Source organism: Hippopotamus amphibius, chromosome 7, assembly GCF_030028045.1.
Source record: "Hippopotamus amphibius kiboko isolate mHipAmp2 chromosome 7, mHipAmp2.hap2, whole genome shotgun sequence".
Taxonomy (NCBI): domain Eukaryota; kingdom Metazoa; phylum Chordata; class Mammalia; order Artiodactyla; family Hippopotamidae; genus Hippopotamus; species Hippopotamus amphibius.
In genome coordinates this window covers 6,524,144-6,665,080 of record NC_080192.1, presented here as the reverse complement: position 1 = coordinate 6,665,080, position 140,937 = coordinate 6,524,144, and the positions used below count along the sequence as shown (strand labels likewise).

General features: G+C 51.6%; 4 protein-coding genes and 1 non-coding gene across 5 annotated transcripts; 2 read left to right on the top strand and 3 right to left on the bottom strand.

Annotated features, from left to right (window-relative positions):
- The first annotated feature begins 20,018 nt into the window (after nt 1-20,018).
- SERHL2 (serine hydrolase like 2) lies at nt 20,019-34,493 on the top strand. Its single transcript, XM_057741676.1, has 11 exons — nt 20,019-20,190; nt 20,304-20,417; nt 20,795-20,836; nt 21,261-21,280; nt 22,098-22,172; nt 23,648-23,757; nt 24,146-24,225; nt 29,539-29,577; nt 31,987-32,065; nt 33,400-33,493; nt 34,374-34,493. Exons 1-11 carry the CDS (start codon nt 20,019-20,021, stop codon nt 34,491-34,493), a joined length of 945 nt encoding a protein of 314 aa, XP_057597659.1.
- Nucleotides 33,688-42,113, bottom strand: RRP7A (ribosomal RNA processing 7 homolog A). Its single transcript, XM_057741677.1, has 7 exons — nt 42,036-42,113; nt 40,129-40,271; nt 38,349-38,474; nt 37,514-37,631; nt 37,111-37,208; nt 36,584-36,782; nt 33,688-35,304 (listed from the first exon to the last, which is right to left on the bottom strand). The coding sequence occupies exons 1-7, from the start codon at nt 42,106-42,108 to the stop codon at nt 35,219-35,221; spliced, it is 843 nt and encodes a 280-aa protein (XP_057597660.1). The 5' UTR covers nt 42,109-42,113; the 3' UTR covers nt 33,688-35,218.
- Nucleotides 42,114-52,854: 10,741 nt separating this feature from the next.
- POLDIP3 (DNA polymerase delta interacting protein 3) lies at nt 52,855-73,758 on the bottom strand. The gene is made up of 9 exons (XM_057741672.1): nt 73,316-73,758; nt 62,978-63,368; nt 62,146-62,232; nt 60,831-60,926; nt 58,538-58,717; nt 57,884-57,961; nt 55,440-55,569; nt 54,194-54,260; nt 52,855-53,174 (listed from the first exon to the last, which is right to left on the bottom strand). The coding sequence occupies exons 1-9, from the start codon at nt 73,372-73,374 to the stop codon at nt 52,997-52,999; spliced, it is 1,266 nt and encodes a 421-aa protein (XP_057597655.1). The 5' UTR covers nt 73,375-73,758; the 3' UTR covers nt 52,855-52,996.
- Nucleotides 73,759-73,761: 3 nt separating this feature from the next.
- On the top strand, nt 73,762-73,911 carry LOC130857949 (U12 minor spliceosomal RNA). Its single transcript, XR_009054940.1, has one exon. It is a non-coding gene; the product is annotated as a U12 minor spliceosomal RNA (small nuclear RNA).
- A 3,145-nt stretch (nt 73,912-77,056) lies between these two features.
- On the bottom strand, nt 77,057-101,787 carry LOC130856806 (NADH-cytochrome b5 reductase 3). Its single transcript, XM_057741673.1, has 9 exons — nt 101,666-101,787; nt 92,894-93,025; nt 89,537-89,609; nt 89,121-89,227; nt 86,838-86,967; nt 86,275-86,358; nt 85,964-86,049; nt 82,406-82,505; nt 77,057-78,221 (listed from the first exon to the last, which is right to left on the bottom strand). The coding sequence occupies exons 1-9, from the start codon at nt 101,684-101,686 to the stop codon at nt 78,049-78,051; spliced, it is 906 nt and encodes a 301-aa protein (XP_057597656.1). The 5' UTR covers nt 101,687-101,787; the 3' UTR covers nt 77,057-78,048.
- Between the last annotated feature and the right edge of the window lie 39,150 nt (nt 101,788-140,937).

Below are 140,937 nucleotides of genomic sequence, written 5' to 3'. Positions count from 1 at the left end.
AAAATCCAGTCATGTGCAAATGAAAACTAATTTTTAAAAGAATAACTCTGTGCTGCCTGTAAGGATGCGCATACACACTTGTATGTCTCTTTAGTCCTCTGTTAACCATGGAAATAAGTGAAGGCCAACCAAATGAGAAAAACAAGGCTATTTGTTCTGAACTTGCTATAGCCAAGGAGCTGGCCAGTGCCACTTGTGCTTTGGCAAAGACTCAAAGGCAGGCAGAATAGAAAGTTTTAAAGTGGAGAAAAGGGAAGGCTTCAGGTGTGCCCTGACTGGAGGCTCTTGGCCTGGGGAAGCTGTAGGCAGGCTATGTGGTTAAGAAAGCCATTCAGCTTTCTCTGGTTGGTCCCAAATTGGAAGGGAGGACAAAGATTAAGAAAGCTCTTGGTTATTAATCTAGATCTGGTCATTTGGGGTCAATTGTTATAGAATTTGTTGTTCAGTTTCTTGGATTGTCACAGAGATAGGAATCTGGCTTCCTGCAAGTCTGATTTAGAGCAGGCTGGCTTCCTGGGTTGTTTATTGCCGGGCAAGGGTCAGTTTCCCTGGCAGGTTGCTAAAGGCTGTGGGTAAAATTTCTATTTTTATATATGGTCTGGCCATTGTCTTTATATATTCAGTCTCTCATGATAATTACATAAGAATTGGTCAAGTAAGTCCATCCTTTCTCTTTGAAGGGTAAATCAGTCCATTCAGCAAGTTTAAAAGATGACCTTATTAATGAGTAGCGATTAATCTGCTTAATTCTGTCAGATCTCAAACCACCTCACTGAACAAATCCACAAGAATCACACATGATCAAAATGCAATGGCCTCACATACAGAACCAAGCTCGTGTTTGGCAATGGCGTGGAAATCGTACGCGACCTAGATTGGGAGAGAAAACCGAGGCCTCTCCTCAGAGAGCTGCAGGCAGCTCCTTCCCACCTTCCCTGTCCTGGCTCCACTCAGCGTCTCACCAGGCAGTGCTACTGGATGAATTCCAATGGAGCACAGAAAATTAAGGAAAGGAAAAAAAGTAGCTTAGTAATGCAATTCAGAAAAATGCATGCTTTCCTCCTGAATTATTAGGACAAATAACTCTGCTTGGCAAGACTGCCCTCCCTTCCACAGTGGGAATGAAGCAGGTACTTTGGGAGACCCGTCCTCTGTGTCCCATCAGTCTTGGTGGTGGGAACGAACAGAGGTGATGCTCCTGATTCTTTGGGGTCCAACCCAGTTCAGTGCCCTTTCTTGCATCAGGAGCACTCAGCTTTCCCTTGTGAAATGAATTTCCGATCATTGGTGCCTCTGCTTTCTAACCTGGGTGCTTCCAAGGACCTTACTTCACTATGGTACCAAATTTCAAATAAAGGCAAGGAGGGACTTTCCTGGAAGTCCAGTGGTTAACACTCCTTGCTCCCAATGCAGGGGGCCTGGGTTTGATCCCTGGTCAGGGAACTAGACCCCATATGCCGCAACTAAGAGCCCATATGTTACAATTAGAGATCCCATAGACCTGGTGCAGCCAAATAAATTCATTAAAAAAAAAAAAGGCAAAGAAATGGACCAAGGATGTGAGGCAGGGAGGCCGTGAATCCCCAGCCGGATGCTGTAGATGTGGAGTCGGACGACCTGGATTGATGCCCAGGTTTGCCCCTGAGTCAACAATGACTTGAGCAAACCATTGATTTAATTTCTTTTGTTTCAGATTTCTTATTGGCATAACGAAAATTAAAATGCTATTTCACTCAAGGTATGTTGAATGGCTACTGTGTGCTAGACACTACACCTGGGTGCTGAGCAAGACAGACAAGTTCCCCACCCTGTGGAACTTTCAACTACATAGAGGAAGATGAGAAGCTCGGAGCAAATCGGAAACTCACAGACTTGCAAAGTCTCCGAAGGAGATGAGCTGTCATCCTCGGCTTCCCTTTCCCTCACCCCACTTTCTGTCTGAAGGCCAATCCTCTCAGCTCCATCATCAGACTTGGTCTCCCCAGGTTCACTATGCAGGGGTCCCTGGGGATCCCGGGAGCCTTTACTGGCCTCCTGACTCTGCCCTCTTGAGGGCCAGTTCTCACTACGCCTGCTAGGGAAATCGTTTTTTAAATTTAATATTTATTTATTTGATTGCATCAGGTCTTAGTTGCAGCAAGTGGGATCTTTGTTGTGGCATGCAGGATCTTTTGTTGCGGCACACGGGCTTCTCTAGTTGCGACACGTGGGATTCTCTCTAGTTGTGGCGTGCGGGCTCCACAGCGAGCAGGCTCAGTAGTTGCGGTGCACAGGCTTAGTTGCCCTGAGGCAGGTGGAATCTTAGTCCCCACAAGGGAAATCCCAGGAAATCCTTTTGAAACATAAACCCAGTCATAGTTTTCTGCTCAAAATTCTCCCATGATTTTCCACCTCTCCGGGAGTAAAATCCAGCATTCCCACGGTGACCTGCAAGTCCGTACCAAAGCCGCCCCCTGCCTCTCAGATCTCATTGCTGCTCTCTCCTTCAGCCACTGTGATCCAGCCACCTGTGCTCGCTGCCCAGGGCCCCTGCGTTAAGAGGGGCCAGGTTCATGCCTGTTGGTCCAGCACAGTTATGAATGGTGCCGCTTCCACCCTCAGAGGCCCCAGTTGGGATGATGGATTGGATTGGATGGCCGCACTGGCCGCTCACTTGCTATTATGTTTTCTCTCCTCTGCCCGGCCTGCTCCTCCCCTAGAGAGCTGCTGCCTTCCCTCACCTGCTTCGGGTTTTTGTCCACGTCGTATTCCAAGACCATGCCATTTACACGGCTCACTCGCCCGACCCCAAGACCCCCATCCTCCTCCCTCATCAGCTTTTCCTGCCTAGAACTTCTCTGCACTGTTTACTTTTCTTATATTTTTCTTATTTGTTTATTGTGTCTCCCTGCGCCTCGTGCAGGCGCGGTGAGAGCAAGGATGTTTAATGTCTTGTTCACTACCGTATCCCTAGTGCCTAAAACACAGCTTAGCACATGGAGGTGCCTGAGAGAGCAGCTAGATGAGGGTAGGGTGCTACTTTGGATAAGGTGCTCAGAGGAGGCTTCTCTGAGGGGTTGACACTGAGGTTGAGATCTGTATTAGTTTCCTGTTGCTGTTGTAACAAAGTACTACAAACTTCATGGCTTAAAACAACACAGATGTATTATCTGACAGTTCTGGGGCTTAGAAGTCCAAGATGCATCTCACTGAGCTAAAATCAAGGTGCCGGCAGAGATGCATTCCTTTCTGGAGGCTCCAGCAGGGATATAAGCCTCCTTGCCTTTTCCAGCTTCTAGGGGTCATTCACATTCCTTGGCTGCTGGCACCTGTCTCCATCTTTGAAGCCTGATAGTTAGCTGAGTCTTCCTCACGATGCCATCCTCTGCCTTTCTCATCCCAATTTAAAGACCCTTATGATTACACTGGGCCCACCCAGATAATCCAGGATAATCTCATTAAATCAGCTGATTAGCAAACCTCATTCCATCTGCAACCTTACTTCCCCATTGCAGGAAACACAATATGTTCACAGGTCCCAGGGATTGGGACATGGATATCTTTGGAGGAGGGGCATTTTTCTGCCCTAGTGGGGATGCTACTTTGGATAGGGTGGTCAGGAAAGGCTTCTCTGAAGAGTTGGCATTGAAGGCAAGAACTGAAGGACAAGGAGGAGCCAACCATGTGAAGAGCCAGAATAGCTTTTCAGGCAGAGGGAACAGCATGTGCAAAGACCCTGGGGCAGAGAAGATGTTGGCGTATCAAGAAGCAGATGGTTGCCCAGAGAAGCTATAGAACATTGAGCAAGGGGGAGAATGATCCCAGGTGAGGCTGGGGAGGGAGACAGGAGTCAGATAGTGCAGATTCCATGGTTTTCTCTCTCTCAGTCTAGATCATGTATGATTCCCATGCCGTTGGTTCTGTGTGTGAGGCAGCTGCATTTTAATAATATGATACTTGTGGGTTTGCTCTACGAAGTTGTTTGAGATCTGACAGTATAAAGCACATAATTGTTATTCATTGATAAGGCCACCTTTTAAACTTGATGAACTGAGCGATTTACCCTTCAAAAGAGAAGGAAAGGAATTTATTCTCTCACAGTTCTGGACACTAGAAGTCTGAAGTCAAGGTATCAGTAGGACCACGCACCCTGTGAAGACTCTAGAGGAGGAGCCTTCCTGGCCTCTTCTAGCTTCTAGTGGTTTCTGGCTGTTACGAACTCTATGCCTGTGTCCCCCAAAACCCTAACCCCTGGACTTTCCTGGTGGCGCAGTGGTTAAGAATCCGCCTGCCCATATGCAGGGGACATGGGTTTGATCCCTGATCCGGGAAGATCCCACATGCCTTGGAGTAACTAAGCCCGTGTGCCACAACTACTGAGCCTGTGTGCTGAAACTACTGAAGCCTGAGTGCCTAGGGCCCGTACTCTGCAACAAAGAGTAGCCCCTGCTCGCTGCAACTAGAGAAAGCCCTTGCCCAGTAATGAAGACCCAATACAGCCAAAAAATAATAAATAAAATAAATTTCTCTTTAAAAGAAAGAGAGAAAGAAAGAAAGAAGGAAAGAAAAGAAAAGAAACCCCAACCCTCAATGTGATGGTATTAGGACAGGAGTCCTTTGGAGGTAATCAGGTTTAGATGAGGTCATGGAGGTGGAGCCCCCACCATGGGATTAGGGCCCTTATAAGAAGAAAGACAAGATCTCTCTCTCTCTCTTCCTCTCTCTGCCATGTGAGAACACAGGAAGAAGGCAGCTGTCTACAAATCAAAAGAAGAGACGTCAGGACTTCCCTGGTGGCACAGTGGTTAAGAATCCGCCTGCCAATGCAGGGGGCATGGGTTCGATCCCTGCTCTGGGAAGATCCCACATGCCAGGGAGCAACTAAGCCTGTGAGCCACAACTACTAAGCCTGCGCTCTGGAGCCCACCAGCCACAACTATTGAGTCCACGTGCCACAACTACTGAAGCCCGTGAATCTAGAGCCCGTGCTCTGCAACAAGAGAAGCCAATGCAATGAGAAGCCCACACACCGTGCTGAAGAGTAGTCCCTGCTCGCCACAACTAGAGAAAGCCCGTGCGCAACAACAAAGACCCAACACGGCCAATAAATAAATAAATAAATTATATTAAAAAAAAGAGCCTTCAACAGACACCAAATCTATCAGCACCTTGATCTTGAACTTCCTGACCTCCTAAACTATGAGAAATAAATGTCTGTGTAAGCCACCCAGTCTGCGGTGGCTTACACAGACATTTTCTTGTAGCAACCTGGACTGGCTGAGACACCAGCAGTCCTTGGTGTCCTTGGCATGTAGCACCATCACGCCATCTCCACATGGCCATCTTCCCCTTGTGTCAGTGCCTCTGTGTCCAAATTTTCCTCTTCTTATAAGGACAGTGGTCATTGGGTTTGGGCACACCCTAATCTAGTGAAGCCCCACCTTAACCGGATTTACATCTGCAAAGACCCTATTTCTAAATAAGGTCACAGGGCTTCCCTGGTGGCGCAGTGGTTAAGAATCCGCCTGCCAATGCAGGGGACACAGGTTCGATCCCTGCCCCAGGAAGATCCCACATGCCACGGAGCAACTAAGCCCATGTGTCACAACAATTGAGCCTGTGCTCTAGAGCCCGTGAGCCGCACCTACTGAGCCCATGTGCCACAACTGCTTAAGCCTGCGTGCCTACAGCCCCTGCTCCACAACAAGAGAAGCCATTGCAATGAGGAGTCGGTGCACCACAATGAAGAGTAGCCCCCACTCGCCACAACTAGAGAAAGCCCGTGTGCAGCAACGAAGACCCAACACAGCTAATAAATAGATAAATAAATAAATTTATTTTCAAAATAAATAAATAAATAAATAAATAAATAAGGTCACATTCACAGGTTCCAGATGGACATAAATATTTGAAGGACACTGTCCAACCCAGGACACCTTTAGTTCCATGTGGCCCTCTGTCACTGTCTCCCCAGGCCACCCCAGTCCACTCTCCTTGAGCTGCCCTGGCCCAGAGCTACCTTCTTAGACTGACTTTTTCTGTTTGTGGGTCTGTAAGCAAGTTACCTCTCCTCTCTATTACCCTATCACCCTGACCCCAGATTTTGACTGCAGCCACAACTACTGTTTTTTATCAATAAGTCTTTCTACAGTACAGTTGCCTAGCAGACCGAATGCAGTTTAAATCTTCCAGATACCTCCTTTCATGTCCATTTCTCTCTGTAAAGTGTTTATCTTAGAAAATCTGGGAAGACTCTGAGTTTGATCTTTATATTAACTAATTAGTATACACAGTCTCACGCTCCTAAATGGTTACAGCTACCCTGAGCTGCTGGCTGACTTCAGGCCACCGTACAAAGGAGACTTGTGCAAAAGAGGCTCAGGGAAGGAGGACTTGAGTGGCACCGTAGGCAGAATACTGTTCTCCATCATCCCCCAGGGGACACTCAGTGCTCGGTCCTGTTAGATGGCCTTAGAACCCAAGGAGGCCACTAGCCATCCTGCATTTGGAAAAGGAAGAAATTGGAGTCCTGGAGGTTTATAAGACTTCCTCAAAGCCACGGCAAGTATGTGATTAAAAGGAAGGCTCTGGAATGAAATCGATGAGTGGTTTCTTAACATAACAAAATATATATACTTTGTTCCTAAAGCTAGAGTCTAACTTAATGGGGAAATACTAAGGGCATTTCCATAAGATCAGCAGTAAACCAGAGCCCTTCCACTATTTAACATTGTACGAGAGGCATTAGGCAAAGCAGTGAGAAGAGGAATCAATACAAGTTATAAGAAGGACTTCCCTAGTGGTACAGTGGATAAGATTCCATGCTCCCAGTGCAGGGGGCCCGGGTTCGATCCCTGGTCAGGGAGCGAGATCCCATATGTATGCCACAACTAAGGAGCCTGTGAGATGCAACTAAGACCTGGTACAACCAAATAAATACAGTAAAACCTTGGTTTGCGAGCATAATTCGTTCCGGAAACATGCTTGTAATCCAAAGCACTTGCATATCGAAGCGAATTTCCCCATAAGAAATAATGGAAACTCGGATGATTCATTCCACAACCCAAAAATATCCATATAAAAATGATTACAGTACAGTAATATAATACAAAATATAAAGAGAATAAACAAAATAACCTGCACTTAGCTTTTAAAACCTTCGTGGCTGGTGTGAGGGAGACAAGAGAGAGGAGGGTTATTGTGTAGGATGCCTTTCACTATCAGTAACAGAATCACTGCTATCTATTGGCTCAATGGAATCTTTTTCTTTTCGAGCAACTTTAACAAGGAACCTATCCAATGACAGTTGCTTTTGCCTCCTTTTGAGGATTTTGAGGAAATGTGACATTGCATTGTTGTTAAACAGATTGATCGCTCACATTGCTACAGCCTTATTCGGGTGGTGCTTTTCTACAAAATTTTGCACTGTTTCCCACATTTTACACATCTCCCTAATCTCATCTGCAGTGAGGGATTCCTCCACCTTTTTCTCCTCCTCCTCTGCAGACGAGATCTCCTCCATAACCTCTTGCTGTTGCTCACGATGCAGATCCATCAGTTCGTCGGTGATCAGCTCCCTTGGCTCAGTTGTGATCCTGTGACGTTCGGCACCACGTGCTACTCATACTGCAAGACATCACTCGTTTATCAAGTTAAAATTTATTAGAAATGTTTGCTCGTCTTGCAGAACAGTCGCAGAATAGGTTACTTGCAATCCAATGTTTTACTGTAAATCTTTTTTTTAGAAAGAGGTGTGAGAGTTGGGGACTATATCTGTCCCTTGTGGGTGATATGATTGTGCACCTGGAAAGCCTTAAAAGTAATTTTTATTTGTCTTCATTGTTATTTCCAGAGTGGTTCATTTCTTGGTGTAAATCCAGGTTTTTATCCAGTATTGTATACCTTCTGCCTGAAAAACTTTCCTTAATGTTTCTTTTTTAAAAAAATTTATTTATTTATTTATTTATTGGCTGTATTGGGCCTTCACTGCTGCACACGGGCTTTCTCTAGTTGCAGCGAGCGGGGGCTACTTTTTGTTGTGGTGCGCGGGCTCCTCATTGCCGCGGCTTCTCTTGTTGCAAGCATGGGCTCTAGGTGCATGGGCTTCAGTAGTTGCAGCACATGGGCTCAATAGTTACGGCTCACAGGCTCTAAAGTGCAGGCTCAATAGTTGTGGCACACGGGCTTAGTTGCTCCAAGGCATGTGGGATCTTCCTGGAGCAGGGATCAAACCCATGTCCCCTGCATTGGCAGGCGGATTCTTAACCACTGTGCCACCAAGGAAGCCCCCTTAACGTTTCTTATAGTACAAGCCTGTCAGGAATTAATTCTCTTGGCTTTTCTTTTTCTAAAAACATATGTATTTTTGCCTTAATTTTTAAAAGATATTTTCACTGGGTATAGCCTTTTGAGTTGACAATATTTATTTCTTTCAGCTCTTTAAAGATGCAATTCTTATCTTTGTTCCTCTGAATGTATGTATCTTTTTCTCTGGCTGCCTTCAAGATTTTCACTTTACCTTTGGTTTGCAGCAGTTTTAATATAACGTGTCTAGGTTAAAAAAAAAGAGGCTCAGGAATCAGGCTTCCACCTCTCTGCCCAATCTCCCACCTATGGGCATCCAAGCCTTGGAAGGACTTGCCACCAACTGGCCTTGTAAAATGACAGCAGCTACACATGGTACTTGTAAGAGCCAAGGGTCCTCCCTCCAGCTCGCTCAGGTCCTAGAAAATGCGCCAGCTACACTGTGCCACACACTGCCGCAGCCGAAGGGATGCGGGATGTTATTGCCCTGGGGTGGGTAGTGGAACCTGAGAGAAAGAACTTACCAGATGTTTAAACCGTGTTGCACCCACCCTTCAAACACTCGGCTGGCTCTGCCTCCGGAGCCCAGCGTCAGTCTGTTCCTATCTTTCAGGTCTTCTGAACTTGCAAATGAACTGCGCAATAAATCCCCCCACAGGCAAAGCCATGATTTCCTCAGCAGGTGGATGCAGAGCGCTCGGAGATCTATAATAATCGGCGCTTTGCAACAAGCACTTTTTCTTCCTCCTCATTATTGCTGCGCTTTAAGAGGAGACGAGAGTAACCGCTCTCGCTCGGTTACAAAGAGACACTTGGAACCCGTGCCGCGGGGAGCCGCTCCGTCACCGGGAGAGACAATGGGATACATCTTACATGTCTTTCCCCCCCGCGCTCTGCCAAGCAAAAGCATCGGAACCCTTCTAGGAATTCACTTTACAAGCAACGACGAGGAGGCCCCGCGGTGGGGGCCACGCGCGCCCCCTCCGCTCTGCCCCCGCCCAAGGTCGGTGGCCGCCGCCCGCGGTCGCGGAGGCGGGGCCGCCAGTGCGGGCTCCCCGCGGTTGCGTAGTGGGGACGCGCTCACGAAACGCCGCGGCTCCTGTCCCTTTCTGCTTGGAAGGCGCCTCCGTGTATTCCCGTTGCACCGCCCTCCGCAGAGGGCGACCCCGCTTGCAAAGTCCCCCAGCGCTGTTTCCCCCTCTGTCCCCACTGGACAGACCCTTAGGGCTCCGGGTAGCCTTGTTGCACAGCAGAGGACCTGGCGCGCGGCCACCCCCGCTAATGCTTGAGGGACGGATCCCTGCCCTGTCGCCAGCGTGACGTTCCCCAGGGAACACCCATTTCTCACGCTTTAAAAATTCCCCTTGAAAAAAATTAAAACTCACTACAGGTTCCAGCCAGCAGGAACTTCAGAGATGCGGGGCTTGAAATTACCTGCTCTGAGCTTACTGCTAAGCCAGCAGAGTCCTTCTGATCGTTGATCTGCAAGCCTGCTGGGTCAGGAATTAACACTGGTCCTGGTGCTGGTGAAGATGGTGTGTGACAATTTGGCCGATTTGGCCCACTTGAAGGAAAGGCTGATCTGAATCAGTGAAAGGTCTGAATTAGACAAAGTGCAATAAAATTTAAGCATTTTAAATAACCTATTTACAATCTTACTTATAAATTATTCATTCATATTTTTTAAAGATGTTGCTACAAAGGGGTTTATCATTGCATTATTTAATATATATATATTTAAAGATTTATTTATTTGGCTGCATTGTGTCCTCGCCTGCCCTCAGGCTTTCTCTAGTCAAAGAGATGGGGGGCTACTCTTCCTTACAGAGCTTGGGCTTCTCATTATGGTGGCCTCTCTTGTTGTGCAGCACAGGCTTTAGGCACTCCGGCCTCAGTAATTGTGGCACATGGGCTCAGTAGCTCCTCTGCATGTGGGATCTTCCCAGACCAGGGCTTGAACCTGTGTCCCCTGCATTGGCAGGCAGATTCTCAACCACTGCACCACCAGGGAAGTCCTATTTGTGCATATTGTAAAGAAAGGGTTTATGAAGGTAAATTTGGGGCGGGTCCCTATCAGTCATACTTGAATGAAATAATGTCTTGACTCTTGCTATAAATACAACTGAGGACCAAAGTAAACTTCTGTCGCTACCCAGGAGGAATGAAGATGCAGTACTGATCACCAAACAAGACACTCAAGAAAGTTTTTCTTTCATTAACTAAACTTATAAAATCGTATAATAAAATCAACAATACTTAAATAAAAATAAAGTATAATAAAATATCTGCAAAAAATATGACCAAATGATCAATTTAAAAAAAGTCAATATCTGGCTGTTTAGAAGCCAAAATATCCTTATCCAGAATATAAGGTTCCTAAAGCAGAAAAATCATTTTAACCATTGTCTTTGACCATCTCTTACTAAATGTTCTTTGCCTCTAGGACTTTATAAAAATGTTTAAATCTGGACCTAACTTGTGTTATTCAGAGTTTTGCAGAAAGGTTCACTAAGGCAAAAAATCAACTCTGAATTAATGGGAATTTCATGGGGGTCCAGTGATTAAGATTCCAGGCTTTCACTGCAGGGGGCACAAGTTTGATCCTTGGTCGGGGAACTAGAATCCCACATGCCGCACACGACTAAAAAAAAATTTTTTTTTAACGTCGTCCTGAATTAAGACCAAGACTGAGCTTGAAATCCCCCCTCGAGCTGCAAAATATTTATTAAATACCTCTAAGGGAAAAAAATTTTTTTTTTTTTGGCCAAGCTGTGCAGCTTGCGGAATCTTAGATCTCCCACCAGGGATTGAACCTGGGCCCGGGTCCTTGGCAGTGAAAGCTGGGAGTCCTAACCACTAGACAACCAGGGAATTCCCATAAGGGAAAATCATTAAGTCCACTAAACTATGCATCACAGACAGCATATGTGGGGCATATGTTTGTGCTTTTTTAATTTAAAAAATATTCACACACTAAAGAAACATTTTCCAGAATCTTCGTGCCTAATAATCATGTGATTACAGAAAATGTGGGCCAAACTGCATAAAATTATTACCTTCAAAAGACATTTTTGGGGACTTCCCTGGTGGTCCAGTAGGTAAGACTCTACACTCCCAGTGCAGGGGGCCTGGGTTAGATCCCTGGGCGGGAATTAGATCCTGCACACCACAACTGAGTCTGCATGCTGCAACTGAGTCCACATGCCACAACTAAAGATCCCATGTGTCACAACTAAGACCTGGCATAGCCAAAATAAATAAAAATAAAAAATAAGACATTTGGATAAAGATTATGGGCTAATTCATCCCTCAATACCTAACCGTCCCCACGGTCCCTTTTCTTTTCTGTTTGCAAAGTTCTCTGGTCAACACCCACTTTATAGACAAAAGAACTGGAGCACAGAGGCCACACACTGAGCCAGTGATAAAATTGATCACAGACACATGAGCTGCCCTCTCCCACCAGAAGTCACAGTCCTTGAGAGCTCCACACCCACCCACTTGTCTATCTGCAGGACCTAGTATTTTACATATGCAGAGAGTTGAACAATTCAGTAACTAAATGCAAACTTGTTTTAAAAGGCTGCCTACAGTTTCAATAAGTTTTTAAAATCCGATTTGATGTTTAATATAAAATAAATATTGAATATCAACCATATATGGAAGGTTTGTTTGTTTGGCTGAGTTGGGTCTTTGTTGCTTTCTCGAGTTATGGCAAGTGGGGGCTACTCTTCATTGAGGTGCTCAGGCTTCTCAGTGTGGTGGCTTCTCTTGTTGCAGAGCATGGGTTCTAGGCGTGTGGGCTTCAATAATAGCAGTACATGGGCTCAGTAGTTGTGGCTCATGGGCTCTAGAGCACAGGCTCAGTAGTTGTGGTGCACAGACTTAGTTGCTCTGCGGCATGTGGGATCTTCCCGGACCAGGGATTGAACCCATGTCCCCTGTATATTGGCAGGCGGATTCTTAACCACTGTGCCACCAGGGAAATCCCATATATTGGGGTTTTAATGAAAAATATAATCCAGGATCCAGAAGTCAGGTTTGCAGGTGACCGAATGACATAGAAAGCGCTGAGATGAGAAATGATGCCCACACGTGTGAGCCACACGACAAGATCCAGCATGCAGTTCATTTATCCGGTGACCTTTTGTGCTGTTTCTATGTCCTTGCATTTTAGGGTTTGGACCTTAAAACTATAATTTTAGAAAAAATACTAACATAATTTTTTTAATTTATTTATTTATGTATTTATTTTATTGGCTGTGTTGGGTCTTCGTTGCTGCACATGGGCTTTCTCTAGTTGGGGTGAGCAGGGGCTACTCTTCATGTGGTGCGCGGGCTTCTCATTGCAGTGGCCTCTCTTGTTGCAGAGCATGGGATATAGGCGCGTGGGCTTCAGTAGTTACGGCACATGGGCTCAATAGTTGTGGCTCACGGGCTCTAGAGCACAGGCTCAATACTTGTGGCGCACGGGCTTAGTTGCTCCGCAGCATGTGGGATCCTCCTGGGGCAGGGATCGAATCCGTGTGCCCTGCATTGGCAGGCGGATTCTTACCCACTGCGCCACCAGGGAAGTCCCTGCTAACATAATTTTTTAAAGTGGGAATACATAATGATAGCTCATAGAACTACTATTCCATGAAATACAGTTTGGGAAATGGTGTTTTCACATAAATCCAATGAGTTTTAAGAGAATGAAAAAAAATTTTTTTGAGGATGAAAATTTTTCCTTCACCTCCAAAGTTTAAAAACTCAAATCAAGAATACAGTGGGTAGGGACTTCCTTGGTGGTCCACTGGCTAAGACTCTGAGCTCCCAATATAGGGGGTCCGGGTTCGATCCCTGGGCAGGGAACTAGATCCTGCGTGACACAAGTAAAGATCTCACATGGTGCAGCGAAGATCCCATGCGGCAATGAAGATCCCACGTGCTGCAACTAAGACCCAGCATAACCAAATAAATAAATAAATATTAATAATAATAATAGTTATACATTTAAAAAAAGAATGCAATGGGCACAGTCTAGAAGAAAAACCTACAGGCAAATCATTTCATTTCTCCAGGCCTTCATTTCTTGCACCTCAAGGTCCAGGGTTCAGCTTACAACAGGATCTATGAACTGGCCTTACACCTCATGCCATGGACCCCCTCTGCTGCTATCAATACAAGGCTTCTCCTCATGGGCTCAACACATGTTTGCTAAATGAATCCGTGACCCTAAAAAACACATACAAATTACCATGATATGGCAGTGTTGTGAGGAAAAAGGAAGACATCTCCCTATGAAGCACTGTCACTAAAGAAGACATTTATCGGACTTTTAAATTAATTTGGCTTTCCTATCTTTTATCTACGCATTAATATATCTTTGCAATATCCTATTTGGGGCTGACTTGCAGAGTTTGCCAGGAGCGGAGGAGAGAGGAACAGCGGGCGGTGAAAAACCCAAACTGCTATCTGTGTGCTTCTACTGACACCAAAGGTTTCTCGTGAAACTGACACTCCGAGCCCAATTTCACCTGCCACAAAGATTGTCAAGTATACATCTGCTCTGGTTGTCCAAGAAAGGCCCACGAGGAGCTGTCTGTAATAGGAAAACAAGGCTCACCAACTACTGACTGAGTCTTAAGTAAAAGTTGATTCCTGGATGTGTCTGGCCCGTGTCTAATTTTGCAGGGATATAGTAGAAGAACACACCAGCAACCACAAAATCCCCATCTTGCCTTTTCAAAAGCTGTAAAGGAGAAAAAGAATTAATTTTGCTGAAAATAGAGCCACAAGCCCTCCATGGGGACAGTGGCAGGGGACCAGGATGATCTATTTAGGATCAAACAGATGGCTTCAATACATAGTATCATTTGGGACCCAAAACAAAACAAAACTCAAATATGGCCACAAAGTAATTAATTTGTTGCTCAGCTCTGACTGCCTTGGAGGGTTCTTTTCAAGAGAAGTTCCTAAAGTATTTCTTGATCAACGTAAACATTCTAAAATCATTGATAAGGGTACAAAGTGCATTGTCTATTTCACTGGGAAAAGTATCTTGTACTTCATATTTCACACCTATTTCCACTTAATTTTTGAAAATAAATTTATTTATGTACTGGTTGCGTTGGGTCTTCATTGAGCGCAGGCTTTCTCTAGTGGCGAGCGTGGGCTTTTCTTCATTGCAGTGCGTGGGCTTCTCAGTGCAGTGGCTTCTCCTGTTGAGGAGCATGGGCTCTAGGTGCACAGGCTTCAGTAGTTGCAGTGCGTGGGCTCAGTAGTTGTGGCTCGCAGGTTCTAGAGCTCAGGCTCAGTAGTCATGGCACACGGGCCTAGTTGCTCCACAGCATGTGGGATCTTCCCGTGGCCCCTGCATTGGCAGGTGGATTCCCAACCACTGCACCACCAGGGAAACCCCTCTACCTAATTTTTAAAAGACTTTCAGGAACCAAATCTTCCAAGTCAGAGTGTCACTGAAGTCTGAACTCCCGGAGTCACAGCACTGGCACAGTACCGTCCTCTGTGACACGAACGGGACTAATTGTAAAATTTTCAGAACTAAGGTGGAGGCCCTTCACCCCTCAAGCTATGACGCAATATTCAGTTATCTTTCAAGTTGAAATACAAATCCTTTCTCCAGGCTGTTTTGCCCCAGTATCATTATATTAGTGATTGTTGATTCACGCTTACCGTGAGCCATGGGACAGCGTGAGACTTTATGTGAATTACCGTGTTCAGCCACAACTTATCCCCACTGTACAATGAAGGAACTGAGGCTCAGAGAAGTGAAGTAACCGTCCAGAGTCACCCAGCAGGCACTTGCTAGACCAGTATTCAAGCCCAGGCCATCAGATTCCTGAGCCTGAGCTCATACCCTTCGCTGCATCCCCTCACAAAGTTTGTCTCGAGAAAGTTCCTGCACAGTTTTATTTCTTTTTTAATTTTTATTTTTAAAAATTTATTTATTTATTTGGCTGTGTTGGGTCTTCGTTGCTGAACAATGGCTTCCTCTAGGTCTGGCGAGCAGGAGATATGCTTCGTTGCAGTGCTTGGCTTTCTCATTGCGGGGGCTTCTCTTGTGGAGCATGGGCTCCAGGTGCGCGGGCTTCAGTAGTTGTAGCTCGTGGGCTCTAGAGCGCAGGCTCAGTGGTTGTGGCGCACGGGCTTAGTTGCTCCACGGCAAGTGGGATCTTCCTGGACCAGGGCTCGAACCTGTGTCCCCTGCATTGGCAGGCAGATTCTTAACTGTCGAGAACCAGAGAGGACACAGAGGACATTGACTCGGAGTAACAATCTTGAGAGCGCGTGACCGGCTACGTGGCTGCAAGCAGTTCTGAGAGCAAAACTAGTCTCAAGGAAAACCGACTGAGATAAAGCATATAGCCCAATGGCTCCAGGCTCCAGCTCCGAGTTAAAGATTAACTATCTCCGCTAGTAGTCATAAAAAGCAAGGTGTTCTGCTTTTTTCTCTAATTGAAGCATATACCTTGTGATGTCCATTATCATGATTTATGCTCCAGTCTCTGCTAGAATGCTAGAATGCTTATGATCTTTCTCAATAAAAACGCTATAGGAATCAGAGCTCGGGACTCTTGACTTGCTTGGTCTTGAGTCCCCTGACCCCATGCTTTCCTAAACTCTTGTGTGAATTTTCTTAATTCCGCTGTGCCACTCACATTCAGGTTTGTTCGTGTGGATGAGATGTCCACACTTAACCACGGCGCTACCAGGGAAGTCCCCTGCACTGTTTTAAAGTGGGGAACCAGAGGCAGAAAAGGCCAACAGCAGCTCTCACGGGCACCAAGGTGGCAGGCGGTCAGCAGTGCTCAGCAGATGCATTGGGGGCTGTCCTGAGCCAGGGGCTCCTAACATTTGTGGGTCAGGGGTCCTCCAAGACTCCAGTGAGGACTCTGGCACACTCTCCACAAACGTACACACGCACACAAAACTTCACACAGTCCGTGGGATCGTCTAAAGTGCGTGGGATCCCAATTAGAAATATTCCTTGCTCCCCTCCCCCATTCTAAAGCAATTTCTGTTTATCCAAAGTTTTAGAATTTTGGGGAATTCCCTAGTGGTCCAGTGGTTAGGACTCGGCGCTTTCACTGCTGGATCCCAGGTTCAATCCCTGGTTGGGGAACTAAGATCCTGCAAGCTGCGTGGTGCTGCCAAAAAACCCAAAACAAACAAACAAAAAAACCCACAAAGTTTCAGAATTTTTGATTCACTAATTCCAACAACTGAAATGTTTGAAAAAAATAAATCACTTTTTTCTTCAAGACCAAATGTCCCACACATCCTTGCTTCCTTATTTCCCCCCCACAGTCTCACCTCCCAATAAATCTGCCTGAAACCCGAGGTTTGATCCCAGCTGATAGCAGGTTGGCAGAGCCCTAAGGGTCTACTAGGTGCCAGGTGCTTGGGATACAACAGGGAACAGAACAGGGACCCCTGCCCTTATAGAGTTTCTTTTTCCAGCAGAGAGAGACAAACATAAAAAGTAATTGAGGGACTTCCCTGGTGGCACAGTGGTTAAGAATCCTCCTGCCAATGCAGGGGACACGGGATCAATCCCTGGTCCGGGAGGATCCCACCTGCAGCAACAAAGACCCAATGCAGCCATAATTAATTAATTAATTTAAAAAAAGAAGAAGGAGCTGACACACTCCTAGGACTGATGCAACAGAAGAGAGGAAGGTTGACATATCTTCCAACACTGGCTGCTTAGAACTAATAGAGGCGCACTTGACATTATCTGGGAAGACAGCAGGGGCTCCTGCCTTGGTGCTGCCCCTGCAATTCTGCAGGGACGTTCACTATTTCTGGGACATTCACTGTAGCTTGTGAGAGCAACTCTTTGCAACCTATGACTCAATCACCCTGGGCAGAACACTTGGAGTCATCCTGATGCCCTCCTCTTCTGGTCTCCTCCCCACTCCTCAGCCACCCCAGCCCTGCCTGTTCTAGCTTCTGAATCTAACCTGGGCTCTCTTCTCCCTCCTGTCATCACGGACTGCAGGGACTCCTGACACATCTCTCTACTCCAGCTCCCAGCACAGAGTGGGGCAAAGATTGCCTGCCCACAAAATATTTCTCTGATGAATCTGAAAAAAGAAGTGTTGGGAGCATATGAACCATAAGATCCCCTCCAGTTAGACATTCTGAGATAAAGAGGAAAAGCTTCTTCCCTTACTAACCTGAGACAGCAGGAGGACAGGGGTGGCTACAGTGATGGCACAGCTGGGCCAGTTGTTGAACTACTGAGATGCCCTCACACCTGCTGGTGAGGAGCCTCTGAGAGCCCTTCCAGGGACCTCCCCAGCAATGAGGGGTTAAGCTGGACTCCAGCCTGGCAAGTTGTTGCACACTGTGAATATCACTCCGGAAGGGTGAGTCTGGGAGGAGAGTTAGTTTCACTGAATCAAGATCCATTAGTTTGGGTGAATTCTATTTTGTGACTTTTAAAATAATTATAATCATATATTAATTAATTAATTAATTAATTAATTATACAGTAGGTCCTTGTAGGTTATCTATTTTAAATATAGCACTGTGTCTTTGTGACTTTTAAGGTCTAAATGAAATGAAGTGAAAACCCAGACTCTCTGGGCAAAAGAACTAAAAGGGAAGCTGTGGGTATTCTCAGAAGGGGCCTGCTGTTTAGCCCGTCAAAGAAGGGGTTTTGTTTGAGGGGAAGAAACAGAGAGCAGCCTTTTCCCTCCATCTCATCAGACACATTGGGGCTCTAAGGAAACAGGTCAGCCTTGCCTCGGGGCAGGAAAGGGAGGGGAGCAGGGACCAGCTGGCCTGCCAGAGGCTGCTTAGGCCTCTTTGCTTCAGGGCAGTAGGACAGGGCAGGCTAGCAGCCACCTCAGCGGGAGGACAGCAGGGCAAAGGCAGCTGTATGGCCACGCTTGGTGGAGTGCCAGATTGTGTTAGCAGGTGGGGGTTCAGGTTTTAGCAGAGGGTTTTAATAGCTCCAGAGGGTTTACCAAGCTGCCCTGGGCTACATTGCTTACGCTGAAGCTACCTGCCTACCACCAGGCACACCACAGGGACCCGGCATTTCTGTCCATCCCCACATTCAGGCGTTCAAGTACCCCTTAAAGAGACCCCAGGCACACCAGCCCCTCAGTCCCACCAGGCTGGGCCAACACCAGTCACTGTTTCAGTTAGCTCTGGCTACACCCTATGTCCCCTGAGTTACCACCAGGACCCCTGAATCCGTGCCCAAACCAAAGAGGATCTGCTATCTTGAAGCCTCAGGAGCGTGCGGGCACTCCCCCTGCTCTCCACACAGAGCCCCGACTTCAGGGGGTGAAGGAGGGGGACTGCCCTGAGCCCACTCGGGTCCCCCTCTGTCAGGGCCCCGGGACCGGGTGCATATTTGTGTAGAGTAGAGGTCTCTCTAACGGTGTTCTCTAACAGTATGAAACTGACTGACCCGCAGGGGCAGGGGTGGCCATGGGGACTGCCCAAGGGTCTGGGTCCCACCACTCACGTGTCACGCAGAGCTGGCTCTGCTCCCTGCGACACGCCCCGGGCGGTGGCCCGGGATTTTGAGGTCGTTTGGTGACAAGCCCCGGGCTCCCAGCTGCTCTGCTCACAGCGCGGGCAGGGCGGGCGCTGCCAGGTTTCCCAGCGCAGGCGGCGGGCGGGCGCTGAGCGTCGTGGCCCGCGGCTGTTGGGTCCAGCCTGCCCACCAGAAGCCCTGCGCGGGCGGGGCGGGGCGGGGCGGGACCAGGAACTCTGGCATCCCTAGACCAAGGTGCGACTTCGCGACTCAGACGGCTGCTTGAGACCCTTGAGACCGCAGGACGCGAGCGATGGGAGAAGGTCTCCAGTCCGGGGCCCCCTAGACCGGAGTGGGATGGGGGAGGCTTCCGCCCGCGCACCCACCTCCTTGGGACCGCGGAAAGGCGGGGCCCGCCGCCCTCCTGGCGGCAGCAAGTCCTTCGTTAGTAGCCTGGGGAGAAGGCGGAGCCCCCACCTGCGGAAGGATGGGGGCTCGGGGAACTGGCCGCACGTGACCTCTCAGGGTTACGGCAGCCCCAAGTTAGAGAAGGTAGCTGCGAGGGGTGGGGAGGGAGTGGAGAGGCGCTCTGGGGGCACGCAGGTCTCAGGCCAGATGCAAAGGTCAGCCCTGGGCGGTGGAGGAGGCAGCCCTGACCTGAGCAGGCCAGAGAGAGCGCGGTGGCGGGTGTTCAAGGGCTGGGGCCTGGGGTCGTGCCGCCCGCGCTAAATCCTTGCTCCACCGCATTCTCCCTGTGTGACCTTGGGCATGGGCTGCACCTCCCGGCGCCTCAGTTTCTGGGTTTAGGGAGGGAGGGCGATCGTGATCCAATTTACTGTGAAGGTGTGGGGAGACGGACCGCCCCATCCGGCCCTCTGTGAAGGCTTAGAGAACGCTGGCCATTGTCATCCCTCTGTTCACTCCAGTTTTACGGACAAGGAAACTGAGGTCGAGAGGTTTTAGTAACATGCTCAAAGTCACACACCTAGCAAGCGGCAGAGCCCAGGCCTCACCAACCCCCCAACCTAGTCTAGAAAGTTCTGCGGTGAAGCCCTCCCAAGGTTTCCTTCACCCGGTGGGCCCAGTGTACCTTTCCCTCCTCTGGGCATCCCCACACCCGCACCAGGCTCTCTCCCCGTCACCCCCTGGGGGCAGCGCGGGCATCTGTGCCCCCTGGGTGGTACCGATGGCCTGGACACATTGGGGGTGGGTGAGGGGCCTGGAAAGGGCTGGCTCCATGAATGGTCACTCTCTTTCAGGTCTGATCTCAGAGCTGAAGATCTCTGTGCCCTGGGGCCACATTGCTGCCAAAGCATGGGGCTCCCATCGGGATCCCCCAGTTCTCTGCCTCCACGCGTGGCTGGACAATGCCAGCTCCTTTGACAGACTCATCCCTCTTCTCCCGAAAGGTGGGCATGGGGCTGAAGGGAGGCCAAGGGGTGAAGCAGCAGGACTGCAGGAGAATAAGGAAGGGCAGCTGGCTGACCTAGACTTCTGCCTCTACACTTTACCTCTGTTTCAGACTTTTATTACGTTGCCATGGATTTCGGGGGTCATGGGCTCTCATCCCATTATAGCCCAGGTTTCCTGTATAACCACCAAAACTATGTGAATGAGGTCCGAAGGGTCGTGGCAGGTGAGTAAGAGACACAACCTCTGTGTTTGTGTGTGTCGTGGGTGTGGGGAGGGGGAGGGGTGTTCTGGGACCTCCCCTCATCCTTGGAGTGGGCTGTGGTTGGCTAGGAAGCGATGTTGGCATGGAAGTGACTTGGGGTCTGGCCCCAGTTCTGCCAGGAATTCATGGGTGACTTTGGGAAATCTGGAGAGAGCCGGCAAGAAGAGCTCGCTTCCTCCTGTGAGATCCACCCCTGCAGTGGAACCGGGGCCCCTTTAAGTGGGTTACCTGGGTGGGGCACCCCAGATGCTGGGGAGGGGTTTCCAGATCACAGGGACTGCAGGACAGAGGGTGCTGGGAGGCTGGGCCCTTCCAGACCTGGCTCTGTGTGTTTTCAGCCCTCCAATGGAACCGTTTTTCTCTCGTGTGCCACAGTTTTGGTGAGTACACTTTGGCCAAGACCTGAATGGTCTTGGGGTGTGGGGCTGTGAGGAAGGGAGAGGAATTGGTACACGGTTAGCTTTCCCCTGCACTTCTGGGAACTGTAAGGAGAGATGGAAGGGGCCCATTAGACACTGACCTTTGGGCACCATGCCCTTTGGCCTCAGATAACTTCCTAAGGGATATGTGGCCCCGTAGAGAGCATCTCTGGATTTGACAAGGGAAACATGGTCAGGTCTGATGCAGGGGCCATGTGACTCCAGAGAGGAAGCCTCCAGTTTGATGGAGAATGCAGAGCCCTGCCGGCTGCTGGGAGACAGGAGCCAGGCCCCTGGCTCGGGGGTGGGTCGACCCCTGGGAGGGAGTTTTAGTAGGACTTTGAGAGCTGGGGAATATCAGCCAACTACTCTTTTGTCCCCCCAGGTGGCATTGTGGGTGGAATGGTGAGTAGACTGCAGTGACCACCACTGACCGACGCTCCCGGTGGGGTGGGGAGAGCAGGAGGAGGAAGGTGAAGTCACCTGGAAAGGAAAGTGCCTCCTCACATCAGGAGTTTCAGGCAGCATTTTAGTGGCTTGTGCCAGCTTCCTTTGTATGTCCCATGATAATCACTGTTGTGAGGATATTCCTGATGGAGTTAAGTGTTTCAACATTGCCCATTCCTGTAGCCCAGCCATCACCAGGATCAGGAGCTTGATGCTGGGTGCAGACTGTGGGAGGAGGGGAGAGAAAGGTGCTCTGAAGGGATAGGAGATTCTTTTTTTTTTTAATTAATTTATTTGGCTGCATCGGGTCTTAGTTGCGGCATGCGGTCTCTTCAGTGCAGCATGGGGGCTTCTCTAGTTGCAGTGTGCAGACTCTCTAGTTGTGGTGTATAAACTCCAGAGTGTGTGGGCTCAGTAGTTGAGGCACACAGGTTCTCTAGTTATGGAGTGGGCTCTGGAGCATATGGGCTCAGTAGTTGCGGCAAGTGGGCTCTCTAGTTGTGGCTCGTGGGCTCTAGAGCTTAGGCTCAGTAGTTGCCCCACAGCACATGGGATCTTAGTTCCCCGACCAGGGTTTGAACCTGTGTCCCCTGCATTGGAAGGTGGATTTTTAACCACAGGACCAGCAGGGAAGTCCTGGGATAGGAGATTCGTGCTGGCCTCTTGGTCAGCACCCTTTCCCCAGCCTGAAACACCAGTGTCCCCAGAGGAAAATTTGAGTCCCTTTTCCTACTTCCTCTCTTCTTCATTCTTCCCCTCTTGTGTCACATTATAGTTTTCCTGTATCTTCCCTGAGATGGTGGATAAACTTGTCTTGCTGGAAACCTTACCATTTATGCCGGATATTATTGTAAGGATGGGGCTTTTGTGCATGCTGTTGCTGGGGGAGACCTGGGGCCCAGGGAGTTCCCTCAGTCCTGCCTCCCTTGGTGGATACCAGGGAGGCGGGAGGAGGTGGCAGAGGGTAGACAAGGGGGCTCAGGGGCCCCCCTTCCCCACAGAGGACAGGGTTATGATGCTACTTATACCCTAGGAATGGGCAGGAAAGTGTCATCCTTGGAGACCCTCGTGTGGCCGGGAGTCTGCAGAATGCCTGGTTGATCACGAGGTGGTAGGGGAGGGGGAGGGTGGAAGCAGTGGGTTGAGGAAACTCTGGGGGCACAGTTGGGTGGGCCCACCTGCACTCGTGCTCAGTCAAGTACCCTTGAACTATGTACACACTGCACAACTGCACACAGTAGGCCTGAATGTGGACCAGTGGGGAAACACTGACCCCTCTCGCCACCACCACCGTTGACAACAACCAGTGCTGTCTCTGCATCTGAGTCCTGGCCCTGCTGTTTCCCTGCTGTGTGACCCTGGGCAGGTCACTTCGCCTCTCTGGGCCTCAGTTTTCCTAACCTGGAAAATGAAGAGGTTGGAGTAGAGGATTGTGGAGGTGCCCTCCAGCTCTGACAGGCAGTCATTCTGTTCCCGAGGGCTCAGCCTTACACGGTTCCTTCATCAGTTTCAGTTTTCTTGTCCATAAAATGACCACAAATTCCATAAGGCCAAGAATCACATCTGTCTCTTTACCACCACCTACCCAGTCCTGGCACACAGTAAGTGCTCCATAAACGCACACTGTGTGAGCAGAGAGCTCGCGGGTTCTCAGTGTGAGGATCCACTGAGACAGCGGTGGCCATCACTCTCGCTGCTTTATCAGTTTCACCCACGGAGTTGACAAACCCAGTGCCCCTGGGAGCTTCCTCCTGGGGCTTCTGGTGACTGTTCGGTCCTCCCTGTCTCCTGCACCCTCAGGGGGTGGTTGGGAGTGTCACTTCCCACGGCTGCTCCAGGCTACGGGCTGTGGACCAGGCCAGGCCGTTCTGAGAGTGAGCTGGGCTGCAGATGGGTACTGGAAGCCCCCGAAAGATGTCCCCTCTGCCCTCTCCTCTCCATCATGTGGAGTGAGAGCCTTCATGAACACACGTGAAACGGCCAACCCCAGATGGTCCGTGACTTGTGGACCCTAATCACGCACCTTTGGCACTTGACAGACATTTCCTTTCCCCTCCATCTTCACCTGATCCCTCCAGCTCTCCTGGGCCGCAGTCAGGGCCGGGCTGGCTGTGACTGAGGCAGACAGCGTGCTGCAGGTCACAGGGCTAACCAGCAGGGGCTGATGCCGTGCCCCCACACCCACTGGGTCAGAATACATCTCGGGCTAAGGGGGTGCACAGCTGAGGGGCTGCTGAGGGTGGAGGGTGGGGCTGGCGGAGGGACTGGGCCCCTTTGTGTGCAGCTGGGAGCCCTGCCCACCCAGCAGAACCCACGAATCCTTAGGAATCGGAGAACCTGCTGACCTACAAGCGGAGAATCATAGAGCACTCGCTGCAGGTGGAGGCCTCCAAGAACCCCCCACAGGTGGTCAGCCCGGAGGAGGTGCTGCGGAGGTGAGTGCTGGCGGGCGAGACATGTAGGGTCCGTGGCGTGGGGGAGCTCTGGACCCCAGAAGGAGGAAATCTCTGGGGCGTGGAGGAAGCATCCTTCCCCTACTCACACATCTATACCAAGGCTATTTTTCGCTCTGCTCGCCTGGCGCTCCTTAGCTGCCCCAGCTGTGACCTTATCTGCCTTCATTCTCCCCACTCTGTAGTCCTGCCCTCCACCCCACCCCTCCACATGCTCTCTGCCCCCCACCCCCCCCACACACACCATTGATGCGAACATCCCCATCGATACAGGCCTGTGTCCTCGTGGGGTAGCCGTTTCCCTGCCCTCCTCTCCTTTTGTCCGGCCTCTCCTACCCCAAGGCATCCAGTGTCTTTCTGTCTCCCCCAGTTTGCTGAAGAGGAACACTCATGTGGAAGAGGAGTGTGGGAAACTCCTCCTGCAGAGAGGAACCACACAGGTGGCCACGGGTAAGGGACTCGCTGTCCAAGGCCGTTGCCTGTTGGCACCATTCTTACTGAGGAATGATGATGGCTAAGCTTTATCGCCGCTTGCTCTGGTCCAGGCATGATACTAAGTGCTTTGCGAAAAGTATCTCATTTAATGCTGCTACTGCCCTATACTTGTCCCATTTAAAGCAGGAGAAACTGAGGCTCGGAAGGGCCAAGCAGCCTGTGCCAAGTTGGACGGCTGCAGCATATCCTGGAAAGCCATGTGCTGTGGGGAGCTTGGCCAGGGGTCTTGGGACTAAATGCTGGGGCACAGCACAGCCCCGTGCTGCTCATTCTGTGTGGTGGGTACCTGGTGTCCGAGGCTAGGCTTGGAGGACTCCCACGGGGCAAGCGACTTTGAAGATGGTTTTCAGAATGGCGAAGTGGAGATGGTAGCACCTTGGCTTCAGGGAAGCATCAGGCCTGTGTTTTCTACGCATTATTTCCCAATATATTCGTAGGAAACCTTTCACCCAGAGTCCTTCTACCCAGTCTCTATGCCCAGACCCTTGTGAGGCTGCAGGAACATGGTGAACCAGAACAGACCTCTGCCCTCTCCTGGTGGCCAGTACCTGGTGGGCACAACCCCAGGGGACACCGCCCACTAGTGCCCTCGCTGGCAATGACTCCCCCAGGAGCTCAAAGATCATGGGCAACTCCTCCCACCATCAGACTCCCTGGTCTTCTTAGGTGACTCCAGTTTACAAAGAACCAAACAAGGCAGGGGTCAAAATCCCCAGTGCCTTTGGGAGCTGAACAAGTCGTTGGATTATTCCGGCTGCTGGGAGTGGGGCCGTGGGAAGTGGTGGGGACCATGACACTGAGATGGCATGCCCTGCAGGGCAGCCCCCAGTGGTTAGCATGTGGAAACTTGGGTCTACTATGGTTAGAATTTCCAGTTGCTGAAGAGAAGCCAGAGGTCTGTTGTCCTGTAATTTTTTTTTTTTTTTTTTGCCACACCGTGTGGCATGCGGGATCTTTGTTCCCCAACCAGGAATCAAACCTGTGCCCCCTGCAGTGGAAGTGGAGACTCTTAACCACTGGACCACCAGGGAAGTCCCAGCTGTGCTGTAATTTTTCTCAGAAGTTGCCAACACACCATTAGGTCAAGTGGAATATACCTAATAGAGTTTGTGACCTGTTACCATCTCTGAGCCTTTGCCTACCCTTGCCTGGAAATCCGTCATGGAGAAGGGAGATCGAGGGCAGAGGGCCATGGGCCCTGGCTTCCCCAATGTGCTGGCACAAGTGGCGAGCCACACGGGCCCCCTTGCAGAGGCGGGGTAATCTGGAATAAGACACGCACCTGGCCAGGCCTGGGAAGCTGATTTGGCCAGGCCAGGGCCGCATGAAACGGTGAGCAGACGTCTGTTGAGCCATTTGTCAGGGGGGTGGGGAGAGGAGGTGGGAGGGATCCTGGGCAGTGGACAGGTGGCTGGATCATTGTGTCGGGACCAGCCCCTCCGCAGCAGCGTGGCCCTTTGAGGTTAACCTAAAAGAAGACCAAACAGCCTCCCAAACCCAACTGGGAGGGGGTGACAGTGGGGGAGCCGGTGTTCCAGGCTCCTCCTGGGCCCTGTGCCTCGGGCCTCAGAGCCTCCAACAGCCCCATTCCATTCTGGAGCAGGGCACGCCTCCATCGTCCAACCCGACCCCCCCAAAATCTGAACTCCTTCCCTAGGGCTGCCGTTACAAAGTCCCACAGACGGGGCAGCTTAAACAGCAGACATTTACTCTCTCGCGGTTTTGGAGGCCAGAAGCCAAGATCAGAGCGTTGGCAGGGCTGTGACAGGCTGTGCGGGCCTCTCTCTTGGCTTCTGGCGACCTCGGGCATTCCTTGGTGCGTGTGACGCTGTGTGTGACCCTCTCCCTACGACCTCACAGCGTGTGAGGTGGGAGCGCTCTGGAAAAAACAGCGGGTAAGGGAATCAGGATGTTCAGTAGAAGGGCCCGGGTTGGCCTCGTGGAGAAGGTGACTTCTGAACCCGGTGATGGGGGTGAGCTGCCGGGGAAGGTGTGAGGCGTGAGCTGCGTGAGGCGTGAGCTGCATCAGGCTTTTGGGAGAAACAGGAGGTGGCAAGCCAAGGCGAGGAAGGAGGCCAGCTCCTGTTTTATCTACCTCTTATCTGCGTTCCCATCACAGCCCTGGCCCAGGCATTCTAGATACAAGGTCAGGGTATTGGCATGAAGAAGGGAACGTTCAGCTCCGGGTGAGGGTAATGACCAAGGACAGTCCTGTGTCAGTATCTGTCCCCTGCAGCCGGCCCACCGTGGGGGGGTGCTTGGACCCCATCACAGCTGGGCTGCCCTGGAGCTGGAGGCACGATTTTTTTTTTTTCAATTGATTTCCTTGATTGCACTGGGTCTTGGTTGTAGCCCACGGGCTCCTTAGTTGTGGCATGCATGTGGGACCTAGTTCCCTGACCAGGGATTGAACCCTGGCCCCCTGCATTGGGAGCGCGGAGTCCTACCCACTATGCCACCAGGGAAGTCCCAGCATGATTTGTTTTGACTTGTGCAGTTTACGCACAGAAATTGAGCACGAGGGGGATTTTGAGAAGGTTGCTCCTATTTAGAATAGGAAGATTTTATGTAAAAATGGAGATTTCCAGTTTCTTTTGAAAAATGGCAAGACCTGGCAACACGCTCTGCCTTCCACACAGGCAATAGCAGCTGGACGGAGCCTCCGCTGTGTGTGTGGGGGCGCTGCACCCACTCTGCCCCGCCTTTGCAGGTGTTTGAGTCCATGACCTTGGCCCGTCCCAGTAGAGGAAGGGGGTGGTGCCCCCGCCGTCCCAACACCTGCCGGTGTTCACTAAGCCGGAAGCTCTCCAAACGCAGAGATCTTTATGGGGCTCTCTTGCGTGGCCATGACGGAAACGTGACCCAGCCTCTGGCCCATCTGCCTTCCCCAGAGGACCGCGGTGGGGCTGAAAGTTCCAAGCTCCTAATCATGGCTTGATCTTTCTGGTGACCAGCCCCCATCCTGAAGCCATCCATCAAGAACCCGCCAAGGGTCACCTCATTAGAACAAAAGCTCCTGTCACCCAGTAAATTCCAAGGGACTTAGGAGCTCTGTGTCAGAGACCACATGTCAGAACAAAAGTTTCTCCTCTCCCAGCACCTTTACCACTTTAGGAAATTACACAGTTTTTAGGAGCTCTGGCCAGGAGCCAAGGACCTGGACTGAAAAATATGTTTTGTTATATCACAGTGTCATCGCCTCTAATTATTGGCTGTGTCAGGGAAGGGGGAAGTCTAGGCTTCTGGTAATATCTCCTGCATTCAAAACTATTTTCTTATAAAATGTACGTTTCGTGCAACTTTTCAGGGATTTTGAAACCCCTGGAGAGGGCGTGCCTCACAAGTCACTGGCTGGGCCAGCCTGGGGAGTCCCAGCCGTGCTGCTGCAGGGTCCACCCCTCCAGACCGAGCCTGGCCTCAGCCCTCTTTGGTTCCTTCCTGGTAAAGCAGAGATGCTGCTGGCTGCCTGTGTATGGTTGTTGAGGGAATTAAATGAGCTAAATTGGCACAAAAGCCCTGCTCATGGCTGCTGGCACTCGGGGACTTTGGGCTGGAATCTAGTTGAGGAAATACCAAGCCCCAATCTCTGTCAAGTCCAGAAACGCCAGCGCCACTTGCTCTTGGATCTGATACTTGGACTCCTTATTTAAGTGACACCTGTGCTGGCCCACTGGTCTGAGAAACACAGTTCCTGCCCTCACAGAGTTCATTGTCACAGGAGCGGCAGACGGGAAAGCTGCTGGCTGTGGGAGTGCCTGGGCAGGTCAGGACGTGTCAGGTGGAAGCGAGGCTTGGAAAGAGCTGGAGGACTTGACCACAGGGAGGAGCAAGGCCTCAGAGCAGAGAAAACAGCACGATGGGGGCCCCCAATTCCTTGGGGGTCACCCCACCCCGTTTCAATTCTTTTCATCTCCTCTGAACAGCTAAAGCTTATTCCCGGAGAAAAAAGGAGGGCAGTGAGCCTGGGGGCGGGGGGACCCAGGGGTCGCCCCTGGTCCTGCACATGCAGTAGGGCCTGTCATCTGTGCAGGGAGGTCATGGCCAGAGCTGAAGGCAGCCCAGAGGCCTCAGCCTCGGTTTCATCAGGGTGACATGATCTAATGGTGCAGAGACCAGAAAATCTTCCAAGTACATGGTCTTTCTAAACATTTTGAGTCACAAATGCCTAAGAACCTCTATCAACAATTAGGTGTGAATAAAAAAGAGACCAAGCCCCTTGTCGTCCTGGGAGCTATGGTCTAGCAGAGGAAGCAGCAGCAGAGGATAAATGATAGAGCACCTTAGAAAGTGCCGGGAGTCATGGAGAGGAGATCAGTGGGGGTGGAGGGGCTCCCGTGAGATATTTGTGGGTGTAAAGGGGAGGTCCAGGAGGCCTGGCTGGGATAGTGGCACTTGAGCAAAGGCGTGTAGGAAGGAGGGAGCAGCATTGCTTCTCCAGGGCGGCACGCTTATGGGGTGACCCAAGTCACCATATTGTCTCCCTTGATCACTCCCGGTGCTGCTCACATCAGGTGGCTTCCTGGGCCTGAGATTCTGTACCCTCCCTGACACCCTGCAGCCCTTTCTTTTTCCTTTTCTTTTTTAATATTTATTTATGCATGCATGCATGCATGCTGCGCTGGTTCTTAGTTGCGGCACATGGGGTCTTTGTTGCGGCACACAGGATCTTTTAGTTGCGGCATGCAGACTCTTAGCTGCGGCATGCATGTGGGATCTAGTTCCCCGACCAGGGATGGAACCCGGGCCGCCTGCATTGGGAGCCTGGAGTCTTACCCACCGGACCACCAGGGAAGTCCCCCTGCAGCCCTTTCTTGAGGGGCCACTGCCCAGGCGGAAATTGCTGGGTGTCCATCCTCCCTAGGTGAGGTCAAGTTGCCCCCATTGGGACCGTGGCAGAGAACCCAGCTGGAACTGGACCACCCAGACCTCTTGACCCCTCCAGCCTTTCTTTTTTGGCTCAATTTCTCTCCAACAAGTGAAGATCCAATCCTTAGCTCTTCGGTACTTCCTGGTGCTTAAAGATCCGAGTGAACATTTTAAGGTTCTCAGAGATGAGACTATGATTGCCATGGGCAACTGTCCCCACCACCGTCATTCTGTGCTGCCCTCTGGGATAGCCGGGGAGGCACCTGCATGGGCGCTCCCGTCCATGGCTGTGGGCAAGCTCTGCTCCGGCTGAACCCCAAGAGGATGTTGGGAGTGCTCCCTGCTGAGTCCACCGCACCCTGACAGGCGGTGCTGAGACCATGTCTCTGTGCTTCCTTCCAGGTCTGTTGCCGAACAGAGATCCGAGGCTCGCTAAGGTGGGTGCTGCTGTCTTCCCGACCCTTCACAGTGTGCCTGTCAGCCTCTTTCTTTGTCTTTTTTTTATGGTAGTAAAATACATATAGCATGATATGTATGCTATATGCAAATTCTGTGTGCAGTAATCCCAATCCTAGATATATACCTGGCAACAGTGCGTGCTGTGTGCTCCAAAAGACATGTATGAGAACATTCCTGGCAGCTTTATTCACAATAGCCCCAAAGCAGAAGTCACCTGAATGTCCATCAACAATAGAACGCATAAACTGTTATACATTCATACGGTGGAACACCACACAGGAATAGGAATGAAAAAAAAACACGTTTACGGAGCAAAAGAAGCCCAAGCCAATAAAGAACACAACGGTTCTATGTATATGAAGTTCAAAAAGTGGCAACGTTGATCTAGGGCGCTCGAGGTCAGAACAGGTGGTGCCCTTGGAGAAAACCCCTGAAGGGAGCCTGCAGGGTGCTGAGGGGTTCCAGGCTGCATCCGTATATCAAAGGCCATGATGAGCTGACACTCAGGTCTGCGGACTTTGCTGTAAGTTGCATTTGAATTACAAAAGAAAGATGCAGATCAGGGAATGGAAGTGGACTAGGAAAAGAAGGTCAAAGGAGAGGTGGAGAGGAAGAGGAAAAAAAAAAAAAGCCAGAAAGAGAAAGGGTGCGCCCAGCAGCTGTCCTCAAAGGCTTTTTTGGAGAAATACCTTTGTATTGCCGCCTTTGAGGAAACTGCTGCGCCAGCCCAGACTTGCGTTGTATTTTCACATCTGGAGACATGCGTGGAGGTAATATCCTTCAACCTCTGCCTCGGGGACCAGCATATAATTAAGTTGAGGGCCTGACTGAACCATCAAGCCAGAGAGCCCCAGTCCTGGCGGGAGAAGCATAGTAAAACAAGCCTGGGAGGCTGGGGGTGGGGGGGATCCTCACCTGAGCTGAGCCCTGGCGCCACCTCCTGTTCACTGTGGCTGTGGCACAAGGACTTGGCCTCTCTGATCCTGCGAGGAGGAGCTAACACGGGCACGGCCGGGTCCTCAGTAAATCCTCGTCTTCGGGCCCTGTGGTTGATAGGGGAACCTGAGGTCACTGTAGCCTGAGGAGCAGGAGATGGCTGGGAGGGGTCAGGGCAGAATAAGGACAGTCAGCTTTCGTGGCTTGACCAGATTGCTGTGCGTGTGTGTTTTCATAGGAATTGTAGCTTCATCGCGATGGTGGGAGTACCGGGCACGACAGAACAGTCAGTCCATACGGGAGTGCTCTTTTTTTTGTTGTTTTTTGGTTTTTTTGCCTTGCTGTGCAGCATGTGGGATCTAGTTCCCCATCCAGGGATCGAACCTGGGCCTTCTGCATTGGGAATGCGGAGTCTTAGCCACTGGACGGCCAGGGAAGTCCCCGTGTGGGAACTCTCTAGAATTAACCCACTCAGTACACACTCGCTGAGCCCCACCTCTGTTGTGCTATGTGCCAAGAGCTATGGACACAGAGGAAATCCCGAGAGCGCCTGCCCTCAGAGGGTTCTCGGCCTAGAGCAGCACAGTCCAGTAGAAGTATAATATGGGCTCATGTTAACGTCACATCTAGTGGCCATATAAAAAGAGTGAAAAGAAACAGGTGAAATCAACGTTAATATTTTCAGACTCAGTGTATCCAAGGTGTTGTCACTTCAGCATGTAATCAGCATAAAAAATTATTGAGATTTTTGACATTACTTTTTCATACTAAATCTTCGAAATCCAGTGTGCAATTTTACACCTACAGCGTGTCCCAGGCTGGGCCAGCCCCGCGTCAAGCACTCAGTGTCTGCATATGGCTGATGGTTACCGTGTGGACAGTACAGATCTAGACCTCTTAAATGCTCATAAGACAGGAAGGTCAGGGCTGTGACAGAGGCCAGCAGGGGCCCAGGGGACACCTAGGTGCACTCTTTCAGCACGGTGGCTTAAGCAGATTTCTTTCTCACGGAAACAGTCAGTGGAGGTAAGTGGCTCTGCTTGCAAGAGTCCAGAGCTCAGGCTGGCTGTGCAGTGCTACACGGCAGCCCATGGACTGGGAAAGGACGTGTGGAGGGGCCACGCCTCAGTCCTAAAACCTGAGTCCAGAAGCAGCCCAGGTCACTTCTCTGCATTTAGTTGCAGGGTCACCCCTGGCTGAGGGGAGTCTGGGAAATGGCCTCTAGCTGGGCAGCCATGAGCCCAGGACGAGGGAGAACAGATTTAGGAGGGGAAGAGTCTCTGGCCTGAGGGAGTTAAAGCCCTCTGTTGAGGTGGTGATGTGGTTGGGCAGTGGGCTTGGTTCTGGTTAGGTGACCGAAGGGGCCCCCACTGCTCCCAAGAGAGACAGGTTTCCACCTACAGCAGGGCCCAGTGCCTTGAGGAGAATTCACTGTGGTTTTGTCTCTGCAGCCAGAGTACACCTTCGAATTCATCAGCAGGAATCTGCTTGTGCATTCCATCAAGAAGCTGCAGGCCTGCGTCCTGATGGTCAAGTAAGTCTGAACCAAGCACCCCAGACAGACTGAGTGCCAGGAATCTCCCGGTGTTAGACCACGCTGCCATCCTTCTTGGGAAACCACGAGGCTGCTGGTGCGGGGAAGGAAAGCAAGGCAGTGGGAGGGCTTGGGCAGCTAGGATGGGCACGGTCTATACCACACCTTTCAACAGGTGTCTGTGTCTGTGGGGGACACACCCAGGTAAGGCAGAGAGACTGGCAGACACTACAGTCTGGCCCTTGTCTTCCCAAATCCTCCAGCCACCCCGGGCCCCTCACATCCCCAGGCCTACACTGCGCCTCCGTCTGCTGTCCTCCCCTCCCCTCCCCCCTAGCCAGAAGCCCTCCACCACCTCTGGGTCCCACGGCAAGGTGAACATCCTTTGGTGTGGCTTAGGTGCCCCCCCCACCCCAGTCCACTGCAGCCATCCTGGACCATGCCAGGAACTGTGACTTCTGGGGCCACATCTGCCCGGCACAGGGGTTTAGAAGGCATGGACTCAAAAGCGGCAAATCCAAACCGCAGTGAGATACACGGCACACCCTCTAGGACAGCTAGACTCTAAAAGGGGAATAACAGGTGTTGGCAAGGATGCGGAGAAACTAGAACCCTCGCACGCTGCTGTGGGATTATAAAATGGTGCAGCCACTTTGGAGGCGACCAAACGTCCATCCACGGACAGATAAGCAGAATATGCTCTATTCATACAATGGACGCTTCTCTTCAGCGATACAATGGAATAAAGCACTGACACACTACAACACGGATGAAGGCTGAAAACGTTAGGCTAGTTGAAAGAAGCCAGTCACAAAAGTCCACATAGTGTGTGATTCCATTCACATGCATGTCCAAATAGGGAAATGCATGGAGACAAGGTCGGCTAGCGGTTGTGTAAGACTGGGAGCTCTGTGTGAGAACTGTAGGGTTAGGAGTTTTTTGGTTGAGGTAATAAATATGGTCTGAGATTGACCGTGGTGATGGCTGCACAACTCTGAATACACCCAAATCCATGGGATTGTACACTTTAAATGGGTGAAATTATCTCAGCAAAGCTGATAAAAAAGGGAAAGCTGGATTCAGAGCCCGTTCAGATCCTGGCTCTGCTGTGCAGTGGCTGTGACCGCAGGCCAGGTGCCCTGAGATAAACCTGACGCACTCTGCTCGTGCAGGCCTCAGTGAGCCGTGAGTGCCAGCCAGGACCGAGTGACTCAGTCCCAAATTAAACCTGGGCTCGAAGGGACCCAGCTGTGGGAGAACCGGAGGGATGCCCAGGGTAGGGGGAAGGCATGCAAGGAGGTGGTCCCAGGTGAACCTTTCTTCTTGTTTTCCAGAGCCACCCAAGGACATTATGGTGTGAGTACAGGGACCACCAACAGGGAGGACGTGAAGTTCACGATGGACTCCCTGAAGTCCATCCTGAAAGAGGTGGGTACGTAGGGCTCAGGGCAGCCAGGGTTCAGGAGGGGCTGCCAGGCCACCCTGCGCTCTACCTCACCCATCTCTTTTCTTGCCCTGGGACCCCTGGTCTAACAGGTGACCCCCAGGAGCTACCATGCCTCACTCCTTGCTGTGGTCCCTGGAGATCTGGGGTCACATATAAATCAGCACAGAAAGCAGACTTCTCATTGGCAGAATCTCCCAGTTTTATTGTCCTCATGTATGTAGTCCCTGGGCCAAGCCCAGCTCAGCACTGCCATAATTTTCTAGGGTCCCAAATGGAGGCAGATGAACAGTCCCATCAGTGGGTGCTGGCCTCCAAGTTGGAGGGCTGGGACGTGGGCTGTGACTTTGACCTTGGCCGGGGTTCCTGGGGGCACCTGGCATTTTATGATTGTCGTCCACCACAAACACCTGATCTTGGGGCCTGTGCAGACAACTTGGTGGCGTAACAAAAGGGAAGCCCGTGCATGGCAAGCCAGCCAACGTGCAGCGCCTTCCTGCCTTGTCTGGCTTCCTCCTGCGCAAGGACGAGTTGGGAAGGCTGTTCGTTCCTTTTGCAAGCAGACCTCACGTGATCAGAACCAGCTGCAGCCTCTCCAGGCTACTGGCCCCTCCCCCGCCTAGCTCTACAACCTCAGCTCAACATGGCCTCGAACCCCAGGGTTTGGGCTCTCCAGGCCTTTCTCACTGGCTGTGAGCCTGGCCCCGACTCCCCCAGGGGGTGCTGTGACTGCATGTGGCCCGTAGAGCAGTGGACCCTCGGAACCACTGGGAGGCCGCAGGCCACGGGAAAGCCCCAGTGCGCCAAAGGGGCCCGCAGAGCCCTCTGTGGGTCACCTCACCATGTGTCCCCTCCCTTCCCCAGAGGTTCCAGTATGTTGACGTTGCCGGCAGTCACTACGTACACATGAACCAACCCGAGCGCGTGGCTGGTGTCGTAGGCTCCTTTCTACAGAGCAAGGAGAGGCTCCCAGCCCACCTGTAGCCCTGGGCCTGGGCCTGCAGACAGCTGCTCAGCACCAGACTCCCAGCTCCCAAGCCCAGGCCAGGCGTGCTGGGGACAGGCCCCGTGACCCTAGAGACCAGCATGGCCGGAAGAGAATCCTGTGGCAGAGCTGCGGGGGGGGGGGGGGGGGGGGGGGTGTGGAGGGGACGGGATACAAGATTCTGACTTTAAGATCTGTGACCTCAAAGGGGAGACGGTGTCTGGATGTGGGAATTATCTGTTCTGTGACTGGGTAGTGGGTAGGGAGAGGGGCTGGGATGGGTCCACCCGGCTTTTGTAGCCTTTTCTGCCAGATGAAAAATAAAACCTTCCTGCTTCCACACCACGTCTGGGTGCCTCACGGCCCGTGGGGGCGTCTCCATGAGGAGGAAGGGGAGAGAGTATCGCAGACACGTAGCCCTGAGAGGAGAGTCCAGAGACAGGCTGGGGACGGAGCCCAGGGCAGGGAAGGAGCCACTTCCTGTGCCAGTGACTCCTAGAGGCCACGTCCTCGTGCCGGGCCCCAGGACCGTGGAAGCACAGGAACCGAGGGGTGACACTGTCCACCGCACATTGTGTGGGCTCAGATCTCTGGGGCTGACACATGGGCCCCGCAACATGGGCACAGCCGCTGAGATGAGCGCTCTAGGCCCCTGTGTCCTCGCTGGCCACACGCTGCCACCTGGTCACCACCGCTCTCCCCGGGGCCTGTGGGCGGGCGAGGCTCAGTAGGGTCGGAACTTGCGCTGGGCCCGCATCAGCTCAATCCTCTGCTTGTCCTCCTCAAACTTCTTGCGCAGCTGCGCTAGATCTGGGGCGAGGGCGGAGAAGAGGCAACAGGGACGGGGTCAGACGACGGGCCTGGTGGGTGCTGCACCCCGCTGCCCCCGACTGGAGAGGGAGCAGCCCCTCCCCTCAGTCCCCACCACGCACGGTGGGAGCTCAGCACGGCCTCCCTGGTGGGAAACGGAACTGGACTGCAGCCCAGTCGGAGGGCGGAGGCTGAAGGCAGGAAGACGGCATGCCTGGGGTTTCAGACAGAAAATTCACCAGGTCAAAGCAAGCGCAGAGGAGAAAGCAAAAGGCACTGGCTCCCTTACCACCCCAGCCCGCCCCAACACACACCCCAAGGTGAAGGAAGAAGGTTCTTCATCCTGGGAAGAGCTGGGAGGCCCCCAGCACACCCCTCCCAGCCCATCCTCACTGCACGTATCAGAGCAGGGAAGACGTCAGGAAGAAGCACAGGGCCTCCACCCTCCGAGCGCCGCGGAACTCAGGGGGTGGCTCTGGTCACCGCGTGACTGGGTCCGTGGGGGTGGGTGGGGGTGGGTTTGAGCCCAAGGGAGGGAAGGCTGATGCAGGCCCCTGCTGGGTGAATCCAGAGGAGAGCAGCGTGACGGTGCAGAAGGAGGGGTGGGCAGGCTGTGGGAGGAGTCGTGAGGCAGGTGAGAGAATGGTGTGACCGGTGGTGGGGCAGGGCAGCCCCTGTACAAGGCCAGGACCCTCGCTCGGGTTCACGGGGAAACCATCCTGCCAGCAGGAGACCAGGCGGCCGGGGCAGCAAGCTCACGTCATCACGGCCAAGAGCAGTCACAGGCGGTCAGGGGCTCACCCCCAGGTACTCTCCCGCACGTCCCCCCACCCCGGCCACACACACACACACACACACACACACACACACACACACACAGCCCCAGCAGCCCTCTCACAGCACCCACAGTGAGCTCCTGAGAGCCATATTCTGCATGTGCTCCTTGCTGGAGGCTGAGTTTCCAGCACTAACCACTCGGGGGCCTGAAAATGGGTCCCACGTCCCAGGTGCCTCTGCAGCCTCAGGACCCAGAGGCACCCACAGCTTCCTTGGGAGCCAAAGGGAGACCACGACGCTGGGATGCTGCCAGGCGGGGGCCCTAACCCCAGAGCCTGTTGGGAAGTCTGTGCCCAAGGACACCCCGCCTGCCCACAGGCCCAGCGCCTGCTCTTGAGAGCTCCGTGCATGGCCGGAGTGGCAGAGCGGCCACAAGACCAGTCCATGGCCTGGGCACCCAGGGCAGGGGGAGAAAGGACAGGGGCCTGGGGCACACGCTTACGCTCCATCTTGGCCTCACGGTGCTGCCAGGCATAGAAGTTGAGCAGCTCCTTGCGGGCGCGCTTCCGCTTCTCCCTCTCCAGCACCCGCAGGCTGGCCGCCTCTGTCCTCGGGAGCACCGGCCGCCGGCCACGGCGGGTCACCTTCACCCAGCCCTCCTCGTCGGGGACCCCTTCATCCTCCTTGGCCTTAGCCTCGTCCTGCAAGGAATGCGGCCCTGTGATGGACAGGCACCTGGGAGCCACCGCGCAGCCCTAGAGCACCTCACCTCCTCCTCTCTCCCTCCAGGCCCGGGACCACCCTGGCGCCGCGGCAGCTGCTGCCTCCACGCCCAGCACAGCGAGAGGCTGAGTGTGGGGGTGGGGAGGGCCAGGGGCAGACGTGCCAACGCTGCCTCCTCCTCCTCCACCCTCGACCCTCCCTTCCCTAGAGACCGTTTCAAGGCTAGATGTTACCCAGCCAGGAGGCCAGGACTCAGCAGAGAAAGAGGAGCCTGGACTCTATCAGCTGCCCGTGCAGAAGCCCCACCTCAGCTATCTTCTTGTCGTACGTCTCCATGAATGTGTCCACCTCGACCCTCAGGGCCTCGGGGTCCGGCACAGAGCCTGCGTAGTCTCTGATCCACTCTGAGGAAGAAGGGAGCAAGGGAGAAGGGGGTTCCCAGGCCTGCCCCTCGGGGCCCCACCCCAGGACCCGGCAGGCCAGTCAGGATCTTCCCACACAGGCCGCAGGGATGGAGACTCGCGGGCCAGGGTTCAGGGGTGAGGAAGAGTCTAGTGGGGGGAAGCTGGGCCCTCACCTGTGCCCACCCCAAGGGCCAAGCTCAAGCCTCCCACACCTGCTCTCAGGGCGAGGGGACACGGCAGACGCTGCCCTGCAAAGCTCCCCTCCCCAACCCAGGGCCCAGGAAGGAGGTGCCCGCAGTACTGACTGTGGATGCCGCTCTTCACAGGGTGACTCTCTGTCGAGACCAGCAAAGGGCCCTTCAGGGCCAAGGCCGCTGACACCCCACCTGGCTTCTGGAACACCACGTAGGCCACCTGGAACCCCTGGGAGGAGAGATGTCAGTGCCAGGAGCCTTCCCGTCCTCCCCACCACCCCAGGCCTGGCCCAAGGGCTCCCACCTGCCTTCAGCCTGACTTGTCGCGGGGCCTGGGAAGATGTGCGGGGCTGTTCCTGGACGTGAAGGTAACCAGGAGGCTGTTCTAACCCAGGGGTGGGGCGGCCACACTCCTAGTTATGCAAATTCTGCTAAAAATGACCCGATCCCACCTCTTCACCAGGCAGAGGTGAGACACTCGGGGCCTCTGTTCCAGTTGCGGAAGGAACTCAGTGAAAAGCGTGCTCTCTCTGGGCCAGGGCTGGACGGACACGTGAGGCGCTCACTGGTTCAAATTCCGCTCAACGGGAGGAGGTGTGGGCTCAAGGGACACAGGGGAATGAGACCAGGGCCGCCAAGCCTAAGGAAGAACCCGTGTCGATGGGGGACGCAGGGGCTGCTTAGGGAGGCCCCTCGGGCGGTGACCAGAGATCTCTGAGCTCTCACCCAGGACAAGGGAAAGAGCCGGACAGGAAGGTGAAGGACACGGCAAATGTGGGGAAGGCGTGGAGGCTGTTTACCTGACAGCCCTCCTAGACCACAGGCCAGGACTGGCCTGACCACATGGAAGGCTTGGAAGTCCCACTGCCACCCTTAACGCCACCTTCCCCTCACACACTGGGGACACTGCCCCGGCCCAACCCATGCCCCAGTACTGGAGGCTTACAGGAACCGGCTTGGGGTGAAAGAACTCTGACTTTGGCTCCTTGGCGCTCTCAGCAAGGTCCGGCTTCTCCTGTAACTCCACCGACTGGACGGGGCCGCAGGGGGAGAGGAGGCGGGACAGGCACGCCTGCCGTGGCCGGAGAGAAGCACAGTGTGAGTGGCTACAGGGCCTCTCTGCGGCCTCCCCCCGCCCTGGGCAGCACTGCCAGGGGACCGGGGCCCAGAAAGTCTCAGAGTCCAACCTGGAGGCGTGCACAGAGGGCCTGGGCAAGCCACCACCTCCTCAACACAGAGGTCACAACCCCGGCCCCCCACGGCCTGAGACGGCAACCTTGTGAATTTTCATTCAAGGCTGTGGGTGAAAAGTGCACCGGCTGGGGACTGGGGAGGGAGGAGACAGAGCTGAGACAGAATTCAGGTAAACGCTTTCAGGTTGCACGACAGGCCCCTGCTCGAAGCAGGGGCCCAGGGTATGCCTGGTCTCTTCCGGAAAGGGATTCCTCCCTTTGCAAGGCTGTCTCACTGAAAGCCCTGTCCTTCCCTATCAATTTCTGAGTGAATGATCCCTAAAGTAGGAATAGGTTCTCAACTTTTCAAAAAAATTATTACAAGAACAGGTGGGAACATTTTTAGTTTTATTCTGAGTACTCTGATTTTCTAAGACAGCCAACTAAGTTTTACTACCTGAATCGGCCATTGAAAAAGAGTTAAACCTGGGAATTCCCTGGCTGTTTAGTGGTTAGGACTCTGTGCTTCCACTGCAGGGGGCACGGGTTCCATCCCTGGTTGGGAAACTAAGAGCCCATATGCCACGTGGTGCAGCCAAAAGGAAAAAAAGAAGAGAGAGAGAGCGCTAAATCTACCGCGTTGGAATCAGGACAGCGGGTTATCCTTGGTGGGGACAGGGGCACGAGGGGATTTCTGGGGTGCGGGTGATATTCTGTTTCTCCATCTGGATAGTGATAACACAGGTTTGCTCAGTCTATGAAATGCAGTGAGCACTACACTTGGGTGCAGGCCCTTCTCATACACTAGTCTTCAGTAAAGGTTAAAAATGATACCCTGTCCTCTCACTGTTTCTTTCTCTCTTTACCTGTAGAGGAATCTTTTAGAAATTAATATTTCTTTTCTGAAAAAAAATCATCAAAAACTCAGCAATTCCCTTAGTTTCTCTTCTGTAAATTAATGAAATACTAAATTTAACAGCTTTTGTGAAAAAAAATTAACAGATATGTCTGCTTAGTAGACTCAGAGGTGATTTTATTTTCTCCTACTTTCCCTATTTTTTTACCATGGACACGATCAATTTTTTAAAAAAAAAGACAATGATTATGTCGTCAGATATCATACAAGTAGTCAGCACAACTTTCCCAATACTCAGGAAGAAATGTTTGAGACCAAGTATCTCTATCTTTGTATGGAAGTATGCGAGACAGAAATAGTTACACGTCACCTGCTTTAAGCAACAGAACACTTCAGCTGTTTATACTAGTACCTGCAATGAACATGTATCAATTTTATAATGGGGAAAAACCACATAACTCAAACAATTCTGGGTAACATATTAAAATCTCTGGGCTCTGTAGAGAATTATATTTTTTAAAACACACCTTTAAAAAGCCAATCTCCTGTCACAAGAGAGGCAGCCTTACAGAACCCCTCAGGGCTTCAGTTAGCTGTTTCCATCTCACCACTAAGGACCTGGTGGGGGGCCCATAGGAGCCCAGCTCTGCCTGGAGCCCCCGCCCCAGCCTCAGGTTCCCTCCCAGACACCAGTTTACCTCTGTGCAGTATGGGGGCACATTGAGGACAAAAAGGGTCCGCTTCTGAGGCCAGGAAGACTTGGTGCCTTCTCGAACTTTGTGCTCTTTCACATAGAGGTAATGAGATGACTGCTGCTTTTCAGAGAATTTGATCGGAATGGCTAGAAGGAAAATGCGGGCAGGGAGGGAGGGCATGAAAGTCAGGTTCAGTCTGTCCCTTTCTAGTCCTGTGTGTGTGTCTCTGTCCGTCCATCCATCCATCCACCCATCCATCCTTCACTGAGCCCTTCCCCTAGGCAAGACCTATGCAGGGTGCTGTGCAGGCTGAGAGGCTGAACAGATAATCTGCCCAGGAGGGGCTCCCAAGCCGGTGGGAGAGAGAATGTAAACCAGATGCGAAAGGAGAGAAGTTCAAACTCTGCTGCTCTTGGAGTAAACACCCAAATCTTTGCCATGGCCACCTCTGCAGCCTCTTCTCACCCCACCCTCCCGCCTCCACACCACACCATGGCCCCTCTGGCCTCCTCTCTGTTCCTCCAATAAACCAGGGCCTCACACATGCTGTCCCCTTCCTGAAAAATCAACACTTTCACTTCACTTCCTCAGGAGGGCCTTACATGCCAGCTTAGATCCACCTGCTCTGTGCCTTCGGAACTTTTCTCATGGTCTCTAAGTCTCTATTTGTGACGACTTTTTTTTTTTTGGCTGCGCTGTGGCATGTGGGATCTTAGCTCCCCGACCAGGGATCAAACCCGAGCCCCCTACAGTGGAAGTGTGGAGTCTTAACCACTGGTCCGCCAGGGAAGTCCCTTGTGCAATGATCTGGAGCATCGCTAGCCTTCCCATAAACTTTTTTTTTTTGGCACACGGGCTTAGTTGCTCCACAGCATGTGGGATCTTCCTGGAGCTGGGATCGAACCCGTGACCTCTGCATTGTCAGGCGGATTCTTAACCACTGCGCCACCTAGGAAGCCCCTTCCCATAAACTTTAATCCTCATAAAGCTGAGGACTGTTCTGCTTTTCTCACCACCTTCTTCCAGCACAGCGAGGATACAGTTGCAATCCCTGCACTCAGGAAGCTCACATGGTGCAGGGAGGAGACACAACAAGAAAGCATGTAACAAGGTCCTATCAAATAGGAAGGCGACAGAGTGAAGCAGTGCAGGATGATGGGTGGCTGAGGCCTCGAGAAAGGCCACCAGTCTGAGGAAGTAACATTAAAGCTTAGACCAGAATGACAGGAAGCCGTGTAACAGGGCAGAGCTGTCTGAGGAACTCTGAGAAAGAAGACAGAGTGAGTACAAAAGCCCTGAGGGTGTAAAGAGCTTGCTGCCTCCGAGGAACAAAAAGACAGAGCTGCAGGTCAGCTAGAGCCAGGATATGAGGGGCCACGGAGGTCAATGGTGTGACGTCTGGATTTTGTTTTCGGTGTTTAACTTTAGCCACTGGAGGGAGTTCAGTGCGTACGGGCGTGTGAGGCAAGATCTGACTTAAATCTGAAGATTTTAAACCTTTAGAAAAAACATTCTGGCACCTGCGTGGAAAACAGAAAGCAAGAGAACCAGTGCGGAGGGCACAGGCCAGGTGAGCGCTGGACTAGGAAATGCAAAGAGGTGCTGGTAAGTGGATGGGCGCACCTCCCCCTCTCTCAGGGGGAGAGTGTAGACGGGTTCGCTCTGGGAGAGTGTAGACAGAGGTGGGTTCACTCAAAAGAAGCGCTGTCCAAACCAGGCTCGTCCGGGGCGAGTGGAGCCAGACGGGAACAGGGCGCCGCGTGGGCTTGGGGGGCCCGGGGCCTCACAGCCTTCCAGGTCTCACGTCCAGCTGTGCGGCTGCTCCTGGGGACCCTGAGCCACTGCCGACCCCGAGCTTCCTCCAGACGAAGCCTGGCCGTCCCCCGGCCCCGCGTCCCGCAGCCCCTCACCTGAGTAGCCCGGCGGGCTCAGAATCCCCTTCTCAGAGTCCCGCGCCGCACGCTTCCTCCTGCGCGCCACCATCTTGCCGACCGGAAGCCGCGGGGGCCGCTGGGAGTTGTAGTTCGGCGCCGGGAGTCGTTTCCGTGACGACGGCACCGCCTGGGGGCCCGCCCCCTCGGTTCCAGGCCCGCCTCTCCCGGCCCCCCGCCCGCCCCCTCTCGCCGTTCTCCTGGGGCCCAACCTTCATTTGCTCTGAATAAAGTCAGTGAGTGAATGTGGGAGCAGATGGCGTAGACCCGGGCAGTTCACGGGTGCGACCTCAACTTTCCATTCATTCATGTATTCCACAAAGAGCAGTGAGCGCTTCTGGCACTGTCCTCAGCGCTAGAGATACAGGGGCAAAATAAAATACAGCCTTCCCCGAGTTTATAGTCTAACGAGGGAAAGAAACAACAAGCACAGGGACTTCCCTGGTGGTCCAGCGGGTAAGACTCCGCCCTTCCAATGCAGGGTTCCCCACGTTCCATCCCTGGTGGAGGAACTAGATACCACATGCATGCCTCAACTAAGATTCCCACATGTGGCAACTAAGACCTGGCGCAACCAAAAATAAATAATTTTAAAAATAATAAAAAATAAATTAATTAAAAAGAAACAGTAAACACAGTAAAAGAAGTAACATATAAAGTATATGCCTCAGGGCTTCCATGGTGGCACAGAGGTTAAGAATCCGCCTGCCAATGCAGGGGACAGGGGTTCAAGCCCTGGTCCAGGAAGATCCCACAGGCGCGGGGGCTCCTAGAGCCCTTGCTCTGCAACAAGAGAAGCCGTAGCAATGAAAACCATTAGCAATGAAAAGCACCCGGATCGCCACAACTAGAGAAAAGCCCGCGCGCAGCCAAAAGACCCAACACAGCCAATAAATAAATAAATGAATAAATTTATTTTAAAAAAAAGGTATACGCCTCAGTGCAAAGTGCTGAAGAGAAAAAGGGAGGAGGATGGGGAGTGTGGTGAGGGGAAGATGTTTTGTCACTTTAAATAAAGTGAAGTCTTCATCGAAGTGACATTTGAGCAAATACCGAAGGAGGTGGGGGAACAAGGCGTCCAGTGAAGAGATTCTGGGCGGAGGGAACTGGCCAGGGGCCCTGAGGCTGGAGCCTACCTGGTGTGGTAGAGAAATAGCAGAGAGAACGGTGAGCCAGTGGAAGAATCCGGCAGGGGACAGGGGGCTTGGTGGGTCAAGTAGAATCAGGTGTGCCACTGGAAGCACTTTGTTACTCTGAGTGTGATGGGGGCCACTGTGGGATTTTGAGCAGAGAGAAGTGAAGTGTAAATAGTCACTTTGGCTGCTGTTAGACTGGGCAGGGTGGGGGCAAGGGCAGCAGCAGGGTTGTTTAGGACACCATCCCAATAGTCTGGGGGAAAGATGATGGCTTGGTCACTGGAGAAGTGGCAGTGGAGGTGGTGCAAAGTAGTTGGGTTCTGGCTATGTTCTGAATAATTCCAATAGGATTTGCTGACAGATTGGATGTGCAGTGTGAGGAAAAAGAGAAATCCAGGACGACTGCCAGGTTTCAGTGTCTGAGCAACTAGAAGAATGGTGTTGTCATTTACTGAGTGGGAAGACTGTAGAAGAGGTGGCCTCGGAGCAGGAAAGGGTGGGCAGATTTGGACTTCACTGTGGACCACGCTGAGATGCCCATTAGACATCGCAGGGGAGATGTCAGGTGGGCAGATAGATATGAAACTGAAGATCAGAGGAGAAGTCTGACTTGGGAAATACATGTGGGAGCTGGTGATATTACAGATATTATTTTTTTATTTTTTATAAATTTATTTATTTATTTATTGGCTGCATTGGGTCTTCATTGCTGCTCGCAGGCTCTCTCTAGTTGTGGCAAGCAGGGGCTACTCTTCGTTGTGGTGCATGGGCTCCTGATTGCGGTGGCTTCTCCTGTTGCGGAGCACAGGCTCTAGGTGTGTGGACTTCAGTAGTTGCGGCATGAGGGCACTGTAGTTGTGGCTCTTGGGCTCTAGAGCACAGACTCAGTAGTTGTGGCGGGTTTAGTTGCTCTGGGGCGTGTGGGATCTTCCCGGACCAGGGATCAAATCTGTGTCCCCTGCACTGGCAGGCAGATTCTTGAACATTGCACCACCAGGGAAGTCCCTTGTCATTTTATTGTTGTTTCTTTTTTCATCTTTTCTGGATGCAATTCCCTCATCAGATATATGATTTGCAAACGTTTTCTCCTATCTCCTGTGAGCTGTCTTTTTACTTTGTTAAAGGTGTCCTTTAAAGCACAAAATTTTTTAATTTTCATGAAAATTCTTTTTTGTGAATATCTAGCTGTCTGCACCATTGTTGAAAAGGCTATTCTTTTCCCCCACTGAATTGTCTTGGCATCCTTGTCAAAAATAAATTGACCAGGGGAATTCCCTGGAGGTCCAGTGGTTAAGACTCTGTGTTTCCACTACAGGGGACATGGATTCGATCCCTGGTCAGGGAACTAAGATCCCGCAAGCTGCAAGGCGAGGCCAAAAAAATAAAATAAAATAATTGGCCAGATATATGAGGCTTACTTTTGGACTCTCCATTGTACTCCATTGATCTATTGTCTATGCTTATGCTAGTACCACACTGTCTTGATTACTATAGCTTTGTAGTTAAAATTTGAAATCAGGAAGTGTGAGTCCAATTCTTTTTCAAGATTGTTTTGGCTACTCAGAGTCCCTTTAAATTCTTTCAACAAATGTTTCGTAGTTTTCAGAATGAGTTTAACACGTTAAATTTATATATAAGTAGTTTATTCTTTTTGATTCTATGCTAAGTGGAATTGTTTACTTTCTTAATGTGATTTTTAGATTTTTCATTGCAAGTATATCAATCGATATCCTGCAATCTTGCTGTGTTTATTAGTTCTAGTAGTCTTTTAGTGGATGACTTAGCATTTTCTATATAAAGACAATGCCATCTACAAATAGAGATGAGCTTACTTCTTTCTTCTCAATCTGATGCTTCCCTGCCCCTCGCCCCACTGAACCCCCCGGCTAGAACCTCCAGTACAAAGTTAAATAGAAGTGGTGAAAGTGGACATCCTTGTCTCGACTTTGATCTTAGAGCGAAAGCCTCTAAGTTGCCTTAGTTGAGGCAGGTGGGCTCCTTAGTTGCGGCATGCAAACTCTTAGTTTCGGCATACATGTGGGATCTAGTTCCCTGACGAGGGATCGAACCCAGGCTCCCTGCATTGGGAGCACAGAGTCTCAACCACTGAGCCACCAGAGAAGTGCCTGCAAAGCTTTAATGTTTAACCCAGGGATTATTGATTCCACTGTGACCAAGGAGCTTGTATGATCTCAACTCTTTTACATTTGTTGATTTTTCCAGGATATGGTCTATCTTCGTATACGTTCCATGGATATTTGAAAAGAATGTGTCTTCTTTTGTCGGGTGAAATATTCTGTTGATTGGATCCTATTGGTTGATAGTGTTAAGTTCTTCTACATCCTTACTGGTTTTCTGTCCAGTTGTTCTACTTATTGTTAAGAGATAGGTGTTGAAGTCTCCAGTAGAAGTGTGGATTTGCTATTCTTCTTTCAATTCTATTAGTTTTTGCATCAGTTTTGCAGCTCTGTTGCTTGGTAAATACATATTAGGATTGAGTCTCCTTGATAGGTTGACCCTTTTTTCATTATATAATGTGCCTCTCTGTCCCTGGTAACTTTTCTTAGCTCTGAAGTCTAATATATTTGATATCAATATATCTACTTGTTTTTGATTGTGATATATTTTTCTATTCTTTTACATTCAACCTACTTACAGTTATATTTGAAGTGAGTTTCTTGTAGATAGTATATAGTTAGGTCATACTTTTTCATCCATTTTTCCAATCTCTGTCTTTCAATAGATATATTTAGATCACTTGCATTTAATATAATTTGTGATGTTAGGGCATAAATCTCCCATTTTATTTTGTTTTCTATTCTCTTTTTCTTCTGTCTTCCTCCCCCCCCCCCCGAATTCCATTTTGATATATCTGTAGTGTTTTGGGATTTATTATCTTTTTTTAGAAGTTGTTCTAAGAATTACATTAAATATACATTACCACAGTATACTGTTGTTGACATTTCTAAGTATAGTAACCTTCCTTCTCTTGATACTCCTGAGTTCTTTCCCATTTATAAAGTAATTGTTTTAAATATTTCCTTTATATACAGTGAAAACATCAATATTATAATTTTTGCTTCAACCATCAACCATAATCTAGAAAACACAAGAGAAGGAAAATACCCAATGTTCACTATTTCTGTTGTTCCTTCTTCCTTTTTGATGCTCCAGGTTTTCTTCTTTTACTTTTTCCTTTATGTTTAGAGATCTTTTTTAGCCATTCTTTTAGGGTAAGTCTGCTGGCAACAAATTCTCCTAATTTTCCTTCATCTGAGAATGTCTAAGTCCCCTCTACGTTCTGAAGGATATTTTTCATTTGATATAGGATTCTTAGTTGACAATACTTTTCTAACTTGAAGTGTGCCACTTCCTTCTGGCTTCATGATTTCTAATGAGGAATCTCCTGCCCCTTTATACGTAAGATATCATTTCTCTTTCACTTTTCAAAAATCTTTTTGTCTTTAGTTTTCAGAAGTTCAGCTGTGATGTGTCTTGGTGTGAATTTCCTTACATTTACCTTAATTAGCGTTCTCTGAATTTGCAGTTTGGTTTTTTTTTTTTTAATCTTTTGGCTATGCTGTGTGGCACGTGGGATCTTATTCTCCAACCAGGGATCAAACCTGCACTGCCTGAATGGGAAGCATGCAGTCTTTTTTTTTTCTTTAAGAATTTTCTTTGAGATACAATTGACATACAATAAACTGCATATATTTTAAAGTGTACAATTTGATATTTTTCTTATTAGTAATGTATATATGGCAATCCCAATCTCTCAGTTCATTTCCCCCACCCCCCCACCCCCCCATCCCCACCACTTTCCCCACTTGGTGTCCATATGTTTGTTCTCTACATCTGTGTCTGTTTCTGCCTTGCAAACCAGTTGATTTGTACCATTTTTCTATATTCCACATATGTGTTAATATTTGTTTTTCTCTTTCTGACTCACTTCACTCTGTATGACAGTCTCTAGGTCCATCCATGTTTCTACAAATGGCCAATTTCGTTCCTTTTTTACAGCTGAGTAATATTCCATTGTATATATGTACCACATCTTCTTTATGCATTCATCTGTTGATGGACATTTAGGTTTGGAAGCATGGAGTCTTAACCACTGCCAGGGAAGTTCCATGCAGGTTTTTATCTTTTGCCATTTCTGGGGAGTTTACAGCCAGTATTTCTTTTCTCTTCCTTTCCTTTTGTTTTTTTTTTTTTTGGCCATGCCCCACGGCTTGCAAGATCTCAGTTCCCCAACCAGGGACTGAACCCAGGCCATGGCAGTGAAAGTCTGGAATCCTAACCACTAGACCATCAGGGAACTCCCAACAGCCGTTATTTCAACTATTGATACTTTTCAGCCCCACCCTTACTTTTCTCCTTCTGGGTCTTTGATGACATATTTTAAGACTTTTCGTTATAGTACCAGAGGTCCCCAAAGTCCTTCATCATTATTATTGTTTTTAATATGTTTTCAGATTCCACATTGCAACTTTTAAAAAATAATTTATTGGCTGTGTTGGGTCTTCATTGCTGCACACAGGCTTTCTCTATTTGCAGCAAGTGGGAGCTACTCTTCACTGCGGTGCACGGGCTCCTCATTGTAGTAGCTTCTCGTTACAGAGCACGGGCTCTAGGTGCGTGGGCTTCAGTAGTTGCGGCACATAGGCTCAATAGTTGTGGCTCATGGGCTCTAGAGCACAGGCTCAATAGTTGTGGTGCATGAGCTTAGTTGCTCCACGGCATGTGGGATCTTCCTGGAGCAGGGATCGAACCTGTGTCCCCTGCATTGGCAGACAGACTCTTAACCATTGCCCCACCTAGGAAGTCCCCATTATTATTTTTTGTCTATTTTCTGTTGTTCAGATTGGCTAGTTTCTATTGTTTTAACTTCAACTTCACTGATTCATCCCCCCCGGGTTTTTTTTTTTTTTTTTGGGGGGGGGGGGGTAACTGTATTTTTCAACTTTATTTGGCCACACCACATGGCTTGTGGAATCTTAGTTCCTTGACCAGGGATCAAACCCAAAGCACCTGGCAGTGAGAGTGCCAAGTCCTAACCACTGGACCTCCAGGGCATTCCCTGTAGTTTTCAACTTTAAATGGTTATGTTTTCTATTTCTTTGCTGACTTTTCTCTATTTTTTCAGTTGTTTCTTGTGTTGATTGCTCACTGACATATTTACAATGGCTGCTTTCAAATCCTTGGCAGTAATTCTAACATCTCAGTCATCATGGTGTTTGTTGATGTCCACTGTCTTTTCTCCCTCAGGGTGTGATTTTCTTGATCTTTGGTATGAGTGACTTTTGACTGAAACATGGACACTTTGGGTATTATGTTATTAAGACTCAATCTTATTTAAATCTTGTTACGGCACACCTCCTCTGATTGGCGTGAAAAGGCACTGCTTCACTACTGCCAGGGGTGGGTGGCAGTGAGCTCGGCCATCCCACTGCACCTCCGCTAATACCCCGGTTGGGAGGGGCTGGGGTGCCCCATTTCTCCTCATATGGCCTCCACTGACACCAATTTAAAGTCCCAACTCCCTGTTTGGCCTTCTCTGACTCCACCCCTGCAGAGATTTGGGGGTGCTGCTAATACAGCCTAGCAAGGATGGAAGTCTGGGACCCAACTAGGCATTTACTGGTGAAGGTGGGGCTGCAGTTCTTCCTGTGGTGTTTCACTAGAGTTTTCTTTCAGTCTTGTTAAGCTACCCCTTTTCCGGTCCAAAAAAACCTGTTTTTTGTTTCTTTAAAAATATTTATTTATTGGCTGCATTGGATCTTCGTTGCTGCACATGGGCTTTCGCTAGTTGCGGTGAGCAGGGGCTACTCTTCCCTGTGGCGCACGGGCTTCTCATTGCGGTGCCTTCTGTTGTTGCAGAGCACGGGCTGGCACGTGGGCTCTAGTTGTGGCTCACAGGCTCTAGAGCATAGGATCAGTAGTTGTGGCACAGGGGCTTAGTTGCTCCACAGCATGTGGGATCTTCCCCGCCCAGGGATTGAACCCACGTCCCCTGCATTGGCAGGTGGGTTCGTAACCACTGCGCCACCACAGAAGCCCCAAAACTTGAGTTTCTTGGTTGTTTGTTGGTCTGCTTCTATAGCACCCAGCTTAGCATATATGAAGCAAAAAGAAAACCCAGGGGACTTCCTAGGTGGCGCAGTGGTAAAGAATCCACCTGCCAATGCAGGGGACACGGGTTCGAGCCCTGCCCTGGGAAGATTCCACATGCCACGGAGCGACTAAGCGCACTTGCCACAACTACTGAGCCTGCGCTCGAGAGCCCGTGAGCCACAACTACTGAGCCCATGTGCCACAAGCATTGAAGCCCACGTGCCTAGGGCCTGTGCTTGTTCACAAGAGAAGCCACTACAATGAGGAGCCTGTGCACCCCAATGAAGCGTAGCCCCCGCTCTCAGCAACTAGAGAAAGCCCGTGTGCAGCAACGAAGACCCAACGCAGCCAATAAATAAATTTAAAAAAAAAAAAGAAAAAAGAAAACCCAGGGAACTCAATGCCAGTCATCCATTGGGTCCCAAGGTCCCCAGCCAGTCTTGTCTCCACCTTCCTGTCTTATGTTTGTTTTATATAAAATATCCAGGATTGTATTTAGTGGAAAGGATAGAGATAAGTACTTCCATTCCATCTTCCTATATGTGAATGAAAAATGGTGCAGCCACTGTGGAAATCGGAATGGTGATTCTTCAAAAAAATTAAAAATAGAACTGCCACATGATCCGGCAATTCCACTTCTGGGTATATACCTGAAGAATTGAAAGCAGGGTCTTGAAGAGATATTTATACACGCATGTTCAATACCATTATTCACAACAGCTAAAACATGGAAGCAACGGAAGTGTCCAACAGGTGAATGGATAAGCAAAATGTGGTCTATATACACAGTGGAGTATTATTCAGCCTTAAAAAGGAAATTCTGACACATGCTACAATATGGATGAACCTTGAGGACATTATGCTAGGTGAAATTAGCCAGTGACCAAAAGACAAATACTGTATGACCCCACTTACATGAGTAGTCAAAATCATAAAGACAGAAAGTAGAATAGTAGTTGCCAGGGGCTGGGGGAGGGTGGGGGTAGAAGAATGAGGAGCTGGTATTTAATGGAGACAAAGTTTCAGCTCCACAAGATGAAAAGCTCTGGAGACAGATGGTGGTGATGGTTGTACAGCAATGTGAATGTATTTAATACCACTGAACTGTACACTTAAAAACAGTTATGATAAATTTTATGTATATTTTACCAAAACAAAACAAAAAACCTACCAACAACTAATTTTTTTTTTCTAATGCATAGCTGATCTAAGAGGTGAATTTCACCCATCAGTGTAACTTCAAGGCAAAGGCTCCCTTGTTCCCTACAAACAGACTAACTCTGTTGGAGCTGACCACGCTTAATAATACTCAGCGAGGCACTTTAGGCCCAGGAGGTATTGAGTTACTGTGCCAGGTGCTTCTAAGACATTAATGCTCACATTCTCTCGGCTGTGGAGACTGAAGTTCAGAGCGTCCTGTGAGGAACCGTCCCCCGATCACAGCTGGTGAGCAGTAAAGCAGAGGTAAATGCCCGTTTTCCGGTGCCAAATTCCATGAGGCCTCTTAGCATAATCTTTTAAGAAATGACAGCTCAAAAGTAGGAATAACAAACGTTTATTCAGAAATAGGTAAGTAACACACAGTCTCCTCTATCCCTTAATGCCTCTTCCTCTCCTTTGGAACAAAAGAGACACATATGGGGAATGCAGGGGAATGGGAGGTGGAGAGGGACGCAAGGACTGGCCTACCACCTTCTCTTCTGTTTCCCACGATGGAGGTGGGCAAACAGGCTCTACCCGCAACGTACCATATGGTTACCCAGAGGACAGGGTCCAGATGGCCAGGTGGCTGCAGCTGCGCTCAGTGAAACCCTGTGATAACCAGAGCAGCCTGGCACTGTCTGTAGGAAAGACGGGAGGGTAAAGCCATGCAGGCAGGATATTTACCATCCCTACTGAAAGCAGAGTCCAAGCAGTGATCTGTCTCCAGTACCTGAGAAGCCAGGTCTTAGTGTCTTATGGACACTCTCTGGGGCCAAGAAGGGGAAAGTGTAAGAGGACTGTCTTCCAGCTGCTGAAGAGAACTAAGTTTGTACCCGTTCAAAGGGGGAGAAGGGACCAAAGCAGCCTTCTTTAAAGTGCTGGAAAGTGGAGCACCTCAGGCACATTCCTTGGACTTTCCAGGCCTGGGAGACCTCAGAGCTGGAGGACTGAGTTGGGTTCAAATCCTGGATCCTCCCTGCTTGACAGACTTCTCTCTGTGGAAATATGAGTTTCCAGGTTTTTCTTCACTGGGATGCCCCAAGTAGGTCATGAGAGACTCTCAGTGTCTCAGGTCTCCTTTATACTTTCTAGGCTTGTGTCTTTCACACTACTTGCTACTGCTCTGTAGCCCTCCCAGAATCCTGCTCCCCACACCTGCCAGCTCTGCTAGGCTGGATCCCCTTTACAGTCCCAACAAGCCAGCAGGAAACTGAGAAGGAATGTCACTGGAGCAATGCTGTCCTGGCATATTCACGGGCTGCCCTTGGGTCCTACAGTTTTGCCCCAAATGCCTGGAAACATGTTGAGGGGATAACCCACCAGCTTGCCTGGAAAGGCTGTTTTGCTTTCTCAACTCCCTCCCCACCACCCACCGCTCCCCTATCCCCACTGCCAAGCCAGGAAAACACCCCTCTGGTCAGGGATGGATGGGTCACTCACAACAGTGGAAACAGTGCCCTGGGGTGGCTGCTGGATATATGCCATCTCTCAGCATCCCTGACCATTGTCCTGTACGCACCTGAGGCCAGGAAAACAAAAACCTAGGAGCAAGCCAACGTCTCCTATTCAAATAACCCCTCAGACCCCCAGTGTCACAGAATGGGGAGGCAGACCCTTTGAAACACACAACTAGCAGAGAGCTGGCATTTGCACCAAAACTAGGGTGTGACAGTGCTGTACTGGGTGGGAAATGGGAGGCTAAAGATGAAGCCCCTCCCAGCACTGTCACCCAGAAGCCCCAGAGCTGGGGTAGGGCACTCGGCACAGCTCAAGGGAAAAGGGAAGTGTGAACTCAAGCATTTACTCTGGGCTGAGACAGTACAGGTCCCCCAAACCAAGAGCTAGGGGTGCACTATTCCTAGCAGAGCAGCAGCCTCACCCTGCCCTCGCCACAGGGCCCTCTCCAGACCACAGTGGTCTGGAGCCAACTGTGGTGAGAGGACAAGGGGTGACCTGATCCCCACCTGGCCATCTCCACTGACCAGGAGAGTCAGTGGCATAGCTCTTGAGCTGACCTGGTTCCTGTTAGGAAGGCAGGGGCTTCCACTCCCCGCTTTGCTTGAAAAGTTTAAAAAAGAGAAAGGGGAGTCAAACCCTCACCCCTGAAGAAAGCAGTGTCCTTCATACAGCCCCTGCCCTGCATTCCATGGGGCCACAAGGCTACCCAGAGAATTTAGGGCACCATTTCCAGATAAAAAAATGAATTTGAGGCTGAGTTTAGGGAGCAACACTGAGCAACACAAGCCTACTGTGGTGATGAGGCAGAGAGAGAAGAAACATACTACAGGAAATGTGAACATACAGGAGAGCACAGGGCAAAACACAACACAGAAAGGCGGGTACCGTCCAGTGAGGAAGCTCTCTACCCCCGGCGACCCTTCCCACGCTCAGGGGCCTCCAGTCCAATGGCCCATTGGTCACAATCTTTGTTTTGGGAAACAGAGCCACCCTCCTCTGCCCCCGCTTCTGGCTGTCTCACTCCCCAGCTCAAAGTTTGATTTTGAATTCTGTGGGCTGTGTGGTCACAGAGGCCCCCGAAGACTTGAAAAGCGCCTTCAGGATGGTGTCAGGGTCCACTTCAGCAGGAGGGTTGGAGGAGGCGGCAGAATTCACCCTGCGAGGCAGCTCACTTTCCTTTTTCACTGAGGGGCTGTCGCTCAGCCGTCTGTAGAGAGCAGAGAAGAGCCAAAATCTTGGTCGGTTTTCCCTTAGGTGGAGAGCGGTCCCACCATTAGCTGAGGATCTATTGTAAGCTGGGTACCAAACACACTGCTTTCCGTACCCTTTTACTCCATTTCTCATAGCAAACTTATCATTTTTCAAATTTGCTGATGAGAAAATTGAGATGCAGTCTGCTATGATCTGCGGTTTTAAGTTTAGGAAACACTGTATGTCCCTCAGGGATGGCCAAACACACACCAGCATATTACACGTTCTGAGAAGTCTTGTAGATTTAACTGGGTTTAGCTCAGTGGTTCCCAAACTCACTAGGTCACAAAACCCACATTATTCAGAATACAACTTAATCCTGGAACACAGTTTAAGAAACTTATCTAAACCACACAATTCAATATCCAGGGTTCAAATTGCAGTCTTTCTAAATTTTAAAGTCTATTTCAGGCCTGCCCCACACTACCTCCCCCTACCTTGGCAAGCCTAATATTCTCCCTAGGTCTCTTTCTCCTTGTCTACAAAAGGACTTTCTTTTGCATGTCAGTCTAGACATTTTCTGCATCTCAGGCTTCAAAAAGTCCTTAGTCCTGGGCCAGGCATGCATGCCTGGGTGTGTAACAAAACAAGGGGTAGCACCCAGCACTGCCCCCATGAGAGTCAATCACGAGGAGGCAGGGCTTTCGGCTCACCTGGACAATGCACGCACAGTTGTGCAAAGAGGGACACAACTGGCCTGCTCGCCACTTTCTTCTCAGGTGTTTCTAAATTATAAGCCTGGAAAGGAGGTCTTAATGTTAACCCCTGTGGATCATTCCCCTGCAGAAATGATGTGAGAAGCCACTCTACAAATTTAAGCTTCCTGACTAGCTGCCTGCCAGCCACCACAGCAGAGGAAATGTAACGTAGCTGTGAGGCAGGCAACGTAGCTCTCAGAGCAGAGAGGTGATCACGCAGAGTACACAGGCAGAAGCGCTCCAGCAGGTCCCCAGCACCTCTGCCTTTGGAACTTACAGCAGGATGGGCTGGTCGGAGGTGATAACGTTCCCATTCATGTGGAGGTTGCATTTCATTGGTTGCCCTGAAAAACCAAAAAAGAAAAGGCTCTGCAATGAGACCTTAGCTCCTCACACAAAAGGACAGGGACTGCCACGTTCATTACCAGGAGTCAAAGCATCCACCACTGGCAGCTCTGGCTTCACAGCTAGGGATGGGGCTGTCAGGTTTCCACACAGCCCAGAGACTAAGAAAACCCCAGGGTTATGAGGTCCGTGAAACCTTGGCAGTGACAGCACCACGAAGCCAAGTGGCAACAGACCTCACTTCGTGCAGGAGGAGAGCAGAGTCGAAGTAAGGGAGAAAGTGGACTTAGCATGAAGCAATCCAAACTTGTCTGTGAAGCAAGCAGTAAGGGAAAATGCTTACGGTATAAAATCAAGTGAAAAAAAGATTCAGAAGTGTATGTTTTCTATTTCGTCCATGAAGGATTAACCTTACAAGTACTGGATTCCCACTTTATATAGTATAACAATAACAGCACAAAAAGAGGGGAAGAGGGAATAGAGCCCTATAGGAGTAACATTTCTAAATCTCACTGCAACTGCATTAATACTAATCTGAAATAGATTCTGATAACCTACAATGTAGACTGTAAACCCTTGAGCAACCATTAAGAAATTGACTCAAAAAATATAGTGGAAAAACATCATTAAAGGAACTAAAATACTGCACTAGAAAATATTCATATAATGCAAAACAAAGCCAAATAAAATGTGAATGGATTAAATAATCCAATAAAAAAGCAGAGGTTGAGATAACCAACAAGGATCTACTGTATAGCATAGCACAGGGAAGTATACTCAATATTTTGTAATGACCTATATATGGGAAAAGAATCAGAAAAGAATACACACACACACACACACACACACACACACACGAGGGTGAGTCAAAAATTATCCACAATCCGGTTATATTAAAACTTCTGTTGGCTGCACAGCCAGAGTGTGGATAATTTTTGACTCATCCTTGTATATACCTGAATCACTGTGCTGCATATCTGAAACTAACACAACATTGTAAATCAACTCTACTTCAGTTACAAACACAACACTTCTGCTTGTTCTCAGTGCACAGGAGGCCCCGAGGGCTTAGATGTGTCAGGACACCCACCCACCAGTCTGAGAGGAAGGCTTTCTCCGAGGGCCTGCTGTGAGCCATGAGGAGCAGCAGTGAGGTGGCTGCTTTCTCCCTGACTTACCATCCAGACACCGGTTGTTATACTTCTTATATGCAGTGATGGCATCGTCCTTCTTCACAAAGACGACCTCTGCTACCCCAGGATGCACCAGCCGAGCTCGCTTCAGGGCTCCACAGACACAAAAAAGCTCCTGTGAAGAACAAGAGGGGTTAGGGCTGGGGGAGAATTTCAGGCAGGCATCCTCCCTGCCTGCCACACACTCCTCACAGGGCTCTGGGTTGACTGGTGGCTGTGCTCTGACTGAACATGCCCAGCAGCCAAGACTTTGGGAGGCTCCATTTTAGGTGGTGCTCCTGGGACATCCACAGGCCTCATGTGGGACCAGATGAGGGGACAAGCTGTGCTGGCAGTGAGAAATGAGTCTGGGCTTACAAGCCTTGGAGTCCCTGTGACTCCAACTCACCCCCAAAGTCCTCTTGCCTCAGTGCCGACTTCCTCAACAAGAGTTATAGTTATAGAAAATGGAATTTCTGTCAGAGTCCTCTGTTATGAGAATGGACAGACACACAGGCTCATCAAAGACAGTAGCTAATATATCACCTGGAAATCAGTTAGAAACACAGCTCTGGAGTTCTATGCAGGGTGGCCAACCATTTTGGTTTGGCTGGACTGAGGGCACTTTCAAGGCAGTGCTCTGTACACGTGTGTCAACATCGTCATTTACTCCAGCTCCAAGCCCTCCTCCTTTCACAGACCAGGAGACTGAGGCCAGACAGGGAACACAACGTGGACACAGACTGCAAAGGCTGAGTAGCACCCAAGCCATCTCTTCACCTGCAACTGCCTTCACAAGGTTGTTATGAGGACAATTGTTATGAGGACAAACAGAAGATTTATGAAAAGGTCGTTGTGTGATTTTCTAACAATGAAAGGGAAAATGCTATATATCAAAACCAAGATACAGAACTGAACACTAAGTGCGATCCTAATTTATTAGTTTTTAACATTACCTATTTGGGTAGAAAAGAGGTGAGGGTGACTATTATTGGCAGTTTACTATGAGCAGTGATCATTACCAGTGATTAGTTTTTCACTACTCTGTAATTTCAAAGATCCTGCATACAAAATGTCTGCCACATAGTAAGTATATAAATAATAACAGCTATTACTACTCAGTAAATAATAGCTAGTATTACTTTTATAATCAGGAAAAACTGCTTTAATTCTAATTTGTCAAGTATTACACAAGGTAGGCAGCAATTTCCATTCTCATGGGCACCATTCACAAAATGATCACACAGCACTTGTGTTTCACAATGAAAACCATTAACAAACATGGTGGCCAGTGTGGGCTGTTACGGAACCTGGGACTCAGTTTCAGGGAGAGGCTGGAGTCCAGCTGCATTCACTCTGTGATCTAACAGTTGAGTAAAAGGGGTACCTGGATTCTTTAACAGTCTTATTGGTGCCTGAATGAAAATGAGGTTGAAAAGAAGTCCTGGCTGATTCTGGGCCACTCTTCACCAGGTACCTGAATTGGGTTTTGCCATGACTGCCAAGGGTGGGGGGAAAGGATGGACCAGAAGGGCAATCCAGAGGGGCCAATCACCAGATAACACCAGTCCATCGCATTCCTTTTACTTTGGAGCCATCATGGAAACCCCTAAAGGAGGCAAAAATTCCAAAGACTCTCAGGAAAATATGAACATGGATTTTGCACAGTGGGACTAAAGGATCCCATTCTAGCACAATCCCCTGGCCCTGAGATTGCACCTGGCTCTTTTTTTTGGGGGGGGGGGGAAGGGGGCCCACACTGAACAGCTTGAACGATCTTAGTTTCCCGACCAGGGATTGAACCCAGGCCCCGGCAGTGAAGTGCCAAGTCCTAACCACTGTACCACCAGGGAATTCCCCCGGCTCTGGTTTAGAAGCTGTGAGGAAAAGGGTTAACACAGCTGGCTTGACTGCTCTCCTCTGCAACGCCTGCTTCCAAGGTTGGCCCTTGGCTGGCATCTGGGAACTTGGATTCTGGGAGGGCTCCCATCACCCTAAGAGTGGCACACTGAGCCTAAACTGTGCAAACAATGTGGTTTATGCTAAACACTTGCTTTCCTTCTGAGTCAGGAACTTTGGTGTGTGTTAGGCAGAGGGTGCCTACATGACCAGTCCCTGATAAAAACTCTGGGCACGGAGTCTCTAATGAGGTTCCCTGGTTTCACACGTGTCGTTACAACCAATTACTGGCAGAACAAAGTGCATCCTGTGTGACTCCACAGGAAGAGGACTCCAGAAGTTTGAGTCTGGTTTTCTCCAGCCTTTGACCCAGGAGCATTTTCCCTCTGCTGGTTTTGCTTTGTATCCTATAATGAATCTTAGCCCCGATACAACTCTATGCTAAGCCCTGTGAGTCCTCTTAGAGAATCAGCTAACCTGGGGGTGGTCTTGGGAACCCTTGAAACAGAAGTGGCTTGAGATCTGAAATTCGGGCAGGCCATAGTACTCACAACAATGTCCTCCTCGGTAACTCGAGGGTGCAGATTATTCACGGTCATCTTGGTGCCTTCCAAAGGGCTGAGGACAGGCTGCCACAGACAAAAGAATGTTACTGGAAGTCAGAACAGCTGTGTGCTCGAACAGCAGAATTCACTTCAGGCAAATGACCACGAAGGCCCAGAGGAAACACCCACGGGGGGCCGGTTATGACTGGGCCCCTCTAATCATGCCCCCATCACCCTCTGCTAAGGAATGGAACCTCTCATCACTTCCCAAATATGCCAGGCCCGTTCAGGCCCGAGCCTCTGCCTGGAATGCCATTCACATTTTAAGACCTGCCCAGCTCAGGTGTCACTTTCTCCTTAAAGCCTTCCTGTATCTGTCCAGTGGAATTAGATGCTCTTTCCTCAGCACTCCTGGCAGCCCTCTGTTGTGTCACCAGGCACAGTGCTCTGTTTGCAGCTCTGTTTTCCCTACTTGCCTATGAGCTATCTGAGGGCAGGGGCCACCGGGTCTTGTTTGCTCATGTGTAACATGGGGGTGGCAACACCTACGTCACAGAGGCACTATGAGGACCCAACAGGACACACACAGCACACTGCCCGCCCAGCACAGACTAACTCTCAACTAGTGTGGTCACTTCCTCTCCGTCACCTTCAACTCACCTCAGCAGGCGCCAGCTCTTTGGGGGGCTCCTCCTTGTTCACTAATGTCCGGGACATGGTGGTCAAGGCTTTTGTGCGAACAGAGGAGGGGAGAGCAGGAGCTGTGTATGCATCATTCTGGACCACTTTGGTCAGAGGAAGGGCCTTGGACACAGAAAGCTTGGAACTGCTCACCCCAGACTAAACAAAGAGGAAAACAGGAATCTGAGAACCTAGGGACCCAGGTGCCTCAGGGAGCTGGCAACCCCCAATTTAAAGGCCTCCCACCTCCACAATTCCATTATCAATCGAAAGCCAGAAAGGTGCCAGCTGCCAGCGAAGGGGCAGGAGGAGAGAAAAACAGCCTGCACATGTGTTCACAGAAGCCATTTTCCAGTGTTGGAAGCCCTTGGCAAGAAGCTTCCAAGCAGTTCTGAACATGAGCCAAAGGCTCACCCATACCATTTAGACTTTATAAAAGTCAGAGGCCAAAAGCTTGGGGTCAAGTTCATTCCCAGATATGCTTCTATCACAATGGGCTGGCTGGGAATAGGAACTCACTCTTAAGAAGGCCCAGACTCCCAGCTCTCTGGTCCCTGTTCCAGCCACACAGAGGAACCATGCAGCCCTGCCTCCTCAGCTCCCACACTGTAGGGGACATGCTGGCAGAGTCATCTACATGCAGACCAGCAGAAAGAGTGTTGTCCCCTCCCGCCCCCCACCTCTAACTGGGGATGTGACCCCTTGGAAATATAAACCAGTGAACTCCCTGGTTCTAATGTGTATGAGGGGAAAAAATGCATGAGGCAGAAGTGGCAGGTGGTCTTGCTGACTTAGGACAGTGTCTACCAGGCACTGACTCAGGGAGAAAGGAGGAATGTGGCAGCCAGACAGGCGGATTATGGGACAGGGTCAATTCACCAGCTTCTCCCAATCCAGATGAATCTAGATTCACGCTGAATCCCACATTTCTCAAGCTCCTTTCTGAGTCTCAAGAGCCAGTAGAGTGTAGTGGTTAAACATATAGCCTGAGAGCCAGACTGCTTAGGGCTTAAATTCTAGATCCACTACTTACAAGCTGAGATTTATTTAGCCTCTTTGTGCCTAATTCCTCATCCATAAAATAGGGGTAACAGGGGCTTCCCTGGTTGTGCAGGGGTTAGGAATCCACCTGCCAATGCAGGGAACACGGGTTCGAGCCTTGGTCCTCAAAGATCCCACATGCCGCAGAGCAGCTAAGTCCGTGTGCCACAACTACTGAGGTCGCGTGCCAAAAGCCCATGCTCCGCCACAACAGAGGCCACCACACTGAGAAGCCTGTACACCACAATGAACAGCCCCCACTCTCCACAACTAGAGAAAGCCCCTGTGCAGCAAGGAAGACACAACGCAGCCAAAAATAAACAAATAAAGAAAGAAAAAATAGGGGTAATGTTACCCATTTCACAAGCTGGGAAGGAAGGGAAGCCTTAACTAAGTTAACATAAACACAGGATTTTTTTCCTATTAGGGTTAGCCACCAACTGAGTTAGCTAATAGCCCCCTTGGTAACAGACCCAAGCACTCTAATGATTGGAAAGGCCCAGTCCCTTTGTAACAAACTGGCATCATTCAGCTTCATACATCACGTTGAGAGCTTCAATGGTAACCAAGAAATTGGTCCACATGTTCAGTGCAGTGACCAAAACTGAGCCTCTGGGTCTCTGAAGACCAAACAAAGGCACTTAGCTTGGGCACCCACTTGCCTCCCTAAGTGTAATTTGGCCGCATGCACTGAGCTGAGCGTGATGTTCAGAGCTCCCTGTTGTTCCCAGATACCACTTCCTTTCCCTCTCTGTAGGGTACCTCAGCATCCTAGTCCATCAAGCTTTCCCCACATGCAGGCTGCACCTGGTGGAGCCTTCAGGCAAGGCTCAGTTTATTCTTGTGAACATACCAACAAGGGAATCCAGATTCAAGAATGAGGCCAGAGCTGCTGACTATGGAAGGAAGGGGAACAGGCAGAATGTCCTGCCACAAAGGAAATAAAATGTGATTTTGTCCTGTGGGACCATCCACATGTCCCCTGAAGTGCCTCAAATACAGCAGTTGGGAGCTGCAGCTCCACCCCTCACTATCTACGGGATCTTGAACGAGTCAGTGGGCACGCTGGTCTCAGCACTTATAAAAACCAGGGGTTGGACTAGTTCTTGTTCTGATAATCTCATGACCCAAATGAAGGCATATTTCTGAACTGAAAGGCCCTACTCTCCACCACCTCTCTCACGCACCTGATCAGACACACAGAGTGTACGAAGAACATAAGATACCATACCACATGGTGGAGAAAGCTGCCTGAGGCTGCAAATTTCATCTGTTTACTAGGAATGGGAGCTATAACATCATCATCTTCATCCAGGTCATATAAATTCTGAAAATAAAGAAATATAAGCTAATGTGGCATACAGGCTCTCAACAGACATCTGGAGTAAGGACAGCAGGGAGGTGAGGGCTACAGTAAGCAAGATGGAGGGAGAAGTGGGTGCAGGGGCAGTACCTAGGGAAACTGGCCTGGGAGACTGGGGCTCAAGTCCTGGCAGGCTTCCTCCCTGCCCACAAGGGCCCAATGAAAGTTCTGAAATTCCAGTTACATCAGAAGTACCTTTCTACAAGTGGGCAATACCTATCAAGGGTCCCTAAAATGTCTGTTTATATCCTTTGCCTTAGAAAGTCTGTGCCAGGCAATCTGGCCTATAGAAACAACCCGAACTCTTGAAAGAGCTTTATCCTCAAAGATGTTCATAGAAGGATTTCTAACAGTGAAACTTACAGGAAAATGGTTGAAATACATCAGAATGTCAACTCAACAGAACAGGCAGTTATTAAAATATTTATAGTAAATGTGAATTACAGAAAAATGAGTTATAAAGTGAAAACAGAACATGAAATTGGATAATAACATAATCACAACTACAACTATGCATTAAATAAATAATAATCTTTCTCTCTCTCACATACACACAGGTGCGCACACACATGAAGGAACCAGGGCAGAATTTCAACAGGGGTTGGCTCTGGAGAGCCAGAACACGAAGACTTTTTTCCCTCTCCTTAATCTTTCCGTGTTTTGCAAATCTTAAGGGAAAAAAAAAAAGGAAAAAACTTTCAAAAAGACTTTCTTTTTGGGACTTCCCTGGTGGCACAGTGGTTATGAATCTGCCTGCCAATGCAGGGGTCACAGGTTCGAGCCCTGGTCCAGGAAGATTCCACATGCCACGAAGCAACAACGCCTGTGTGCCACAACTACTGAAGCCCATGTGCCTAGAGCCTGTACTCTGCAACAAGAGAAGCCACCTCAATGAGAAGTCTCCGCACCACAATGAAGAGTAGCCCCCACTCACTGCAACTAGAGAAAGCCCACACACAGCCATGAAGACCCAACACAGCCAATAAATAAATAAATAGATAAACTAATTAAAAAAGAAATTTCTTTTTAAAACTCATAAACTGCAAAAAGCGTCAAATGTAATTAATCCCTCCTCCAACTCTTCACGCTGGAATCTTGGGCCAGGCCTCAGTTAATCCACTTGGAAGGCCGCATCAAAACACATGTGTGTACACACACATGCACACACACACTCTCACTCCACCTGTTTGGCCTGGTGGTTATTGACGACGTTGATCCTCATTCCAGCAGCATGGGCGTGAATTGGTGCCATGGCCTTCTGCTGCGGAACCTAGAAACACCCAGTGGTCATAATTCATCCCATGCGGCCCACGTGCATTCTCTATGAGTACAGGATCACTGAACTTAAATACAGTGTGCACTCAGTTTTGGTCTGCGGCAAAAGGCCCTACAAGAGTGGCTCATGCCCAAAGCAGGAAAGCAACGCAAGACTCATCACCCCAGAGCTCCTGTGACAACGCATTTGCTGGGCTCAGTGAACCTGGCTTAATAAATGTTCACTGCTGCTGCCATTCCTATTACCAGAGTTGCTGTGAAGATTAAACAATATTGTTTCCATTCCCTTTGGGGTGGCGGCTGTGCGGGTGGCCAGGACCCTGCACTAAGAGCCCGGTTTGACTAGGTTTCCATCCTGGTCCTCCACTGACAGGCTGTGTAACTGCGCACAATTACTCACATCTCTGAGACTTAGGTTCTTCTTTCATAAAACTGGGGTAATAATCCACGGTTGCAGTGAGGAATGCTAAGTGCCTGCCACATAGCACGAGCTCAACAAATGTTTTGTCCTTTCCTTTCTCTTCCCTCTACCACTATCTCACTTAATGTCTCTGGACACCCCACCACCACCCTGCTTCTTTTACATGAAACTGAGATGATATCTTGCCCTTCTCATATGGTTACTATACAAACAGCTGGGGGAACTGTCATTTTGCCTAAACACTCCTGGTCCCTGGTCCCTGCCTGAATCTATAGTTGTTACTGGTTTCCAGGAATTTGTGACAGGAGTCACAACCTACCTGGATGGTTTTAGTGAGCTTCAGAGCAGGGGTCACTGTCCCGATGGGTGGGTTCACGAAGGCAGCAGGGGAATTTCGCTTCAAGCTGATCTTCTCCCGGGCATCAGCCACCTGGTGGGGCTTCTGGGGCACCGTGCTCTGCTGCTTGCGGGAGTTCAGCATCTCTCTGGCATCCTGCACTTTCCCTTTGATCCGGAACCGGGCATCTTTCTGCAAAAGCTTTTCCCGGGCATCCTTGACTCCCAGCTTGAGCCGAGCATCTGAGAGGCCAATCTTTTGCCGAGCATCAAATCTCTGCTGGAAGGTGGCTGTGCGTGCTGGCTGGTTGAGAAGGCTCTGTTGGATCCCAACACGAGATCGGACACCTCCAACTCCTGGTCTAGCATTGAGCCTGCAAATAAAAACTGCAATATTAAGAGGATCTGGATAAACAGTAGCCTGTGGAAACAGAGCCATGGTAATACTGGGAACAAAGGAAGCCCTGGAGAAACCAGAAGGCTGCTCCCTGTCAGAGGAAACAATTAACTCTATATAGAGGCTTCTTTTGTAGTCTTATAATTTTTAACTCTGCATTGTAAACAAAGTTAGGAAGGAGGGGCAGAACAGGTGTTTTTAGACACTACGATGGACAATAACCTCCAAACCATACCAAATAAAATAAGCATATTCCCCAGATATCATAACCACACACACCTGAAGAACAACTTCAGTTTCCAAAGTTCTTCCAAATCCTTGCTCTCAATCAGCACTCTCAGCCCCCTGTGAAGCGGGCATTACTATGCCCCTTTTACAGTGGAAGAAACAGGCTTGGAGACAGTAAATAATTAACAAAGGGTGCCCAGCTGGCCTCTGGCAGCCTCATGCCTCCAGGGTCGGCAGACACCCCCACTGGCTGGGATCAAGAAAGCCAACTTACAGGACTTCCCTGGTGATCCAGTGGTTAAGACTCCATGCTCCCAAAGCAGGGGGCCCAGGTTTGATCCCTGGTTGGGGAACTAGATCCCGACTGCATGCCCCAACTAAGAAGTCTACATGCTGCAACCAAGACCCAGCACAGCCTAAATAAATAAATATTAAAAAGCAAGCAAGCCAGCCAGCCAGCCAGGCTGCCAACACACGGGTCTGGCTTGGAGCCAGAGGACTAGCAGACTAAGACATAAAGACTTTGTAGAAAGAAAAATAATCACTCTGTCTGAACTGTTCCTATTCACAACACTCTGACTCCAAATGTGTAGGTCTTTTCCTTACACCAACCAATTCTCTAACTCTCTAGACACCAACTGGGTGTCTGACAGCTCAATTCTGACAATAACTACCCAGAGCTGGCACAGACTCCACAAGTTAAAGGCTCAGTCCCACAAGACTGCCCGGAAGTCAGAGGCTAATTCCAAGTCCTGGGCTTCCTGTGCATCTGATCAACAGACTATAAATGGAGGGTTCACACGACCCTCTCCTCCTCAAGTTAGATAATTTGCTAGAATAGTTCACAGGACTCTGGAAAACAGTTTACTTATTATTACTAGTTTATTATAAATGATACAACTCAAGAACAGCCAAATAGCAGAGATGTGTGAGGCTAGGTATGGGGAAGGGGTATGGCAGCACCACCCTCCTGGCACATGGTTGTGTTCACCAACCCCAAATTTCTCCATACTCAATTGTACAGGAGTTTCTATGGAGGTTCCATTATCTACGCATAATTGAGCAAATCACTGGCTACTGCTGATAAGCTCAGTCTCTAGCCCTTCTTTTCTCCCTGGAGGTCCAGGGTGGGAGTGGGGTGGAGCGGCAAGTTCCCATAGGCTGATCATGCCTAGGTCCTTCTGGCGACCAGCCCCATCCTGAAGCTACCTAGGGGTCCACCAAGAGCTACTTTATTAGAACAAAAGATGCTCCTATCACCCTTACCACTCAGGAAACTCCAAGGGTTTTAGAAACTGTGTGCCAGGGACAAAGACCAAATGTGTATTTATCACACTCTGCAACAACAAAAATGTCAAATCCAGAAACTGTTAAAATTGGAAAGGAACAAAACTCCATTAAACAAGCCCCATTCTCTTTTGGGGCTTCTTTGTTGGCTCTTCAATGGCTTGAGAGTAAACAGAAGACCCCCTTCAAGAACAATCCTGGAAGTGCTCCCTGTGGGCTTCTGCCTCACCCCACCTGCCCACCTCACCATGAGGCCTCCAGCCACACTCCTCCTGTGGCAGACACCCTACCTGGGGACACCGACTTCCACACGTCCTCTTTGGGAAACACTCTCTGATTCTTCCAGGACAGCCCTTCTTTGTGCCTATTATCCTTTGTGTTCTTTTCTCTCCCCACGCTGGGCTGGGAGGGAAGGGGTGGATGGGGCCCTGTGCTTTGTAAGTATTGTTGAGCCCTGGCTCAGTATAAGAAACGTCTAAGAAGCTTCTCAAAAATATAGCGCTCTCTCTAAAAAAGAGAAAGAAAGAAAGGAAGAAAGGAAGGAAGGAAGGAAGGAAGGAAGGAAGACAGACAGACTAACAAAAAAATACAGTTCTCTAAACCCCACCCCAGAGCTACTGAGTCCAAAATTTGGGTGAAGGCCTGGGCACATGAATTTTTCCCTCCACAGGTGATCCTGAAGAGCAGCTGCGTAGTGAATCTCTGACCTGGAGTTAGAAGGTAAAACTGCTGAATAAACAAGTTCCTATACCATGCCCACATCACTGCCCAGGCCTCCCAGGAGGCATCCTTCACAGTGGGTAAGCCTCTGGGTTCTCCTACTGCTTCATTCTTTCTCAACCAGCTGGAATGAGACTGTCCACCAGCTCCTCTGCTAACAGCAGGAGTGCACCCAAAGGTGAGTCTTCCTGGCACCAAGTAAAAGAAAACCTGGACCTTCCTCTTGTTATTCTAAGCACAGCAGAAGAACACCTGCTGCCTCTACTATGCCAGAGCCAGACTGAAGGCAGTGATGCACAATACTATTTTTCTTTGAAAAATGGCAGATTACTTTAGGATTTATGTACTTTCCAGTGGGTTTATATTAAAAAAAAAAAAATGGGTGGAAGAGAGTGTGGAAGGGGTCATTCACAGCATCAGTCAGATTACGTTTAAGGTGGGTGGGTGGAACTGCTTGTCCGTCCCTGCTCTATTTTCTCATGTAGAGACTCCGGGAGACTGAGGTGCTTAAAAAAGCAAGGCCCAAAGGAATGATGTGTTTAGGGAGGCCAGTGCACACGACCAGGGAGAGGGAAACAGCTGTGTGCAGCAGGGAGCATCTATTCTTCCTGAACAGGGCTACCCTAGGCTTTGTAGCCTGCAAAGCCACAGGCAACAGTGAGACTCTGCTTTAAGGTGACCACAGAAACCTGTAGCTGCACTGAGGGGCCCTTGGTATTTGTGAAGGAAACGACATGAATGTCATAACAAAGCCCTAGCCCCAGGACCGACTGGCAGGTGAGGTGTCCCCACTGGGTTTTTGTTTGTTTGTTTTTAATGCTTTCAACTCCCTACATCTAATGATGCCCACCAAACAAAAGCAACAGGCTGTTGGTTCAGCCCCGGGGCTACTACTGAAGGCTTACTCATAAAACGAGGGAAAAGATTTAGATCAACATTTACCATCCACATCCAGATGAAACCCGAGTCAGTGGAAAGCATTCCAGATGGAATTCTTCACTCATCAAGCACTGGAACCCTCTGAAAGTAGAGGCCTTGGGTACCAAAAGAGCATGGTGAAGAACAGGACTCCACACTACGGGGGTAGGGCACGGGACATACAGATAAATAATCAGCACCATCCTGCCCTAGGAGAGGAAGGTCCTAAGTCTGTGGAGCTGTGGGAGGGCTCAGAGGTGGCTCAGGGTTTCTGGAAATAGTGTCAAAGGGCATCCTAGGCAAACCAAATGTGGAAAGCGCGCCCTACAGCCCACAGCTTCTTCACCCTTGCAGAGGGGGAGGGAGCTGAGAAGGCATTTAAGTTTTCCCCATTTCCCCACCCTCAAGAGCATTCCTTCACTTCGCCCATATCACTTCCACAGCTGAAGGCTCCCTCCTTGGAGCCCTCACAGCACCAGACAAAGCTTCTATTAAAGCACTTACCATGCAGCATCACAATGACGTTTACAAGCCTGCATCTCCCACAGGATTAAGAGCTTCCCAGGGGGTATATCCTACATCTCCTCCCCCAAGTCAACACTGCCCCAAGGGAAAGACAAAGGCTCAAAGAGCTAGGTCAGGGACCCTACAGGACTCCTATCTTACATTCTCCTTTTAGGCTCACAATCTCTGAGATTACCTGCCATCACTTCCATCTTACAAAGGAAAAACCAAATCAAAGAGCTAGTGGCATGGCTGGGACTGGACCCCAGACTCCAGGCTCTTTCCATTATAACAGATTCCAAGCTTCCCTCTTTCTTACACCAAGCCCCAGGGGAGGTAAGACAGGAGAAGGGATGGCTGCCCTGGAAGGGCTTCTCTTAGAGAAGACTGCCCCTGAAAAGGGCAGTCCTCCACCCAGCCCTCACCAACTGGTCCAGTGCCCTGCTAGGACCCTGGCCACCAATTGCTCTCCCAGCTAATAGAGGGGCACCCACACAGCCAAGGCACAGGGCCACCCTGGCCCTTACCCCAAGAGTGGGACCCACAAGGATCCTGCCAAGCTGCAGGAAGCTTCAGGAAAGGCCTCTGGGAAGCGAAAGCAGCTGGTCTCTGAGTGGACATTACAAAGGGAACCAGGCTGCATTAAACTGACAGTGGAAGACGTCACTGATGACCAGGTCCACCACACAGTAGAGGTCAGACACATTCTAATCCAAACTTGAGCCTGTCCGGAATGAAGACTTCCTATCTTCATCTGTCTTCTCCAAATCCCATCTCCTACCATCAACAGGGTACTCCCACCAAAGGTTCCTGATATTTATAACTACAGAAGGTGGGATGATCTTATAGTGTGATACACCATGATTTTACAATACCATAAAATTGGGCAAATCCAGACTCCATGGCATCAATTATGCTTTCAAAAAGTCAGGTCATCCCAATTTCACCAGTCTTTCAAGCAATTAAACATTATCGCCAAGGGGGAAAAAAAAGCTATTGAAAGCAACTATTTTCAATAATTAAAGGAACAATGAGATTCTTTTTTTTTAATATATTTTTTTAAATTATTTATTTTATTTATTTATTGGCTGCACTGGGTCTTCATTGCTGCACACGGGCTTTCTCCAGTTGCTGCGAGCGGGGGCTACTCTTCACTGTGGTGCACGGGCTCCTCATTGTAGTGGCTTCTCTTGTTTTGGAGCACAGGCCCTAGGCGCGTGGGCTTCAATAGCTGCAGCACATGGGCTCAATAGTTGTGGCTCACAGGCTCTAGAGCACAGGCTCAATAGTTGTGGCGCACGGGCTTAATTGCTCCGTGGCATGTGGAATCTTCCCAAGGCAGGGCTCGAACCCGTGTCCCCTGCATTGGCAGGAGGATTCTTTACCACTCCGCCACCTAGGAAGTCCAACAATGAGATTCTTGAAAACAAAATTCATAGCCCTGATCAGAGAATGAAGAAAGGGGCAGATTCAAAAGTTTTCTGGTTCATTCTAACTGGGCCTGAATAGCAACCCCTTTGCAGAAGGAGGGCCCTCTGCAACCTTGAGTTATTCATATTCCTCAACAATCCCCCTCTCTGATCATTTGTAATGGCTGTCTGAAGTGCTGTATGGGGAAGTCACAGAAGTCTATGGTTGATAAGCAATGTCTGCCATGGCCACATAAGGGTCAACTGGCTACCAGGGTTTATGACAGATTTTACAAAGACGGCACTCTCAGCTAACAGTTTCCAGCACTTACTACAGGACCATAAACTTTGACGCATCTCCTTTAATCCTCACAACACTGAGAAGTAGGTTATTCTTCACCTTTTATGGATGAGGAAACTGAGACTCAAGAAGAGTAACTATCTCAAAAAACAGAGCTATAATGGTGAAGGCTGGATCTGAACTTCACTATACCTACTTAAAATACCAATAAATCAAGTGTGGGTCAAAAATAAAGAACAAGACTCGAAGAGCTAAGGAAGGCTGAATACTGTCCCCAAGCTAAGGAAAAAATGAGGACTCCAGTCACATCCAGGGACACCTCTAGTGACCAGAGGATGAGCACACACACTGAGGCTGAGGAACAGTGTACTCACCAGAGACCCACACACCATACTGCGTGTCTAGCAAGAAAGACCGCCAAGATGCCCCCTGCTGGTATTCTTATCTATTTGAACAACACAAAAGGTACATTTTGGGGAGGAAAGTGATACAGTTGTGGATGTAGGAGCACAAGTAAGCTACTTTCCCTCAATTCCATATATTCAGTTCCCTGGTTACACCAGTTCTTTCAACTCCTTTCATGAGCAGCTTTAGGGGGTTTCAGTGTTCAGGCTTTTTATAATCATTGCTCCTCTCCCCACATGAAAAGACAGCTATTCATCCCAGCAGGCAGCAGTACCGCTTATATGGCAAGCATTAGTCATCAGGAATTTTTCAAATAAACACTGCTGCTAGAAGCAGGTCTCCAAAACACAGAGCCAGTTATGTTACCCTCTCGCTCCAAGAACTGCTATGGGCTCCCTAACAAAGCCCAACCCCTCAGTGGAACCCCCTTTCTGGCCCCCACTGCCTGTAGCCTCACCTCCCATGGCAGACTATGTGATGTTCCCAAAACACATTCCGTGCTTTTGGCCTCAGCAAATGTTTGGGAGGGGGAGAGAGGGAAGTTTTAAGCAAGTCTCTTAACTGCCCTGCCCCGTCACACCTGAAACAGTGCAACTGTGCACTGCTTCCAAACGCTCAGCAGGTACTCCACCAGTGCCTAGGAAGAGTGGTGCGGGCGAGAGGGCAAACACCCACTGGAGCCTGACCCCTCTCCCCAAGTTGCCTACTGTAGCCTGGCATACACATGACCAGGCAGGGTCTGTCTGGGGCTAGGAATGCCTCACCCTCTCGGATCTACCTATGCAGAGCAGAGTGGCAGCTGACTCTGGACAGATGTCCAGTTCAAAGGATTCAGGCCCACGAGGGGTACCCTGGACTATTCTAAAGTGGATTTTAATCCATGGGATTCTCTGGGTTAGAACGTGTGTGTTGAGGTCATCTTAGGAAGAAATAGTTTAGTTCTAACAATTAATAAGGGTCAATTCTGGACTATGTGCTTTAGAGACACAAGGAAAAACAGACGCGATCTCAGTACCCTCCAAGAGTCTTGTGCAGATGTTTCATTTTAAATTATAATTCTTCCCTTCCAAGCTAATGTAACAACTCATTTCCCTCCTCTTTGTTTTAGGTCTAATTTCCTTTACCTTATTTCAATGAGGAAACCAGCAGTGAGCACCAGGACCAGAGCCCTGGCATGAACTGGAAAGTTCCCTAACCTATCCCCACAGCTCCAAGGACTCTCACATGGGCATCTGGCCCAGAGCTGCTCACCTCCAGCACATTAAGGCCCAACTTCCCTACTAAGGCTGCCTGTCACCTTCATCTAACTACGTGGAGGCAGTGACAATAGCTATCTTCTGAGGCTTGAACTAAGCAAACCAAAGAGGGGGTGCCTTGCCTAACCAAATCAGTGATACTCTCACATCTCAAGGAAGAAATGGACAAGAGGAGCAGGCCCACACTGCAGCTGGTGCCCATGCTGCCTTGGGGAGACTCATCTATGGGTCTTGAACAACTGCAGCCACTAGAAATGTGCTGTGTGTTGGCAAGGACAGCATCTCACCATGGCCTGGATGCAGTATCATAAAATCATTCCCTCCTTTCTCTACTTTCATATTAATTAAGGAACCTTTTGATGATTAACTGGAGGGCAGGTAATCATGATAATGACACCTTTCTTGACTTATGTGGTGCAATGAATGCAAAACAGAGTGGCTGCTCTGAAGAACAAGCACATTCCACGACCTGTGAGAAGGGGTTATTTACACTTCCACAGGCTCAAGTCCTTTGCTATTTCCACTAAGAAGAGGAAAGAAGTTTTCTGAGATGGTCATAGGTTCTTCCTAAATTATTAAGCACAAAGTTCTTCATGGGATAGCCATGCAACATTAAACCAAAGTTTCCAGTAAGGTGACTTCTTCCAGGAAGCATGTAAAATAACATTTGTTAACTGTAGAAAATGACATTTGTTCACTGAAATTTGTTCAGATGTTTCACAGTTCTTGATGGGAACTCCCTCCCCCCACATCTAGTTTTTCCCTCTGTTGGCTGTGCAAGCAAAAAAAAAAAAAAAAAGGAGTTTCCCGCAGGTTTAACCCAAACATAGCACACAGTCCCATTTCCTCTACACTCTCTTTGCCTGCACTTCCCCCAATCCAATCTTCACATAATAGCAAAGCAATATTCCCACCATGAAGATTGGATGTTACTTCTTTACTTAAAAGCCTTCATTAACGATGATGATGATAGCTAACATCTATTGGGCACTCAGTACCCATCAGATGCTTTCTGATGTACTTTAGATACGGTAATTCACTTAGTCCTGACAATACCTAATGAAGTACATATTACCCATGCTTTATACATAAGGAAAGAGAGGCATGGAATGGTTAAGTAATTTTCATAAGATCATATGGAAAGTGGGAGACGCAGGGATTGAAACCTGGCAGTCTGACTCTAGGACCCCAATGCTTACCTATTATGTCCCCTGGGAGAAGGGATTTGGGCTTCTACACCTTTAACGTCATTTGCTGAACACTTACTACGTGGTACAACTTTAAAATATACATTCTTATATTCTCATATTTAATCCTCTCAACCAGCTGCCAGGAACGATTTTCGCAAATGAGGAAAGTGCCCAGCTCAGAAGTCCCCCGGCCAGGGAGGCACAGAACCCAACAAGGGACCAGGCCTGCCTGGCTGCCCAGTCTCTGCTCTTTTCAGGGATCCACACATCCCCTCTTCCCTGCATTTCCCCCCAAGGCCCAACACAAGACTCCGCACACATCAACAGCAAAAAAAGTACACACCGCCTGCAGTCAGGAACTGAGGGGAGTGACTGCAGGAAGCGCAGGTCCTGGGAAGCTGGCTCATCCAGCAACTGTCGAGCAAACCTGTGAAACCTGGACGGGCTTAGAAGCGGCCAGAGGACCCAGCACCAACTCCACACCAGTCACTAGAGAGAAGACCTAGGAAAGAACGACTCACAGATAACGGTAGAGGAAATGAACGCTGTGTGCCTATTAGGAACCAGCAGCCAGGTGGAGTGCTGGCTGGTGAATTCCGTGGTGGCGGAGGCAGCTGTAGCGAATATGGGTGTAAAAGTGAGGGCGGGGGGTACCTTTCAAATACTCAAAGAATCCATTTTCGAGCCAGAGGCAGTACTAACACACCTCTGCTGAACGAACGTCTGAGAAAACAGGATCTATCCTCACAACCCGCTGTTTACAAGGACATCTCAACTAAGGTGCTGCAAAACCACGGCCAAAGTTCCCACCTTCTCATACAGGTGAACTGGAGCTCACAAAGCCTGGGGACGACTCACGGTATCTGAGGGTCCAGTGGAAGTCTGGGGCACAGAAATGGGGATGGGGCAAACCATCCCCGCGACTCCTCACCCAGATACATAACCACCTCTTCGGAGAACCACGCAGAAACGGCCGGCCTCCCGCTCCGTCCCACCTGTTTTCCTGCCCCAGCCTGAGGCCACCTCAGCCAGCTCGTGAAGTGCACTCGGCACCCATCTCAGCTCTGCGTGGCTTCGGGCAACTCCCTCCGCCTCGAGCTCCTCATCCGGAAAACCGGGCAAACACTCACAGCTGCCGCCGGGACGGCGAAAGGGGCAGACGAGCCCGTCTGGGCAGCGAAGCGCTTGGAGGAGCTGAAAGGCCGCACGAAGGGAGGCGAGTGTTAACAGAGGGGAGGCAGGCGCACGAGCTGGAGACTAAAGGGCAGGGCCTGGGTCTCGGCTGCGGCAGCAGCAGACCGGCGGCGCGGAGCAAGTCCCTTCACCGCGCACCTCCCGTCGTCCTAACGCTAAGGCCGCGCTCAGCCCCCCGAGCAGCGCCCGTCTCCTCAGAGCAGCGGCCGCGCCGGGGAAGACCCTCCGGGCCCCGGGCCGCGCGTCCCCGCCGCCGCCCCCTGGGCCGCTCCCGCCCGCCCTGCCCCTCCGCCGGCTGCGCCCCCCCGGCCCCCTCAACCCGGCCCCCTCAACCCGGCCCGCCGGAGCGACGGCGCCCGCAGCCAGTGGGCGGCCGGGCCAATGAGGAGCGCGGCTGCGGCAGGGGGCGGGCGCAGACGGCCCTCCGAGTCGCGCCAGGGCCGTTCCCTCCTCCGCCCCGAGCCCCGCTCGGACTCGGGCCCTGAAGCCCGAAAGTAGAAAAGGCCGCTCACCTCCCCTTCACAGCAGCCCCTCGCTTCCGGATGAGCTCGTCCAGGGAGATGTCCGCCATCTTGCACCGCCGAGCGAGCCGCGAGCAGCTCAGGGTCCCTCAGCCCTCGAGCCCGCCCCTTCGGCCGCTACCGAGCGACTAGCGGCTTCCGGCGTTCGGCTGACGAACTCTCGCGACGGATCAGACCGAGCAAGGACCGGAAGGGGCGGGGCGCTACCCGTGAGCCTTTGCGACGCCCGCTGCTTATCTGCATACGGCGGGTCTTAGCTCTACAGTTCCCTCTCTCTCAAGACGAATAAATAAAATAAAAAGCAACCGAAAAAAATTAAATGAAGAAGACAAACTTCAAAGGAACGATGTTCTGGGTTCGACAGGCAACTTTAGTGCTCACCGTACGGCAAATGAGAATGGGATTCATTACCTAGGAAGTAATATGTATACATTTTTATGCCTTAAACTTATGAGTAAGGAAAATAACGATTCGGGGTGACGCCCGAATCCTCACTGCTAATGTGAGACGAATTTTTGAACGGGTAAAGGTTGTCCCCGAGGTGACCCGCCTACTTTGCGGGATGCCTGGGAGTTGCGATCTGCCCGTCCCCCTAAAGCTTGAAAAGTAGAATAAAGCGTAGAAGTAGAAACTGGGCTGTGATAACAGGGATTCAGGAATCACGTGTAGTAGGAAGGTTGGGCTTTAGCAGAAACTGCACTGCTGTTCATGTGAGGGTTGGGCCTGGAGTAAGCGAGTATAGCTCGCTCTTTACAGTTTGGTACTTCTGTGACTGCGGAGTGATGCTACCTGTTTGCCGATAGCTCAGAAACAAGGATTCGTGCGACACCCAGTAGGCTGTTTCTGCAGCTTATATCGCGATGTTCACGTGGCGGCGGGAGGATCTCCGGGCTCGCGGGTCACACCGCTAGGCAGTATGACCTTCGCAAACAAGCAGAGAACGTAGGCCGTTGCGGGGGTTAAACAGTGTTCGCAAAACGTGGACTTGCCTTTGCGCGGACGCAGCCTCAGCCTCCGCCTCCAGCACCGACCCTGGCTTGAAGTAGGCATTCAATGCAGATGTGCCGCATACACGAAAAATACATGAGACGGTGGAAAAAGCAAAAACAAACCAGAAAACAAACCCGCAACGCCTTTAGAACAGCGCCGAGCATGGACTAAGCGCCCTGTGAGTTACCGCTGTTGTTTTCTAAGTGAAACACCGCGAGTGGAGCTGCGTCCTCTTGACGGAACGTCACACCACGATGAACAATCTGGCATCAGAAGGTCTGCGGAGAGACGAGCTGGTGAGCGCGGGGCACCAGACCGACGAGGGAAATCCGGGTGCCCGTTGCGCAGCTGCGGTGGGGCTCTGGCCGGGCCCCCAATTCTCAGTGGTCAAACGGGACCCGTAAGCCCCACCTCGCAGAGGTACCGGGAAGGAGCGCGGAGACCAGGACCCAGTCCCCGGCGGCCGGACCGCGGAGGGCAGCTGCGGGGGCACCGGGAAGGGGCCCGAGGACCGCGGGAGCTCAGGCCCTTTCGCGCCTCCACACGGAGAAGGTGAAGTGTAAAAATGTCGTTTAAATAATTAAACTACCGCAACCGTGGGGCCCTTAACTGATATGATCTAACTCCGTGGCTGTCAGCGGCGCGACCCTCCTGCAGAGGCACTGCGGCGCTCGGCGGGGTGGTGTCCGGTTGTATGAACGGCCGGGATCCGGCCACGTGGAGGGGGGACAGGGTGCGGCGCCACCCCACCCCCCCGCCCCTCCACGTCCGCGACCTTCCCAGGGCGGAGGCGCCGGTTGCGATTCTCCGATGCTGGGTTTCGCTCCGTTCCCTGTATGAACACGCAGGACTTCCTGCCCGGTGTAAAGAAACATGGAATTGGCAGCAGCCCACCTGCGATGTAGCCAAGGGAACCGGGTCCCGCCGGGGAGACCCGCGCTCCTGTCGGCAGAGCCCGGGCGGCGGGCGGCACTGGGGTCTGCGCCAGCCCTGGGCCCCTGCGTCTGTGCAAGCTCCTGGCGCTCCCCTCTAGGGGCCCTGGGACCAGCATGTACATCCTGAAACGTGCATCGTTTTACAAAGTCCTTTCCTTTTTTGCTTTTATAACGTAGTTGGAGCTTTGCGTTGATTTTTGTTTTTTTTTAAGATTTGTGTTGATTTTCCAAGAAATTCTGTATAGGTGGATGATATCACCTGTGAATTCACTTCAGGAGAGTAAAGGGGCTGTTATGTTATTTTTAAATGGTGTCAGGTCTGAGAGGGTGGAGAATCACTGGCCTATTCACTCACCCATTTTACAGATGGGGAGACAGACCGCGAGAGGGTAGGGACCAGGTCCAATTCATGCCCTTCTTCCCAGCTTCAGCTGAGGTGGAGAAGAGCCATCAGGGCCTGAGAGTCACAGGCTGAGTCCCAACCCTGCCCCAGAGACAGAATGGAAGGTGAGAGATGAGAGAGGAGAGCGGCTCCCTGAGGATTCTTGTGAACTCCCCTGTCTTCTTCTCTTCCCCACCCCACTGCAGCCACACTGGCCCTCACTGTGTTCCATCCAGCAGGTCTCTGCCCCAGGGCCTTTGCACTTGTGGCTCACTGCCTCTGGAATACCCCTCTAGTCCTGTCTCCCTCTCCAGCCTCAACTTCAATATCCTCTCAGCCGCCGGACTTCCTTGATCTGTTTCTGGAAGTTTCTTCCACAAGTTTGTTCTAACCACAAGGCCTTCACACTTGCTGTTCCACCATGAACACCTATCCCGGCAGGGCCAGCTCCTTCCCTTCACATCCCAGCACAAAGGTCACCTCCTGAGCAGGCTCTCCTGCTGTCCAGCTCTAAGAACAGCCCTCACTCCCACACTGTCCCATCTTTCACTTCTGTCTTGGCATTTCGCATCATGTTACTTGCCTAGTGTCTTTCTCATGAGCACCTCAGGAGCAGGGAAGGGTGTGTCTGTGGCAGCCACAGCCCTGGCCCCGGCCCCCGGAACAGTGCCTGCATGAATGAAGGAACCCCCTTCCCCACCTGTAGCCTCCACAGGACAGAGTGACACTCGCCTCACCTCAGGCCCCACCTCCACCCTGAAAGCCATTCACTGCCCTGAGCCTCAGTCTCTCCGTCGGGAAGTGGGACTATGGACTTCTCCCTACCTCTTTCAAGGCTGTCCAGAGGACACAGTAAAAGGAAAACACTGGGGACACAAGGGGTTGTCCAAAGTTGGGACTGGGGACACCTTATAACACGGCTGAGATGATCTGAATAAGGCTGGGCGTGAGGGGACATTTAAACGCTGAACTCCCGGCGTCCACAGTCCATCTATTTCCAGGAATCTATCCTAAAAGAAATCGCCAGAAAGGAGGGTGAAGGTGGCCACTGTTATTTACAAAATCCACAAATTGGAAACAGCCTAACTGTCCAACAACAGGGATTTACTACATAAAAGAATCCTGATCCGCCTGGGCCTATGGTGAGTTTCTGACCATAGGGGGAAAGCACATCTGACACTGGGAAGCACTGCCACACAGTGGATGGTGTGGTTTCATCCAAGTCATCACTGTTTGCCTGTGAATGTCTGCTGGTTTTTTTTTTCCCTGTGTGTACTTTTGTGTGCTCTCCAAATTTTCTACTATAAACACAAACAAACTTCAGAAATAAATGTCAGGCCTTGCCCCGCCTCTTCCTGCCACCCCTTGCCCCATCCCTCCCCTCCAATGATGTAGGTCACAGAGCCTCCAGGAGCTACAAAAGGGTTCAGATTAGCAAAGTTTTACTTCAACATTTTGTCTGCTCATAAATGACTCTGAAAAAGCCGATACGCAAGAGGCTGACACGCTGTGGTCTAAAGGCAACGTCAAGGCCACTGGGAATGTCCCTCAGACAAGAGGCTCTGCTCAAAATCTCCCCCATCTGGGGCAAGGGGAGCGGGGCGGGGGGGGGGGGGTCTGGGACAGATGAATAAACGCATCATCTTAGCTCTGCCATCAGGGCTGCGGCCCAGGACCCCAGGCAGTCGATCAGAGGTCGACTGCTTGGACCTTCCAAAGCTGCCCGAATGTTTGGGTGTTTCGGGGAAATGCCGGGGCTTCAGGAGGGGCCATGTGTCAGCTGGAAGGGCCCTTGGCCAGCCCCCTCCTCCCGCTCCAGCCCCAGGGAGAGCCCAACTCCTTGCTGGCTGGGCCTGCTGGGCCCTGCGGTGGGGGCAGCCTCTCGCTCCAGCAGCCCCTGCCAAGAGGATTTCTGGTGTTACCTGCCATGTAGTGTCAGGTGCTGAGGCCTGGCTGTGGCCATGAAGTGGGCCCAGGCAGTGGGTGGGGGCCTGGCACCCGCAGCTGTGGGCTCCCCGTACATGTATGTTTATTTTCCGACTGTGGTCTGCTCTGGGGCGGGAGAGGAGCGCGGTGCCAGCAGCCTCGGCCTCCTGGTAGTGTGTGTTGTGTGTGCGTGTGACGGGGGAAGGGCAGGGCCCAGGCATCTCCGGTGAGGCCCGGAATGGAATCTGCCCTGAAGGTGGCCGACAGCGGCCCACCCGTAACAGAGCCCTTCTTCTCCAGGGGCCACTCGGGGGCCAGCCCAGCGGGGTGACCTCCCAGGCACGGGCAGGGCAGGGCAGGCCAGGCCAGGCCCAATCTGGCCGCAACGGAAGACGCGGGTGGAGAGCGGTGTTAATGAACTTCGGCAGGAGGAGTGGGGGCTGGCAGGCTGCAGCGAGCGCGGGGCGGGGCCAGCGGCCAGGGCCCGCCCATCAGAAGGCGAAGCAGCGCTCCTTGGGGTGGCCCACGCGGTCCAGGTTGGGCAGGCAGGCGCACTGGATCATGGGCGGGGGTCCGCACATCAGCACCAGCGGCTCCTCCTCCGGGGGCGGGAGGTGGTCCCGGATCATCTCCTCGTTCACAAAGCCCTGGCTGTAGTCCCAGGCTGTGGGGCGGGAGACCAGGTGAGCCCGTGTGGCCGACCGCCCACTGCCCACCCGCCCAGCACCCCCTCCTCCGTGAGGAAGCTCCTGTGCCCTGAATTCCTCCCTTCTTTCCACAAACACTGAAGAACCAAGAGGCTGAGCCAAGTAAACCCTTGCCCTGATCCCTGCCCCCAAGCCTGGCTCACCTGTAACACAAAGGCAAGCCCTTCAAGGTTCCCCCACCACATTTCACAGTTTGCAAAGCCTTTCACTGCCACTGGCCTCTCATGTGGCCCTCAGAACCGCCCTGTGGGTGGACAGGGCAAGGATGACGGATCCCATTTTACAGATATGGAAACTGAGGTCCAGAGGAGTTGTCCCAGATCACGCAAGAAGGCACAGACAGGGCTGGGACGTTAACCCCAAGTCCCAGAGGTCCCCCAGCCAGGGCCCAGCGCCTGGCTGGTCAGGGTGACATTTCCTATCCCTACCACCATCCACGCTACCTACCCGCCCATGCCCATCATCTGACTCTTCCTTCCACTGGACATCGGCCTGTGAGGAGCCATGTCTGGTCCACAGCTGTGGTCCCAGTGCCTAGACAGCCTGGCACGTAGCAGCTGCTCAATAAATAATGAACAAAGGAATGTGTCCCAAACAAGCAACAGATGAGCCTGAAAACAGCAAGGCCAGGACTCAGGCTGCAGCTCCAGAGGCAGGACCCTCGTGGGAGCAGCGGCTCCTTTAGGTCCTGCCTGCCTCCCTGTCTTGCGTGCACACACACATACTGCATCTCCAGGTTTCATCTGAGATCCAGAGCTGCCTTTTACTCCGCCAAGCGACTGCTGGTGCCCATGGTGAGAACCTGGCGCCCCAAGACTGGCAGGGCTCTAGGCCCACACGGACCCTCAGGACAGACCTGCCGGCTGGGGCTGCTCAGAGAGGGGGACCAGCCTGTCCAGGCACACCATGGGCCAACGGGGACCACAGGCTGGCAGGGCTCTGCCAGAAGGGGGCTCTGATGACTGGGGGGCCGAGGAGAGGGGGGGAGGCGGTGCCATCCCAGCTCAGCCCTGGCTTCCGACCTACGCCTTGGCTTCCACGTCTGTGCTCAGGGCCATCCCCCCACCGCACGGGGTTACGAGATCCAGGAGAGGAGGTCTCCCTGCCCAACAATTTGACGCCTCTTTTGGATTAGCGAGGAGGGCACCTAGTCTGAAGCTCACCTTCCTCCATGGTTCTTCAACGGTCAGTTAGAACAAACACTGCTTGGGGACTGAGAGCACACACTGACCTCTCAAATGACCCCTGTGCCGAGCAGCTCAGCCCCAGAGGGACAGTGAGAGGGACTCGGCGGACGCCTGCCACCTGCTGCGCGCTCCCCCCCCGCCCCCCCCACGAGGAGCCACCACCAGCCTCCTCTTGATCCCTCCATGGGCTCCCGGCCCCAGGCCGGCCTCTGAGCCCCAGCCAAGGGGTGAGGGTCCTTCCTAGGCCGACCCTCTGGCTTGGCTCTGGAGGGGCAGCAGGTGGAGGACCGTGCAGCAGTGTGGGTAGCAGACGTAAGAGGCAGGAAAAGATGGAGCAACACCATCAGACAACAGGGCTCCGCCAGGCCCGGCTGAGGCTGGGGGGTGGTTCCTGTACCCTGAGTCCCTCCAGCTTCAAACACCCAGTTATCTGGCTCCTCTGTCTTTCACAATCTGAAAGAACCTCACTAAAGCCCTTGACACCAACAGAAACGCAGCTGGAGAAGTCCAAGGTCATGAGGAGATCACCGAGGGACCTTGCCTAGGTGGACAATGTTTCCTGCATCACACTGTGCACACTCCATGGGGGGTCCCTTGGGAGGGGCCAAGCCAGTCCCAGCTGGTCTTGGAATGAGGAAGAGCCTGCTGTGCTGAGCAATGGGTATTCTTTACCTCACGGACACTGAGCTGAGTAACTGACCACATCTCCTTTTTCACTTTGGCTGCTGGGAAGCTCAGAGTGATATGCACGGCCACCCACTGTAAGTGTGCAACACGATCCATGCTTCTGTACAGACCTCACTCCTATTCCACTGTTTGGCCCTGCCCTCGTTTTTCTTTCACTCCCACTTTCCACTTGTACCACTCTGACTCACTCTCTGAGTCTGTAAGCTGCCTAAAATCCCTCCAGAACAAGGTGGGACATAGGTGAGTAGATAACATTTTATTAGCAGATCTCAAAGTACCTTGAAAAAACTGCATGGGACTGAACTATATTTGCTGAGGGTATGAAATGTACAGGTATGTAAGACACATCTCAACTTTACAAGGAGTTTTTTGGATAGTGTATTTTTCTCTGCACGTATACTGAGGGTGACTTTGTGGGGCAAACAGTCAGCTGGGCCCTCTCCCCTGTTCCTTTGCTTAGCTCCACAATTGCCATGCGGGCCTGGTACCCTGTTCCTTCTCAGCTTCTACCTAACGTTACAGCAATACCCCAACCACTCTTGACTTACGGTCAGGGTAATAATAAACATGTGTGTAAAATGCTAGAAGACCACTCAGCTGTACTGCTCCTTGGCCAGTAACTGGTTACTCTTAAAACTGTCCCCAGGATGCACTTTGGTTTAGGCATTACCAGGTGCCACCACCAGAGGGCACTGTTCACCCCTCCTGCGGCCGGGCTGTGTGCCGTGTGCCAGCAACAGGGGAAGGGGCCCCCTGCAAGGATGTTCCTGTCATGGCCAGTGAGCCCTCCAGAACCTGCAGCCAGAAAGGAGCTAAACCAGCTTTCATTTCCCCCTTTTTAATGAGATGTGGGTACAACATAAATGTTCCTTTCTTTACTGGAAGCTCGGGCTCCCAAGACCAGTGCCTCCTGCCTGACCTCCACTCCCTACGACTACCCTTTCTTTCCTGGGTCTCACTAACCACCTGCTACTGTGCTCCTGTTTCCTGTTCATCCTCCCCGACTAGAACATCAGCTCCCGGGCCAGGATGGTTTCGGGAACACACAGAGTTGAGGGGTCTGACCAGGAGGAGACCCGCTGAGACACAGGTGGGCCAGGACGGCCGGTCCAGCCACAGGCCCCGGAACACGACTGTCGGGTCCACGGATCCAGCAGGGGGCCCAGGACCCGACTGGGTCAACCCAGGAGGGGGTTCCTCTCTCAGGGAGGGACCCTGATGAGATGGGTACCCCCAGAGTCCACGTGCTCATTTCCAGGGGGAGCAGAGGGTGGCGTGTCCCCCACACCGTGGCTGAGTCCCAGGGAACCGCGTGGCTGTGAGACGCAGGAGGCACGGCGAGGGCAGGGTGGCAGCACGTGAACGAGAGCACAAGCTGGTGCCCACGTGGGTGCTTTGAAAATGTCTAGTTTCTAACATTCAGAAATTTCCCATGAAAGTGCAGGCCCCCCAGGGTCCGTTGAAAGTGGGAAGGCTGGCCTCCAGGGCGGTACTGCAGAGCAGGGCTGCGCGCAGCCGGGAGGGGCTGCCCCTCTGCACAGGCAGACGCTCTCCCGTTCACCACAGTCCCCACCACTCCCTACAGTCTCCTGACCCTGAAGCCAGACGTCACTGGTGTTATCCACCCAGAAGCCTCAGCTGCTGCCTTTCTCACAACAAAGAAGTTACGATATTTTTTGTACCCACATCTACCTAAGTCAGGAGAATGGAGTAGAGTTTCGCTCCCAGAGGGCAAACTTGTTTCAAGTTTTGGGGGCAGCCCTTATTCACTGCCTCCTGTGTGACCTCGGCGAACAGCTTAAACGCCTGGACAGGCAGAGTGAAGGTAACCATACATCAGCCCAGCCCACCCTCCAGGCTGGTGATTAGAGAGAAAACGGGTGTAAAGCGCCTGACAAGGTACACACTGCAGCGTGGAAACAACCACCCGCACCCCAGCACTGGCCCAGGGGACCTGCCCCAGAGCGAGCCCCAGCCCAAGGAGAGAACGCCGGCCTTCTTTGTCCAGCTGAGAGCAGTGCAGACAGGGGAAGGCTTGGGGTCTGGAGGAGGCAGATGTGAGTTCAAGCCCCAGCTCTGGGGTTGTCTTGCTGTGCACTGTGGGGCACTTACCTCCCCTCTCTGATCCTTCTTTCCTCATCACCCTCCCCTCACAGTGAGAACCAAAGGAGACCACGCGAGCAGAAGGCTCCAGCCGGCAGAGGGCTCAGCACGGGTGAGCGCAGGCCAGCACCCTGACCCCAGCCCACCCGCCTGGGCGCTCTCACCTTCAGGGGCTTTGTCCACAGTGTACCAGAGCTTGAAGCGTGCAGAATGTTCGTTCCTCAGTTCCTCCAGCTCGGGCCGCAGCAGGATGTCCTTCTCGGTCTGCGGTGGGGGGACAGGACCCAGCGGTCAGGAGGGACGGCGACAGGGACTGCCCTTGGAGACCCTCGTCATCCCCCCCATCCGTGGACCGCACGCTCGCAAAGCTTCGAGGGAAAGTCCAAGTCTCTCATGTTCTGCTGCCTCAGGTTGTACACCCAGAATTCAGGAAATACACATGCTACCCTCCAAATCACATCTGCCCCTCCACAGCCTCACCCACGCCCGCCCCTCTCTGCTTGGCCTGCAGCTCCCCACTCTCCACCACCACTGACTTCACTTGGCCAGCCCCATGTGGCCCTGTAGAGTCCAGCCTGTGTCACCTCCTCCAGGAAGCTTTCCCAGACCCCCAGGGAGCGTCAGCAATCTGCTCCTGAAACAAGCCCTCTTTCCATTCCTAACCATAGACTCTGCCTGGTATGTCTGCAGGTCACTCACAGACAGACAGGGCTCCTTGGGCCAGTGGGGGGTGTGACTGATCTCATAGGACTGTTGTGAAACTGGGGGCCAAAGAGCTCTGTTGGCCAGAAAAAGTCACCTGCTCACAGACCTCTACTGAGCCCCAGGCTGGGTGAGGCAGACAACGGGAGGGGCGTGGAAATCATTCTGGACATCCTCCTTTACGAACGACGCCTCTCTGACTATCCCCACTGCCCTGTCAGTTCCTTAGGATAAACTTGAGGAAGTAGAGTTCAGGGTAGAAAATTTCCACATGGTTAGGGCACTCGATACATGCAGCTGCTTTATTCCCAGGTGGGTTACACCAATGCACACGCCAGCAGAGTGCCAGGGAGTACCCATCTCCCTACACTTTAACAGCACTGGGTAATGATTGTTTAAGCTTTGCCAATCACGTTTTATCTTTTATTATTAATAGTTTGTCAGTAGCCTACTCATATCTTTTATTAGTTTGTAAAAACTCTTTGTATATGAAGGATATTAATTTTTACTGGTGATGCATTGTACGTCTCATCCCCAGTTATTCATCTTTCTATGTTCTTTATAGTTAGTGTTTCTCACCCAGGGGAGCTCTTCATTTTCAGGCAGATGGCTCCATCAGTCTTCTCCCCGACGGGCTCTCCTTTGGTGTCTTGCTTAGACTGACCGTCCTCGTTCACTCATTCAACAACACTTCTTGTAAAAATGCTCACCTTCTACTTTCAAAGCTTCACTTTTTTACATGTACATCTTTAACCTAAACTTCATTTTTCTATAAGGTAAGGTAGGGATCTACTCCGTTTTTTCCAAGTGCATAGCAACTGACTCAACACTCCTTTTCCTTTCTCTTCTGGGTTAGAGATGTCACCTGCATCAGATACAAAGTCTCATCTATACTTGGGTCTGTTTCTAGGCCAGGGCTGTTCAACAGAGTTTTCCACAATGATGGGAAGGTTCGACAATAGATCTGTGTTACCCAATAGGGTAACCACTGGCCTCATAAGGCTATGGACCCCATGAAATGTGGCTAGTGAGACTGGGAAAGTGAGTTCTAAATTTTATTTAATCTTAATTAATTTAAATGTAAATAGCCACATGTTCCAGCACGCCCCAGCACAGTCTAGATGTCCCGCCTCGTTACAGAAATGCAGTAAGTCCAGTAAGCCCAGGTCTCACGTGCAGCTCCAGAACCATGCTATTTTTAATCACTGACACTTTTTAGTGTGTTTTAACATCCAGCGTGCTAAGTTCTTCCTTGTTACTCTTCTTTTTCAAAACTTTCTTGGCTGTGCATGTATACTTTGTCTTCCAGGCCATATTGCATCATTTTATCATAGTAAAGGGGAAAAAATATCCCACTTTGAGTATTACTTTATAAACAATCAACACCTTTAGAATATCAGTCACCCTGTCCAAGAACCAGGTCGCCCCCCTATTTTTTAAGTCTCCCTAACGCCCTTCTGAAAAGTCGTGCTTCCCTTAGGCTGAGGCTGGGGCCAGAGCCCCGAGTTCCCCCCGACTCAGGACGCCGCCCTCACCCTGCCTCCCCGCCAGCCTCCACTCCTGGTCACCCGGTCACTCCAGGAAGAAGGCACATGTCTGCAGTGTTAAGCCTCCTATCCAAGGCCATCTCAATCCTCACGACTGTCCTGCGCGGTGGGTCCCCCGTGACCCTACATTACAGATGGGAAAATGGAGGGGCTTCGGCCCCCATCCAAGCCGAGCACAGGGGTCACTGAGGAGGGAGGAGGGAGGGGCTCAACTGGAGCAAAGCAGTGGTTCCCAGAGTGTGGCCTGTGGACCCCCCTTGGGGTCCAGAGACCCTTCAGAGGGACCTTGAGGTCAGAACGATTCTCACGTGATACTTTACTTGCATTTGTCACTCACCCCCTCGCAGGCGGGGAGTGGAACTTCCGGAGGCTGCATGACTTGTGACATCGCACTGACTAAATGCAGAAACAGACACGGAATCCACCGCCCCCGCGGACGGGCACAAAGATGCCTGTCCAGGCGACAGAGGGCTGACGGCCTCCACAGAGACTGCTGCAGCACCACCAAGCTGAACGCTGCCCACCCTCTCACCCCGCCAGCCAGCTTGGAATTTCTGGCTCTTTCCACCCACCCCTGGGCCTGGTCAAGGCCGCCTCGGTTGGCTTCAGGGCAGTTTTCTGCAGCTGTGCAGAGTCCAGGGACCTCAGGCCTGCTCCTCCCCCTCCAGGCTCAGTGTCCTCACAGATGGACAGGGCGGAGCCTGCACCAGATGGACCCTGTGGCAAGCTGACCTGAACCATATCTGAGAGGTGCAGGCGGCTAGGCACGGCCCCCACACAGGTGGGCGGGGGTGGGGTGGGGAGGGACGACACACTCATCTTAGCCTCCCCCAAAGGGGCATCACTACGAAACCCACAGTCATGAAACACTGAGCCTGAAAAGATGCTTGTGATAACCTCGCTTCATCAGCTCATTCCACAGTGAGGGAGCAAAGCCCAGGAAGGGAGAGGGACTTGTCCAAGGCCACACAGCAGGCCAGGGCAGGCAGACAGCGGGTGTGGGAGGAGGACATGCATGCAGGAGCCAGAGAGCCCGGGTCCAAACCCTGTCCCAAGGCCCCCAGCTCAGGGACCTCACGCAGATGTGCCCTCGGCACCTCATCTGTGAAAACGGCCCCTTGGGCTTTTCCCACTTTACTGGTGGGTTCCAAACACTGCATGTGGTGAAGGGAACCCTACGATTCCGAGGAAGCAGCCAGGGGAGCAAATCTCGGGGTGGGGGTGCTCCAGGTGCCTCGCCCCCCCCACCCAAGCAGCTCTACTTGAGTCAGATGCTCTGAGCGCTGCACTGAAGAGCCAGACCCCACCAGCCCCTGCGAAGGCTGCTGTGCACAGAACGTTCAGAGAACCCTTCACAGTTTAGCTGCCCTGAGCATCTCCACAAAGCCACACAGACCCCTGAGCAGTGTCTGCCGGGCCCCACGCCCCCCTCAGCAGGAGTCAGGTTCGCCGCCCTCAGGACCACTCACTGACCTGGTTGGCAAAGAGCAGGTGGCACACGGTGTGATCATCCGGGTCCTTCAAGATGGCACGGATCACCTGCAGCATTGGGGTGATGCCTGCAACACAGCCGCCCCCCACTCACTGCGTGAGCACCTGCTGCATACACACAGGCCCAGGGGCAGGCAAGACGCCCGGGGAGAAGGGCCAGGACAACTGGGCCAGGGTCCCTGACCTCGGGCAGCTCCCAGTCGCTCATAACCTATGTCGCGTTTCCCACATGCTGACCCCGACCCGCGACGCCCGCCCGCTGGGGACTCAGCGAGGGGCTCTGGTCCACATACCCGTTCCTCCCGCGATCATGCCCACGGACTTCACCGTCTTGATGACGGGGTTGGATTTCTTGTCCGGACGGATGGCAAACTTCCCTGGGGAGAGGAGACGGGGTGAGGTGCAGCACTCAGACACACCATGCTTGGGGGTCGGACGGGCTGGAGAACCGCCCCCACCTCAGGGGTTCGGGTGGGGTGGCCACCACACCCCACAGGTGAGGGCGATGGGAAGGTGGGACCAGGACCAGCTCAAATGCCAGGAGGAGCACGAGGACAAGCTCCTCACTGCGGCGGTGTGGGGAGCGGGGGAGCCGGGGGCGTTCCAGCTCAACTCTCCCCCTTGTTTGCTTTCAGCCAAACTAAGCTGGTCTGTGGGTCACATTTGGCCCCCAGGGGCAGCTGGTCTGCAACCCCTGCACTGGCCACCTTAATCCCTAACAGCTGGGGAAACTGAGGCCCCGGAGAGTAGACAGCTTGTCCTACGAGAGTCACCCATCCAGACAGCAGCAGAGTCGGGACCTGCACCCAGCACCCACCGCACCTGCCAGGTCCCCGGGGAGTCCAACCCGGATCACCTTTGCCCTGGTAGACCAGCAGCCCATTTGGGCCCCGGAACTCGATGGTGTCTCCAATCTTCATGCTTTCCAGGTACTGGGACATCTTCCCTCCAGCGGGAAACTTGGGGTGGGTGTCTTTGAAGTAAATCTGCAAGACACACCCACAGTCCCCACCCCCAGTTCCCAGGGTTGCTGAGGTGAGCTCTGGGTCACAGCGGGAAGACCCTCTTCTGGGGTCTTCTGCTGTCATGTGTGGGCTTCTCACATGGTGCCCCTTCCACCCATCAAAACTTACTTGTCTGTGTCCCGTCCCCCAGGGGTCTGCCCTCCCTGTAACGTCCCCTTGGAGGGCAAACCATCAGCCTGGTGTCCAAGGCAGCCGACCCAAGGGCTTGCTGTACAATGTTCTGCCAAGAACCATCTCTGGGACCCTCTTACAGCAGGAGAGTCCCGCGGCTGTCCGCTCAGTAAAGGCTCCGGGATGCCGGCTCACAGGCCCTCCTGGTGGGTGTTTAATCCTTCCCACTTTGTGCTGCCATGAAAATGTCACTCTCGGAACAACCTCCTTCCCTGCACCCTTTGGGATTTCAGCTTTGGAAAAACGGATGTGCTACAACCCTCGTACAAAGAGACGGGCAGACAGAGGAGGAGCTCCAGGGCTGGGGAGGCGGCCCCGGGGGGCATTTGTGCTGGGCCTTGAAGGGCAGAGAAGGGGGAGAGGCAGTGGGGGAGGGACAGCATGGGCAAAGGCCAGGGGGCCTAACAGGGCTTGGGGCCTCAGGGGTGGGGTGGGGAGAAGAACTCTTGGCTACAGCACAGGGGATGTGTCTGTGTGTCTAGGGCGGGGGTGGGGGAGAGTGGAAGGACAGTGGGCAGAGCCTGCTGTGTGCCAGGCGAGGGCCCTGACCTTTAGCCGGGGCCCAGGGGGGCCAGGGAGGTCTCCAAGCCAGGTAGGGCCTGGTCCTGGTGAGTTTTTCACCCTCTACTTGAATCCCCCAAACACCTTCTCCTTCAGCAAGAACACCTTCCCTTGCTTTCTGGACAAAGTCCCAAACTACTGGAGCCTCCAAGGCTCTGCCCAGCCCTGCTGACCTCTCCCCGTCTTGGCCCCACAAGTCCCCCAGCCTCCTCCGGACCTCAGGGCCTTTGCACCTGGAGGGTCGCTGCCCCCTCAGCTGGCAGATCTCACCTCACTGCTGCCTGCTCAGCGGAGCGGCTCGCATCACCCCACCCCTGCCTCTGCTCTGGTGCCGGTTCCAGGGGGCTCAGTCTCTCGTGCTTGTCCCCTGAACCAGCACTGACCTCTGCGTGGCCACCTGTTCAGTGTCCACTCTCCGTCCAAAGCCAGGATACCAAGGCCGGGTGGGCCCGGGCACCCAGCAAGGGGTCTAAATGACACCAAGTGAACCAGGGACCCGGGCCAGAGCCAGGACTGACAGGCCCAGCTCCCTTCCTGCCCCCACAGACCCGACGCCCTGCCCAGGACCCTGCAAGACCCAGGGCTGAAGCTGCGGCCCAGCAGGGGTCTCTGCTTCTGTCCCCCCACCCAAGGGCCCAGTGCGGGGGCCCTGGGGCCTGCACCGTGGCATTGGGACCATAAGCCCGGTCCCCGGGGGCGCTGAGCCAGGTTGGCCGTGGGGGTTTGGGCCTTGAACTGAGGAGGGTCTCTAACACCCCACACCCACCGGCCTGGGAGGGTTCACACTTTGGGGTGTGAACACGGGTCCCTGCTGGAAAGCTTGCATTTCTAATTGTCACAAAAACGTTCTGGGCTGCAGCTGTCATTTCCCTTCCAAGCAGCGTCTTGCGTTTTAAGATCCCTGCTGGTTGTTTTGTGTCTCTCTGGTCTGTTGCTCCTAACGGCTCCATCTTCCCCATGGTGTGCGCCCACCCCCTGAGGGGTGATGGGTCCCAGAAAGCCCCTCACCCCAGCTCCCAGACAGGGCCCCATGAGCCCCTCACACGGCACCCCCAGCGGGCCTGTGGGACGCGTCTCAGGGGATGGACAGGCGCCCAGCAACCCGGGCTTCGCCCGTCCGAGAGCGGGAAGGTGGGCCCTGCCCGGCTGCTCTTCTGCAGATGACCTGTCCCTGCTGCAAGATACTCAGCCTGAGCCCAGCCCCCACCCTCGGCCAAGACCCCCACGCGCGGCCTGTGCCAAGAACTATGATCTGCTGTTCACTGGGAAACAGCGAGCACAGGCCCTTCAGAGACCAGCCTGTGGGGGGCGTGGGCCCCCTGGAGGCCTTGGCTGCGACGTGGTCACCGCCGCCCCACACAGCTGTGGCCCCGAGACCTCACCTTGATGACCAGGTCCACAAAGCCCTTGTCGTCATCGCTGGAGACAGGCGTGTAGGGCCGAATGACCAGGTTCCCGTCGATTCGAGCCGAGAGGTAGATGTGCTGGCCTGCGGGACAGCAGGGGTGAGCCTGAGCTGGGGGCGACCCCTGCAGGGTCCCCCAGGTCTTGCCAACCCACTTCCCGGCGCCTCGTCCAGCATTCAAAACCTGGCCTGACCTTGGCTCCCACTGCTCCCTTCACCCCCACCTAGGGACCCCCATCACATCCCAGCTCTTTGCCTTTGCTCGTCCTGGTGCCACTGCCGAGGACACGGGGGCATCTGCCCTCTCATTCTGACACTCAACCTAGAAGGCCTGGGGCGGCTGTCACCTCCTCCTTGAAGCCTTCCCTGCTCTAACGGACCGGCCACACTCACCGACGGGCAGGCCCAGGATGTGCTGGGGCGACGGCAGAGCAAAGCGGAACCGCCGGGTGTCATGGCTGATGACCTGCAAAGAGGCCGAGCTGCTGGACGGCACCCAGGACAGAGGGGCCACTGGACCTAGAGCCCCCACCCCTCCCCAGCACACAAGTGTTGAGAGAAGTGACACTGACATGTGGACACACAAGCTGCACACGCGTGTGCAAGGGTACAGAGGCAGGCACACACTGGCATGCCTCTGCTCTCGCTGGCCCGGAGAAGGGCCGTGCCCCACCTAGGGCCACAGCACAAGGTGGTCAGAGCAGGGAGGGAGGTTGCCAGACAGCCCGGAAACTTCCAGAGGCAGGAGGGGAGGCTCCACCTGTGCCACAGCTTGAGAAGTGTCCTGGGGGGCAGGGAGGGCTCGAGGACTGGGCCTGCCAAGTGGGGCAGAGCTGAGACAAGGCCCCACCCGCCCAGGCCTGGGACTCAAGAGAGGGGTCTAGAAGCCACTACACTAAAAGCCCCCTGAGAAGTGGGACAGCATGACGGTGGCTGGGCTGCACAGGGCAGGAGGTGTGGCAGCCTTGCTGTCCGGGAGGGCACTGGGGCTGGCCACGGTGTGCACCCAGGGCGTGGTCAATGGGCGAAAGCCACTTCCCCTCCAGGGTGGGGCAGTGGCCGCTTAAGAGCGAGACTGGGCCGAGGAAGGAGCCTGGTCTTAACAGGGCCCAGGGAGGCGAGCGTCCCATAGTGAGCTGTGCTCAGAGCTGGGAATTGAACCCAGTGCCTGGACTCCGACCTGGGCTCTAGAAGGCCCCTGTGGGGTCTCCCCTGCACCAGGTGCAGCAGGGTGGTGGGTGTGGCGGGGCTGTGTGGAAGGCAGGCAGCTAGCTGTCCAGCACATGTCCATGCCCACACGAGGCAAGGTCCAGCGATGGATGGTGTTACCACCCGGAGCGGGGATGACAGACCTCTCCAAGGGGCCGGAGCGTCACTCTGAGCATCACTGAAGTGTGCGAGCTGAGGCAGGTGGCCTGGATCTCAGGAAAGATGGCGCCCAGGCCGCCACTCAGGACACAGCGTTTGTTGGCGGCCAGCAGGCATCTCTGCCCCACAGCCTGGCCTGAAGCTGCAAATGGAGCCCCAAGGCCTCCTATGAGTGGGTCCCAGGATGATCAACTGGTCCTGGGGCTCCAGGTCAGAAACCCACATGCCAGGGGCTTCCCTGGTGGTGCAGTGGTTAAGAATCCACCTGCCAATGCTGGGGACACAGGTTCGATCCCTGGTCCGGGAAGATCCCACATGCGCGGAGCAACTAAGCCTATGCACCACAACTACTGAGCCTGTGCTCTAGAGTCTGCGAGCCACAACTAATGAGCCCACGTGCTGCAACTACTGAAGCCCACGCAGCTAGAGCCGGTACTCTGCGTCTAGAGCCGGTACTCCGCAACTAGAGAAGCCACTGCACTGAGAATCCCTCGCACAGCAGTGAAGAGTAGCTCCCGCTCTCGGCAACTAGAGAAAGCCCGCACGCAGCAACGAAGACGCAATGCAGCCAAAAAATAAACTAAAAAAAAGAAAAAAAAAGAAAGAAACCCACATGCCAGACATTTGTGGAGGAAGAACAGAAATGAGGCAAAGACACTGATGATTATTTTGCCGGACAACCTCTAGCCCAGCACAGCGAAAGTCACGAGGCTAACGTCTGTGAGGGCTCGTGTGGCGCTAGCATCCAGGAGGCCGCTGGCCATGCTGATCTGAGCAGTGGACCCTCAGAGCTTCGGGCCACCAGCCGATTACCTGGTCCAGTCCCGTTCAGAGAGGGGAAGGGCCAGCAGCCAGGACCCCTCCCTGTGCCACAGCAAAAGTTCCAGGAGCAGGTCCACTGGCTGACCCTGCAAGGCCACCACTAGGCTACAGCAGGGAAGGGCAACTGCTAGCACGTTTGCCACCTGCTCAATCAAAGGGGCCTGGGGAATCCACCGTGGGATACCCTGTGACAAAATACCGGACCGTCGTCAAAAAGAATGAACTGGCTTTGCGTTAGACGTGAAAAGGTGTCCATGTTGTACAGCTGGCTAAAAACTCAGGTTATTAAAGAAGAGAAACTAAGTCTACACACACCTGAACCTCCACACATCTGTATCATGTGATACCAGAAAAGGCGCACAGTGACCCGTGAAGGGGACCCTCTGCACAGGGGTTACGGGGGAGGGGAACAGTCACACCTCACGAACAGAGCACATTTAAGTATGTGCTTTTATTTTCTAAAAGTAAAATTTTTATAGTGAGCACATATAAAATCATACATTATTTTAGGAATTAAAAAACACCAAGAAAAAAGAACTTTATAAAAGGAAACGGTTTCAAAACAATATGATTTCCTTGTAGGAAAAAAAAAGCTGTATACAAGGTATATTGAAAGGATACGTGTGGGCTCATCTGGGAAGTGGTAATTTTTTTTTTTCTGCCTCTCTCTGGTTTTTGACTTCTATGAACTCCTGGTACAAGTTCAGTCACAGGATCCCTGGCTCTCCTATGGAGTCTGGGCGCAGACTAGAGCCCGGGATGCGGGCTTCGGGCAGGCGACTGACTTTCTCTGCCCCGTGACTCAGTTTTCCCTGCCACACCCCTCCTGAGGCAGCTCCGAGGCCAGAAATAGCACATGGGAGGGGCTCTGAGAGGGAGAGCAAGGAGGGAAGCAGCCTTACAGGGTGGGCGGCTGGGCCAAGGAAGGAGAGGATGGTTTTAAATCACGAGCAGAGGTTTGAAAAGGAAAAGCACCAAGCGGGGAGGGCAGGAGCAAGCCCTCCGAGGAGCAGGTGGAGCCACACGCGAGAGCGCGCGGTCACGCCGCAGGGAAAAGACCCCAGGCTCCCTGAGTAAGTGACCCTGCGGGCAGGGGAGGGAGAGAGGAGGAGACGTTACCTTTAATGAACAGGCATTGGGATGGGAGGCACCTGGGATGACCATGAGGCCTAGGCCTGAGTCCTGGTCCTACCCCTAACTCACAGTGTGATCTGAGTTACTCCTCTCTTGCCCTCTGTTTTCATATCCATTAAATAGGTACTTGAACCCAAAAGTCCTTACAGGGTCCCTCCCACTCTGACCTTCTGTGGGATAGTGAGTGTGGTTCAGAGAATTGGCTCTGTGGTCAGAGACCTGGGTTCAAATCCCTCTGTCACTTACTGGTAGCCCTAGAAAGAGACATCACCTCGCTTTCTCCATCTGTAAAATGGGGAGATAATGGGACCTACTTCACAGGAGGGCCATGCCCTGAGCACACAGTAGGTGCCTGTGAAATGCTGTGATGCTGACAAGGAGAGAGAGGTGCCCATGCCCTGCGACCCCCTCGTGCCCCGCACTGACCTCCTTGTCAATCAGCCGCAGCGGGTACTTGACGTCCGGGTTCTCGAGGGTGATGGCTGGGGTGGAGCGCTGGAACAGCTTCATGAGCAGGCTGTACAGGAACCAGACTGGTGAGAGGACCACGTGGCCCAACTGAAACGACAGGGCAGACCCACAGGGTCAGCTTGGCACGGGGAGGGCCCTGCCCCCTGCCTTACCCCAAACACACCTATTGGTTCACACCTCCGCGCCTCTCCTCTGCCAGAAACGCCCTCTCCCCATCATGTTCATTCAGGGAACCCCAGCTCCATTTTGGTGCCAGCTGGGAGAAGTTACAAAAATCAGACTCGTGAAACCCATCACTGCATTACTGAGTCATTGGAAAAGCTCTATTTCCCCCCCAGGAATGGGGACAATTAGGAAGCTACATAATTGAGCATGTAGCCCTTTTCACTTTGGCTGCCAGGAAGCTCAGCATAAAGTTCCAAGGTACCTGTGCTTAATCTTGAGCACTGTGTATCTGTGCTCCCTCCCTCCCTTTAGTCAATTTCCCTGGCCCTATTAAGTGACATCAAGTGCGAGCTCTATTCAGACAGACAAACCCCCGAGCCCTGGGGTTCTCCCTTCAGGTGGGAGGGGCAGCCGAGGCACTGAACTAGACATTGGGAAGCTCTGCTCTTTGCTGGCTGTGTGACTCTGGGCAAATCCCTTCCCCTCTCTAAACTGAACTGGACCAAGTGATCTGCAAGGTCCCCTGAAGCTCTGAGAGTCTACTGCTCAGCACCATGCTGAGCCCCGCACAGGGGTTAACCTCATGACAACCCTGTGAGGTAGGCACTGTCGTCACCACCACTTTGCAGATGAGGAAAGTGCTCAGAGAGGTGAAGCAACTCACCCACAGCCACACAGCAGGCAGGTGGGGAGCTGCAACTCAAACCTGAGTCCACCTGCCTCCCCAGTCACGCTCTTAAATATCAGGCCTCGCCCTCATCGTGTTCACCCTCCTGTGTGGCTCTGAGAGGCTCCTCCTTGCCAGCTCCCTGCCCCCCACATCTTGGCCTCACAAAGACCCTAAGAGGTAGTTTGGATTTCTTAAAAACAGAGAAAACCCAAATCCCATGGCCGAATAAAACTGCTTAGGTTTACCTGGAGAGGACACCCTTGCAAAGAAAGACAACCAGCCTGCTGCTCTTTCTACATATTTTTGTCTCTGGGAAAAGCACTTAGCTTCTCTGAGCTCAGCCTCCCCATCTGTGAAATAGGGATCATAAGCCACACTCCCTAGTTGTGAAGGTGGAAATCAGCCGTGGGAAGCAGCTAACCCAGGCCGTCCGCCGGCAGGCCCTTGACCTCACTGGGCATCTGTGTGCAGCAGCTACCCCTGGCCACCCGGAAGTCGAGTCCTGGGCAGCCTCCACTATCTGGACCACAAGTGAGACTCAGGAAGAAAAAGAGAACGGCCTCAAGACTGCTCAGACCAACCCTGCAGTGGAGAACCTGGCAGCCCCCACCCTAACCAGCAAGCAGCACAGGAAAGGGGCCAGCCGACATCGCGCACCTCCTGACACGAAGCGGGAAGTGCCCAGCACAGCCCTGTGCCTTGCTTCAGCAGCACACAACCTGCCTCTAACACCGGGAGGCACCCAGGGCTGTTCTCCAGGATAACTGGCACCACTCTTCAGAGATGTCAAAGCCATGAGAAACAAAGGCCGAGGAACGGGTCCAGATTAAAGGAGGCTGGTAGGTTGGAGGGTGGTCCCCCAAAAGACATGTCCACCCAGATCCTGGGGACAGAAAAAGGTTTCTGCAGGTGTAACTGAACTAAGGATCTTGAAATGTGATCCTCTTGGATTCCCGATGGGCCCCAGATCCCATGACAAGTGTCCTTCTAAGAGAGAGAGGGCTCAGAAGAGAAGGTTGTGTGAAGACAGAGACTGGAGTGACGTGGTGACAAACCAAGGAAGCCCAGGATGCCGGAAGCCACCAGAAGCAGGACAGGGAGGAAGGACCCTCCCCCGGGGCTCCAGAGAGCACATCCTGCCAATACCCTGATTTCATACTTCTGGCCTCCAGACTGAGAGAATGAATTTCTATTGTTTTATGCCACCTAGTTTGTGGTAATTTATATGCAGCCATAGGAAACGAATATAGTAAGTTCCCTACATACAAACAAGTTCTGTTCCAAGAGCGTGTTTTTGAGTCCAATTTGTTCATAATTCCAACAAAGTTAGTCTAGGTACCCAACTAACACAATCGGCTGTACTGAAAAAGGTTCATCATACTTTTCATACAAACAATACATATATTATTTTTTATTATTTATTATTACTTTTGCATCATTCATACAAATAACACGAAAAATAAGAAAACATTTTTAACCTCACAGTACGGTACCTGGAAAAGTACAGTAGGGCAGTACAACAGCTGGCATACAGGGGCTGGCATCGAGTGCACAGGCAAGAAGAGTTACTGACTGGAGGAGGGAGGGGGTGGGAGATGGTAGAGCTGAAGGACCGTCAGCAACAGAAGACGGAGGGCGGGCTGCAATCTCATTCATGCCTGATGTTCGTACCTTTGAAAGTTTGCAACTTGAAGGTTCGTACATAAGGGACTTACTGTACAGAGGCCAAAGAGACCGAACAACCGAATATGATGTGTGGTTTTGAATTTGATTCTGGGCCAGGGAAAAAACCCAGTTCTAAAGGACAATGCTGAGACACCTGGTGGAATACGCACGAAGGCCCGTGGATTAGACCACAGCTCTGTGTCGGTGCTACGTTCCTGATTTGATCGTTCTCCTGTGGGGACGCAAAAGAATGTCCTTGTTCTTAGGAGACAGACACTGAAGTATTTAGAGGCAAAAAAACCGTCATGTCTGTTGTTTACTCTCAAATAGTTTAAAATACTCACACACACATACACACACACACACACTAAACACAGCAAATGTTAATATCTGGTACATGCTGGTAAAGCGTATAAAAGGGCTCTTTATACATTCTTCCAACTTTACTGTAAGTCTGAAATTATTTCAAAATAAAAAGTGAACTAGTGGTTCAGACAGCTAGGTCGAGAACAGAAAGTTCTCCCAAAATACTGGTTCTCAAGAAAATTGTGTCACAGCTTGCTCACTCACCCTCCCTAGTGTACCTCTCTGACTTTAGTTCTCACGGCGGAGGACCAAGTGTATTCTTCTTATCATAACCCTACAAGTTCTCCTTTTTGCCTTGGCTGCCAGGAAGCTCAGAGCCAAGTTCCTTGCTTGCACGGAGACCTCTCTGCTTCCTCTGCAGGCCTCTTGAGGTAGCACAGACCTGGAACGGGCCCCTGTCCTATTCAGGGTCAGGTGAGAAGATCCTCACCTCTCAAGGCCCAGCCTCACTGCTCCCTCTCTTTCTGGAAGTCCTGCCAGAATCCCCCATTCTATGAACTGGGGAGGACACTCTGGCTGAGTACCTGAGGCCTCTCTGAGCCTCGGTATTCTTGGCTATAGAAGGAAGGTGAGGGCCACTGTCTGGCCCACCACCCAGGAGAGCTGGGATATGAGATAAGATGGGGGGCTGAGGTCACAGAAGGGTCTATAACCTGGGGAATGTAGGCACACACACAGGAGCTTTCTTTACCACCCTCATGGGGCCACCACCACCTGGGAGACAGAATACCCAAGTGAAGGAAGGTCAGAGGTACCAAGATTCCACACCAGGCCAGGTCCTGCCTCCTCAAACCGGCCCGGTGGCTTCAAGTTGCCCAGCCGAAGCTTTGGTTACAGGCCTTTTGTTGGGCTCAGAACACCGTGACTCTCCCGCAGGCAGGGCCTTCAGGCTGGTTGCAGCCAAGGCCTCACCCCACGGGGCCCCTGGTCTGTAACCAATGGGTCTAAAGGGAAGGCCTGAGGGAGCTGGCCCCAGAACCCCACCCCCACCCCCGGCCTGCACAGGGCCACACAAAGGGTCTCTGGCCACCTGCCCACTTAACTAGCACCTACCATGTCCAGGCCACCAAGTGGTATTTCACCCACCCTGGGTCGCATTTAAGGCCCGTTGGCAGCCCTGGACTCTGGGGGTCAGGGGTTTGAGACCCAGCTCAGGACATCAGAGCGAATCTTCACCTCCCCAAGCTCCACCTTCCTTAAGTTCATGAGGACGGTCCCACCTAGGGCTGGGGAGGAATCGAGGCTGGAAAAGGCCATGCAAAGAGCAAACGTGGCCAATGTCCCCAAGCTGGCACTGCTCCAGGAGTGAGACGTGACTTCTCTGGGACAATCCTCGCTTCAACCCTAGGCTGCACTACTGTGGTTATTAAGTTACAAATAAGGAAAGTCGATCCTCAGAGGACTCACACCCATTTCTCAGAGAGGTTAAGTGACTTGCCCAAGGCCATGCAACCCAGGCCCCTCTAGCCCAAAGTGTGATTCTCCCCAGCCACCTCCCAGGACAGATGCCCTGGAGCCCACAGCCCAAACCCCCCTGCTCCCCCACAGTCCAATCTCCTGCCTTCCGCAGTGAGGCCCCAGCTGCCCAAACCAATAGGCTGCTCCCCCCAACCCCCAAGCACCCACCATGGCTCCCCACTGCCTATACGCGAGGACCCTACTATCTGGTCACAAGCCTTTCTTGCCTAAGGCCTTTGCACAGAGTCCCTTCTGCCCTGAATACACTTTCTCTTCCCTCATCGGACCAGCACACTCCTATTCAGCTTCCAGAGCCCAGCTCAAATGTCAAATCTTACCCTCCCTAGCTGAGCAAGCCCTCAGCAGACTTGCAGAGCCCCCACCCCCATCTGCAAACCCTACAGGGATGCGGGCAACTCAGATGATTCCTGTGCTCCAGGCCTTTCCCACGTCAATCAGGGAAGCCACATCCATGGGGAACGTTGTTTAGGAAAAAAGTTAAGTGAAGTTACATTTGCAAGAAATCACCATTGTTGGGATCCCTGGAAATAAACTTAAACGACATTAAGAGCCAAATGGAGTTGTGTTTGGTGCTCCCTGGAGTTTTATGTTCCCTCAGCACAGCTGTTTAAGTGCGCAGCCAAGTTTAATAACTAAGACCCCTTGGCCTGCAGCTCGCTTCACAGTCTGCAAAGCACCTTCCCAGGCATTTCCTCACTGACCCTCTGCAGTGGGAGACAGGCCAACTGCATTCTGCATTTGACAAAGGAGGAAACTTTGGCTCAGGGAGGCCCAGGTGGAGTCTGGGCTTTCCAATTTCCTGTCGCTCACCCCAAATCTCTCACCTGCCCCAAATGCCAGCCCACGGGACGTGCTGAGCCATGAAACAGACTCAGACGTCAACAGCGCTGAAGGCGAGTCCTCGCCTTAGCCCTCGCACAGAACTCACAGACCCCAGGCGCCAGCTTCCTGTGCCCTGGATGCCAGTCCTGGGTTAGAAGAGCTGGGCCAGCTCCCCACGCGAGGTCACAGACAATGCGCAACGGCAGACCTCACAGGGCAAGGGGACTTGGTGTCTCATCTCCAGTGCTCAAAGCAGAGACACTCAGTAAATATTTGTGGATATAGCTACAAAGGGACAAGAACAAGCCCCTACCCCACAGTCGCTCTCTGACTTTTCTTACTTTGAAAGTTTCAGCAACCAGGACAGGAGACCAAATTCCTCCCTGGGGAGGGTGGGGCGTGGCCTCAGGTGGGACAGGTTGGATCCTGAATTCCTGGTAGTTTCCACACCTGCCGGGCACACCCACCTCACCTACCTGCTGGAAGGAGCTGTGCCCTTAGGCCTTAGGCAGTGGGTACACATCAGCCACCTTCCTTCCAGCCCCCGCCGGGGGACTAGTATCTCACATGGTCCTCTAGCCCGGAACGTGAGCGCTATGGCCACTCTACCTCAGTGAGGACACTGAGGCAGGGTGAGACCTGGCGTCCAGCTCGGTCTGTGCACTGAGCCCCGGCCCCACACAGTCCCCTGCACCCGCAGACAGTCCAGCCGCTGAGAGAGCAGGGCTGGACTTTGTACAAATGCCTCTCTGGGAGGCAGCTGTGGGCAGACCCCACTGTCAGTCAGTCCTTCAGGCCACGAAGCCCAGTGGGCATGGCTGCCTGGGCCTGTGTGGGATGTGGGGGACACAGCTCAGGAGACCCTGTCCCTGGGGAGCTCAAGCCAGTGTGAGAGATGGACACGGGCAGAGAAAAGGGTGCTGTGGAAAGGGGAGGCTTCGTCTCTGGAAAATTGGAGGCTTTACCAGACTCACAAGGGGTTGGGATGCCCTGTTCCCCGTCCAGTGCACTGCTCCCACCCCTGCAAGCAGTGGGCAGAGTAAACAGGGGGCAGCCGGCCAAGGCCAAGGCCCCACCCCAGCTCCTCCTCAGCTGGGCTCCGCGCACCGTGCGCGCACACACACACACACACACACACACACACACACACACACACACATGCAAAACCTCACCCCAGCCCCCAGGGGGCAGGGGTGGGGGGGGCGGGTGCCAGGGGACAGCTGCCTTCTGGGCCTTGACTGGTGCCCTGCAGGCCACGCTTTGCCCGCCAGGGAACCCACCACCTGCCTTTCCCCGCCTCTGATAACACAGGATGGGGAGAGGGAAACGGGGTGCCAGAGCCCCAGGACGTCTCCAGGGAGCCCCCAGCTCACCCACCACAGCCGAGGGGCTGGGTGGCCCTGCCACCCCCGTGTGGCACCCTGCTGGCTGCTCTCCCCCTGGAACCCTGCCATCTACTCTACCCAGGTCAGGACTGGTGGGCAAAGGGCCTGCCAGGACCCCCCACCTGGCAGGCCCGTTCCTCCCCAGAGGCCAGGCCCCTGTGCTGAGGCTCACCTACCTGCTGCCCGCCCGCCAGCTGTCTGGCTGGGATCTGAGTGTCCACCTCCCTCACGGGCCCCTTCCCAGGAAGCAGGAGCAAGTGGGAGGGAGTGGAGGAAGTTCTGCAGCGAGGGGTTCCTGGCTCGGGACTTCAGGGGAAGGAAACCCAGGAGGGGGGGGCAGGTGGACAGCGGAGCCACCCTCCGCAGGGGAGACCCAGCCCTGCTTCCTAGGGGCTGGAGGGGCTGGACCATGGACTAGGCACAGAGCTGCCGGGGCAGGGGAAAGCCTTGGACTCTACCTGCGGTGGCGGCCTTTCAGGGTCCACTGAGCACTCACAACTGTGCTGGGGGCAGGGGAGCCACAGCCGGGAAGGCAGGCTACGCCCCCCGGCTAAGCCCCCAACTACCCTCAGGTGGCTGGCGGACTCAACTGTTAACCCCTCAGAGTCCTCGCTTCCAGTGGGTGGGAGGAGGCCTCTCTCACAGCCTGCACATCTCAGATAAGACGCCTGGTGTCCAGGGCGTGAGCCGGCCTCCCACAGACTGCGTGGAGCCTCTGTGCCAGAAGGCATGGCTGGGGCTTGCTCCGGGTATTCTGGGCCAAGTGGAGACCCCAGCAGGGCCCATGAGGAAGGAACAATCCTGCCACCCCTTGGACAGAGGAGGCTCCGGAGTTGGTGAAGGTCTCCTGATGCCCAGATAGGGTCCTGCCCCTCATAGAGGGGCTAAAAGGGGTCCTTGGCTACGGGGCAGCCACATCCTGGGGACCCAGACCGCTGGAAGGTAAGAAGCACTGTGGGAAAACAGCAGGCCTGGGGGCCTGGCTTGGGAGCAGGAGGTGAGCAGTGAGGGAGGAAGGGGATTTCTGGGAATGTGGTCAGGATGTTACACGGAGCTGGGGGGATGCCCACAGGCTTACCCTGGGCAAAGCTGCCCCCTGTCTGAACGTCCCCCAGAGTCCTGGGCTGGGGCACACGTCAGGAGTGAACAGCCCGGCCAAGAGGCCTTCTGCCTAGTTCCCAAGCGGGAGCCTCACAGAGCCAGAGGGAGGAGGTGGAGGAGGAGGCCAGGCAAGAGGCTCTGGGCCTAATCCTCCCAGGGGCAGCCTCCCCAGGTGGCCCCAGCCAGCACCCGGGGACCAGAGTGTTGGGGGGGGGGGGCGGGGGCTGCCCTCTGGCCACGGCCTCCACGTGGAACGCAAGCCACCCACCACCATTGTGGTTTTTGATAATTTGGAAAGGAGGTGGCCCTGGGGGAAGAAGGGCAGCCCTGGGCTGAACCAAAGTGACAGCATGACGGTGGACTTTGCAGCCTCGGCCTCTGGCCAAGTCTGAGTGGCATTTCTTCACCTGTGAAATGAGGCCAACGGCTCGGGCCTCGCAGGTTTTGCTGGGTTGGGAGAGACCAGAGCCTAGCTTGCAGCCCACCCAGACGGCTCAGGGGTTGTTGTTGGTAAAAACTCTGCGATCCAGCAACATCGCAGGTGCACACGCACACACTCGCAGGTACTCACCCGGTCACACTCCCGCACACCTGCTCGCTCATTCACCGTCATTCACCCCCATGCGCACTCCTGCACACGTACTGGTCACACCCACACAGCCGGTCACACACACGCGCTCACTCGTGCACAGTGCACACGTCACGTGTCTGCCACACTCACTAAGTCACACGCGGGGCCACGGGTGATGTTCCACCCGCACTCGCCCATCGCTCGCGCTCCCATCCGCGCTCCTCGGCGGGGCTGCGGGCGGCGCGCCCCGAACGCGCCTCCGGGCGACGCCCCTGGGCCGGCTAGGGCTGGGCCCGGGGGCAGCGGCCCGGGCGTGAGTCACGGCCGCTCGGGGACCGCCGGGGCGCGGCGGGCGGGGCGGGGCCGGGTGGGGTCCGGCGCCCCGCGTCCGAGCCCGGCCCCCCGCCCCCCGCGGCCGGTGGCGGGCGGCGCCGCCCGAGACGGTGGCCCGGCGCCCGTCGGTGCGCAGCCTCGCCCCGGGCCCTTGCCCCCTCCCCGCCTACCGTGCTCAGCTGGGCCCCCATGGTGGCGCCGCTCCGCGTTGCTCCGCCGCCCAGGCCGCCGCGCCCCGGGCCCGGCCCCCGGCCGCGTCACCTCGTTGGAGGGGCGGGCCCGAGCGCGGCCCAGTGGCGGCGCGGGGGCGGGAGGCCGAGCTGCAGGCCCCGCCCCGCCCGCTTCCGTCCGCCCGCGGGGAGGGGGCCCGCTGACCGCGCGGCTCCTCGCCGCGGTCCCCCACCCCCCACCCCGCGAGGGGGCGCTGACCCGCTGTGTGGCCCCGGGGGCAACGCTGGCGGGCTCCGGGCCTCGTTCGCCATCCTGAAGGGGAGAAGATGGCGCCCCCCATTGATGGGATCTCAGGTGAAATCCGGAAACTCCATCGCGGCCTCCGAGGCCTGCAGGAGAAAGCCCTGCTTAGCCTGACCCCAGGCCGCGCCCTTGAGCACTTTGCTGGGCCTCACTGGCCTTCTTGTTTCTCAAACTGCGCTGCTTGGTCGCACCTCCAGGCCTTTCCCTCTCTCGGAACGCTGTCCCCAGCTGCCTCAGGGTCAGCCCTGGCTTACTGCTTTGGGCATCAGGTCAGATATTCCCTCCTCGGCAAGGCCTGCCCTGACCGCCTCTCCAGGCAGCCTTTTGAGGTCTTCCTTAACACTTAGCGTTGAGTTGAAGTCGTTCTGTGAGTTTCCTCGGGGATGGTCTGCCCCCAGCCCCGCCCCATCACAGTGGACTGTGATCCCTGAGGGCAGTCCCCTGCCTGCCTGGAGCCTGGCACAGAGCATATAGCGGCATACAGTAGGTGCTCAATAAATACTTGTTGAATGAGTGAATTCAGCAGACAGACGGGAGCTCTCTAGCCTTGCTCTTCTGGAATGGTCTTGGACCCGAGTGTGAGCTCCTTGTACTCTGAGCCGCAGCCTGTGGCAGGCAGTGTGTTCTTGCAGTGTGATGCTGGCCAGTCAGAGGACAGCTGGGCCTTCCAGGCAGAAGGGACGGGGCAGAGCCTAGAGGTGGGAAAGAGGTGGACAGATGCAGGGTCAGCAAGGCCAGAGAGGCTGATACAGTTGGAGCTGGAGGCACAGTGGTGCAATGTGAGGTCAAGGTGAGACAGTGTGGGGACCAGGTGGAGGGAACTGGGGTGTGGGGGAACGTGGGGTGCCCCAGAGGATTTAGGCAGCTGGGGGAGTGAACAGCTGGTTTTAAAAGGGAAAACTGGGCACAGTATGGAGTGAGGGGACAGGGAGACGGATCTGTTACCATAAAACATGAGGGTAAACGTCACAGCAGATCAGTTTTAATGATCACAATTGTAATATTACAAAGGAAGTAATCAAATAGGAAAGCTTGACCTCAGGGTGTGCAGCCAGTAAGTTCCCATTGCTAGGTGCTTCCTAGGCCACACACAACACGGGTGTCTTCTCCGGAGACACCTTCCCCGGAGGCCGGGGAAGCTGCACGTCACCCTGAGCCTCTGCATTTCCCCCAGTCGCTTCTGATTTTCTCCGTGTTCTTTGTTACACCTGGACTGAGGATGATTATCACGAATGTGGCTGTGCTATGTTGGATTTTCTTCTCCTTGAGAAGTTTGGAGGTGACTAAGTTGGCTTTCTCCTTTTAATCATCCTCACAAGCCGTGAAGAATTCCCACAGGGCTTTTCCTCGAAAGATTCATCACCTAAATGGCATTAAACAAAACTTAAGTACTATTTAGGTTGAGGCTATAAATGCTAGTCCAAAAACCAGTCCTACAAAATCATTTAGGATGGGATCTATTTTTCTGTCTTGTGTTGTCATTTAAATTGTTATTTACACTTGTAGACTCAAAAGAGAAATAGCTTTCCTCCTAAAGTTAGCATGCTGTTGTTGCCTCTCTTAAGATCATGTGAACTGTCCATTTCTTTTCTTATTTATCTGTTTGAACCTTTTCATAATTGTTTTGGTATATAAAATTAACATTATAACAATATAAATTATTGAAGTATTTTGCTCTCACTACAGTAAAACCTGTCGTGTTTACACCTCACCCTGCTAACACACTCCAATGTGTAAAGCGCAAAAGGAGATTTCACTCCTGATTACATCTGGAAGGTTCCCTAGAAAGTATCCCACCTGCCAGGCTTGGACTCGCATGAGGGAGTTGTGGTCCAGTTTCTTTGGAGAGGGGCAGGGTAGGTTTCTCCCCAGACTCCATGGGGGCTGCTCACCTCCTGTGTGACTGTAGGGTAGCCCCGGGGTCAGAGTGATGGAGCTTGAGGGGGAGCGGGGAGAAGAACCAGGGGTGGCATTGGTTAGGTGGCCCTTTCCTGCTCTTGGGACTCAGACCAAGTGGGGCGGGTTCAGCTGCCAGTCGCTGTGTGACCCTCTCTGGGAAAGGGCAGGGGAACAAGGTCTTTAAGACCTCCTCTACTTCTGATATTTTATTCTGGGTAGGTGTTCCTTCAGACTTTTTGTTTGGGAAGATGTCCAACGTACAGAGAAGTTGCAAGAATAGTACAATGAACTATCAGATTCACCAGCTGTTATCCTTTGACCTCTTTCTCCCTTCCTCCTTATGTATCTGTGTGCTTTGGCACATTGCCCTTCACCTCTAAACACTTCACCACACATCTCCCAAGAACAAGGCCATGCTCCCACATAGCACTGTGCAAGTATCAAACTCAGGGAATTTAACATTGAAACAACACAGTTATCTAATCTCCCAGTCCACATTCCACTTACCCAGCTGCCCCATAATATCCTTTCTAGCCATTATTTTTTGCAGTCCAGGCTCTAATCCCAGGTCAGGCAGGGCGTTTCCTAGGCAGGTGTCTTTATTCTCTAATCTGGGGACAGACTGGATCAAAGGGCAGGTGAAGGGTTGCCCTCTGTGGGTGCTTGCCTCTGTTGTAAAGGTACCTTTTACTTTGATACCCTGTGAATGTCCTAATTCCCAACAAACTTTCATTCACTGGTTTTAGCACTCCTCAAGGCCCTTTGGTAAGCCCAAGAACAGAAACTCTAACAAGCCTGTTTGCCTTCTGGGTGCGTCCGGTCAGCTGAGAATCCCCTGCTCTACTTAGGTATTTGATCCTTGGGAGAGGCTGGGAAACGGGGCAGAGAAACCATGAGTTTCATTTTATAGAAGAGGAAGCTAGGCCCAGAGAGAGGAGAGAAGTGGGCAGCAGTGGAATAATTCCTCCCAAGGAGTCTCTGGGCTCTTGCCCCTTCCATGGACCAGGGCAGGAGTTTGGAAAGGAGGGTTTCAGGGTGACTGCAGGCCAGAGTTATGGGGCCCAGGCTGGGACTGTCTGACCCCTGCCAGTCCCCGGGACCCTGTTACCTATGTAAGGACCTAGGTTGCCAGATTTAGCAAATAAAAATTCAGGATGCCCAATTAGATTTGAATTTCAGGTAAACAATGAATCTTTTTTGGGGGTATAAGTATGTCTTAAGATATTGCACTTAAATATACCTATATGAAAAAATTAAGCTAAAGGGGACTTCCCTGGTGGTCCAGTGGTTAAGACTCTGCACTTCCAATATGGGGGGGCATGGGTTCCCTTGGTCAGGGGACTAAGATCCCACATGCTGCACGGTGCAGCTGAAAAAAAAAAATTAAGCTAAAACCTCATGATGTCCAGAGTGTTAGGGTTGCCAGGTAAAATATATGATACCCAGTTCAATTTTAATTTCAGGGAAACAATGAATAATTTTTTCACGTGGATGTGGGGAATTTAAAAACATACGGCACGTGTTAACAGATGTAGGCAATGAGGCAGGTAAAGTCAGTAGGGCCTTGAATGCTGGGATGAGCTGTCTTTCTGAGAGTAGCTGACAGCCTTGAAAGAAAGAACTTAAGCTTGGAGGCCCACTGCCAGACAATTCTAGAACGCTCTCTCTGGCTATGCAGCATGGGCAGAGGGGAGCAAGACTAAAGGCCAGGGACCAATCAGGGAGACTGCAGTGGCCACTGACGTGCCATGAGGCTCAGGGGATGAAAGAGCATTCAGGAAGCAGAACTGATGGGGCCTGCGGCCCACCAGCTGGCGTGAGTGGGCGGGAGGCTTCTGGCCTGGCATGGGAGGGGGCAAGCTTCAGGGGGACTGTGGGAGGGGGCAGGGAAAGCCTGAGAGGCAATGGAGTCCAGTGTCTGGAGTTCAAAATGGGCTGGGCCCAAGGAGGAGAGAGTGGCCCTGAGGCAGGGAAGGAGGGATACAGAGGTAGGGCAGGGTGATGGGCTGTGGAGTGACCTCCTAGGAGGCATTTCTGCCCAAATTTCTCCCCCACCACATTTCTGCTATAGGAGGAGCTGGCTGGACCTCAGGGCCCTGGGAGGAGTCTCTGGGTCTCTCTGCTCCTGGAGGTGGAGGCGGGTGGGGAGCCAGAACCAGCCAGACCACCTGCCCACCCCGACTCATAGCTGAGTGTCTGGAGAGGCCAGTGAAATGATTTGTTTGGAAGCTCATGTATTAACCCCTTTGGGGATTTCCAATTTGAAGAGAGAGCCTGTTTTAAAAAAAAAAAAAAAAAAAAAGGAAGGAGCAGCAGGGACTGGAATAACTTTTTAGCTAGTGACTGAGGCATGACTGGTAGAATCAAGCACCTGCTCAGGCTGCAAAGGGGCTTAAGCAGGGAGGGGGCCCTGGGACCGGAGGTTGGCTCTGGTGTCACCAAGCCTGGCCTTTCTGGAAGCCACACAGTCTGCTCTGGTGCAAGCTCTGTGTGAGCAGAGCTGGAAGGTTGATGAAACAGGAATCAATGCCACATGTGTGCTGTGGCAATCACCTCAGAGTTCTCCAGAGGCATTCACAGCACAGTCCCAGCTGGCAGGATCCAAAACCCATGGAGCCTGTGGAGTCTGGCCTGGACCCCTGGACCAGCCTAGCCTGAGAGTGAGTCATCACGTACCCAGGGCATCATGTCTCCATCTTACAGCAGAGAGGCCGTGGCTCAGAGAGGGGAAAGCCTGGCCCAAGGTCGCACAGCTGGTGAGTGTTGGGGCTGGAGTTTGAACCCAGTCCTATTTGCTTCTGAAGCTCAGCTCTCCCCACGGCCACCTGCCCCTGGAATTACGCATCTGTTTTCCTTTTCCTTGTTGGCCTGAGTTTACCTTATAGGGAATGTCAGGGACTGACTCAGGGGTGAGGGGGTCTGTGTCACGGCCCCCAAATCTTGCCTTCTCCAGACCAGAGATTTTCAAATCTTGGCTCTTGCTGTGTGACCTTGGGCAAATTACTCCCCTTTCTGGGTCTCAGTTTTCTCAGCTGTAAAATGGAGGACTGTCCAGAATCTAGCAGAATCCAATGGAGCAAACGTTGCAGACTGTTGGCCAAAGCTTGGCATCCAGCCCACGGAAGAGTCTGTTCTGGGTTTTGGCTTAGTTTGAATCAGTTGCCAAGTTAGAATTTCTGGCTTCTCGTGACAAATCTGAGACTCCTGCTATACCAGCTCCCAACTGCAGGCCCTGCAGGTGCTGGGTTTGCAACCTCCGGTGGAGCTGATTCTAAGATCCTCTCAAGGTGCCCCCGTACATGGAGTGTAATTTTCATGCTCTTTGCTCCTTGGGAATTGGGAGATGGGTTCTAGGTGTGGCTCTGCCCCCAACCAGCTGTCTGATCTTGGACCAGTCACCATCCCTCTCCAGGTCCCGTCTATAAACAGGGAGGTCCTGAGGCTAGCTTCCATCACTTGGCCGAGCCATGTCTGCCAGGCTTCTCCCTGTAAAGGTCTTTTCCCTCTTTGTATTTAATGTCATCCATGGGATGGTCCTTTGAGACTGTGATTACATGATTTGACTTAATCCTCACAGCAACCCTAAAGCAGTTCTAAAACATATCTGTAGGGACTTCCCTGGTGGTCCAGTGCTAAAGAATCTGCCTTCCAATGCAGCGGATGCGAGTTCGATCCCTGGTCAGGGAACTAAGATCCCGCATGCTGCAGGGCAACTAAGCCTGTGCACCACAACTACTGAGCTCGAACTCCACAACTAGAGAGACTGAGTGCCTCACACTATAGAGCCCAGGCGCCCTGGAGCCTGCACACCACAACTAGAGAGAAGCTCGCACGCTGCAACAAAGAGCCTGTGCACCGCAACGAAAGATCCCACATGCCTCAACTAAAGACCTGACGCAGCCAGAAATCAATCAATCAGTCAATCAATCAATCTGTAAATTCTATGACATCCCATCCATGGGGAGATGGGGGCCTATGTCCCCTCCCCTTGAATCTGGGTTCTGTGACTTCTTGACCAATAGAAGCTCTGTTGACCAAGTGATGCTTTGCCATTTTGGTGGGGGCCGGGCCATTAGAAATTGGTGGCTTCCATTTCCTGTCTTGTGGGATGCTTGCTCTTGAAACCCAGCCACCATGCTGCAAGGAAGCCCCAGCAGCCCATAGAGAGGCCCACGTGGAGAGGAGCTGAGGTCTCAGCCAACAGCCGACACCAGTTTGCTGGCCATGTGAGTATACCATCTTGGAAGTAGGTCCTTCAGCCCCCAGTTAAGCACTCCAGCTGACACCCTGTGGAGCAGATAACCCGTTCCCCACAAGCCCTGCTCAAATTTCACATCCATAGACAAATTAAAAGACTGTTGTTGTTTTATACCACTAAGTTTTAGAGTGGTTGGTTACATGATAATACGAGGGTGAGTCAAAAATTATCTGCACGCTGGCTGTAGAATTTCTTTTAATGAACTTTTTAGGAAAGACAAATACATCATTTTTTGACATAATCTCCTTGCTTTTCAATACTTCGTCCATCTGTCAACAAGCTTTCATAGTCCCTCATTAAAAAATGTTTTAGGCCGAGCTGCGAGCCACGAATGTACTGCTGTCTTCACTTCTTCATCAGAAGTGAATCTTTGTCCTTGTAGGGCTGCTTTCAGGGGACCAAACAGGTGAAAGTCCGATGGAGCAAGGTCAGGACTACAGGGAGGATGCTTAAACATCTCAAAATGAAGTTTTTGCAGAGTGTTGACAGTGTGGGCAGAAGTGTGCAGACATGCACACCCTCAGACCACAAAAAACAAATCACTGCACGCTGCTCTTCTTTCGTGAAGATCACAAGTGGGGCATCCATTTTTGCTCACACCACAGCTACAAAGGAACTGATGTAACACGTTCACACCTGCACAGCAGTGACTGGGGTGACAGTAGCCTTGAACAGAAAGTGCTGATAAGACAATGCAGCCAACAGAAGTTTTAATATAAATGGAGTGTGGATAATTTTTGACTCACCCTCGTAGTTAACTGGAACAAACCTCATGAAGAAAGCCTCCCCATTTTACGATGAGAAACTGAGGCACAGAGGGTTGAAAGTTTCACCCAAGTTCTCACAGTCAGAGGGGGAGGTGGCATTTGAAATCAGCCTCTTAATGCTATATTTTGGTGAACAGAGATTTTTTTTTTATTTTAATGACGTCCAGTTTATCCATTTTTTCATTATGATTAATATCTTTGGTGCAGATACACTATTTTGAAACTTTTCTTTCACATATGATGACGTAATCTCTTTTGATTTTAAACACATAATGGTGTTTGATAGCTGCCAGGTATTCCATTATAGGAGACGCCATCGTTTATTTGACCCAGCACCGTTGACAGGTATTTAGTTCTTTCCTCACTTTTCACCACGTTGAACAACACTGTGGAGAACACCTTGCACATACGTTTCTGCTTTGTTCCAATTATTTCCTAAAAATAAATGCTTAGACATGGAACTGCTTGGGCAAAGAGCGAGCAAAGTTTTAAAGCTTCCTAATAATACAGCCACACTGCCTGGGGGTGCATTATGTAAGTGGGTATGGGTTTTATAAGGCTGCCATGACAGATTACAACAAACTGGCTGCCTTCAATAAACAGAAATTTATTCTCTCAGAATTCAGGAGTCCAGAAGGGAGAGACCTGGAGGCCGTGAGGGAGAAAGCTTCCTGTGCCTCTCTCCTAGTTCCCGGTGGTTGCCAGCAACTTGGGCGTTCCTTGGCTTGTGGTAGCATAACTCCAATCTCTGCCTCTGTTTTCGTATGGCCTTCTCTCTGTGTCTGTGTCCTCTCCTCTTCTTATAAGGACACCAGCCATTGGATTTAGGGCCCATCCTAAATCTGGAATGATTCAATCTTGACATCCTTAAATAACTGCATCTGTGAAGACCTTTTCCCCCAACAAGCTACCGGTCTGAGGTTCCAGGTGGAACCCACTACAACCCACTACAAAGCAGCTCCTTTGTTCCTTGGATAGAAAGGTTTGGGGAGGGGGTGGGTATAAGGATATCCCCAGCTTGAGCTCAAACTAGGGCTCAGGCAGATCTGAGCAGACCTAGGCGGGTCTAGGTGGAAGTCCCTGACAGTGATGGTGCAGGCCTGGCTGACAGCTGTTTGCGTGAGGGGCTAAGCAGCCCCCTGGGAGGGGAGCTATGCTTGGGAGCAGGAACTGGCCACCTGGGCACGACAGACCCTCCACTTCCTGAGCACTTCCCAGCACGGGCCAGGCACAGCCTGGGTGCCATGTGTGGCGAGCTGGACCCCAAAACGAAGTCAGCTGCCAAGGGAAGGAGCGATTCTAAGTCTCTCCTATGGTGTCCATCACTGACACTGGTCTCTGAGTCATCCCTGGGGCTGGGCTGCCGGCCATCTTGCCACTACGCACGTGAGAATAAGAGCCGGGGCAGGCTGGTGAGGGAAGGGCTGACCGCTGCAGCCTGATCACTACGGAAAGTCAGTGTCCAGCCTTCAGCAGGAAGAAAGCAAACCACACCCAGGTACTCTGATGGACAGACTGGCTGACTACGTGTACCACGTGGGAGGGGTCAAGGGTCCCAGAAGGCATAGGACCCAGAGTGCTCCTGGTTGAAGAGCTGGTGTTATTTAGGGCTTCCTGTGATAACTCATTCAATCCCCCAATAAGCTGGGGAAACTGAAGCACCAAGCTGTTCAGTAACGTGCCAAGATGTGACACTCTAGTGAGTGCTGGAAGGGACACAAAGCCAAGGCTGGGTCTGTGTTCTGTGTGTGATGGGCAACTGCCTGGAATGGAAACCTGATTCAAACTAGCTGCGCAGGAAGGAATTTACTGAAGGCCCCTGCCAGGGCTCCCCTCCCCACTTCTCTGCCTTTTTCTGCCAAGGATTGGTGTCTTCCCCTTGGTGGACCTCCTGCTACGCAGCTGGGTCTGAGAAGAGAAATCCCAGAGAAGGACCTTGATTGGTCTGTTCTGCCACGTGCCCATCTTTGGACCAATCAGTGACACCAAAGGGCCGACACTCTCCAATTGGCCCAGTTTGGGTCAGGTGCCTGCCCCTTCGCCAATCACTCTGGTGAGGGAGGCGGAGTCAAGTGGGGAGCTGGTAACTCCCCTTGGGATGGAAGGGGTGGTGCAAAGTGGGCACAGGAGGATCCCCAGGGTAAGGGGCCCGCAGGCCTGTGACCATGAGGAGTTAAAGTGAGCTGTGAGCGCTCCCTCCCAACGGGGAGTCACCACTGGATACTAGAGCTGGAAAAGTCTCCATCCCTGACTTGCTTGGGCAAGGGGAGGATTGGAAGGTGCTCTGAGAACCTCAAAACACTGTGTGATTTTGTGCAAACCAAGGAGGAAGGGAGCCAGCCCCACACGAGCTGCACTGTGCACGTGGCAGGTGGCAGGTGCCAGGCGCTGTGCCATATGGAGAGAGGATCAGAGATGTTGATCTGGGTTCTGCTTTCTCTCGTTTCCCCCTGTATTTTCCTCCTTCCCTTTCCCTGTGCTCACTGCCCTGGAGGAGGGCCGGCGAGGCAGAGTAGAAAGCCAGCAGCCTGTCCGGGGCAGGGGGAGGATTCCTGGCATGGACAGGGCTCCTTGAGGACACACGGTTGAGGAAAGCCTCCCAGCCCTGACCAGAGAGGTGGACCCAGGGCTGGGGCAAGTGGGGAGCAGCTAAGGGAGGGTGTAGATCCTGGAGCCACGGGGTCCGCCCCCAGCACTACTGCTGGCCCATAGGACGCCTTGTGTGAGTTAGAGAAAGGTGCCCCTTTGGGAGATGCCCCACCTCTGCCCCACGCTGGGATCCAGGGCTTGATGAGTGACCACACTGGGTGTCAAGCTGGATTTCCTCTCCCACCTCTGCTGGGTTCTTGCACAACAGGACAGGTGGTTCTAACTGCACCTGCTTCCTGGGTGGGCTACACTGCCAGAGAGCAGGGATCTTCCTGGTGTATATGGGCCACTGGGACCCAGGCAGTCTCCCCAGAAAAGCCTCCTGGGCCCCACAGGGATGTGGAGACAGCAGCGAGCTGCTCAATTTCAGCTGCCCTATGCTGATTTGTGAAGATGGGTGTCAGAAACCTGTGAGGACTGGTGACCGAGGACCAGCCCCACCCAATCAATTTCTCATCTGAAACTCTCTCCCGTCCTCCCTTCCTTCTCTTCTTTCACATTGTTCAGTCTTTGCTTGTTGCGAGCTCTTTCAGTTGGCCTGTGTCCCTTTAACGTACTCTGTGTGTGTGTGTGTGTGTGTGAGCTCTTCCTTAGTTTCTGGCACTACAAAGTGCTCCAGGCTCATTTTATGTAATCCCTGCCCTAGTTCTAGAATCAGGCACTTCTGCAAGGAGACCTGGTTCCTTTTATTGGAGAATGGCATTAGAAACCGAGAGCTGGCTGCATAGTATTCCATCGTATGGATATGTACTTTATTGATCCATTCATCAATTTATGGATATTTAGTCTGTTTGCACATTTTGGCTATTATGAATAATGCTGCTATGAACAGCATTTGTGTACAAATTTTCATACAAATTTTGTACAAATTTGTGTACACATTTGTGTGCGGGCATGTGTCCTTATTTCTCCTGGTGATATATCTAGGAGTGGTGGAGTTGCTGGGTCGTATACCTGTATGCTTAACTTGTTGAGGAACCACCAGTTTTCCAAAGCAGCTGCACCATTTTACATAACCCCCAGCAGTGTTTGAGGGTTCCAGCTTCTCCACATTCTCATCAAAGCTTGTTATTGCCTATCTTTTTTATTATAGCCATGCTGGTGCATGAGACGTGGTACTGACTTGTATTTCCCTAATAGCTAATGGTGTCAAGAGCATCTTTTCATATGCTTGTTTTACCATTTGTGTATCTTCTTCAGAGAAATGTCCATTCAGACCCTGTGCCCACTGCGAATTGGGTTGTCTGTTTATTTATTTATTTATGTATTTATTTATTTATTTTTGGCTGTGTTGGGTCTTCATTGCTGTGCACGGGCTTTCTCTAGTTGTGGCGAGTGGGGGCTATTCTTTGTTGCGGTGTGAGGGTTTCTCATTGCACTGGCTTCTCTCGTTGCGGAGCACGGGCTTTAGGCACACAGGCTTCGGTAGTTGTGGCCCATGAGCTCACTAGTTGTGGCTCGCAGGGTCTAGAGCGCAGGCTCAGTAGTTGTGGTACACAGGCTTAGTTACTCTGTGGCATGTGGGATCTTCCCAGACCAAGGATGGAACCCATGTCCCCCGCATTGGCAGGCGGGCTCTTAACCACTGCACCAGCAGGGAAGCCCTAATTGGGTTGTCTTGATTACTGCTTTTTTGGTGCCCCTTCAGTCTGGGGCCTGAGGAGACAGTCTCCTGGCTTCACCCAGTCCTGACCTTGATTTTAAAGAAATGAACGGTGTGCAGTGGGCCTTAGTAAGGGGGTGCCTCATTGATTCCCAGAGGTTTTGGTGACCAGGTGTGGGATGAGAACACGGCGGCCACAAGGATGAGAAAGCCCTAAATCTGGGGGGGTGGACGTCCGGGTGTGTAGGGGGGTTGGAGGGCACGCTTCATCTATAGAACTGTAGGAGTGCGGGCCATCGGGGCATCTGTCCTTGAATAGCTGACACAAAACAGGCAGAACCGGCTCCCTTCTCTGGCACCCATCCCTCCATGCCCTCAGGAGCCATACTGGGCTCCTCCCCGACCTGAGCGAGATGCAGGATGTTTGTCTCCAAACTGATTTGTGCCTGTTGAGTCCTTGCTGTTGTAACCCCTGAAGTAATTCAGTGTTATGTAAGCTGCTGAAACTTGAGGGCAAACAGACAAATTGTGGGGGTTTCTGTGAAAATACACTTGAATCCCATGGAAAAGTTTGATATAGGCAATTTGCTTAAAAAATTTCTGCAGGAATTCCCTGGTGATCCAGTGGTTAGGACTCTGCGCTTCCACTGCAGGGGGCAGGGGTTCAATCCCTGGTCGGGGAACTAAAACGCCATAAGCTGCGTGGAACAGCAAAAAAAAAAAAAATTTTTTTTTCCCAAAAATTAGGTGAGTGAAATGACTGCTAAACATTGAGAAGTAATCATCACAATCTAGATGGGCTCTGCACTCCGATGGCTTCCTAAGTCTCTGAAAGTTCAACCTCTATCTGGGAGCCAAGCCTGGAAGTCCCTGATGCTGCCTGATGGGGGTGGGTTAGGCCAAAAGTGTGCTCCTGTCTCCAGGCAGCAGCCCCAGCCTCCAGAAAGGCCCGGGGTCCTCATCAACAGATTCCGACAGGATGTCCACTTACACTAGTTAAAGCCAACTGTTGAAAGCACACATGTGCCAGGACTTTCCTGGTGGTCCAGTGGGTAAGACTCTTCGCTCCCAATGCAGGGGACCTGGGTTTGATTCCTGGCCGGGGAATTAGATCCTGCACGCATGCCGCAACTGAGTCTGCATGCTGCAACTAAAGATCCCTCATGCCACAACTGAGACCCAGTGCAGCGTAAACAAACAAATAAATAAATATTAAGGCACCTGTGTGCCTCTAAGTCCATGAGCTTGTCCACTAACTGGCCATCCATGTCCCACCCAGCTGGGGAGGATGAGAGAGCTTGACTATGTGACAGCATTCTGTGTGGGGAGATGGGTGAGAGGGACCTAATGTCAGGAGAGGAGGGAAGCGTGGTGAGGGCCGGGTTTCAGTCTCAGCTTGCCTACCACCTCCCCGGTGCCACAATGCAGCCCTGTGAGGGATACGAGAATTAGCCCCATTTCCCAGAGGCCATGACTGAGGCCCACACCAGGGTGGGAGCTGCCCCACGGCCGGTTGGTGGGCTTGCAGTGTGGGACTCTTTCATGCTCTAGCTCTGGCCCCAGCAAGGAGCATTGTGGGAACAAACATGGCAAAAATAACTGAGTCGAGAGAGCCCTGGAGTGGGTCCCCGAGGAGTCGGCCTCCAGGATTCAGAGTCTCGGTGCAGCTGGGGGTTGAGCACAGGAAAGAACACAGGTCAGGTGTCCAAAAGACCCGGGTTCAAGGCCCAGCCCCTGCATCCACTGGCTGTGTGACTTGGGCACGTGGCTAGGCTGGAGTCTCTTTCCGCATTTGCAGTGTGGAGATGATGACACACATCCCTGGTGTGACGCACACCCCTTCCGTGGGCCTGTGCTCCCTCCTCCACGAGGGGCTCCCTCTCAGGAGCATGAGGGCCAGCAGTGAGTGCTTTGGAGACAGAACTGCTGCTCAGGCCCCTCACACTCCAGGGCTTTGCCATCCCAGTCCCCAAGCCCAGCTGCCAGCCAAGGCGTGGGCTCCTGGCCATATGAGAAGGGGTCCAGGCTCTGGGATGCCAGGTGTGGACATGGGGATGGGGCGAGGCAGATTCCCACTCAGTCAAGGGGCTTTCACTGTCACGGTCACTTCCTGGCTTGGGGCCTCAGTTTCCTCATCTGTGCAAGGGGACGACACCACCTGCCAGGTGTCTGGGAGACTCAGAAGTGCAAATGCTCCATTCCCCAATCTCCAGCCATTCCAGGGCCTATGAGAGGTTTGTTCCAAACAGAAGCCCTACCTCTTCTGTTAAGTCCTTAAAGTGATTCATTTTTTTCCTTAAAAAAGAAAATATGTCAAGTAATATTGACATAGTAAACTATGTCTATTTTCCAGAAATAGGAAGTAACCATAAAGATAAGCCCAGTGCAAATAATGTGACTACATTGTAGCTGCATGCTGGGGCTGGCCAGAGGCCTGGATGGGGCCTGCTTTCCTCTGCATAAAAAGAGGACTCAGACTGAGTCACAGAGGTGCCCAGGTGTCCCTGCATGGAGCCAAGCTTTTCTTCCACCCAGACAGAAGGCCAGAAAGAGACTTGAAAAGGTAGGAGCTTTCTCTCCATGGAAGTCCATGTTAGTTAATGCCACACCCATGTAGCACTAAATGACCCAAGGACTCCCTGACCCCAGGGGGACATGCCCACACTCAGGGGAGCTGGGCGGGTCACCCCACAAGTGTGTCCTTCTGTAAACTAGGGCCTGGCTACTCTGGGTTCTTGGTCAGTTTCTTGGAGTCTCGTTAACAGAAAGTCAAGTCCCACAGTCCATTCCTGCTGGGAATGCCAGGTGCAGAGGACCCCATGGCAGCCCCCCGAGGTCCTGTCCTGCAGAGCCCCTGTCTTGTCTGGACACACCTCTCTACCCACGAGGGGACCTTGTGCTGTTGGTGCATTCAGCACGCTGCATGGAGGCCCCTGGGGGCCGGCCTTCAGAAACTGCAGGAATGGGGGCTTAGGGCCAGAAACAGGTGGTGACAGAGAGGGGAACTGGGGGGCGGGGCACCAAGGAGGAGGGAAGGCCAGGCTTCTCCCGTGAGCCTGTGAGCAGCCCCGTGAGGTCACAGCCACCTGCCTGGGCCCTCAGCTTTAAGGCAAAGATGGAGAAGGAAAAGCAGGAGTTCAGGGGATGGAAGAGGTGCGTGGGTAGGGTCCAGGGCCTGGCTGCCCAGGTGAGAGGCCAGCGAGGTAGGGCCAGACTGCTCTTGTCCTGATCTGAGCCGGATGTGTGACCTTGGTCAGCACAGGCCTCTCCTCTCACACTCAGGGCTGGGATGGCGAGCAAAAAATGCCACCTGGGGGGTCTGCCTGGGCCCCTGGGTGGGTGTGGGGGAGAAGCAGGTGAGCGGCAGCAGGAGGGAACAGTGGGTTCCAGAGGGGAGGCACCCTAGGCCAGCTGGCCCCCAATCTCTCTGCAAAGCTCTGGTCACAGCCTTGTTATCCAGCGCCCCCAAGTGGACGATATGAGAATGACCGAAAACCCAGAGAAAGGAGGGAGGAGTGGAGCAGTGCCCTCTTGCTACGAGCAGCAGTCTCAGCAAACCCCATCTGAATCTGGCCTCCGCCTCTTACCTGTTCGGGGGCCTCAGGCAGGCCACTGGAATTCTCAGTTTTGTCATTTGTAAAGTGAGGTTCAATCCCAGGAGGCCATCCGCTAATTGGCGGTCCCTCTCCGCCCCCCAAAGTGTTTGTTTTCACTGATGTGGCCAAGTGGTGACAGGATGACAAAGCCTCACGGTGACCTTGCAGGTCTCAGAAAATCTACAGAAGACTAGAATACTAACATCCCTGCCACCACCCCCCTGAACAACCCCAGGTAAGTTTTTTTCCATCCCTGGGCCTCAATCTCCTCATCTGTAAAATGGGATAAATGAGACCTGGTCATCTTCCAAGTGGGACTATTCTGAGGACTTAATTACAATGAGTTAATTTAAATCAAATGAGATGATGCATGAAAAAATATATAATATATTAATATAATATTATATATATAAAATATATAATATATGCTTGTCCTGCTGAGGCTCTGAGACACATCCAGGCTCAGCTGTTCCAGGTGGGAGTGGGCAGGCAGCACCTCGTGGCAGTACCCAGAACAGAAAGCAAAGTGGGCCAACTCCTCCCCTTTTGCCTGCCTCGTGTCCCAGCCCAGACACCCCAGGGGCCTCCTCATGGGTCTCCATGCCTCAGCCAGCACACGGAGGCTGGGGACCTGTCCAGATCACACAGCAAGGCAGGGACAGAGACCTGGGATGACTGGGGTACACTTGATATAAAGCCTGAGGTTCGGGACTTCCTTGGTGGTACAGTGGTTGAGAATCTGCCTGTCAATGCAGGGGACACGGGTTTGATCCCTGGTCCGGGAAGATTCCCACATGCCTCGGAGCAACTAAGGCTGTGCACCACAATTATTGAGCCCGCGTGCTGCAACTACTGAAGCCCACAAGCCTAGAGCCTATGCTCCTCAACAAGAGAAGCCACCGCAATGAGAAGCCCACGCACAATGAAGAGTAGCCCTCGCTCACTGCAACTAGAGAAAAAGCCCCCTTGCACAGCCAAAAAAAAAAGAAGCCTGCAGTTCTTCGTCTGAGCCCAGCCCACCAGAACCTGCTCTCTCTGCTCCCTTCAGATTCGCCCCGTGAAGCCCTGTCTTTGCCTGGAGGCAGCTGCTTGCTCCTCCCTCTTTTATCAAGCCCCATGGAAGGGAGGAAAACTTTTTCTCTTACCTTCTAGTTGTGACCCTGGGCCTGCTCTCCATACGCTCAAGGCCAGTCTCCTGTGTTAAGCTGTTTTCACAGGTGAGACATGGGTGGCTGCTAGATGAACCAGCTTCTCCTGCAGCAAAGCAGAGCCGTGGGGGGGCCACAGAGGCTATGTGGACTGTGGCAAGGGCTGGGTAAGTCCTGGCAGGTGACCAAGGGTGTGGATGTCCCAGGAGCTGCAAGGTCACAGGCATTTGGAGCAGGCAGCATTGGCGGCAGGGATAAAAAGCATGGGCTCAAAGAAGGAGACCTTAGCTCTTGTGTGACCCTGGGCAGGTGACGTGACCTCTGTAAGCCTCGTTTGCTGAATTGTAGAGAATGCTCTCTTTCACCAAGTGTATTGATTGTGGGAGAAACACCAAATAAGTATCTCAATAGATGCTAAGGTGGAATTTGATAAAATCCAACATCCATTCCTAATTTCAGAAAACGACTTCATTGATATAGGAACAGATTTTATGTTTTAACATGATAAAAATATGTAAATGTATGACACTAATATCCAGCATTATATTCACTGGTAAAACAACAGATGCATTTCCATTAACTTCTGGAACAAAGCAAGGACTTCCTGTTGCCACTACTTTTTAATACTGCTCCGGGAGAGCTAAGAGAATCAATTAGAAAAACTATTAGAAACCTTAAGGAGATTAGAAAAAATTAATATTTAAAAATCAAGTGAAACTACTCTGTATGATATTAGAATGGTGGACACATGTCATTATACATTTGTCCAAACCCATACAATGTACAACACCTAGAATGAACCCTCATGGACTTTGGGCAACAATGATGTGTCAATGTAGGTTCATCAGTTGTAACAAAGGCACCACTCTGCTGTGGAACGTTGATATGGGGCAGACTGTGCATGTGTGGGGGCAGGGAGTATATGGGAAATCTCTGTACCTTCCACTCACTTTTGCTGTGAACCTAAAACTGCTCCAAAAAAGAGTCTATTAAAAAATCAATTGTCAAAAAGAACTTAAAAGGGGACTTCCCTGGTGACACAGTGGTTAAAACTTTGAGCTCCCAATGCAGGGAGCCCAGGTTCGATCCATGGTCAGGGAACTAGATCCCACATGCATGCCACAACTAAGAGTTCACATGTCACAACTAAGGAGCCTGCCAGCTGCAACTAAGGAGCACACATGCCACAACTAAGGAGACTGCCAGCGGCAACTAAGATCCAGCATAACCAACTAACCAAATAAATAAACTTAAAAAAACACAAAAAAGAAAAAAATCAATTGTGTATTTATAAATATAGATATATATTTATAGACATTCTAATCAATTATTATTGATTAGAATGTCTCTGAAGAAAAGATCTCATCCATGATGGCATTTAAGAAAAAAGCCTTTAGCAAGGATTGTGTAAGTTCTACATGAAGAAAGGGCTGTAAAGACAAATAAAAAGACAGGCCTCGGACTTCCTAGGTGGCGCAGTGGTAAAGAATCTGCCTGACAATGCAGGGGACACAGGTTCGAGCCCTGCCCTGGGAAGATTCCACATGCCACGGAGCAACTAAGCCTGTGCGCCACAACTATTGAGCCTGTGCTCTAGAGCCCGTGAGCCACAACTACTGAGCCCATGTGTCGCAACTGCTGAAGCCCACACGCCTAGGGCCCGTGCTTCACAACAAGAGAAGCCACTACAATGAGGAGCCTGTGCACCACAATGAAGAGTAGCCCCCGCTCTCAGCAACTAGAGAAAGCCCGTGTGCAGCAGCGAAGACCCAACGCAGCCAATAAATAAATAAAATAAATAAATTAAAAAAAAATTCATCAAATGATTCATCAAGAAGAGTAAATGTGTGAAAATAGCTAGGAAAATTCCAAAGAGGAAGAGTAATGAGGAAGGACGGACTCCATTAGCTGTTAAAAGACATAATGCTTTTTATTATAATTACTAAGGTAATTGAGCATTTAATATGTTCCAGGCCCTGTTTCAGCGGCTTTGTAAAGACTCAACCATTTGATCTTCATTACAACACTTGCAGGAGTAGGTATTAAGGTTTCTTTGGTTTGGGTTTTCTTTTTTTAAATATTTATTTATTTATTTATTTATTTATTGGCTGTGTTGTGTCTTCATTGCTGCAGGCGGGCTTTCTCTAGCTGCAGTGCGTGGGCTTCTCTTGTTGCGGAGCATGGGCTCTAGGCGGGCAGGCTTCAGTAGTTGCAGCACATGGGCTCAGTAATTGTGGCTTGTGGGCTCTAGAGCACAGGCTCAGTAGCTGTGGAGCACAGGCTTAGTTGCTCCAAGGCATGTGGGATCTTCCCGGACCAGGGCTGGAAACTGTGTCCCCTGCATTGTCAGGCAGATCCTTTTCTTTTTTGTTTTTTTGGAACTTTAATTGAGATATAATTGACATACAATAAACTGCATATATTTAAAGTGTACAATTTGATATTTTTTTCTTATTCGTAATGTATATATGGCAATTCCAATCTCCCAATTCACCCCACCCCCGCTTTCCCTACTTGGTATCCATATGTTTGCTCTCTACATCTGTGTCTCTATTTCTGCCTTGCAAACTGGTTGATCTGTACCATTTTTCTATATTCCACATATATGGGTTAATATACAATATTTGTTTTTCTCTTTCTGACTTACTTCACTCTGTATGACAGTCTCTAGGTCCATCCATGTCTCTACAAATGACCCAATTTCGTTCCTTTTTATGGCTGAGTAACATTCCATTGCATATATGTACCACATCTTCTTTATCCATTTATCTGTTGATGGACATTTAGGTTGCTTCCATGTCCTGGCTATTGTAAAGAGTGCTGCAGTGAACACAGGAGTGCATGTGTCTTTTTGAATTATGGTGTTCTCTGGGTATATGCCCAGCAGTGGGATTGCTGGGTCATATGGTAACTCTATTTTTAGTTTCACAAGGAACCGCCATACTGTTCTCCATAGTGGCTGTATCAGTTTACATTCCCACCACCAGTGCAAGAGGGTTCCCTTTTCTCTACACCCTCTCCAGTTTTTATTGTTTGTAGATTTTCTGATGATGCCCATTCTAACCAGTGTGAGATGATACCTCATTGTAGTTTTGATTTGCATTTCTCTAGTAATTAGTGATGTTGAGCAGCTTTTCATGTGCCTCTTGGCCATCTGTATGTCTTCTTTGGAGAAATGCCTGTTTAGGTCTTCCGTCCAGTTTTTGATTGGGTTGTTTGTTTTTTTTTTGATACTGAGCAGCATGAACTGTTTATATATTTTAGAGATTAATCCTTTGTTGATTCGTTTGCAAATATTTTCTCCCATTCTGAGGGTTGTCTTTACATCGGTTTATAGTTTCCTTTGCTGTGCAAAAGCTTTTAAGTTTCATTAAGTCCCACTTATTTATTTTTGTTTCCATTACTGTAGGAGGTGGGTCAAAAAAGATCTTGCTGTGATTTATGTCAAAGAGTGTTCTTCCTATGTTTTCTTCTAAGAGTTTTATACTGTCTGGCCTTACATTTAGGTCCTTAACCCATTTTGAGTTTAGTTTTGTGTATGGTGTTAAGGAGTGTTCTACTTTCATTCTTTTACAAGTAGCTGTCCAGTTTTCCCAGCACCACTTATTGAAGAGGCTGCCTTTTCTCCATTGTATATCCTTGCTTCCTTTGTCATAGGTTAGTTGACTATAGTTTATCTCTGGGCTTTCTATCTTGTTCCATTGATTTATATTTCTGTTTTTGTTGGCAGGCAGATCCTTAACCACTGTGCCACCAGGGAAGTCCTGGTATTAGGGTATTGGGGGTTTAATCCATGGACCCTTTTCCCCTGCACAAGTTCAAATCCACTGAGAGGAGAACAAGGAAGTCAGGGATCAACATATCCTTCTTACTACTGATGGAAGCTGGGTTAGAGGCTGCAGCATAGCTGGTGGTAACAATTGGGCTTTTTAAAGTAGAACTCTGTCAAGAGAATGAAAAGACCAGTCACAGGTTGGGAGAAAATACTGGAAAAACACATATCTGATAAAGAACTTGTATCCAAAATGTATGAAGAACTCTTCTAACTCAGCAATAAGAAAACCCAGTTTAAAACAGGCAAAAGGTCTAAATAGACACCTCACCAAAGAAGATACACAGATGGCACATAAGCATAGGAAAAGACGGCCAATATCATACATATTAGGCAACTGCAAATCAAAACAAGTGCGATATCACTACATACCTGTTAAATCCAAATGGCTAAAATCCAAAAAACTGAAAAGAAAAAACAAACAAACAAACAAAAACCTCCAAATACCAACGTGGAGGTGGAGCAACAGCAACTCTCATTTATTGCTGGTGGAACTGCAAAACAGCCACTTTGGAAGACAGTTTGGCGGTTTCTCACAAAGCTAAACACTGCCTTACCATATGATCCAGCGATCACACTCCTAGGTATTTACCCAACTGACTTGAAAAATTATGTCCATACAAAAACCTGCACATGGATGTTTATAGCAGTTTTATCCATAATTGCTCAAACCTGAAAGCAACCACAATGTCTTTCCATAGGTGAATAGTGGAATATACGTCCATACAACAGGATATTATTCAGTGTTAAAAAGAAATGAGTTATCAAGCCACAAAAAAACATGGAGGGGCTTACCTGGTGGCACAGCGGTGGCACAGAATCCACCTGCCAATGCAGGGGACACGGGTTTGATCCCTGGTTCGGGAAGATCCCACATGCCTTGGAGCAACTAAGCCCATGCCCCACAACTACTGAGCCTATGCTCTAGAGCCTTCAAGCCACAACTATTGAGCCTACATGCCACAACTACTGAAGCCTGCGTGCCTGGAGCCCGTGCTCCGCAACTAGGGAAGCCACTACAATGAGAAGGCCACACACAGCAAGAGTAGCCCCCACTTGCTGCAACTAGAGAAAGTCTGCACGCAGCAACGAAGACCCAATGCAGCCAATAAATAAATAAATAAATAAATTTATTAAAAAAAAAAAAAGACAAGGAGTAACTTTAAATGCTATTGATTAAAGAAGCCAGTCTGGAAAGGCTATATACTGTATGATTCCAACTACATGACATTCTGGAAAAGGCAAACCTATAGAAACAGTAAAAAGATCAGTGCCTGGGGTTCTAGGAGAGTGGGGAGAAGGATGAATAGGCGGAGTACAGTGGATTTTCAGAGCAGTGAAATTATTCTGTGTGATACTGTAAAACTGTGGATCTGTGACACTGTGCCTTTGTTTTGTTTTGTTTTGTTTCGCTTTGTTTTGGCTGGGTTGGGTCTTCGTTGTTGCCTGGGCTTTCTCTAGTCGCGGCAAGCGCGGGCTACTCTTCATTGTGAGTGCTGGGCTTCTCAGTGCGATGGCTTCTCTTGTTTCGGAGCGCGGGCTCTAGGCGGGCAGGGCTTCAGTAGTTGCAGCACAGGGGCTCAACAGCTGCAGTTCGCCAGCTCTAGGGTGCCCGGGCCTTAGCAGTTGTGGTATATGGGCTCAGTAGTTGTGGCTCTCGGGACTTAGTTGCTTGCAGCATCCCAGACCAGAGGTAGAACCCATGTCCCTTGCATGGGCAGGTGGATTCTTAAGCACCGTGCCACCACGGAAGCCCCCTATATGAGGATATTTGGTTCTGTCCAGTGCGGAATAGGCATCAATGGAACCCTTTGAGAGTCCAGAAATAGACCTAAGTATAAAGGTGGCATTTCCAATTGAGGAGGAGGGATGCTGAATTAGTCAATAGAGTTTGGGAGAGACTGCCGAGAGCCCTTGCCCCCTCCCCCAGTCTATCTCCTGACCTAAAATTCCATGGTCGCAGCCCCTCACTCTGGGTTAAGGTGCAGTCACCCTAGTCATTGTCAACACCTCTCTCACAGCAGTGCTAGCTTATCTCTATTCTGTTGCGGGGGGAAGGGTCGAAGGGGAGGAGCCCTGGCACACGAGCGGGTTATGAGGGAGTGGGGAGTTGAAGGGGCTGGTTTGGAAGGTGGGCAGAAGAACCTGGGGATTCTGGGAAGCTGGCGAATGCTACCCCAGCCCTGCAAGTAACCTGAGCAGCAAGAGGGATTGGGGGCGGGGGCGGGGGCGGGAGCCAAGGCCTGGCGAGCACCACCTGGTGATGACCTAGGCGAAGTGAGGTGGGCAGAAGGGTGGACTGCACTTACAGAAAGGGCGGGGTGTCGACGCGTGTGTGCGCGCATGCTTAGGAGGTGTGCGAGCGCGCGTCGTGCGTGTCTGTGTGTGAAGACACAAGTGAGCGCATGTGTGGTGTGCGCCGTGCGTCGTGTGTGCACCCGGCGCGTGCGCGTGTCACCCGGGGCGGGGGGTGGGGAGAGGAGGGGAGGGAGTCTGGGACGAAAAGCCGGGTCGGTGCTGATTCGGATCTGCTCTCCCGCCCGCTCCTTCTCTTCGCGCGGATATTCATCGAGGAGGCGCACCATCAGACGCACAGACCTATCAGCTATCAGCACCACCCGTCCTCCCAGACCGCGAGGACCCGGGGCGAGGCGGGGCGAGGCGGGGCGGGGCGGGGCGGGGCGGGGCGGGGCGGGGCGGGGCGGGGCGGGAGGTGGGGCGAGCCGAGCCTGGAACCTACCCGCTGGGAGGTTCCGGCCCCCGGGGGGTGCCCTCGGGCCACGAAAAGGCTCCCCGCGCGCCAGGCCCTGCCGCCTCTTCATCCTCGTGGCCGCCCCTGGGGGTGGGGGTGGGGTGCCAGTCCCTGGGGGCTCACCCACCGCGCCCCGCGTCTCCGCTGCTCCGGATATTCCAGGTCATTCGGCGTCTGTCCATCAGAGCCCTGCGGACCCGTCGGTGGGGAGGAGAGGACGCTGTCCTGAGTGTGGGGCTCCAGGGACACCGGAGGATGAGCACGGGGCGGGGTGCACGGCCCAGGGAGGCTGCCCGGGGAGGCCTGCGAGGACGGGGACTTCACTGCGTGGCGGAAGTGTTCCAGGCCGAGGGCAGAGCCCGCACAGGCGCCCTGAGGTGGGAGAGCTGCCGCCGCGGGGAGCGCCGAAAGCCCGGGGGTGGGAGAGGCCGGCCGGGGCCCTGGTGGGGAGCCCGGGGTCCGCCTGCCGAGACCTGCGCCCCCACCCCCGTGGCTGCTGTGGACGGCCGCAGCCTCCCCGGGAGCCTCCGGGCCCTACGTCTGGGTCCCCCGCGCAGCCTCGAGGAGGCGGCGCCGAGCCTCCAGCGCTCACGGTAACAACCCTCCCTGCCTCCCTCTCCAGCTCCTTCCCTTGTGTCTCCGGTGTATCCCCCCACCGCACTCAGCGCTTCTAGCCCTGTCCCCCCAGTTCTCCTGCGCCCCAGGGGCTCCAGAGGTCGGTGGATGGAGCGCTTGAAAGGAGGCCGAGCTGGCATCCGCGGGGCGGGGCGTGCGGAGGGCTCACCCCTGGGCGGCCCCACCCCTGGGCGGCTCAGTCTGGCGGGTTCAGTGCGGTCGGGTCGCGCAGGTTCGGGCTGAGGACAGAACCTGGCACAAAGAACCTGCTTAATCCACGTGGGCGCTTCTTAACAGCGGCCCCCCCCAAACCTCTCACAGGTGCCAGGCAATTCCCCCTCCAACTTCCACACTCTGGAACTTTCTTCCATCCCTTTCAACTCCCCTCCCTTCAAAACAGACTACTTTCGTTCCCTAAAAATCAAGAAACACACCCAGTCCCACCCTTTCTGTCTTCTACCGGTTAAGAACTCTTAATTCTGTTACTCAGGTTAATGTCTGTTTCATGAGGAAGTTCTGGCTACATAGCACCTTAAACCTGAAGGAAGCAGTAATGGTGCAGTTCAGGCAGTCCTGAGGGTCTCCAAGTCCAGCCGCCCTGCCTCCATCCACCCAGGAACACACAGGTGCTGAGCCCAGTGGGAGAGGGGGAGGGGCGTTCCTGAACCAACGTTTCCCAGGGCACTTCCTGCAGCACCTGAGCAGGTGTGACCTGAGCAGGTGAGACCTGAACGGGTGAGGACGTGGGCAGATTTGGCTGGAAGACACAAGCTACTGCTACCTACACCATCTCAGGCCACCTGTCCTCCTGGCTGTTGGTGACAAGGGCCACCTGTGCCCTCTGTGAAATCCTACTGCGTTAGTGCAGAATTCCAAAGAGGGGGATATTACTGAGGGCAGAGGGGGAGCCTGGGCCGGAGCATCTGGGCCTGGCTTTGATGCTGACTTTGACCTTGAGCTTGTTACTTAGCTCCTGAGCCTCAGTTTCCTCCTCTGTAAAATGAGAATAATTGTACCTATTCTGTCTCTGCAACCTTTTTAATGCCTCTGAGCTTCAATGTTCTCATCTGTAAAATGAGGTTAATTAAAGCCTTTCCTGTCTATCTTACGGTTTTGCAATGAATTCCATTCATCTGTTCATCAGATGGTAATAATAATAATAATGAAAGGAGAGTCCTTGCTATACGCCTGACACTGCACACACCTTAACTCATCCATTGCTTCCGACCACTCTGGGAGGCAGACGTCTGTATTACCACCATTCCACAGATGAGGAAACTGAGGCCACCTACTGAGCATCACACAGCTGCACGTGATTCAGGCTCAGGCAGTCTGGCCCTAGTCTGGACACAGTCCACTGCACTGGGACTAGTGCCTGATAGGCCATGATATATAGTAGTCAAATGAGTGACACTGCAAAACTGCCCTGTGGAGAGAGGGTCTGGCCCAGCTGTTCTGACACCCAAGTCAGACTGGGGTCTGGGGGTGTCCACACCCCACCCTGCTCATTGACACAGAGGAGCTTTGCAGGTTTTTTGCACTGTAACATGCAAAGGATGGGATTTGCCATGTAGTCTGTTTTCATGCCAGAGATCTGGGACTCTTGTGGGTCCCCTGGGTAGTCACAGGGCAGGGTCTTTGGGAGACAGCTTGAGACTCCCTGGTGTGGTTGAAAGAGCATGAGTTTTATGCCCAGAGAGATGAGAGTTCAAATCTTGATGACCTCTTTGAGCCTCAATAGCCTCATCTCTAAAATGGGAATGTTTATGACAACTTAGGCGAGTGTGTGACTTAAGACAACGTGGGTGAGAAAACCCGCAACGTAAGCTGGACCTGTGGCTGCTTGAACCGCTCACTTCCCACATGCACACGGACTCCCTGGAGGAGCCTCAGAACAACCAGCCCCTGAGCCCTCTGCGTCCTGTTTGACATCACCGACCATTTTCTCACCGACAATATTATGGCGGTTGAAGCCGAAAAAATTAACTTTGCCTGGAAAATACTACCTTCTTGGTACCTCTTGGTCATCGCAGCTCCCCAGGTGCCCTGCTTGTTGCTCGGGTCACTTTCTCTGCTTAGTTTAAACTGTTCACAGAAACAAGACTATTTGCAGGTAAAGAACTTGCTGAAACTGACACAGGAATGTGGCAGGGCAGAGGCGCTGGGATGCATTTGTTCAAATATTAATGCAAATAAGTACCAGGCCAGGCTCTGTCCTCGGCACAAAGACAGCCAAGATTTTTTTTAAAAATGTTCATCCTGAGATTCATTTATTATAAAAGAAATCCAGCCTCATTCCTAAAGAAACAAAATACGTAATAGTTTATATGTTTGAAGCTAAGTCCTGGCTGCTTTGTATTTGTTCTTAATTCTACTTAAAACCTGAACAGCTTCTTTTTGACTTCTCATTCCTCCTGTATTTTATCACAGGCAGCTAGCAGAGGATACCTGGCATTTTCAACATTCTGCCTGGTAGTCACTTTAACCAGACCTTACATAGTCATTGGACACCTTTACCACCTTCCACATCACCACAGTTTTTGGTTTTGCTAAGTATCGCGGTATAAAGACTAAAATTTAGGCCCTGTATTATGTACTGCCTTGACTTCTGGTGAAATAGGGAGGACCTCAAATGGCCTGACAGCAAGTCCCCTGAATCCGAACTCTGCTCCTGTGGATAAGGTCTCCTAGCTAAACAACCCACCTTGTCACATGGACTGGGTACAATTCCTGCTTATCCCTGTGAAGCGGGTTTCAGTACCCTGGTAGCCCGTGGAATTATACAAACAAACCCATCACATCCGCCCATGGGAGCCAGAGGCACCTCACCCTCTTGATACTACAAAGCCTGGCTCCCATCGTACCTGGTTGTTCACACTGTTCCCAAGGGCAAGTCAGGTGTGGGCCTGCATGATGTGCGGTGTCCTCTTTCCCTGGGCTGTGAGTACACGTGATATATAAACAGATTGCTGTCTGTCTCATCTGTCCAGTGTTGGGTGTTGGGTTTTCAGCCTTTCCCATAACCTCTCTCACCGAAGAGGTGAATAGGAGGAGATTACAAGTGTCTGCTTTTATCCAACTTCGGCTACATCACTGGGGTCCTATTTTCTTTAGCATCCAGTAGCAATCTCCTCACTGTTCCTTAAGCTTTCACTGACAGTTTCCTCAAGGCCCTTCCTACCATCTGGTTCCCAAACCAATGCCACAGGTTTGAAGTTTTTATTTCAATAGCATCCTACTTCTACTTATCAAATTGCCTTCTGGTCATCTAGCGCTGCATAAAAAAACCACCCACAAATTTAGTAGCTTAAAACAACAATCATTTCTTTGCTTACAGTTTGCAATTTCATAGGCTCAGCAAGGCCTTCTCTCGGCTCCACGTGGCATCAGCTGGGATAGTTGACTGCTTGGAAGATCCGCTTCCCAGATGGCTCATGCACAAGTCTGGGGTCCTAGAGGAGACTGTAGGTGAGCGGGGAGCCTGGTTATCCTCCGTGTGGGCCTATCCATGCAGCTGCTTGGGCTTCCTCGCAGCATGGCATTTGGGTTCCAAGAGGGAGGACATGGAAGCTGCCTGTTTTCTTAAAGGTCAGGCCCAGAGTGGCACACCATCACTTCTTCTGGGTCCTAGTCCCAACCCAGACTCAAAGGGTTAGATGTAAGCTCCACATCTTGGTGGAGGAGGGGCATGTGTGTACAGAGAGGGGAGGCATTGTTTGCAGTCATCTTTGGAGACTAGCTACCACGTTCCTAATTTTAGGTATGAGGAAACTGAGACTCAGAGATGGGACTGGAGACTCAGGGGGTGGAGTGATAATAGAACAGGCATGTATTTTTACTTTATTTTATTTTAAGAACTTTTATTGAGATATAATTGACATACAATAAACTGCATATATTTAAAGGGTACAATTTGATTTTTTTTTTCTTATTGGAAATCTATATATGGCAATCCCAGTCTCCCAGATCAACCCTCCCCCCCCCCTCCTGCTTCCCTCCACCTTGGTGTCCATATGTTTGTTCTCTACATCTGTGTCTCTAATTCTGCTTTGCAAACTGGTTGTTCTGTACCAGTTTTCTATATTCCACATATATGTGTTAATAGAACTAGCATTTATCAAGCTTTTCTTATGTGCCTAGTACGGTGCTGGGTCCTCCCACATGCAATCTCACAACAATCAAGTAAGGCAGGAACAATTATTATCCCCATTTTACAGATGAGGAAACTGAGTCACAAGCAGGTAGGTAACTTTCCCAAAGCCATTCAGATTGTAGGAAGAGGGCCCAGAATCAGACATGAGCAGTCTGCCTCCAGAGCCCACTCTCTGAACCAGCAGCAAAGTCCTATAGCCATTACATTTTTTTCTTGAGATGTGATTTTGGCATTAACAACAAAGTGGAACTGTGCCCAAGGTGCTAGCGAGTTCCAGATAAAATGTGACATTCTTCATGCTTCAACACAACCATTCTGGAAGTTTGTGTCATAGAATGACTTGCATTTTCCCATAGGAGCCCTCTGTGGCAGACATGGCTGGTTCCTCCCTAGTACCCATTTCTCTGTCTTATATAGCAGTAGACTTTCTAGCTGGGCACCTGGCTTCCCAACTAACAACTGTTTTTTACCCCAGCTCCCCTTGAAAGCAGAAGTGATGGGAGTAATCTCTGGGTCAGGGCTGCTGGCTGAGTATGGGTGTAATGGCAGGAGCTGGAGCAACTGCTTTGGACCATGAGGTGAAAGCTGAGTGTGGAGGGACAGGCAGGGCAGCAGAAGCCTGGGGTGCTTGAATGACTTTGGGGATCATCTAAATCTTTGAGCCCTGACTTCCCACCTCTGGCCTCTTCCCTAAGAGAGGAATAAAATTCTACCTTCTTTAAGCCATTGCTTTTTGTTTGTTTTAAAATTATTTATTTATTTATTTATTTGGCTGGACTGGGTGTTAGTTGCAGCATGTGGGGTCTTTTAGTTGTGACATACGGGCTCTTAGTTGTGGTGTGTAGGATCTACTTCCCCACCAGGAACTGAACCTGGGCCCTTTGCATTGGAAGCACAGAGTCTTAACTGCTGGACCACTAGGGAAGTCCCAAGCCATTGTTAATTTCAGCGTTTGTTTCCGCATCTCAAATTGTCCGGTAATTTATAGACAATCCAAATGGAAGGGAAAGTGCTTGTGCAGGGATATAACAGCTAGGCCAGTAGGTCTGTGGTCCCTCCCGGTCCTGATAGTCTGTGGCTTTGTGATGGGAAAGGGTGGGGCTGAGGGCGTCCGGCGGTTTCTCGGCACTGGACTGGATGCTGATCTCCTTTCTGTCATGTGAATATTTTCTCTCAACCCCAGTTCTGACCTTCTATAATCGAACTGGGGGTTGGATTCCATTTAAAACTCAAATGGGAAAAAAAAAAAAAAAAAACACACAACCCAAATGGAAAGTAAGAAGCTGTTTGCAGATGAATTTTCCTTTCAGTCTCTCTGGGAAGTTGGGACAGTTTATAATAATTTTGCAACGGCCAAAAAATCCATTTTGTGAAGTGCTGCTTTTTGTTTGTTTTTTCCCAACCAAAACATCACAAAGTCATCGGGGGGATTATGAACTCTGATTTAAAAAAACAATGCTTGTTTTTCTAGCATGGCTAGGATGTGGAGTTGCCTGGTGAAGAAATATTCAGATTTATTTGGCTTCTCTGAGGTTGTTGGGTATGTAGGGACTTTCCTGGGACAGGGAACAGAATGGGGAGGGACAGGGAACAGAATGGGGAGGCTCAGGGGTTAAGGGAGATGAAAGCAGAAGTGAGAGGGGAGGTGGGCTTGCCAGGGGATGGAGCCTGTAGCCCCAGCCATGACAGGGCTTGGGCAGAGGCAGAAATGGAGGACAGGGTGACAGGGCAGCATCGGCTGAGGACAGAGGTCTGAGGGCAGGGAAGCCAGGTCGCTGTTTCCAGGGGCACAGTCCCCATGCTGGCCTCTCTCTGATGGGGCGCTCCTATCCAGGGGGACTCTCTTGGCATGCCTCGGCAGGACTCAGACTGGCCAAACGTGGAGGAAGTGGAAATTGGTTAAAGACCAATGTCAAAATGACATTGACTGCAAATGAACCCTCCTGCTTCCAGATCTTGCAAAGTGGGGTCAATATACACCCTTCCTCGAAGGGTGCGTGTGAGGGTTAACTGGGTGAACATATATAAAGTGCTTATGATCGTGCTTGGCTGAGAATAGGCTGGAAAATGAATCATCAACATTATCCTCCCCCCTCCCCCCCTTTAAATAGAAAATTACTCACTGGAGTCAGCTGTGGTCTTTCAGACCGAGAAAGGTTTTGTCGTAAGAGAGCTCCATGCTGCTATTGAAACAGTGGATTGCTAAAGGCAAGTCGGGAGGTGCTTCAATTTCCCTGAAATTTGAGGAACTTTAGGTTCAGGATTTCTGTCTTTTAATTATTTATTTATTTTTTTATGGGATCTTCCTGGAGCAGGGATCAAACCCATGTCCCCTGCATTGGCAGGCGGATTCTCAACCACTGCACCACCTAGGAAGGCCTGGATCTGTCTTTTAAACACAGTCAACCTTGACACATACATGTGGGATGACTTTCAAGTTCAGCCACTGACTTTGCCATAGTGCTTCCTGTCCTTGCCTCACACTTCCCATCTCCTTTTTATTATGATTTTAAAAAATTAATTGTGGGGGCTTCCCTGGCGGTCCAGTGGTTAAGAATCCGTGCTTCCATTGCAGGGGGCGCGGGTTCGATCCCTGGTAGGGGGAATAATTTCCCACATGCCGCGTGGCGTGGCCAAAACAAAACAAAAAATTAATTGTGGTGAAATATAAATAACATAACATGTTTCCTTTCAACCACGTGTAAGTGTAAAGCACGTTCACATTATATTCGCTCTTTATCGTTTCATTTTGAATATTATCTTGTAGGATCCTGGTGGGAAAATTCTCTCTCAGCCTTCACTATTCTCTCCTTGTTGTTTCCTCCCAGACTCCAGTGAAATGAACTCTTCTTGAATATTTCAGCAGCTGGGGGTGGGGGGGGGGTCACATCTCGTGATTTTAGACCAAGCTGGGGTCACAGCTGCCGCTCCTCCTGCCCGTCCCCTGCTCAGCAGCACGGGAGAGCACCGCTGTGCACACCTCGTCCACAACCCAGCAAGGGACCGGCCAGGGCAGAGTGAGCCTTTATTAAGCTATTGTCTCTGAGATGCTTCGCCACCCAGAAACAACTCGTCCAAGAGAATGGAGTGTGACCTGCTGAATGGGAGGCAACACCTGCAAGAGGGGGTCCTGACATAGAAGATCCCTTGTTTGTGCTGAATCAGAGGCCAATGTAGCCTGTAACAGAACACACAGTCAGGAATCATGACTACACCCAGTAATTACTCACGGAATTTTTGTTTCCTGTTCCTGAAACTTGCAGGGGGAATTGTTTCCAACAGTGGACAGAACAATGGTTCCACTAAATTGGAAGCCGGGACTGCCACGGGGCCCTGTTAGGCTCCTTATCTGTGGGGCCAGAATAAATAACTAAAATAAATATATATAATATATAAATTATATATTTAAGAATAATATTATTATTATTACCATAACATTTACCCAGTGTTTTTTTTTTTTTTTTAGTATATTCACAGAGTTAGGCAACCTTCATCACTAATTTTAGAACTTTTCATCCTTCCAAAACGCACCACCATTCCTCTTAGCAGTCACCCCCATACCCCCTCCCTCCAGACCCTGGAGCCACTAATCTATTTTCTGTCTCTATGGTTTTGTCTATCCTGGACATTCCATATAAATAGAATCATACGATACATGGCCTTTTCTATCTGGCTTCTTTCACTCAGCATGTTTGCAAGTTTCATCCATGCTGTAGCACGTGTCAGTACTTCATTCCCTTTTATTGGTGAATAATATTCCATCGTATGGATATATCTGTTCATCTGTGGGTGGATATTTTGGTTGTTAACGCCTTTGGCTACAACGCTAATACTGCTATGAGCTTTCAGGTACATGTTTTTGTGTGGATGTGTGTTTTCAATTTTCTTGGGTATTTACCTGTGAAGGGAATTTCTGAGTCATGTAGTAACTCTATGCTTATAGTTTTTTGAGGAATTGCCAAACTGTTTTCCAAAGCGGCTATACTGTTTTACATTCCCCCAACAATGTATGACATCTCTCTGACACTTGTCATTGTCTGTCTTTCTGATTATAGCCATCCTAGCGGGTGTGAAGTGGTACCTCATTGTGGCTTTGGTTCCATTTCCCTAATGATTAATGATGTTGAACATCTTTTTATGTGCTTTTTGGTCATTGTACATCTTCCTTGGAGAAATGTCTTTCAAATCCACTGTCCATTTTTAATTTTTTGTTGTTGTTTAGTTGTAAGAATTCTTTATATATTCCACATACAAGTCCCTTATCAGATATATGATTGATAAAGAATTGATTCCAGGGAATTCCCTGGTCGCCCAGTGGTTGGGACTGCATGCTTCTATTGCAGGGGGCCCGGGTTCAATCCCTGGTCAGGGAACTAAGATCCAGCAAGCCATGAAGTGTGGCCAAAAAAAAAATTGATTCCATTCTCTGGGTTCTCTCGCTTTTTGTTTTTTTTGGCTGTGCCAGGCAGCCTGTGGGATCTTAGTTCCCCGACCAGGGATTGAACCTGCACCCTCAGCAGTGTGAAGTCCTAACCACTGGACTGCCAGACAATTCCCTCTTTTTCACTTTTTCGATAGTGTCCTTTGAAACATAAACAAATTTTAATTTTTTTTGTTTTTGTTTGTTCTTTCGGCTGTGCCTCACAGCTCATGGGATCTTAGTTCCCCAACTAGAGACTGAACCCAGGCCCTCGGCAGTGAAAGCTTGGAGTCCTAACCACTGCACTGCCAGGGAATTCCCCTAAAATTTTAATCTTTATGGGGTCCAATTTAATTATTTTTTTTAGTCATTTGTGCTTTTGGTGTCATATTTAAGAAACCATTGCCTAATCCAAAACCGTAAAGATTAAATCCTATGTTTTCTTCTAAGAGTTTTATAGTTTTTAGCTCTCACATTAAGGTCTGTGATACCTTTTGGTTTTCATATATGGTGTGTGTATGTTGGGGAGGGGTCCAACTTCATTCTCTTGCACTTGGATATCCAGTTTTCCAGGACATATGTTGAAGACACTATTTTTTCCCCATTGAATTGTCTTGTTAAAAAAAAAAAAATCAATTGACCAGAAGTGTAAGGGTTTATTCCTGGGGTCTTCAGACAGCAGTGGCACTTAGTTCCACTTTCAGATTTTTCTCCACACTCTGCATCCCACCTCCTCAGAGACTCTGGCACCAGCTGACTGGTGCCCCATCTTCAAGGGCCTGGGGCTGGCTCCCCGGGATCCTTCCTCCAAGCTCCTGAGGCAGCAACACTGGGGGAACAGCATTTGCCTGGGCTGAAGAAACTAGCTCATCCAAGGACATTTCTTCTTCCAGGGACAGCCTGCATCCAGTGACCAATCAATGTGAACTAGAAGGACCCAGCTCCTTGGCCCAGCTCAGGACAACTCTGAAAGGCCATCTCAGCTCCAGAGCTACCATGGGGTTGCCTGAGCCTTGTAAAGGGACTGCATCCCAGTTCAACTCCTCCTTTGCAGCTAAGTTGTTCTCTAAGTTCTTATAAATGATATAAAGTAGAACTATCACATGCCCGAGGGTAATTCTCAATCAGTCTAAGCCAATCCTGGTCATTGCACTCCCTTTGCTATTTATTTTTTAAAGATTTATCTTATTATTTATTTATTATTCATTTATTTTTGGCTGTGTTGGGTCTTTGTTGCTGCACACAGGCTTTTTCTAGTTGTGGCAAGAGGGGGCTACTCTTCGTTGCAATGCACAGGTTTCTCATTGTGGTGACTTCTCTTGTTGCAGAGCATGGGCTCTATGTACACAGGCTTCAGTAGTTGTGGTGTATGGGCTCAGTTGTTGTGGCTTTCGGGCTCTAGAGCGCAGGCTCAGTAGTTGTGGCGCATGGGCTTATTTGCTCCATGGCACGTGGGATCTTCCAGGGCAAAGGATCGAAGTTGTGTCCCCTGCATTGGCAGGCAGATTCCCAACCACTGCACCACCAGGGAAGTCTTCTTTCCTGTCTTTTTGCATTAGTGCCTAAGAGTGTGATGCTGGAGTAGTGGCAGCTACATTGAGGCCATGAGGGCACAAGCCTGAGACTAAAAGTCAGTACACTGGATCCTTGAAGACATCCTTTTTGAGCTACTGAATTAATCAACCCTGGAGGTACCCTATCACCAGACTCCTTGTTGTTTATAGCAGGCACCGTTAACGGTCCTCTAGTGTCCATTCTTCCTGTCATCCTTCTAGTAATAGAACCTATTGAGTTTTAGCTGGACATTTGCTCCCCCCTCTCCTGCCCCAGTTGCAGATTATGCTTCCCAGCATCCTTGGCAGCTGGGTGTGGCCATGTGACTAAGTCCAGCCCAATGGGGAGTGAGCAGAAGTGATCCTGCAATTTCTGAATTATCTCCTTAAAGACATTCACCTTCACACTACTATATATAAAATAGACAACTAATAAGGACCTACTGTATAGCACAGGGGACTCTACTCAATGCTCTGTAATGACCTATATGGGAAAAGAATCTAAAAAAGAGTGGATATATGTACATGTATAACAGATTCACTGTGCTGTACAGCAGAAACTAACACAACATTGTAAATCAACTATACTTCAAGAAAAATTTTTTTAAAAAAGACATTTGCCTCGGGCACTCCCTTCCCCTGTTCCCACCAGCTGGAAAATAGCAACACCTGGAGCCCTTTGGAAGCCCCTCTGGCCTTGGAGCACTCACCTTGGGGCTATGATATGAGAGAGAGAAAAATAAGTCTTCTATCTTATTTAAGTGACTTTATTTTGGGGTCTTTTTGTTATAGCAGTGTCCCAAGTACCTGAGCCAATATATCATGTGGGATAAAAAATGCCCTCCTGATTTCAGCCACTTGATTTCCCCTCCTGTTTCCAGCAGCCAGGGGCTCCTCTCTGATCCTTCCCTCCTTGGAAGCTGGTGGGGGCTGGGGCTGGGTTCCAATTTTTGTTGGTGGTGGACTATGGCTGCAAGGAATGTCTTCCTGTTGGGAGTGTCTCCTCCCCTCGCCCCACTGAGCTCAGTCTCACCCACCACCTTGGTTCCCTCCAGCTGCTGCTCTCAGCCCAGGGAAGTGGATGCCCTCCCCACCCCCCACCGCAGAGAGCCTAGATCACACTTGAGTCCATGGTCCATGGTCAGGCCCCGAAGACAGGTCCAGTCCTGACCCCCCCACCTCACAGCAGACTCCCCAGTGTGCCTTGCACTGGCTGGCCCACTTTGGGACAGACAGAGATCTAGGAACAAGTGAACCATGAAACCAGACTTCCAGGAACATAGTCTTAAGTTTCTCCCCATCCTCATTCTCAGATAGAGGACATTCCAGTTTGATATTTAAACAAGAAGCTGAATATGGATACAGCAGCAAGGGGGGATTATTCCCCTACCCCAGGGCTGCTGGAAAAGCTACTTTCTGTGCCTGGCGAGCTCAGAAGTTTCATTAAATAATCGATAGCACCCATCATCAAGTTGATCTTCCTTTGTTATACAGCAACTTCCCACTGGCTATCTGTTTTACAGTTAGTGGTATATATATGTCTGTGCTCCTCTCTCACTTCGTCCCAGCTTCCCCTTTGGGTGATGCCTTGGAGGGCCGGGATGGGGAGGGTGGAGGGGAGTCGTGGGAGGGAGGGGATATGGGGATATGTGTATAAACACAGCTGATTCACTTTGGTGTACCTCATAAGCTGCACAAGAGTGTAAAGCAATTATATTCCAATAAAGAGCTTAAAAAAAAAATTGATAGCAAACCTGCCTTGGGCCCCTGCTGGGCCACTTGCTGCCCCCCCCAATAAAGGGGTGGGTCCTCATCTTCTTCCCCAACCCCCAGACAAAAACATCTGTAAACACACCCGTCAGAAACAAACAACACAGTTCTTAGGATCTGATTACTGTCCCCAGGGCAGCCTTCCCCGGGAGCCTGCCCCTCCCTTCCTTCTCCTTTCCGAGAACAAATGCCCGACAAATGTTCTGGCTCCTGCTCCAAAGGCCGGGTGGAGGGGGGTGGGCAGCCTGAGGCTGCCAGGGATCCTGCGACTGTGAACTTGGGATGCGGCAGAGGGAAGCACAGGGTCTCTCTGGAATCTGGCCCAGGCAGAGGGGCCCAGGGAGGGCTCTTGGCTCTGGTCTGTAGGTGCTGCACAGGGAGGTGAGGAGTCTAAGCTCCCACCCCAGGCTGGCACTGGAGCCCCTCTCTAGCCCCTCAGCCAGCCTCCTTCCTGTCCGGAGCTCATTCCTCAGGACAGCCAAGGCCTGGGTTCAACTCTCTGAGCCTGTTACCCCATGTAGAAAGGAGGTGTGTTGTGTACAACGTGATCCACACTAGGCGCTGTGCTGGTTCATTTGATCGTCACAACCATGCTAGAAGTGGGTACCATTCGTCCCCTCTTTGTAAAAGCGGCCACAGGCACAGCTCTGGCCAGGGCGCAGAGGCCGGGAAGCAGGGAAGGGTGACCCCCGCCCTGCCCTGAGCATTAGGACGGTTCCTCCCAGCCCAGAGGAGGTGCCAGAACACAGCACCAGGGCAAGCGAGGCTGGGGTCCTCCAGGCTGGGGGGCGAGGGCAGCAGAGGGCACCGTCTGGCCTCACAGCCTGGAGATGAATCAGCCTTTCTCTTGTGACCTCAGCTCCACCTGCACCCATCCTTCAGGCCTCTTTTCTCCAAGATGCGGCTGTTATTTCTGGCCACTGATCCTGCCTGGTGTAGAGCTTGCTGCACTAAGAGGCTGGGTGTGGGATAGCCTGAGTGAGGTGCGGGCTCAGCGAGGTACAGTCCACAGCTATCCTGGCAGATGCATGGAGTGTCCTTTCCAGAATTTCGAAGAGAAAAAAAAGCAACTCAAAACCACTGTTCCCCTCTCTCTCCTTCCCTGCCTACCTTCTTGGAGACAAGGATGCCAGGAGCATCTGAGAGTTCTCCCATCCTTGGAGGGCCCTGCCTGGCATGACGTCAGGAGACTCTGGGGATACGGCTGCCTCCCCGACCACCCTTCCAGGATGGGGTCCTCTGAGAAGGCCTGTAAGCCTGCACTCCTACAGATCCAGCTGCAGCTGCTCTGGCCTGGTCTGATTCTCTGAGTTAGAAAGTGTCCTGGGTGGCCAAGGGCCCAGGGATCTCTAACATATGTTGCAAGAAAGAGGGGGTACAAAACTGGTCCCTCTGGGCCCTCAGCTATGCATGGACTGATGGGAGCTTCTTGGGCCTTCTGCAAAGCTACACGGATGCCCCCCTGCCAGGAGCCTGAGCCCAACCTCAGGAATGACCCTGAGAGAAGTTTGACATGGCTCTGCCCTGCAAGATCTTTGGGGGACAGGCCGAGACTCCAGTGGTCATGGAGGATGCCTGAAAGCTGTGGGGCTGGAGGGGGCAGTCTATGGGAAGGGACAGGAGGAGTTTGTTGAAGATGGTTGGGAAGGTACTGCAGGCAGCAGCAAAGGCATATAGAGCACCAACATGTGGCCATTAGGGTGGGGAGGGGAGTCAAGGATGTGGTTTGTGCCAATGAAAGGCAATGCTCAAGGCTGGAGGGGGGGCGGGGCCAGATTATGGAGGGCCTCGAATGTTGGGCCCCAGGAGTTGGGCTTTGTTCCCTAGGCAACAGGGAGCTATGGAAGAGTTTAGGCAAGGGAGCGACGTGTCTGTTTCATCTCTGTGTGCCACCACTTAGGCACTCATGATATGATGGCCGACTAATTAAACAATGCTTCAGCCTAAGACTCACCCCACTTGCTTGAGTATATATATAGTTTGTACTATTAAAGTAAAATCTAAAAAGGTTTTAGGGACGTCCCTGGTGGCACAGTGGTTAAGAATCTGCCTGCCAATGCCGGGGACACGGGTTTGAGCCCTGGTCCAGGAAGATCCCACCTGCTGCAGAGCAACTAAGCCCGTCCACCACAACGACTGAGCCTGTGCTCTAGAGCCTGCAAGCCACAACTACTGAGCCCAAGTGCCACAACTACTGAAGCCCTCGCGCCGAGAGCCCGTGCTCCGCAGCAAGAGAAGCCACTGCAATGAGAAGCCCACGCACTGCAACAGAGTAGCCCCCGTTCCCCACAACTAGAGAAAGCCCATGCGAAGCAACAAAGACCCAACGTAGCCAATAAATAAATAACAAATAAAAGAAAGATTTTAAAAGATAGGTGAGGGGCTTCCCTGGTGGTGCAGTGGTTAAGAATCTGCCTGCCAATGCAGGGGACGTGGGTTCTAGCCCTGGTCCGGGAAGATCCCACATGCCGCGGAGCAACTGAGCCCATGCGCCACAACTACTGAGCCTGCGCTCTAGAGCCCATGAGCCACAACTACTGAAGGCTGTGCGCCTACAGCCTGTGCCCTGCAATGAAGAGTAGCCCCTGATCGCCACAACTAGAGAACGTCCATGCGCAGCAACGAAGACCCAACACAGTCAATAAATAAATTAATTAAAAAATAAAAAAGATAGGTGAGATGATGTTGTGGTTGGAGAAATAACTGACACATTCATTGTTTTCATTAAAAACATCACCTGCTCTTGAATATCCCTAGTCAGGGATCTCACCTCACCAAGCTGCCCAAGACCTTCTGCTGGCAGAATCTGGAGGCCTCTTAACACCTCCCCCTCCGCTGCCAAAGAGCAGCCTGCTGAGCCCGAGTTCCTGACAGCATCCTCGTCCTCTGTCCTCTGGGGAGGGCTTCTCCAGCCCGGCGGAATGCCCAGCTTCACAGGCAGCTCCCTCAACACAAACCAGCTGGGGCCCCGCCCTGCAAGGAGCAGGTTTTCCTCTGGCCCATGCTTGGGGCTGCCAGCATGGCACTCTGTCTCTCCTAGGTTCTCAGCCAGACAGCCGGGGTGAGGCAGGAGGGACCCCACAGGCCTCACACCTCCCTCCGTGGGCCTCCTCTCAGCTTGGAGGTGCATGCCCCCACTCTGGTGGTGGGCGCTTCATTTGGCTCCGTTTAGAACAGATTAAGGCTCAGTATGGGCCGGAGGTGGAGGTTTGTGAGCCTTGAAACGTGAGGTGGGAAGCAGGCCTCTCCCGTTCCCCACCGCAGCTGCTCTCTGGCACCGGGGCTGTGAACCTGCCCAGTGGCCAGATCCTCGCACCCCTCTGACCCAGGCAGGCTGTGCCATCACCACCAGCAGCCCCAGCTGCCTCCCCGGCTGCAGGGCGGGGCTCACGGGGGCCGTGTGAATGAATGCATTTCATCAACCGAAAAGCACTAGATGTTGGTGAGTCATTTATTATTCTTACTTTCATTGTGTTTCTTGCGGGCAGGGTAGAAGGTGTTTTCTTTAAAATGCTTTTCCTGAGCCTCAAGGGGACCCCCTGCCACCTCCCCTCCCCAGCCCATGAATGGGCAGCTGGCACATGTCACTCCTGCAGCATCCCTGAAAAGAAGGATGGGGTGGACAGGCAGGGCCTCCCCCCAAAGAGCTCCCCAGGCCAGCTCTGCTGGCCTCGGCCCCTTTCTTCTGAGACACCAAAACTTCAGAAGCACCCCACCCCTTGGGCTCATGAAGCTGGCTTTGCACCCCTGCTCCTCCACAAGTGGCCTCTTCTCCCTCCTTCCCACCCGCTTTCCTCGGGCTTCTCTGCGCGCCCCTCGTGGGCACTTCAGCCCCAACCTGCCTGCGTCCCATGCTGCCCTGGAAGATGCCTCAGATTCGCTGGGCTTGCCTGTTGTCTACAAGACCCAGGGTGCCCACTCCAGCTGACTCTGGCTGGCTGGCCCGCCCCCAC

Bases quoted from the DNA above. Each gene is read 5' to 3' on its own strand.
- RRP7A (XM_057741677.1), bottom strand. From the start codon at position 42,108: ATGGTGGCGCGCAGGAGGAAGCGTGCGGCGCGGGACTCTGAGAAGGGG. The intron at 40,272-42,035 runs GTGAGGGGCTGC...TTTTCCTTCTAG, and splicing joins GAGCCCGCCGGGCTACTCAG to CCATTCCGATCAAATTCTCT. The intron at 36,783-37,110 runs GTGGGGCTTCTG...CATTCCTTGCAG, and splicing joins ACGACAAGAAGATAGCTGAG to GACGAGGCTAAGGCCAAGGA.
- SERHL2 (XM_057741676.1), top strand. From the start codon at position 20,019: ATGAATGGTCACTCTCTTTCAGGTCTGATCTCAGAGCTGAAGATCTCT. The intron at 24,226-29,538 runs GTAAGGGACTCG...GCTTCCTTCCAG, and splicing joins AACCACACAGGTGGCCACGG to GTCTGTTGCCGAACAGAGAT. The intron at 33,494-34,373 runs GTGGGTACGTAG...TCCCTTCCCCAG, and splicing joins TGAAGTCCATCCTGAAAGAG to AGGTTCCAGTATGTTGACGT.
- POLDIP3 (XM_057741672.1), bottom strand. From the start codon at position 73,374: ATGGCGGACATCTCCCTGGACGAGCTCATCCGGAAGCGAGGGGCTGCT. The intron at 60,927-62,145 runs GTGGAGTGAGAG...CTTTATTTTCAG, and splicing joins ATAACCACCAGGCCAAACAG to AATTTATATGACCTGGATGA. The intron at 55,570-57,883 runs GTGAGTACTATG...TGTTCTTCACAG, and splicing joins TTACCGAGGAGGACATTGTT to GAGCTTTTTTGTGTCTGTGG.
- LOC130856806 (XM_057741673.1), bottom strand. From the start codon at position 101,686: ATGGGGGCCCAGCTGAGCACG. The intron at 93,026-101,665 runs GTAGGCGGGGAG...CTGTCGTTTCAG, and splicing joins TGGGGGCCCAGCTGAGCACG to TTGGGCCACGTGGTCCTCTC. The intron at 86,968-89,120 runs GTGAGGTCTCGG...TGTGTCTTGCAG, and splicing joins TTGTGGACCTGGTCATCAAG to ATTTACTTCAAAGACACCCA.